This window comes from Lonchura striata, chromosome 34, assembly GCF_046129695.1.
Source record: "Lonchura striata isolate bLonStr1 chromosome 34, bLonStr1.mat, whole genome shotgun sequence".
In the NCBI taxonomy this organism is placed as follows: domain Eukaryota; kingdom Metazoa; phylum Chordata; class Aves; order Passeriformes; family Estrildidae; genus Lonchura; species Lonchura striata.
In genome coordinates this window covers 2,058,378-2,198,260 of record NC_134636.1, presented here as the reverse complement: position 1 = coordinate 2,198,260, position 139,883 = coordinate 2,058,378, and the positions used below count along the sequence as shown (strand labels likewise).

Here is a 139,883-nt window from a genome sequence, read left to right as displayed (position 1 = left end):
GTTTTTTTCCTTTTTTCCTTTCCTTTTCCTTTTCCTTTTTGTAGTAGTAGTTTAATAAAGTTTTTTTCCTGTTATTAAGCATAGGCCTGCTTTACTCTGTTCTAGATTCCACTTCACAGCATTCAAAAAAGAAATCACATTTTCATGGGGGCACTGGCATTGTGCCTGTGTCAAACCATAACAATTGGTTTCTCCCTGGGTTTTCCCGCCTTCCCTCATGTGTCAGTCTCCCTAGAAAATGCCAAGTCAGTCCCCTGTCCCCTCCTAGGTGCCTTGTCTGTCACTTGGTGCCCCTTCCCCTAACTCTAGAAACTTCCATCCAGGGCACCGAGTGATTGGATGAGGGCCTGGGACCCCTCCCCTGTCTCTCCCTCACTGGATACCCCACATGTCAATCCCCACAAGAGTCACTCCTGTCTGTTCCCCCACTGGCTGATCGGCCCCCTCCCTCTCCCTATGGAACATGTTGCCAGCACCCCTCAGTTGCTCTTGCTGGCTGGCCCCCTCCGATGCTGTTGGATTCCCAGGACCTCAATAAACATCGGATTTTTGCCCCCAACAAGTGCCTCTCCTCATTTCCTCGCATTTGGAATCAGCAGCGACCTCAGGACCCACAAAGCACTCTCCAAAGCCCAGCTGGGTACAGTGGTGGGTGCTTCCACTCGCCCTATTCGCCCCCGCAGGAGAGCTAGCCGGGACTGAGGACAGTGGTCTGGGGCGGGGCCGTGGTGATTTGGCTCCTGCCGGGGGGCCAGAAGAGAGCCTGACCCCACAGCAGAGGACCCCTCGGAGTCCAGGAGACCCGTGGATTTATCCTTTAAGCCGTCAAATTACCCTGGTGGGAGCAGACTCACGTTTTAGTGAGCGGCCCTCCCAGGGACGGGGCCGGCAGCTCCAGCCAGCACCACCGGAGTTGGCTCCCCCTTGGGCGTGTCTGCAGCCTGGATTTTTTTGTTTCTGCCTGGATGTGACCGGACCCTCTTTGCTGGTGAGTGAGGGGGTCCTTGGGGCTTAGACTCCTGCTCTTTTTGAGGGTTTTCCTTTTTTCCCCAATGTTGGGGGGAGGGATTCCCTCTTTGGGTGGGTTTTTCTTGCTCCCTGGGTGTAGGGGAAAGACCCCACATTCTTTTGTTATAGCTCCCTTTTCCCGGGGTGCGGGGAGCTTGAAGGGCAGGTTAGTCTAAGTTGTTCAGGGTGGTCTTTTCCTTTTCGTTGTAATTCTCCCAGCTGTAGACTTTGTGGCACCCTTTAAAATCTGTCAGCATGGGTGCAAAGCTGACCATGCCACAGAGGAGAATCTATTCCCAGGTTGTGGGTATCCTAGTTGGAGGGGAGAAAAAGTTTAAAAAATCAGATGTTAAAAGGTTTGTCCGGTGGGTGTCACAGAGCTTCCCAGATATTTCTGCAACCACATTATACCAAGTCCCCTTTTGGCACCACGTTGCAAGGGAAATCCTCAAACAGGGGGGATCCTTCCCTTTCCAAATTTACTTATTTGGCACTGCATATTAGGGATATTATATAAAACAATTATGAAGCTCTGCCACAGCCATCGGCTGACAAACCAAATCCCAGTTCTACAAATCCTACCCCTCTCTCCTCTCCCTCTTTCCAAAAACCGGGGATTCTTAGATAGGCATCCTGGCTATGTCCACAGGCAGATTCTGGCCCCTCTGAGAATCCTCGGGACCCTTACCAGGACAGTGCTGGCACTACTCTGGACTCTCCCTGTTTCCCTGTTTCCCTGCAATGTACAGCCCTGTCCCCTAGACATTCTGTAAGCTTTAGTCTCCCCGATCCTGTTCCTAACCCCTTATCCCACAGTCCACAAAATGGCTTCCCCTCTTCTCAAAGGACACAAGATGGCAGGGACCGCATGGCTTTTCCCTCCACATGTGCTCCTTCTTCCCACAATCCCTTTCCAGCCTCTTCCCGAAACCCCTTCCGACCAACAGCCAACCCCTTCCACTCCCCAGATTTTCCCGCCCACTTCTCTCCTCCACCCACCTCAGTCACCTCCCCTTTTGAATTATTTAACACCTTGTCCCCCAGCTCCGCCTTTGGGGAGAGCTTTCCATCAGCCACTCCCCCTGGCCCTGACTCTGCCTCCTCCTCCTCCCCTGCTTCCCTCGCTTTGGGGTTCGGAGCAGGGGGAGCGTGGGAACTCTGGCCTGCCCCATTCCCTGCCTGCCTTCTCTGATGCCCCTGTCACCTTCACCCCACAGCAGGGGGGCAGCCTCCTCGCACAGTGGTCCCCCATTCCTCAACAAGTCATCAAGGACCTCTGCAAAGCCCAGAAGGAATTCGGCCGCGAATGCGAGTTTTTTTGAGGGATGTTAAAGGCAACACTTGCCTCCACAGAGTATGTTCCCGCAGACATGTGGACTCTCTTTTCATGTTTAATAACTCAGGCTGAGTTTTTAGTTTGGGAGTCTGCATGGAGGCGGGAGGTGAGGGAGTTTTTGCCATTCCTCTGGGCTAATGCAGAAACCTCTGTGGATGCGAATGGGGGAATGTTATCAATTGACCATCTGTGCAAGGTTGGGGATTGAGAATTTGGGCCAAAGCAGGCTGAAAAGATCCCCAGGGAGGCTTTAGTAGTCAGTGCGAAGGCAGTGGAGAAGACCTTTTTTAAACTAAGGCCTACCAGCCCAATTATTAACTATTTATCTATGAAGCAGGAGCCATTAGAGTAATTTGTGAGTTTTGTGGATCGTCTATGCTGAGCCATTGAGGCACAGGTTCCAGACGAGGGCCTCAGGAGAGGCATGATCACCGAGGTTGCCAGGCAAAATGCCAACGAGGCATGCAGGCAAGCCATCTTGAGTCTCCCTCTCGATCCGGAGCTTACATTACAAAGCATGCTGGACGTCTGCTCCCGCAAGGTGACCATCCCACCTAGAGACTTGCAGGGGACTCCCCGAGCACCATCCAGGAGAGTCTCCTTCGCTGAAACCGCCACCCCATCAATTACTCCTGCTCCCAAACGCTGCTTTTCAAGGCCACCTCCAAGAGGATTTAATTCAGATAGACCCTGCAATCTTTGTAATAAAAGAGACCATTGGGCTCCACAATGCCCATTGAGGGACGACTTCTAAAATTCCAACAGCAGCAGCAAGGCCGAGGTGCCCCCAACCCAGGGGGGGAACCAAAAAACTAATGGACCAGCGCAGTCTCTCCCTGCGTGCGGAAATAAATATGGTGGGACAATCAACATCCGAGGAGGGGAGGGACAAAGACATCACCACCAGAAACGACACCCTGTCGGATTTGACTACGGCTGATGAACCAGCCTATATGGGGGAGGATGTGAACTTCATTTCAAAAGCCTGGCTTGGCCGGGATCCCGACCACCCCAGGCCCATTCTTAATACTCAATCCAATTTCTCTCCCTATAGGTTGGCTCTGAGTGAACCTTTACATCTGAAGGATACTGATCGGCACTTTATTACCATTGACACCAAGGACCCCGGAACCTGGAGGAACCTCCACAGTAAGTGTATCATTTTTGGGGACACAAAATTCACACCAGTCGACATCACCATTGCACCAAGTCTGACATCTGCACATCCTAAACACTTGGTCTTGTGGCTGCACTGTTCTCACTTCCCAGTCTTCCTCCCCAAGGGCCAAATCATCGCCCAAGCCATTCCTGTATCTGGGCCTCCAGTTTTCCGCAAAGACATATGGAAGCAGTCACCTGACAAAATCTACCAGGCGTGTCAGGCCCAGATACTGGGGAAGGAAAGACCTAAAATTTCATGCTACATGTGGAAAGGCGGGGAGCACAAATATCTCAATGGACTTCTCGACACAGGGGCAGACGTGACGGTCATCCCCTTGCGGGACTGGCCATCACGATGGGAATTACAGGATGTGGCAGGACAGATTCAGGGTGTAGGTGGTTCACAATTGGCCAAACAATCAAAGAACATCGTAAAATTTGAGGGGCCAAATGGACAATCGGCTTATTTACATCTATTTGTTTTAGACTGTACGGAACCCTTGTGGGGGAGGGACCTAATGGCCCAATGGGGGTCACAGTTGACATACCGATCCCCCAGGTTTTTTGGGTAGTGGCCACTGAGGAGTGTCCTACTCAGAAGTTGAATTGGCTTACGGATACACCAATCTGGGTAAAGCAGTGGTCGCTCAACAAACAAAAATTCAAAGCGTTCCGGGAGCTCGTGGATGAGCAGCTCCCTCAGGGGAACATCCAGGAAACAACATCTCCCTGGAATTCCCCCATCTTTGTTCTCAAAAAACGTGGCAAAGACGAGTGGTGCCTCCTCCACGACCTTCGTGCAATAAATAAAGTCATTAAAGACATGGGCCCTCTCCAACCAGGGATGCCGTCCCCCACAATGTTACCTGAAAATTGGGAATTGGCAGTCATTGATATAAAAAATTGTTTTTTCCAAATTCCTCTACATCCTGAGGACGCGCCACTTTTTGCCTTCTCAGTTCCTTCCACTAACTGAGAAGCCCCAATGGACAGGTATCACTGGAGAGTTCTACCCCAAGGCCTGAAAAATAGCCCTTTCATCTACCAGTGGTACATTTCTTCATTGCTGTCCCCTGTGCGTGCAGCCACCGAGGGCATGATAACATTACATGGATGACATACTCATTTGTGCCCCCAACAGCGATTTACTTACATACGCGCTTAACCTAACAACCGATGTGTTGGTTGCTGTGGGGTTCGAGCTGTGATCAGATAAAATTCAATCGATGGCACCCTGGAGGTACCTTGGTTTGGAAACAAACAAGCGGACCATTGTTCCGCAAAAATTGGCAATCAAAAATAACATTCGGACCCTAGCTGACGTTCAGCAGCTGTGTGGATCCTTAAACCGGGTGAGACCCTGGTTAGGTATCACTAACGAAGACCTAGCCCCCCCTTTTTGATTTATTGAAAGGGGGGAAAGAGCCTAGTTCTCCCAGGGAACTCACCAGAGGCCAAGGCTGCATTAGACAGGGTTCAGGAGACAATATCTGCCAGGCAGGCCCACCGGTACAATCTGGGTCTGCCCTTCAAATTCATCATATTGGGCAGAATGCCACACCTCCGTGGTGTTATCTTTCAGTGGACAGACACCCTAGGGAAGGGTAACCAGGACCGAAGGGACCCACTCTCCATCATCGAGTGGGTTTTCCTAAGTCGCCACCGGTCCAAGAGAATGACACGACCACAAGAGCTGGCGGCAGATCTAATCCGCAAGGCTAGAGCGCGGATTCATGAGTTGGCAGGATGTGACTTTGAATGCATTCACATTCCCATTAAATTGGAATCGGGTCAATTCACAAAGGCTATGTTGGAACACCTGTTACAGGAAAATGAATCATTACAATTTGCTCTAGATAGCAACACGGACAAAATTTCAGTTTTGAGACCAGTCCACAAAATTTTTAATTCAGAGATTCAATTCACACTATCAACAAAGCGAATTCAGAGCAAGAAACCCTTGAAAGCCCTAACAGTTTTTACTGACTTGTCTGCAGGGTCCCACAAATCTGTTGTGACTTGGAAAGATCCTCAAACTCAGTGGTGGGAGGCAGATGTTGAGGTGGAAGGATCCCCTCTGGTAGCTGAGTTGGTCACAGTCATTAGAGCTTTCGAGCGGTTCTCTGAACCCTTTAATTTGGTCACCGATTCGGCTTATGTAGCAGCTGTAGTGTCTGGAGTGCAGGATGCAATCCTGCGAGGTGTTTCCAATGATGCCTTGAATAGGTTGCTCTCAAAATTAATTAAGTTAGCATCCCACTAAAAGCAGCCGTTCTATGTGATGCACATCAGGTCACATACCGACCTGCCGGGGTTCTTGGCCGAGGGCAATAGGCGTGCCGATTCCCTTGCTGCCGCCCCCATGCAAATGGCGTCACTCCTTGATAAATTCCAACAGGCTAAAATAAGCCACCAGCTCTACCATCAAAATACACCAGGTCTGGTAAGACAGTTCCACCTTACCCGAGACCAGGCTCGAGCCATTGTGGCCACATGCCCGTCCTGTAAGTCGCTCCCCCTACCATCGGTGAGCGCAGGGGCCAACCCTAGGGGTCTGAAGTCCTGTGAGGTGTGGTAGATGGACGTTACTCACATCCATTCCTTTGGGAGGATGAAGTACGTCCATGTCTCCGTTGACACCTTCTCTGGGGCAGTTTTTGCCTCAGCCCACACAGGGGAGAAAGCCTCAGATATCGAGAAAAGTCTGAAACAGGCTTTCTCTATGCTGGGTGTCCCCAAATAATCAAAACAGATAATGCCCCAGGTTACACCTCCAAGGAGTTCACCAGCTTCCTACAGCAATGGGGAATAGAACACAAGACTGGCATCGCCTGTTCTCCATCAGGCCAGGCCGTGGTGGAGAGGACTCACCAGAGTCTTAAACGGATGTTAAAACAGCAACAGCCGGTAATGAAGGTAGAGTCCCCCCAGGTTCAATTAGCGCGGGCCCTCTTTACCATTAACTTTCTTAACTGCTCCTTTGAATGTTTAAATCTGCCAATGACTCGGCACTTTAACAACTACGAGCAGGGGAAGGTCAGGGAAAAGCTGCCGGTCCTCATTAAAGATCCCGAGACCTGGCGGCAGGAGGGGCCCTATGACTTAGTCACCTGGGGACCAGGATACGCTTGTGTCTCCACACCCTCAGGCCTGAGATGGGTCCCCTCCAAATTTGTCAGGCCGTCAGCCCAAGCCAAACCGGAGAATCCTCAGGTGGGACATGCTGCCTTCAGAAGGCAGAGAAAATCTTCCCTTTTTGGGTCTACCTCTTCCCTTTCCAGCTCCCTTGGCTCTTTGTTCCCTTTTGAGCTAGACCTCCCCTACCCTGATTATTAATGTATCTTTAAGTTATTTTTCAGAATTTCTCCCAGTTTGGATCTAACCCAGGATGTCACCCACACTAAGCCTCATCCTTCTCACCATCACAATCAACATGAGACTCCAGCTGGCATGCGTTATTCCTCAGCCTCAGGCTAACATGTGGACTACGTTGGCCAAATGCTGTATGAATCTAAGTTCTAAGGCTGAGGACATCCGTGCCACCATAGACAAAATGCAAAATATGATAACACATCTCAAGAAAGAATCATCACACTGGCTGGGGTCTCTTTTCGAAGGATGGGGACTCTGGTTAGATCCAATCCATGGTTCGAACTGGACTTTTACTTTTGTTGGCCCCTGTTGTATTTGTCATTGGCTTTAGTATTAAAAAAGTTATTTTTACTTCTCTCTTCCCTTTCCTTTTAAACAAAAAAAAGGGAAGATGTGGAGTTGCGCTTTTATATGTTTTATTACATTTTTATTCTGTCATGGTTTGTTCCAGTGTATCCCCATACTGTATTGGTTTCTCCCTGAGTTTTCCCGCCTTCCCTCATGTGTCAGTCTCCCTAGAAAATGCCAAGTCAGTCCCCTGTCCCCTCCCAGGTGCCTTGTCTGTCACTTGGTGCCCCTTCCCCTACCTCTAGAAACTTCCATCCAGGGCACCGAGTGATTGGATGAGGGCCTGGGACCCCTACCCTCTCTACCCCTCACTGGATCCCCCACATGTCAATCTCCAGAAGAGTATCTCCTGTCTGTTCCCCCACTGGCTGATCGGCCCCCTCCCTCTCCCTATGTAACATGTTGCCAGCACCCTCGAGTTGCACTTGTTGGCTGGCCCCCTCTGATGCTGTTGGATCCCCAGGACCTCAATAAACATCGGATTTTTGCCCCCAACAAGTGCCTCTCCTAATTTCCTTGCCGTTGGAATCAGCAGCGACCTCAGGACCCACAAAGCACTCTCCAAAGCCCCGCTGGTACAGTGAAGGGTGCTTCCACTAGCCCTACTCAACCCGCAGGAGAGCTAGCCGGGACTGAGGACAGTGGTCTGGGGCAGGGCCGCAGCACCCCTCTTTTAGAACTTCCCTTCTTCTTGAACACCGTTTTTTCTCTCCCCTCCTCTACCCTCTCAAGCCTCGCCACATGCTGCATCCGGCAGCACGAGGCAGGACCTTTCTGCATCCCCAATAAACCTCATTATCTAAGAGCAGCCTTGAGAGATCGCTGTCTACATTCACCCAAACCGTCCTGGAGAGGCAGAAATATTCAACAGAGAGGCGCCCAACGAGGAAAAGGAATCCAGATGTCTGTGAAAATGTCTCCAGCCCTTCTACCCGTGGGGCACTTCTCCATGCACGGTAACTAAATTACCTGTGGTAGCCTCCTCATCATTGTCGTGAGCACGGCATTTCGTTACTAGGCAACATTGTAGCCGGAGCTCTTTAAAGAATTGCCGAGGCAATCATTGCTCAAGCACCCCAGCACGCCAGCTCGTTTCTAAGTAGTGAGCTTTCAGAGCTCTTGGAAGATTCCTGCCTCGAGTACAGGAAACGCTGCGGAGTTGCAGCGACTCTGAGCTCTGTGAGGAGCCTTGTGGCACACCGCCACGTGCAGAGAGCACTGCCTGCACTGGAAGCCCTGAGGGGGAAGTCTGGAGGTCCCAAGCACGGAAAACCCGTCCCGGAGAGACGTCTGAATCCGGAGCTCTCGGGGACCCCCGCAGTGTCCTGAGCTCTGACAGGAGGTACGTCGGAACTCGACAGAGGACCCTGCTTTCACGACATCGAGGTGAGCTACACAGGTCTAAAAAATGGGACAATCCCACTCTGCCCTTGATAGAGATCTCTATAAGCAACTTAACCATCTCTTACGTAGTCATAACAGTACTTTGTCTAAGAAAGAGTTAAAAAGCCTCCTGGAATGGGTCCTGCTTAACTTCCCTAACACTAAGAGGTCAGCTGCCTTTACCAGAGAATTTTGGGACTCAGCTGGAAATAGACTTTTTATTGATATTTCACGACAGTATCCTAACGCTTGTGATTTGCTCCCAGCTTTTAGAGCTGTGGCCGACTTGTTTGTCCCACAGAAACCGGACCCGGCCATGTTGCCTGTTGGCGCGGTTTCTGACGACCCCGCCCTCACCGTGGTTCGCCCCCATGCAGCCCCCTCCGCCCCTGCGCCCCCTTCACCGCTTTCCCTGCCACGCCCTTATCCTCCAGCCCGCGCAACTCGGCACGGACTCTCGCATTTTCGGCCAGCAAAGCCGCCCTGGCCCTCCCGCCTGCACCCTCAGCGGCGTCCCTGGCCGCAGTGGTCGCTACTTTCGCTGGCCTATTACAAAACAACGTGGCCACGTTTTTACAAACAATTGAACCGGCGCTAGCCGCATCCGGCTTGCCGCAGCCTCCCGTGGGAATCCCTGTGGTCTGGGGCGAGATGCCACCCGCGCCGCGACAGCACGTGACCACAGCCCCAGTCCCAGCGCCACGGCAGCGATCAGTGGGAAGCCCCACGCCGCCACTCCCCCAGCCAGAGCCCCCCCAACCACAGGGGGATGCCCCGGAGCCCCAGATCAAGAACCCGCCACCTCCCGCACTCGTGAACACGCGACAATTGGCCGGCGGCGCCGCCCCGAGCCCCCTGGACCCTCCAGTTGCGAGGAAGACACGGCCACCCTGATGCCTCGCTGTGCGGACTCAGTGATGTGCCCCGTGAATGCGCAGTTCGTGATGCCCCCAGTCAAACCGCTCCCTGTCGCCCCTGCGGCGCCTCTGATGCAGCCCCCCGTTTTCCATGCACACCATGCTGCGGTCTGCACTCAGCCGGCATCCCTGCACCCTCTGGCAGTGATGCCAAGGCCCCAAGAGCTGGAAAGGGGGGCCCTGCTACTGCTGCCGCGGCTGGTACCACCACTTCCAGGCTCACCACCACGTCCCTCCGCAGGGACACGCCCAATACTTCTTACAGCCGCATTACAAATAGTTCCTCCCACACCGCCGCCCTCGCAGCCTCTGGAAACCTCAGCTGTAGATCCACCAGCAGCTTCTCTGCTGCCAGCAGCTCCTGCATCCGGTTCACACAATAATCCACCACAGCTTGGCATGCAGCGAGAAAGAGAAGAATGGACCCTAGCAGCTGCTTTGACAAATACAGGACACACAGAACTCTGTGGTACCCCTGCCAATACTACCCCCACTGCCTCAGTTTCACAGGATTCCCAAAAAGGTGTTGATAACCTCCAACTGTTAGACTGGCATGCATTCAGACGTGATATTCACAAAGAAGACAGTCTGAATCCCCAGTCCATGCCTGTGGCATTCAGCCAGAAACCTGGTGGTCCCAGAGAATGGACAGTTGTCCCATCTCACGATGAGAGAAAATTACTAAAAGCAGCAAATAATGGTGGTATCCCCTTTTCTAATGGTAAACAACTCTTGAAAAGTACCATAGAAAAAACATGAAACCCTAAAGCGCAGCTTATTAAAACAGAAAAGGGGAATTTATCAGGCCACACCTCAAAAGAAGTTGAGCAATGCCCTGTATGCTCACAATTTTCTAAATAGCTCTGAAGGAGAGTCTCACCCCTTGATTTATAGACATTTTCTGAACAACAAAAGAGCAAAAATAAAAGGGCACCCCTCAGTCTTAATCAAAACCTTACACCCAGGACAAATAGAAGGTCCATGCAAATTTGTAACATGGGGGAGAGGGTTTGCTTGTGTTTTCACAGGTGAAGGATTCAAATGGGTCCCAGCGAAGTATGTGAAGCCCGCTGGCACCTCCATACCAGGCAGTGTTTCTGCAAGTCTAAGCCAAGAGGCAAAAGCTCAGACTTGAACTGTGCAGAGCCAAGAAGAAATGACCTGCCAAAAACAGCCCAAGAAAAGAATGGAGATTTTTTGTTTGCGCGCACATGTTGCTTTTGTTCCCTTGTTGTTGCTCTTGTTCTTTTGTTTTAGTTTTCATAATAAAGTTTCACCTGCAAGCCAACCCAAGACAAATGCCTGGGTTGCTTTAGCCAAGTCTGCAGGCTCTGGTACCATCTCTTTAGCTGACATATACCTTTTTCAATCTGTTCAAAGAACCTTCCCCAGAAGGTTTTGATAATGCTACCTCAGCTAAATTCTTCCATTATACTAAAACAGTAAAACAAGTTAAAATGTTGGCTCAGTAAAGAAATCAGTGCCACCCCTACTATAATCTGTAATCTATCTGAACAGTTTATCTGATGGTTTGAGCTTTGCACCTTGGCTGAAGGAACTCTGTTAAGTAAGCTTGATTGTTTTAAAAGTAATAAGTGTAGTTTCAGTAGCAATATCCTATATAGCTCAGAGTGTGCAACAAATAGTTATTAAGTCAGTGTTTAGCTTTCAAATGGTTTAACGAAACGGGGAAGATAGATAAATATTATTATCCATAAATAACACAGCCAGGATGAGAACAGTTTTCCCAGCTGGCCGGACAGCATCCTTGCCTACGTATGGGTCCAGGGGTCAAGTGGACTGTTCCATCTCACACCCCAAAAAATGTATGGTTCACCCGCACCTCTGTCCCTCCCCTAAAAAATCAAGTGCCTGTAACCCCATTGGCCCGAGCCTTGTTCCAGCCCACCCTGAACCTCCTTGAAAAGGGGACTTCGAGTGGCACATGCTCTCTTGGATCTTCTCCTCCCTTGGAACCTCCTCCCCCTCTAGGAGCTTCCCTTCTCCTAGAGCATCCTTTTGTCTCTCCCTTCCTCCACCTCTTTGAGCCTTGCCACATGCCGCATCTGGCAGCACGAGACAGGACTTTTCTGCACCCCCAATAAACCTCTTTCCCCAAGAGCAAACTTCAGAGATCTCTGCCCCCATTCATCTACACCATGCTGGAGCCTGATATTTTTTAAAATTAAGCCAATGTCCCCCCCCATGTCCCTGTCCCCCACGTGTCCCCACCCATGTCCGTGTCCCCTGACGTCCCCATCCACGCCCGGATCGCCACCATATCCCCATTCATGGCTCTCCCCCTCCCCAGCTGCTGCGGTGCCGGATTCCTTCAGCCCGGTTCACTCCCGACGCCGTCGGCGAGAGCGGCCGCCCCCAGAAAGCTGCTGAACCTGGGCTGCGGCTGTGGGGCACAGATGCTCTACGGCACAGGGGGACTGTGTCGAGGGGGACACAAGGAACAGGGAGAGGTCTCTGTGTGTTTTCCAAAGGGGCTTATTCCCAGGGGGTCAGGGACAGAAAGACCCTGAACAAAGGCACACAACCACTGATATCCAGGGGAGGCCTTAGGGGCGGCACAGTCTTTAACCAGCTGCGAGAAACCTGGGCAGGAACACAAGGCGGGGATCCAATGTTTAACCCAAGAGGGGATCGCAGGGGAGGAGAACAATCGAAACCAATCCCTGGGGCCTCCTCCAAGGATACAAAATGGAGAGGGAAGTTTCTAGAGAAAGGGGCAGGCACGGGAAGGGGCTGACACTCAATGGGAGCAGGGACAGGGAACAAAAGGGCAGGTCTTTGGGGAGAGGGACACCTTGGGCAAAAACACCAACATAGGAGAGATAGGAACAACACAGGGGCTACAAATTTGCTATAAAAATAGAAAAGACGGAGGGGGTTATAGAACTGACTACTAGAACGGAATGACAATCCGAAACACACACCACGACACCCACCCATGCCCGTGTCGCCCATGTCTCCTTCCATGTCCATGACTCCCCATATCACTGTCCAAGGCCATGTCCCCTTCAGCTCCTCTTGCATCCAGGTGCCCAAACAGAGCCAGGAACATGTGGAGACCACCAGCCAGTGAATCACTCAGCTCCAGCACTGAGTCTCTGCCCAACGAGGGCCACTGTGCATCATCCCATGGGGGTCCTCCAATGGGGGATGGAGTTGGAGCAGCACACAGAGGTCCTCCCGCACACAGAGCACTTGTTGGGCTTCCCTTACTCCTGCCTCTCTTCCTGTTGCTTACTGTAAAGGTCTGGGATACGCTCTTCCCACTCTTGGGACACTATTAGGGGCTCTCCCCAGTGTGGGTCTACTGAGGTGTGACTGAGTGGAGTCTTTCTTAATGGTCTTCCCACAATCAGGACAGTGGAAGGGCCTCTATTCTGTGTGAATCCTTTGATGCTTGAGGAGACGGTATCTGCTCTGAAACCTCTCCCCACACTCAGAACACTCATAGGGCCTCTCCCGAGTGTGGGTCCTCTGATGGGCAATCAGGTTGGATCTCTGGCGAAAGCTTTTCCCACATTGCCTGCACTTGTAGGGCCTCACCCCAGTGTGGGTCCTCTGGTGAACAATCACGCTGGAGTAGTGTCTGAAACTCTTCCCACAGTCCTCACACTCATAGGGCCTCTCCCCAGTGTGGATCCTCTGGTGAACAATCACGCGGGAGTAGTGTCTGAAACTCTTCCCACAGTCCTCACACTCATAGGGCCTCTCCCCAGTGTGGATCCTCTGGTGCGTTATAAGGATACCTTTTTGCCTAAAGTTCTTCCCACATTCCCCACATTTGTAGGGTTGCTCCCCGGTGTGGATCCTCTGGTGGACCTTCAGCATGGAGTTCGCCATGAAGCTCTTCCCACATTCTGAGCACGTGTAGGGGCTTTCCCCAGTGTGCATTGCCTGGTGGATGATCAGGAGAGTGCTGTCACGGAAGCCCTTCCCACATTCCCCACACACATAGGGTCGTATTCCTGTGTGGATCATCTGGTGGCGGTGCAGGTGGGAGCTCTTCGTGAAGCCCTTCCCACACTCCCCACATTCATAGGGCCGTTCCCCGGTGTGGGTCCACTGGTGGACGATCAGCTGGGAGCTGATGCTGAAACTCATTCCACATTCCCCGCACTCGTAGGGCCTCTCCCCGGTGTGGGTCCTCTGGTGCTGGACCAGCTGGTGTTTCAGGCGGAACCTCCTCCCACATTCTCCGCACCCGTAGGGCTGTTCCCCGGTGTGGATCCTCCGGTGTTGTACCAGCTCAGAGCTGAACTTGAAGCTCTTCCCACATTCCCCACACTCGTAGGGCCATTGCCCTGTGTGGATCCTCTGGTGGCGGACCAGGAGGGAGTGTTTTTGGAAACTCTTCCCACATTCCAAGCACTTGTGGGACTTCGTGCCATCATCAAGCTTCTCATGGACAACCACCTCAGAGCCCTGGCCAGATCTCTGGCTGCCTTCCTCACACAGGGTGGGTCTTTCCTCCTCAGAGCACCCTGGGCTCGGTTTGCAGCCCCTCCTCCTGCAGGATCTCTGGGGCTTTTCCTCCCCGTTGGATTCCTGCACCAAGGAGCCACTCAAAAGCAGCTCAGACACAAGGTTCTTCCGTGGGGATTTGTTCTTCCTGATCTGCAGCCTCAGCTCCTTGTCTAGGGGAGGAAGGACAAGGAGAGGATGGGATTTGCCTCCCTGCCAGAGGGAAGGGCAAGGAGATCCCCCCAGTGCCTCCCCAGCAGGAGAGCATCGGCAGCAGGGCTGTCCTGCAGCCGGGGGCCCTGCTGGGCTGGGAGATGGAGCAGGAGACAGGGGGAAAGGGGCACTGCCTTCCTCCTCACCTGCCTGGAGGTCCCGGGGCAATTTCTGCTTCATCACAGCCTCCTCCTCTCTCCAGATAAGGCTTCGGAATCGGAAATTCTGCTTCGGGGTAAAAACAAGAGCTGGGTGTGTAAAAAACTGCATTGACTTGTTTGTTCATCAAGAGTGGGAAATTAGGATAGAGGAAAAATGTAGGGGTTGGGGCATGGAACTTGCAGGCTTGGGCAAGGCTGGTAACTGCAAGCAAATATAGTGAAACAATGTAATGACTATATATGTAAGAAAGATCTTGCAGGACTGGCTGAAACTGATAACCGGAGCAGAAGAGACCGATCACCCCGCTTGTGAAATCTGCTGTTGCCAGCCCAGTACAACGCAGAGGAGATAAGTATGTGAAACTCTCAAGAAAAGTATAAAAAGTGACTGAAGAGAGGGAGGGGTGTCAGGCCTTGGCGGAGCACAGACACCCCGGCTGCACACACTGCTGTTTGCTTGTTATCGCTTGCTGTAATTAATAAAATTCATAATTTATTTTAAAAGGTAGAATCAAATTATTTGCCTCAATTTATAACAAGTGCATTGCCTTTGAAGATCCCACAGGCCAAGTCCATACCGAGAAGCCACCGAGTGTCTGGTAGCCAGAAAATCGTCCAAAAATCACGCAGGAAACCCAAAAACCTCTCCCAGGAGTTCCCTGTTTCCAGTGTCCTTGCTTCGGGTTTAAGAGGGTCCCTCTTCCCACAGCTGCTGGGGGGTTCTGTGGGTCCGGGACATCTCCCGCCTGTCCCGGGTCCTGCTCAGCCATGCCGAGGGAGTTTTGGGCTGAGGGGCTTTGGGAGTCCCAGGGCTCATCCTCCCCTGATTCCAACGTGGCTCCCAGCTGTCCCTGAGCCCCCTTCTCCAGCATCCCCCCCACTCCGCGCACTCACGCCTTCCCCCGCTCCCCGACAAGACTTTCAGGCTCCGCCCGCCCGCGCCCACTCATCCCCCGCCTCCACCACCCCTCCAGCCTGCCGCAGCCCCCCGGCTCTGCTATCGCCCCTCTCCCCACGCCGGGGCTCCCGCCTTTCGTCCCCCGCCCCTCCCGCTCATCCCCAAAACCCATGGCCCGCCCGCCGCTCCGGCCCGAGCGCCACGTGGGCCCCGACAAATCCCCCCGGGGCCATTTACGGCTCAGCTCTGCACTCCGGCAACAGACAAAAACATCCCCTCCTCAGAGAAATTAAAACATTCCCCTCCCTGCGACACCGAAATCTGGGACATCACCGACATCTGGGATATGACTCCGCAATCGGCGGGGTCCAAACCTCACCAAACAAACCCCAACAAACCCCCCCCAAAAGAATCCCCTCCCGCAGCTGCCGCCACAGACTCGGGCCGAGCCTCCCCTCCCCGCTCACCTGCGGCACGCAGGGCAATGCGATGCTGCCGGGGCCAGCCGAGCTGCGGGCTCCGCGGGCTCGCCCTGCCACCCCGCAATGCTCCTTCCTTCCTCTGCTCCCCTCCCGCTGCTCCTCTTCCCGCTCCTCCTGCTCCTGCTCCTCCCCTTCCTCTCTGCCGCTGCCCTTCCTCCCGCTCCTCCTCCTCCGCTCCCGCCCCGGAGCCCCCTTTCGCTCCCCCTCTGCCCCACGGCCGCAGCAGCAGCGGCTCTCGGGCAGGGCGAGAAACCCCCCGGAGCCCCCGGCGATGGGCAGGGGGCTCGGGGGCCCCCAGTGCAGACCCGTCCGTCCCGTGCCCCTCCCGCCCAGCCAAAATCCCGCTCCCGGGGCTCGCTGGATGCGAGCGGGCGGCGCAGGTGAGATGCAAGTGGGGAGCGCTGGGCGCTGCGGCTCTGCCCGGGAACTGCGGACTCACCGCTGAGCAGCGGTACAGATACATATTATAACATTGGTTTCTCGAAAATATTAAAAGGGCTTCTATAAGGGTTGTGTTAAAGTAACTCTGTTGTAAAAATATAGTTTTAATTTGTGTTGTTAATTAAGCTTAGTGAAATAGCTAATCTAGTCTGCTTGTGTTGCAATGCCTGCTTGGATGCGATCACATCCAAGGAACACAGGATGAGCACACCTGCTACAGGTATGCACCTCTCAGCACTCACCCTCTGAAGACAGCATGAACTAAGGCCCAAAGGTGAACGTTATGATAAAAATGGACTAAAATAATAACCAAGGAATCTGCATGCCCTAAAAAAGCAGACCTGAGGAGGAGATAAACTAAAATGTTCTTGGAATATGTAAATTAGATTTAGGAAAAGTTTACTTCCAATGTAAGTTTAATAAAATTCACTTTTATTAGATATTACAATAATTATTAGAATTATTAGAATTTTATAAACTTTACTTACAATTATAATATACCTTTAATACGGCATAATTGTTTATGAATATAGAACAGGCTGATGCATTGGAAATGGTATCTCAAGAAGGTTTCCAAAGTAGCAGGGGAGTTCTTGGCTATGTGTGAAGAAACAGCATGGCTATAACATCATTGCTCGATGGTTGTTGTCTCCTATTGTCCTTTATTAAACTTTTAAATTTTCACAGGACACTGGAGGAGTGTTTCACAGGAAATTGGTCAGTGCGTCCTGTGGCAGGAATTGGGAAAGGCGCTGCGCTCTGCAAGTCTCCCCGGCAGCTGCCGAGTCCGAGCCAGAGATCTTTCCTAATTCTTTATGTCCCTGAGACCTCTTTCCTATTTCTCTACCTCACATTCCTTGGTCAATACTATCTTCAGTAAAATACATGTTCAAAAAAACACGTGGGTTGCGGTGCTGTGGTCTCATTTGCACCTTCCCTGGGGTAGAGGTGTCTCTCCCTCTGGGACTGCAGCCCACGGCCAGGGTCCCTACATATTCAGACTTAGGGTACACGGAATATTGCTTTGCATCTTTTGAGAAGTTTTGATGCTTAGGACACTGCTTTTAATCTTCAATTATGTGGAAACCTTCTAATATTTTGGGATTAATTGGAATCTAGGAGATTTAGGGGTCTCCCCATCAGGGGAACCACAGGAGGGGCTTCCACACCTTTTCCCCGCAGTCGTTCTGGGATTCTCTCAGGGATTCTCACTTTCCTTTTCTTCTTCCCACAGCTTTGAGCTGGGAATGGACTGCAAAATGTCCAGCAAAGCCACCTCTGCTGTCTGCTCTGGTAGCCTACCACACAGCTTCTGGACCTTGCCACTTGCCCCACCAGAGCTCCCTTGGGAAGCAGGGCAGAAGCAGCCCCTGGGAGCCTTGGGAATTCCCCTATTGGATCCATGGCACGCTCCCAAATGATCTGGAATTTCACTTTCCATGGCACGGCACTCCACGTCCCTCCCAAGAACCCTCAACTGCATCAAACCCACCATCCTCCACATGTTCCCCCCATGTCCCTGTCCCCCACGTGTCCCCACCCATGTCCGTGTCCCCTGACGTCCCCATCCACACCCGGATCGCCACCATATCCCCATTCATGGCTCTCCCCCTCCCCAGCTGCTGCGGTGCCGGATTCCCTCAGCCCGGTTCACTCCCGACGCCGTCGGAGAGAGCGGCCGCCCCCAGAAAGCTGCTGAACCTGGGCTGCGGCTGTGGGGCACAGATGCTCTACGGCACGGGGGGACTGCGACGAGAGGGGCACAAGGAACAGGGAGAGGTCTCCTGTGTGTTTTCCAAAGGGGATTATTCCCAGGGGGTCAGGGACAGAAAGACCCTGAACAAAGGCACACAACCACTGACATCCAGGGGAGGCCTTAGGGGCGGCACAGTCTTTAACCAGCTGCGAGAAACCTGGGCAGGAACACAAGGCGGGAATCCAATGTTTAACCCAAGAGGGGATCGCAGGGGAGGAGAACAACTGAAACCAATCCTTGGGGCCTCCTCCAAGGATACAAAATGGAGAGGGAAGTTTCTAGAGAAAGGGGCAGGCACGGGAAGGGAGTGACACTCAATGGGAGCAGGGACAGGGAACAAAAGGGCAGGACTTTGGGGAGAGGGACACCTTGGGCAAAAACACCAACATAGGAGAGATAGGAACAACACATAGGCAACAAATTTGCTATAAAAATAGAAAAGAGGGAGGGGGTTATAGAACTGACTATGAGGACCGAATGACAATCGAAAATACACACCACGACACCCACCCATGAACGTGTCGCTCATGTCTCCTTCCCATGTCCATGACTCCCCATATCACTGTCCAAGGCCATGTCCCCTTCAGCTCCTCTTGCATCCAGGTGCACAAACAGAGCCAGGAACATGTGGAGACCACCAGCCAGTGAATCACTCAGCACCAGCACTGAGTCTCTGCCCAACGAGGGCCACTGTGCATCACCCCATGGGGGTCTTCCAATGGCGGATGGAGTTGGAGCAGCGCAAAAGGTCCTCCCGCAGACAGAGCACTTGTTGGGCTTCCCTTACTGCTTCCTCTCTTCCTGTTGCTTTACTGTAAAGGTCTGGGATACGCTCTTCCCACTCTTGGGACACTATTAGGGGCTCTCCCCAGTGTGGGTCTACTGAGGTGTGACTGAGTGGAGTTTTTCTTAAAGCCCTTCCTGCAATCGGGACAGTGGAAGGGACTCTACTCTGTGTGAATCCTCTGATGCTTGAGGAGACGGTATCTGCTCTGAAACCTCTCCCCACACTCACAACACTCATAGGGCCTCTCCCCAGTGTGGGTCCTCTGGTGGACACTCAGGCTGGTTCTCTGGTGAAAGGTTTTCCCACATTCCCTGCACTTGTAGGGCCTCTCCCCAGTGTGGATCCTCTGGTGCACTATAAGGTTACCTTTCTGACTAAAGCTCTTCCCACATTCCCCACATTTGTAGGGCTGCTCCCCGGTGTGGATCCTCTGGTGCGTTATAAAGTTACCTTTCTGCCTAAAGCCCTTCCCACATTCCCCACATTTGTAGGGCTGCTCCCCTGTGTGGATCCTGTGGTGGACCTTCAGCATGGAGTTCTCCATGAAGCTCTTCCCACATTCTGAGCACATGTAGGGGCTTTCCCCAGTGTGCATTGCCTGGTGGATGATCAGGAGAGTGCTGTCACGGAAGCCCTTCCCACATTCCCCACATACATAGGGTCGTATCCCCGTGTGGATCATCTGGTGGCGGTGCAGGTGGGAGTTCCTCCTGAAGCTCTTCCCACACTCCCCACACTCATAGGGCCGTTCATCAGTGTGGGTCCTCTTGTGGACGATCAGCTGGGAGCTGATGCTGAACCTCATTCCACATTCCCCGCACTCGTAGGGCCTCTCCCCGGTGTGGGTCCTCTGGTGCTGGACCAGGTGGTGTCTCAGGCGGAACCTCCTCCCACATTCCCCGCACTCGTAGGGCTGCTCCCCGATGTGGATCCCTTGGTGGTCTGTCAGGTGGGAGCTGAACTTGAAGCTCTTCCCACATTCCCCACACTTGTAGGGCCGTTCCCCAGTGTGGGTCCTCTGGTGGCGGACCAGGAGGGAGCGCTTTTGTAAACTCTTCCCACATTCCAAGCACTTGTGGGACTTCGTGCCATCATCAAGCTTCTCATGGACCACCACCACAGAGCCCTGGCCAGATCTGTGGCTGCCTTCCTCACACGGGGTGGGTCTTTCCTGCTCAGAGCACCCTGGGCTGGGTTTGCAGCCCCTCCTCCTGCAGGATCTCTGGGGCTTTTCCTCCCCGTTGGATTCCTGCACCAAGGAGCAACTCAAAAGGGCCTCAGCCACGAAGTTCTTCCGAAGGGATTTCTGCTTCCTGGTCTGCATCCTCAGCTGCTTGTCTAGGGGAGGAAGGACAAGGTGAGGATGGGATTTGCCTCCCTGCCAGAGGGAAGGGCAAGGAGATCCCCCCAGTGCCTCCCCAGCAGGAGAGCATCGGCAGCAGGGCTGTCCTGCAGCCGGGGGCCCTGCTGGGCTGGGAGATGGAGCAGGAGAGAGGGGGAAAGAGGCACTGCCTTCCTCCTCACCTGCCTGGGGGTCCTGGGGCAAATTCCGCTTCAACACAGCCTCCTCCTCTCTCCAGATAAGGCTTGGGAATCGGAAATTCTGCTTTGGGGTAAAATCAAGAGTTGAGTGTGTAAAAAACTGCATTGACTTGTTTGTTCATCAAGAGTGTGAAATTAGGATAGAGGAAAAATGTAGGGGTTGGGGCATGGAACTTGCAGGCTTGGGCAAGGCTGGTAACTGCAAGCAAATATAGTGAAACAAAGTAATGACTTTATATGTAAGAAAGATCTTGCAGGACTGGCTGAAACTGGTAACCGGAGCAGAAGAGACCCATCACCCCGCTTGTGAAATCTGCTGTTGCCAGCCCAGTACAACGCAGGGGAGGTATGTATGTGAAACTCTCAAGAAAAGTATAAAAAGTGACTGAAGAGAGGGAGGGGTGTCAGGCCTTGGCGGAGCACAGACACCCCGGCTGCACACACTGCTGTTTGCTTGTTATCGCTTGCTGTAATTAATAAAATTCGTAATTTATTTTAAAAGGTAGAATCAAATTATTTGCCTCAATTTATAACAAGTGCATTGCCTTTGAAGATCCCACTGGCCAAGTGCATACCTAGAAGCCACCGAGTGTCTGGTAGCCACAAAATCCTCCAAAAATCAAGGAGGAAACCCAAAAACCTCTCCCAGGAGTTCCCTGTTTCCAGTGTCCTTACATTGGGTTTATGATGGTCCCCCTTCCCACAGCTGCTGGGGGGTTCTGTGGGTCCGGGGCATCTCCCGCCTGTCCCGGGTGCTGCTCAGCCATGCCGAGGGGGTTTTGGGCTGAGGGGATTTGGGAGTCCCAGGGCTCATCCTCCCCTGATTCCAACGTGGCTCCCAGCTGTCCCTGGGCCCCCTTCTCCAGCATCCCCCCACTCCGCGCACTCACGCCTTCCCCCGCTCCCCGACAAGACTTTCAGGCTCCGCCCGCCCGCGCCCACTCATCCCCCGCCTCCACCACCCCTCCAGCCTGCCGCAGCCCCCCCGGCTCTGCTATCGCCCCTCTCCCCACGCCGGGGCTCCCGCCTTTCGTCCCCCGCCCCTCCCGCCCATCCCCAAAACCCATGGCCCGCCCGCCGCTCCGGTCCGAGCGCCACGTGGGCCCCGACAAATCCCCCCGGGGCCATTTACGGCTCAGCTCTGCACTCCGGCAACAGACAAAAACATCCCGTCCTCAGAGAAATTAAAACATTCCCCTCCCTGCGACACCGAAATCTGGGACATCACCGACATCTGGGACATGACTCCGCAATCGGCGGGGTCCAAACCTCACCAAACAAACCCCAACAAACCCCCCAAAAGAATCCCCTCCCGCAGCTGCCGCCACAGACTCGGGCCGAGCCTCCCCTCCCCGCTCACCTGCGGCACGCAGGGCAATGCGATGCTGCCGGGGCCAGCCGAGCTGCGGGCTCCGCGGGCTCGCCCTGCCACCCCGCAATGCTCCTTCCTTCCTCTGCTCCCCTCCTCCTGCTGCTCCTCTTCCCGCTCCTCCTGCTCCTGCTCCTCCCCTTCCTCTCTGCCGCTGCCCTTCCTCCCGCTCCTCCTCCTCCGCTCCCGCCCCGGAGCCCCCTTTCGCTCCCCCTCTGCCCCACGGCCGCAGCAGCAGCGGCTCTCGGGCAGGGCGAGAAACCCCCCGGAGCCCCCGGCGATGGGCAGGGGGCTCGGGGGCCCCCAGTGCAGACCCGTCCGTCCCGTGCCCCTCCCGCCCAGCCAAAATCCCGCTCCCGGGGCTCGCTGGATGCGAGCGGGCGGCGCAGGTGAGATGCAAGTGGGGAGCGCTGGGCGCTGCGGCTCTGCCCGGGAACTGCGGACTCATCGCTGAGCAGCCTTACAGATACATATTATAATATTGGCTTCTCGAAAATATTAAAAGGGCTTCTATAAGGGTTGTGTTAAAGTAACTCTGTTGTAAAAATATAGTTTTAATTTGTGTTGTTAATTAAGCTTAGTGAAATAGCTGATCTAGTGTGCTTGTGTTGCAATGCCTGCTTGGATGCGATCACATCCAAGGAACACAGGATGAGCACACCTGCTACAGGTATGCACCTCTCAGCACTCACCTTCTGAAGACAGCATGAACTAAGGCCCAAATGTGAAGGTTATGATAAAAATGGACTAAAAGAATAACCAAGGAATCTGCATGCCCTAAAAAAGCAGACCTGAGGAGGAGATATGCTAAACAGTTCTTGGAATATATAAATTAGATTTAGGAAATGTTTACTTCCAAGGTAAGTTTAATAAAATTAACTTTTATTAGATATTCTAATAATTATTAGAATTATTAGAATTTTATAAACTTTACTTACAATTATAATATACCCTTAATACGGCATAATTGTTTATGAATATAGAACAGGCTGATGCATTGGAAATGGTATCTCAAAAATGTTTCCAAAGTAGCAGGGGAGTTCTTGGTTATGTGTGAAGAAACAGCATGGCTATAACATCTTTGCTCGATGGTTGTTGTCTCCTATTGCCCTTTATTAAACTTTTAAATTTTCACAGGAGACTGGACGAGTGTTTCACAGGAAATTGGTCAGTGCATCCTCTGGCAGGAATTGGGAAAGGCGCTGCGCTCTGCAAGTCTCCCCGGCAGCTGCCGAATACAAGCCAGAGATCTTTCCTAATTCTTTATGTCCCTGAGACCTCTTTCCTATTTCTCTACCTCACATTTCCTGGTCAATACTATCTTAATTAAAATATATGTTCAGTAAAATCTGTGGGTTGCAGTGCTGTGGTCTCATTTGCACCTTCCCTGGGGTAGAGGTGTCTCTCCCTCCTGGGACTGCAGCCCATGGCCAGGGTCCCTACATATTCAGACTTAGGGTACACGGAATATTACTTTTGAGAAGTTTTGATCCTTAGGTGGACACTGCTTTTAATCTTCAATTATGTGGAAACCTTCTAATATTTTGTGATGAATTGGAATCTAGGAGATTTAGGGGTCTTGCCATCAGGGGAACCACAGGAGGGGCTTCCACACCTTTTCCCCGCAGTCGTTCTGGGATTCTCTCAGGGATTCTCACTTTCCTTTTCTTCTTCCCACAGCTTTGAGCGGGGAATGGACTGGAAAATGTCCAGCAAAGCCACCTCTGCTGTCTGCTCTGGTAGCCTACCACACAGCTTCTGCACCTTGCCCCCTGCCCCTGCACAGCTCCCTGGGGAAGCAGGGCAGAAGCAGCCCCTGGGAGCCTTGGGAATTCCCCTCTTGGATCCATGGCACGCTCCCGAATGATCTGGAATTTCACTTTACATGGCACGGCACTCCACGTTCCTCCCAAGAAACCTCAACTGGATCAAACCCACCATCCTCCACATTCCCTGGGAGTTCACCCCATGTCCCCCCCATGTCCCTGTCCCCCACGTGTCCCCACCCATGTCCGTGTCCCCTGACGTCCCCATCCACGCCCGGATCGCCACCATATCCCCATTCATGGCTCTCCCCCTCCCCAGCTGCTGCGGTGCCGGATTCCTTCAGCCCGGTTCACTCCCGACGCCGTCGGCGAGAGCGGCCGCCCCCAGAAAGCTGCTGAACCTGGGCTGCGGCTGTGGGGCACAGATGCTCTACGGCACGGGGGGACTGTGTCGAGGGGGACACAAGGAACAGGGAGAGGTCTCTGTGTGTTTTCCAAAGGGGCTTATTCCCAGGGGGTCAGGGACAGAAAGACCCTGAACAAAGGCACACAACCACTGACATCCAGGGGAGGCCTTAGGGGCGGCACAGACTTTAACCAGCTGCGAGAAACCTGGGCAGGAACACAAGGCGGGGATCCAATGTTTAACCCAAGCGGGGATCACAGGGGAGGAGAACAACTGAAACCAATCCTTGGGGCCTCCTCCAAGGATACAAAATGGAGAGGGAAGTTTCTAGAGAAAGGGGCAGGCACGGGAAGGGGGTGACACTCAATGGGAGCAGGGACAGGGAACAAAAGGGCAGGTCTTTGGGGAGAGGGACACCTTGGGCAAAAACACCAACACAGGAGAGAAAGGAACAACCCATAGGCAATAAAGTATGCTATAACCATACAAAATAGGAGGGGTTATAGAAATGACTACTGGGACAGAATGACAATTGAAAACACACACCGCAACACCCACCCATGCCCGTGTTACCCTTGTCTCCTTCCATGTCCGTGGGCCCCATGCCACTGTACACAGCCATGGCCCCTTCAGCACCTCTTCCATTCAGGTGCCCAAACAGAGCCAGGAAGATGTGGAGACCACCAGCCAGTGGATCAGCAGCACCATGGATCACCAAGTCTCTGCCCAACGAGGGCCACTGTGCATCATCCCATGGGGATCCTCCAGTGGGGGATGGAGTTGGAGCAGCGCACACAGTTTCTCCCGCACACAGAGCACTTGTAGAGCTGCACTTACTGCTGCCTCTGTTGCTGTTTGGGCACTTCATATGTCTGGGAGATACTCTTCCCACTCTTGGGACACTGTTAGGGGCTCTCCCCAGCGTGGATCCACTGAGGGGTGGAAATCTTCCTAAATCCCTACCTACACTCAGCGCTGCCGAAGGGCCTCTATTCTGTGTGAATCTGCTGATGCTTGAGGAGACGATATCTTCTCTGAAACCTCTCCCCACACTCAGAACACTCATAAGCCTCTCCCCAGTGTGGATCCTCTGGTGGACTCTCAGGTTGCATCTCTGGCTAAAGCTTTTCCCACATTCCCCGCACTTGTAGGGCTTCTCTCCAGTGTGGATCCTCTGGTGGACCATCAGCTTGAAGTTCTGCATGAAGCTCTTCCCACATTCTGAGCACATGTAGGGGCTTTTCCCACTGTGCATTGCCTGGTGGATGATTGGGAGAGTGCTGTCATGGAAGCCCTTCCCACATTCCCCACACACATAGGGTTGTATCCCTGTGTGGATCATCTGGTGATGATTCAGGTAAGAGATGTTTGTGAAGCCTTTCTCACATTCTCCACATTTATAGGGCCATTCCCCAGTGTGGATCCTCTGGTGGCAGACCAGGACAGAGCGCTTGGGGAAACTCTTCCCACATTCCAAGCACTGGTGGGGCTTTTTGCCATCACCGTGCTCCTTATGGACCACCACTTCAGAGCCCTGGCCAGATCTCTGGCTGCCTTCTGTTGCAGAAGCTAGATAAATATGATTATCCATAAATAACACAGCCAGGATGAGAACAGTTTTCCCAGCTAGACGGAAAACAACCCCGCCTACATATGGGTCCTGGGGTCAAGTGGACTGTTCCATCTCACACCCCAAATGATGTATGGTTCACCCCGCACCTCTTTCCCGCCCCTAAAACATCAAGTGCCTGTAACCCCATTGGCCCGAGCCTTGTTCCAGCCCACCTTGAAGCTCCTTGAAAAGGGGGTTTTGAGGGGCCACACGCTCTCTTGGAACTCCCTCCCCTCTGTGGAGTTGCGTTTTTATATGTTTTATTACATCTTTATTCTGTCATGGTTTGTTTCAGTGTACCCCCATACTGTATTGGTGTCGTGGTTTTACACGGAATGAGAATTTTTTCTGGAAGGAAGAGGTCAATTTGGATATTGACCAATTGAAGGTAGACACGCCACTGAGAACACAGAGGGGTTAAAAGCAGAATTCCCAGGAGAACTCGTTCTCTTTGGTTCCAGTCAGCACACAGTGCAGCCTCTCCCCTGCCCAGCCATGAGCTGGGAGGGGGAGGGGAAGGCCGATGGCCTGACTAAGGTAGGCCCAAAGGTAGTGGAAGGACTGGAACTGGGCTGGCCCCTGCAGATAAAAGGGTGGAAGAAATCTGGGATGTCTCCATTCCCCCCCCCAGAGTTTCTCTCCCGAGAGAGAGAGAAAGAGACATCGGCAGTTCTGTCAGCAATTCCACCGCGAGGAAGGAGGAGCGGGGGGAGCTGCAAGGTGCCCAGTGCGTGGGAGTTGCTGGATGTCTGGGCATTGAGCCATCCCTGGGAGTTTGGACTTTTAACCCTTCCTTGAGAAATAAAAGCTTTGTGAATTTTCCTTTCCCCTCCTTAGTTTGAAAGAGAGGAAGAGGGACACCTTGGACCCTGGGATGTTAGAAGGAGGAATTCTAAATGGGAGTGGGACAAGGAGTGGCTTTTGGCTAGACTTTTCCATGTTAGCCACAACCTGAACCAATCTTCTCCTCCAAGAAAGACTGTGTTTAAAGAAGATGCCAGTGAGTCAAGAGACCTGCTTCAGCTGGGAAAAGACAAAAGTGGAGTGAACGGAGAAAAGGTTAGGGGGTTTGTGGTGGCGCCCCCTTATCCTCAAAGAAAAGAGAAAAGAAGAAGATCTCTATTCTTGAACCCTCGGCCCCAGGGGAAATGGAAAAATGGGGGGGACTGCGGTCCCAAACAATGAAAAACTGAACTGTTGTTTTCTCCCCTCTTGGCAGGGCATCCTTGAAAGAAAAATCCTAAAAGCAGTCTGTCCATCCATGTATTGGTAGTGAGAGCACTGTGCATGAAAAAGAGAAAGGTCACCATAGGAAACTTTTTCTCTGGGCCGTGCCATGAATAACATGGAAACACAGGATGTAGAGTTGTGTTTTCTTAGAGAGTCTGTGGCACAGGACAGACTCTGTTCCCTCAATAGACTATGTATTGATTATCTGGAAGATAGAAACCTAATTAGAGTCCAGATTGTGTCTCACTGTGGATTGTTGGAGTTGGGTAGTAGGGGGAGGAAGGCTTTGCAAGGTTTTCGTTTGATCTTTGTGTAGTTTTTTTTCCTTTTTTCCTTTTTGTAGTAGTAGCTTGTCTTGGTTTGACAAGACAGGAGTCTGTGAAGGAGGGCAAAAGCCTCCTGTGCAAAAGCCTCCTTCTGAATTACCAGGATTTTTAAAGTAAAAGGCTCTCAGGCAAAGATATGGGAATGGGAGTAACAATTCTTTACTAGGAGAAAACTAGATAAAAATTTAAAAAGGCAAATGTAATTGGTACAAACAAAACTAGTGAAAAAGTCCACAACCTGAGGATTCGGGGTGTTGGTAGCAGTCCGGTTGAGATGATAGCTGCTCCTCTTGCAGTGGCTAATGAATTGCAGCTGAAGTGGTGATCTTTAGAAGGGTATAGTTTTCTCTGAAGATCTGGTGGCAGTTGGGTCTGTCTTCCTCTGCGCCGGGGCTGCCTCCAAGCTCTGCCGCTGCTGCCTCACTGCGCTCTGGCCGCTTCTCTGGGAATTCCGCCAAAGGAGCTGCTTCTCTGGCAATCCTGTAAAGAGAGAGAGAGCTGCTTCTCTGGGAGTCCCGTAAAGAGAGAGCGAGCTCTGTCCCCCAAAAGGTACCCCTTTTATCTAATAAAAGAGTGCTTGGCTTCTCCTTCTGGGCGGAATATCTCACAATGGGATGGTGTTATGTTATCAGCCCTGCACTGAATCAGTCAATGGCCCATTAACAAACCATTATTTCTTTGGAGCAAACCATTGTTCTTGGAAAAGATAACAAACCTGCCCAACCTCCAACAGATGGCAAATAGAATACAAGCTTATCTTACAACCCAGGACATAGCTTAATAAAGTTTTTTTTCCTGTTATTAAGCATAGGCCTGCTTTACTCTGGTCTAGATTCCACTTCACAGCATTCAAAAAAGAAATCACATTTTCATGGGGGCACTGGCATTGTGCCTGTGTCAAACCATAACAATTGGTTTCTCCCTGGGTTTTCCTGCCTTCCCTCATGCGTCAGTCTCCCTAGAAAATGCCAAGTCAGTCCCCTGTCCCCTCCTAGGTGCTTTGCCTGTCACTCGGTGCCCCTTCCCCTAACTCTAGAAACTTCCATCCGGGGCACCGAGTGATTGGATGAGGGCCTGGGACCCCTCCCCTGTCTCTCCCTCACTGGATCCCCCAGATGTCAATCCCCACAAGAGTCACTCCTGTCTGTTCCCTACTGGCTGATCGGCCCCCCTCCCTCTCCCTATGGAACATGTTGCCAGCACCACTCAGTTGCTCTTGCTGGCTGGCCACCTCCGATGCTGTTGGATCCCCAGGACCTCAATAAACATCGGATTTTTGTCCCCAGCAAGTGCCTCTCCTCATTTCCTCGCCGTTGGAATCAGCAGCAACCTCAGGACCCACCAAGCACTCTCCAAAGCCCAGCTGGGTACAGCGGAGGGTGCTTCCACTCGCCCTACTCGCCCCGCAGGAGAGCTAGCCGGGACTGAGGACAGTGGTCTGGGGCGGGGCCGTGGTAATTTGGCGCCTGCCGGGGGGCCAGAAGAGAGCCTGACCCCACGGCAGAGGACCCTCGGAGTCCAGGAGACCCGTGGATTTATCCTTTAAGCCGTCAAATTACCCTGGTGGGAGCAGACCCACGTTTTAGTGAGCGGCGCTCCCGGGGATGAGGCCGCCAGCTCCAGCCAGCACCACCGGAGTTGGCTCCCCCTTGGGCATGTCTGCAGCCTGGATTTTTTTGTTTCTGCCTGGACGTGACCGGACCCTCTTTGCTGGTGAGTGAGGGGGTCCTTGGGGCTTAGACTCCTGCTCTTTTTGAGGGTTTTCCTTTTTCCCCCAGGGTTGGGGGGAGGGATTCCCTCTTTGGGTGGGTTTTTCTTGCTCCCTGGGTATAGGGGAAAGACCCCACATTCTTTTGTTATAGCTCCGTTTTCCTGGGGTGCGGGGAGCTTGAAGGGCAGGTAGTCTAAGTTATTCAGGGTGGTCTTTTCCTTTTCGTTGTAATTCTCCCGGCTGTAGACTTTGTGGCACACCTTAAAATCTGTCAGCATGGGTGCAAAGCTGACCATGCCACAGAAGAGAATCTATTCCCAGGTTGTGGGTATCCTAGTTGGAAGGGAGTAAAAGTTTAAAAAATCAGATGTTAAAAGGTCTGTCCGGTGGGTGTCACAGAGCTTCCCAGATATTTCTGCAACCACATTATACCAAGTCCCCTTTTGGCACCACGTTGCAAGGGAAATCCTCAAACAGGGGGATCCTTCCCTTTCCAAATTTACTTATTTGGCACTGCATATTAGGGATATTATATAAAACAATTATGAAGCTCTGCCACAGCCATCGGCTGACAAACTGTCCTGGGTTGTAAGATAAGCTTGTATTCTATTTGCCATCTGTTGAAAGTTGGGCAAGTTTGTTATCTTTTCCAAGAACCGGTTTTGCTCGTAAGAGGTAATGGTTTGCTAATGGGCCATTGACTGATTCAATGCAGGGCTGGTAAATGTAACACCATCCCATTGTGAGGGGTCCCACCCAGAGGGGGAAGCCAAGCACTCTATTATTGTATAAAGGGGTAGCTTTTTGGGGAGACGAGGCAGCTCTCTTTGCGGGACTCCCAGAGAAGCAGCGCGCGCTCTCTCTTCGCGGGAATCCCAGAGAAGCAGCTCCCTCTCTCTCTTCGCGGGATCTCGCAGCGAAGCAGCCGGTGAGGCGGCGGCGGCAGAGCTCAGAGGCAACCCCGGCGCAGAGGAAGACTGGCCCCACTGCCACCAGATCTTCAGAGGAAAACTATACCCTTCTAAAGATCACCACTGCAGCTGCAGTTCATCAGCCACTGCAAGGGGAGCAATCGTCCCAGCAGGACTGCCACTGGCACTCCGAATCCTCAGGTTGTGGACTTTTTTCACTGGTTTTGTTTATACCGATTGCATTTGCCTTTTTAAATTGTTGTCTAGTTTTCTCCTAGTAAAGAATTGTTACTCCCATTCCCATATTTTTGCCTGAGAGCCTTTTAATTTAAAACTCCTAGAAATTTGGAGGGAAGGGGTTTACCTTCTCCACTGCACAGGAGGCTTTAGCCCTCCTTCACAGACACCTGTCTTGTTGAACCAAGACAGCTCTGGTAGCCTACCACACAGCTTCTGGACCTTGCCACCTGCCCCTGCACAGTCCCCTTGGGAAGCAGGGCAGAAGCAGCCCCTGGGAGCCTTGGGAATTCCCCTCTTGGATCCATGGCACGCTCCCAAATGACAAGGAATTTCACTTTACATGGCACGGCACTCCACATCCCTCCCAAGAACCCTCAACTGGATCAAACCCACCATCCTCCACATTCTCTGGGATTTCACCCCATGTCCCCCCCCATGTCCCTGTCCCCCACGTGTCCCCACCCATGTCCGTATCCCCTGACGTCCCCATCCACGCCCGGATCGCCCGGATCGCCACCATATCCCCATTCATGGCTCTCCCCCTCCCCAGCTGCTGTGGTGCCGGATTCCTTCAGCCCGGTTCACTACCGACGCCGTCGGCGAGAGCGGCCGCCCCCAGAAAGCAGCTGAACCTGGGCTGCGGCTGTGGGGCACAGATGCTCCACGGCACGGGGGGACTGCGACGAGGGGGGCACAAGGAACAGGGAGAGGTCTCCTGTGTGTTTTCCAAAGGGGCTTATTCCCAGGGGGTCAGGGACAGAAAGACCCTGAACAAAGGCACACAACCACTGACATCCAGGGGAGGCCTTAGGGGCGACACAGACTTTAACCAGCTGCGAGAAACCTGGGCAGGAACACAAGGCGGGGATCCAATGTTTAACCCAAGAGGGGATTGCAGGGGAGGAGAACAACTGAAACCAATCCTTGGGGCCTCCTCCAAGGATACAAAATGGAGAGGGAAGTTTCTAGAGAAAGGGGAAGGCACGGGAAGGGGGTGACACTCAATGGGAGCAGGGACAGGGAACAAAAGGGCAGGTCTTTGGGGAGAGGGACACCTACGGGAAAACCTCCAACACAGGAGAGATAGGAACAACACATAGGCAACAAATTTGCTATAAAAATAGAAAAGAGGGAGCGGGTTATGGAACTGACTACTAGGACCGAATGACAATCGAAAATACACACCACGACACCCACTCATGCCCGTGTCACCCATGTCTCCTTCCATGTCCATGACTCCCCATATCACTGTCCAAGGCCATGTCCTCTTCATCTCCTCTTGCATCCAGGTGCCCAAACAGAGCCAGGAACATGTGGAGACCACCAGCCAGTGAATCACTCAGCACCAGCACTGAGTCTCTGCCCAACGAGGGCCACTGTGCATCATCCCATGGGGGTCCTCCAATGGCGGATGGAGTTGGAGCAGCGCAAAAGGTCCTCCCACACACAGAGCACTTGGGCTTCCCTTACTCCTGCCACTCTTCCTGTTGCTTTACTGTAAAGATCTGGGATACGCTCTTCCCACTCTTGGGACACTATTAGGGGCTCTCCCCAGTGTGGGTCTACTGAGGTGTGACTGAGTGGAGTTTTTCTTAAAGCCCTTCCCGCAATCGGGACAGTGGAAGGGCCTCTACTCTGTGTGAATCCTCTGATGCTTGAGGAGTCGGTATCTGCTCTGAAACCTCTCCCCACACTCACAACACTCATAGGGCCTCTCCCCAGTGTGGGTCCTCTGGTGGACACTCAGGCTGATTCTCTGGTGAAAGCTTTTCCCACATTCCCTGCACTTGTAGGGCCTCTCCCCAGTGTGGATCCTCTGGTGCACTATAAGGTTACCTTTCTGACTAAAGCTCTTCCCACATTCCCCACATTTGTAGGGCTGCTCCCCGGTGTGGATCATCTGGTGCGTTATAAGGTGACCTTTCTGCCTAAAGCCCTTCCCACATTCCCCACATTTGTAGGGCTGCTCCCCAGTGTGGATCCTCTGGTGGACCTTCAGCATGGAGTTCTCCATGAAGCTCTTCCCACATTCTGAGCACATGTAGGGGCTTTCCCCAGTGTGCATTGCCTGGTGGATGATCAAGCGAGTGCTGTCACAGAAGCTCTTCCCACATTCCCCACACACATAGGGTCGTATCCCCGTGTGGATCATCTGGTGGCGGTGCAGGTGGGAGTTCCTCCTGAAGTTCTTCCCGCACTCCCCACACTCATAGGGCCGTTCATCAGTGTGGGTCCTCTGGTGGACGATCAGCTGGGAGCTGATGCTGAACCTCATTCCACATTCCCCGCACTCGTAGGGCCTCTCCCCGGTGTGGGTCCTCTGGTGCTGGACCAGGTGGTGTCTCAGGCGGAACCTCCTCCCACATTCCCCGCACTCGTAGGGCTGCTCCCCGATGTGGATCCCTTGGTGGTCTGTCAGGTGGGAGCTGAACTTGAAGCTCTTCCCACATTCCCCACACTTGTAGGGCCGTTCCCTACTGTGGGTCCTCTGGTGGCGAACCAGGAGGGAGCGCTTTTGGAAACTCTTCCCACATTCCAAGCACTTGTGGGACTTCGTGCCATCATCAAGCTTCTCATGGACCACCACCACAGAGCCCTGGCCAGATCTGTGGCTGCCTTCCTCACACGGGGTGGGTCTTTCCTGCTCAGAGCACCCTGGGCTGGGTTTGCAGCCCCTCCTCCTGCAGGATCTCTGGGGCTTTTCCTCCCCGTTGGATTCCTGCACCAAGGAGCAACTCAAAAGGGCCTCAGCCACGAAGTTCTTCTGAAGGGATTTCTTCTTCCTGGTCTGCATCCTCAGCTGCTTGTCTAGGGGAGGAAGGACAAGGAGAGGATGGGATTTGCCTCCCTGCCAGAGGGAAGGGCAAGGAGATCCCCCCAGTGCCTCCCCAGCAGGAGAGCATCGGCAGCAGGGCTGTCCTGCAGCCGGGGGCCCTGCTGGGCTGGGAGATGGAGCAGGAGACAGGGCGAAAGGGGCACTGCCTTCCTCCTCACCTGCCTGGGGGTCCCGGGGCAATTTCCGCTTCATCACAGCCTCCTCCTCTCTCCAGATAAGGCTTGGGAATCGGAAATTCTGCTTCGGGGTAAAATCAAGGGTTGAGTGTGTAAAAAACTGCATTGACTTGTTTGTTCATCTAGAGTGTGAAATTAGGATAGAGGAAAAATGTAGGGGTTGGGGCATGGAACTTGCAGGCTTGGCCAAGGCTGGTAACTGCAAGGAAATATAGTGAAACAAAGTAATGACTTTATATGTAAGAAAGATCTTGCAGGACTGGCTGAAACTGGTAACCGGAGCAGAAGAGACCCATCACCCCGCTTGTGAAATCTGCTGTTGCCAGCCCAGTACAACGCAGGGGAGGTATGTATGTGAAACTCTCAAGAAAAGTATAAAAAGTGACCAAAGAGAGGGAGGGGTGTCAGCCCTTGGCGGAGCACGGACACCCCAACTCCACCCAGCGCTGTTTGCTTGTTATCGCTTGCTGTAATTAATAAAATTATAAATTGATCTTAAAAGGCTGAATCAAATTATTCACCTCAATTTATAACAAGTGCATTGCCTTTGAAGATCCCACTGGCCAAGTGCATACCTAGAAGCCACCGAGTGTCTGGTAGCCACAAAATCCTCCAAAAATCAAGGAGGAAACCCAAAAACCTCTCCCAGGAGTTCCCTGTTTCCAGTGTCCTTACATTGGGTTTATGATGGTCCCTCTTCCCACAGCTGCTGGGGGGTTCTGTGGGTCCGGGGCATCTCCCGCCTGTCCCGGGTCCTGCTCAGCCATGCCGAGGGGGTTTTGGGCTGAGGGGCTTTGGGAGTCCCAGGGCTCATCCTCCCCTGATTCCAACGTGGCTCCCAGCTGTCCCTGGGCCCCCTTCTCCAGCATCCCCCCACTCCACGCACTCACGCCTTCCCCCGCTCCCCGACAAGACTTTCAGGCTCCGCCCGCCCGCGCCCACTCATCCCCCGCCTCCACCACCCCTCCAGCCTGCCGCAGCCCCCCCGGCTCTGCTATCGCCCCTCTCCCCACGCCGGGGCTCCCGCCTTTCGTCCCCCGCCCCTCCCGCCCATCCCCAAAACCCATGGCCCGCCCGCCGCTCCGGCCCGAGCGCCACGTGGGCCCCGACAAATCCCCCCGGGGCCATTTACGGCTCAGCTCTGCACTCCGGCAACAGACAAAAACATCCCCTCCTCAGAGAAATTAAAACATTCCCCTCCCTGCGACACCGAAATCTGGGACATCACCGACATCTGGGATATGACTCCGCAATCGGCGGGGTCCAAACCTCACCAAACAAACCCCAACAAACCCCCCCCAAAAGAATCCCCTCCCGCAGCTGCCGCCACAGACTCGGGCCGAGCCTCCCCTCCCCGCTCACCTGCGGCACGCAGGGCAATGCGATGCTGCCGGGGCCAGCCGAGCTGCGGGCTCCGCGGGCTCGCCCTGCCACCCCGCAATGCTCCTTCCTTCCTCTGCTCCCCTCCTGCTGCTCCTCTTCCCGCTCCTCCTGCTCCTGCTCCTCCCCTTCCTCTCTGCCGCTGCCCTTCCTCCCGCTCCTCCTCCTCCGCTCCCGCCCCGGAGCCCCCTTTCGCTCCCCCTCTGCCCCACGGCCGCAGCAGCAGCGGCTCTCGGGCAGGGCGAGAAACCCCCCGGAGCCCCCGGCGATGGGCAGGGGGCTCGGGGGCCCCCAGTGCAGACCCGTCCGTCCCGTGCCCCTCCCGCCCAGCCAAAATCCCGCTCCCGGGGCTCGCTGGATGCGAGCGGGCGGCGCAGGTGAGATGCAAGTGGGGAGCGCTGGGCGCTGCGGCTCTGCCCGGCAACTGCGGACTCACCGCTGAGCAGCGGTACAGATACATATTATAACATTGGCTTCTCGAAAATATTAAAAGGGCTTCTATAAGGGTTGTGTTAAAGTAACTCTGTTGTAAAAATATAGTTTTTCTTTCTGTTGTTAATTAAGCTTAGTGAAATAGCTGATCTAGTGTGCTTGTGTTGCAATGCCTGCTTGGATGCGATCACATCCAAGGAACACAGGATGAGCACACCTGCTACAGATATTCCAACTATCAGCACTCACCCTCTGAAGACAGCATGAACTAAGGCCCAAATGTGAAGGTTATGATAAAAATGGACTAAAAGAATAACCAAGGAATCTGCATGCCCTAAAAAAGCAGACCTGAGGAGGAGATATGCTAAACAGTTCTTGGAATATATAAATTAGATTTAGGAAAAGTTTACTTCCAATGTAAGTTTAATAAAATTCACTTTTATTAGATATTATAATAATTATTAGAATCATTAGAATTTTATAAACTTTACTTACAATTATAATATACCCTTAATACGGCATAATTGTTTATGAATATAGAACAGGCTGATGCATTGGAAATGGTATCTCAAGAAGGTTTCCAAAGTAGCAGGGGAGTTCTTGGCCATGTGTGAAGAAACAGCACGGCTATAACATCTTTGCTCGATGGTTGTTGTCTCCTGTTGCCCTTTATTAAACTTTTAAATTTTCACAGGAGACTGGACGAGTGTTTCACAGGAAATTGGTCAGTGCGTCCTGTGGCAGGAATTGGGAAAGGCGCTGCGCTCTGCAAGTCTCCCCGGCAGCTGCCGAATACAAGCCAGAGATCTTTCCTAATTCTTTATGTCCCTGAGACCTCTTTCCTATTTCTCTACCTCACATTTCTTGGTCACTACTATCTTCATTAAAAAGATGTTCAATAAAATCCGTGGGTTGCAGTGCTGTGGTCTCATTTGCACCTTCCCTGGGGTAGAGGTGTCTCTCCCTCCTGGGACTGCAGCCCATGGCCAGGGTCCCTACATATTCAGACTTAGGGTACACGGAATATTACTTTTGAGAAGTTTTGATCCTTAGGTGGACACTGCTTTTAATCTTCAATTATGTGGAAACCTTCTAATATTTTGTGATGAATTGGAATCTAGGAGATTTAGGGGTCTTGCCATCAGGGGAACCACAGGAGGGGCTTCCACACCTTTTCCCCGCAGTCGTTCTGGGATTCTCTCAGGGATTCTCACTTTCCTTTTCTTCTTCCCACAGCTTTGAGCGGGGAATGGACTGGAAAATGTCCAGCAAAGCCACCTCTGCTGTCTGCTCTGGTAGCCTACCACACAGCTTCTGCACCTTGCCCCCTGCCCCTGCACAGCTCCCTGGGGAAGCAGGGCAGAAGCAGCCCCTGGGAGCCTTGGGAATTCCCCTCTTGGATCCATGGCACGCTCCCGAATGATCTGGAATTTCACTTTACATGGCACGGCACTCCACGTTCCTCCCAAGAAACCTCAACTGGATCAAACCCACCATCCTCCACATTCCCTGGGAGTTCACCCCATGTCCCCCCCATGTCCCTGTCCCCCACGTGTCCCCACCCATGTCCGTGTCCCCTGACGTCCCCATCCACGCCCGGATCGCCACCATATCCCCATTCATGGCTCTCCCCCTCCCCAGCTGCTGCGGTGCCGGATTCCTTCAGCCCGGTTCACTCCCGACGCCGTCGGCGAGAGCGGCCGCCCCCAGAAAGCTGCTGAACCTGGGCTGCGGCTGTGGGGCACAGATGCTCTACGGCACGGGGGGACTGTGTCGAGGGGGACACAAGGAACAGGGAGAGGTCTCTGTGTGTTTTCCAAAGGGGCTTATTCCCAGGGGGTCAGGGACAGAAAGACCCTGAACAAAGGCACACAACCACTGACATCCAGGGGAGGCCTTAGGGGCGGCACAGACTTTAACCAGCTGCGAGAAACCTGGGCAGGAACACAAGGCGGGGATCCAATGTTTAACCCAAGCGGGGATCACAGGGGAGGAGAACAACTGAAACCAATCCTTGGGGCCTCCTCCAAGGATACAAAATGGAGAGGGAAGTTTCTAGAGAAAGGGGCAGGCACGGGAAGGGGGTGACACTCAATGGGAGCAGGGACAGGGAACAAAAGGGCAGGTCTTTGGGGAGAGGGACACCTTGGGCAAAAACACCAACACAGGAGAGAAAGGAACAACCCATAGGCAATAAAGTATGCTATAACCATACAAAATAGGAGGGGTTATAGAAATGACTACTGGGACAGAATGACAATTGAAAACACACACCGCAACACCCACCCATGCCCGTGTTACCCTTGTCTCCTTCCATGTCCGTGGGCCCCATGCCACTGTACACAGCCATGGCCCCTTCAGCACCTCTTCCATTCAGGTGCCCAAACAGAGCCAGGAAGATGTGGAGACCACCAGCCAGTGGATCAGCAGCACCATGGATCACCAAGTCTCTGCCCAACGAGGGCCACTGTGCATCATCCCATGGGGATCCTCCAGTGGGGGATGGAGTTGGAGCAGCGCACACAGTTTCTCCCGCACACAGAGCACTTGTAGAGCTGCACTTACTGCTGCCTCTGTTGCTGTTTGGGCACTTCATATGTCTGGGAGATACTCTTCCCACTCTTGGGACACTGTTAGGGGCTCTCCCCAGCGTGGATCCACTGAGGGGTGGAAATCTTCCTAAATCCCTACCTACACTCAGCGCTGCCGAAGGGCCTCTATTCTGTGTGAATCTGCTGATGCTTGAGGAGACGATATCTTCTCTGAAACCTCTCCCCACACTCAGAACACTCATAAGCCTCTCCCCAGTGTGGATCCTCTGGTGGACTCTCAGGTTGCATCTCTGGCTAAAGCTTTTCCCACATTCCCCGCACTTGTAGGGCTTCTCTCCAGTGTGGATCCTCTGGTGGACCATCAGCTTGAAGTTCTGCATGAAGCTCTTCCCACATTCTGAGCACATGTAGGGGCTTTTCCCACTGTGCATTGCCTGGTGGATGATTGGGAGAGTGCTGTCATGGAAGCCCTTCCCACATTCCCCACACACATAGGGTTGTATCCCTGTGTGGATCATCTGGTGATGATTCAGGTAAGAGATGTTTGTGAAGCCTTTCTCACATTCTCCACATTTATAGGGCCATTCCCCAGTGTGGATCCTCTGGTGGCAGACCAGGACAGAGCGCTTGGGGAAACTCTTCCCACATTCCAAGCACTGGTGGGGCTTTTTGCCATCACCGTGCTCCTTATGGACCACCACTTCAGAGCCCTGGCCAGATCTCTGGCTGCCTTCTGTTGCAGAAGCTAGATAAATATGATTATCCATAAATAACACAGCCAGGATGAGAACAGTTTTCCCAGCTAGACGGAAAACAACCCCGCCTACATATGGGTCCTGGGGTCAAGTGGACTGTTCCATCTCACACCCCAAATGATGTATGGTTCACCCCGCACCTCTTTCCCGCCCCTAAAACATCAAGTGCCTGTAACCCCATTGGCCCGAGCCTTGTTCCAGCCCACCTTGAAGCTCCTTGAAAAGGGGGTTTTGAGGGGCCACACGCTCTCTTGGAACTCCCTCCCCTCTGTGGAGTTGCGTTTTTATATGTTTTATTACATCTTTATTCTGTCATGGTTTGTTTCAGTGTACCCCCATACTGTATTGGTGTCGTGGTTTTACACGGAATGAGAATTTTTTCTGGAAGGAAGAGGTCAATTTGGATATTGACCAATTGAAGGTAGACACGCCACTGAGAACACAGAGGGGTTAAAAGCAGAATTCCCAGGAGAACTCGTTCTCTTTGGTTCCAGTCAGCACACAGTGCAGCCTCTCCCCTGCCCAGCCATGAGCTGGGAGGGGGAGGGGAAGGCCGATGGCCTGACTAAGGTAGGCCCAAAGGTAGTGGAAGGACTGGAACTGGGCTGGCCCCTGCAGATAAAAGGGTGGAAGAAATCTGGGATGTCTCCATTCCCCCCCCCAGAGTTTCTCTCCCGAGAGAGAGAGAAAGAGACATCGGCAGTTCTGTCAGCAATTCCACCGCGAGGAAGGAGGAGCGGGGGGAGCTGCAAGGTGCCCAGTGCGTGGGAGTTGCTGGATGTCTGGGCATTGAGCCATCCCTGGGAGTTTGGACTTTTAACCCTTCCTTGAGAAATAAAAGCTTTGTGAATTTTCCTTTCCCCTCCTTAGTTTGAAAGAGAGGAAGAGGGACACCTTGGACCCTGGGATGTTAGAAGGAGGAATTCTAAATGGGAGTGGGACAAGGAGTGGCTTTTGGCTAGACTTTTCCATGTTAGCCACAACCTGAACCAATCTTCTCCTCCAAGAAAGACTGTGTTTAAAGAAGATGCCAGTGAGTCAAGAGACCTGCTTCAGCTGGGAAAAGACAAAAGTGGAGTGAACGGAGAAAAGGTTAGGGGGTTTGTGGTGGCGCCCCCTTATCCTCAAAGAAAAGAGAAAAGAAGAAGATCTCTATTCTTGAACCCTCGGCCCCAGGGGAAATGGAAAAATGGGGGGGACTGCGGTCCCAAACAATGAAAAACTGAACTGTTGTTTTCTCCCCTCTTGGCAGGGCATCCTTGAAAGAAAAATCCTAAAAGCAGTCTGTCCATCCATGTATTGGTAGTGAGAGCACTGTGCATGAAAAAGAGAAAGGTCACCATAGGAAACTTTTTCTCTGGGCCGTGCCATGAATAACATGGAAACACAGGATGTAGAGTTGTGTTTTCTTAGAGAGTCTGTGGCACAGGACAGACTCTGTTCCCTCAATAGACTATGTATTGATTATCTGGAAGATAGAAACCTAATTAGAGTCCAGATTGTGTCTCACTGTGGATTGTTGGAGTTGGGTAGTAGGGGGAGGAAGGCTTTGCAAGGTTTTCGTTTGATCTTTGTGTAGTTTTTTTTCCTTTTTTCCTTTTTGTAGTAGTAGCTTGTCTTGGTTTGACAAGACAGGAGTCTGTGAAGGAGGGCAAAAGCCTCCTGTGCAAAAGCCTCCTTCTGAATTACCAGGATTTTTAAAGTAAAAGGCTCTCAGGCAAAGATATGGGAATGGGAGTAACAATTCTTTACTAGGAGAAAACTAGATAAAAATTTAAAAAGGCAAATGTAATTGGTACAAACAAAACTAGTGAAAAAGTCCACAACCTGAGGATTCGGGGTGTTGGTAGCAGTCCGGTTGAGATGATAGCTGCTCCTCTTGCAGTGGCTAATGAATTGCAGCTGAAGTGGTGATCTTTAGAAGGGTATAGTTTTCTCTGAAGATCTGGTGGCAGTTGGGTCTGTCTTCCTCTGCGCCGGGGCTGCCTCCAAGCTCTGCCGCTGCTGCCTCACTGCGCTCTGGCCGCTTCTCTGGGAATTCCGCCAAAGGAGCTGCTTCTCTGGCAATCCTGTAAAGAGAGAGAGAGCTGCTTCTCTGGGAGTCCCGTAAAGAGAGAGCGAGCTCTGTCCCCCAAAAGGTACCCCTTTTATCTAATAAAAGAGTGCTTGGCTTCTCCTTCTGGGCGGAATATCTCACAATGGGATGGTGTTATGTTATCAGCCCTGCACTGAATCAGTCAATGGCCCATTAACAAACCATTATTTCTTTGGAGCAAACCATTGTTCTTGGAAAAGATAACAAACCTGCCCAACCTCCAACAGATGGCAAATAGAATACAAGCTTATCTTACAACCCAGGACATAGCTTAATAAAGTTTTTTTTCCTGTTATTAAGCATAGGCCTGCTTTACTCTGGTCTAGATTCCACTTCACAGCATTCAAAAAAGAAATCACATTTTCATGGGGGCACTGGCATTGTGCCTGTGTCAAACCATAACAATTGGTTTCTCCCTGGGTTTTCCTGCCTTCCCTCATGCGTCAGTCTCCCTAGAAAATGCCAAGTCAGTCCCCTGTCCCCTCCTAGGTGCTTTGCCTGTCACTCGGTGCCCCTTCCCCTAACTCTAGAAACTTCCATCCGGGGCACCGAGTGATTGGATGAGGGCCTGGGACCCCTCCCCTGTCTCTCCCTCACTGGATCCCCCAGATGTCAATCCCCACAAGAGTCACTCCTGTCTGTTCCCTACTGGCTGATCGGCCCCCCTCCCTCTCCCTATGGAACATGTTGCCAGCACCACTCAGTTGCTCTTGCTGGCTGGCCACCTCCGATGCTGTTGGATCCCCAGGACCTCAATAAACATCGGATTTTTGTCCCCAGCAAGTGCCTCTCCTCATTTCCTCGCCGTTGGAATCAGCAGCAACCTCAGGACCCACCAAGCACTCTCCAAAGCCCAGCTGGGTACAGCGGAGGGTGCTTCCACTCGCCCTACTCGCCCCGCAGGAGAGCTAGCCGGGACTGAGGACAGTGGTCTGGGGCGGGGCCGTGGTAATTTGGCGCCTGCCGGGGGGCCAGAAGAGAGCCTGACCCCACGGCAGAGGACCCTCGGAGTCCAGGAGACCCGTGGATTTATCCTTTAAGCCGTCAAATTACCCTGGTGGGAGCAGACCCACGTTTTAGTGAGCGGCGCTCCCGGGGATGAGGCCGCCAGCTCCAGCCAGCACCACCGGAGTTGGCTCCCCCTTGGGCATGTCTGCAGCCTGGATTTTTTTGTTTCTGCCTGGACGTGACCGGACCCTCTTTGCTGGTGAGTGAGGGGGTCCTTGGGGCTTAGACTCCTGCTCTTTTTGAGGGTTTTCCTTTTTCCCCCAGGGTTGGGGGGAGGGATTCCCTCTTTGGGTGGGTTTTTCTTGCTCCCTGGGTATAGGGGAAAGACCCCACATTCTTTTGTTATAGCTCCGTTTTCCTGGGGTGCGGGGAGCTTGAAGGGCAGGTAGTCTAAGTTATTCAGGGTGGTCTTTTCCTTTTCGTTGTAATTCTCCCGGCTGTAGACTTTGTGGCACACCTTAAAATCTGTCAGCATGGGTGCAAAGCTGACCATGCCACAGAAGAGAATCTATTCCCAGGTTGTGGGTATCCTAGTTGGAAGGGAGTAAAAGTTTAAAAAATCAGATGTTAAAAGGTCTGTCCGGTGGGTGTCACAGAGCTTCCCAGATATTTCTGCAACCACATTATACCAAGTCCCCTTTTGGCACCACGTTGCAAGGGAAATCCTCAAACAGGGGGATCCTTCCCTTTCCAAATTTACTTATTTGGCACTGCATATTAGGGATATTATATAAAACAATTATGAAGCTCTGCCACAGCCATCGGCTGACAAACTGTCCTGGGTTGTAAGATAAGCTTGTATTCTATTTGCCATCTGTTGAAAGTTGGGCAAGTTTGTTATCTTTTCCAAGAACCGGTTTTGCTCGTAAGAGGTAATGGTTTGCTAATGGGCCATTGACTGATTCAATGCAGGGCTGGTAAATGTAACACCATCCCATTGTGAGGGGTCCCACCCAGAGGGGGAAGCCAAGCACTCTATTATTGTATAAAGGGGTAGCTTTTTGGGGAGACGAGGCAGCTCTCTTTGCGGGACTCCCAGAGAAGCAGCGCGCGCTCTCTCTTCGCGGGAATCCCAGAGAAGCAGCTCCCTCTCTCTCTTCGCGGGATCTCGCAGCGAAGCAGCCGGTGAGGCGGCGGCGGCAGAGCTCAGAGGCAACCCCGGCGCAGAGGAAGACTGGCCCCACTGCCACCAGATCTTCAGAGGAAAACTATACCCTTCTAAAGATCACCACTGCAGCTGCAGTTCATCAGCCACTGCAAGGGGAGCAATCGTCCCAGCAGGACTGCCACTGGCACTCCGAATCCTCAGGTTGTGGACTTTTTTCACTGGTTTTGTTTATACCGATTGCATTTGCCTTTTTAAATTGTTGTCTAGTTTTCTCCTAGTAAAGAATTGTTACTCCCATTCCCATATTTTTGCCTGAGAGCCTTTTAATTTAAAACTCCTAGAAATTTGGAGGGAAGGGGTTTACCTTCTCCACTGCACAGGAGGCTTTAGCCCTCCTTCACAGACACCTGTCTTGTTGAACCAAGACAGCTCTGGTAGCCTACCACACAGCTTCTGGACCTTGCCACCTGCCCCTGCACAGTCCCCTTGGGAAGCAGGGCAGAAGCAGCCCCTGGGAGCCTTGGGAATTCCCCTCTTGGATCCATGGCACGCTCCCAAATGACAAGGAATTTCACTTTACATGGCACGGCACTCCACATCCCTCCCAAGAACCCTCAACTGGATCAAACCCACCATCCTCCACATTCTCTGGGATTTCACCCCATGTCCCCCCCCATGTCCCTGTCCCCCACGTGTCCCCACCCATGTCCGTATCCCCTGACGTCCCCATCCACGCCCGGATCGCCCGGATCGCCACCATATCCCCATTCATGGCTCTCCCCCTCCCCAGCTGCTGTGGTGCCGGATTCCTTCAGCCCGGTTCACTACCGACGCCGTCGGCGAGAGCGGCCGCCCCCAGAAAGCAGCTGAACCTGGGCTGCGGCTGTGGGGCACAGATGCTCCACGGCACGGGGGGACTGCGACGAGGGGGGCACAAGGAACAGGGAGAGGTCTCCTGTGTGTTTTCCAAAGGGGCTTATTCCCAGGGGGTCAGGGACAGAAAGACCCTGAACAAAGGCACACAACCACTGACATCCAGGGGAGGCCTTAGGGGCGACACAGACTTTAACCAGCTGCGAGAAACCTGGGCAGGAACACAAGGCGGGGATCCAATGTTTAACCCAAGAGGGGATTGCAGGGGAGGAGAACAACTGAAACCAATCCTTGGGGCCTCCTCCAAGGATACAAAATGGAGAGGGAAGTTTCTAGAGAAAGGGGAAGGCACGGGAAGGGGGTGACACTCAATGGGAGCAGGGACAGGGAACAAAAGGGCAGGTCTTTGGGGAGAGGGACACCTACGGGAAAACCTCCAACACAGGAGAGATAGGAACAACACATAGGCAACAAATTTGCTATAAAAATAGAAAAGAGGGAGCGGGTTATGGAACTGACTACTAGGACCGAATGACAATCGAAAATACACACCACGACACCCACTCATGCCCGTGTCACCCATGTCTCCTTCCATGTCCATGACTCCCCATATCACTGTCCAAGGCCATGTCCTCTTCATCTCCTCTTGCATCCAGGTGCCCAAACAGAGCCAGGAACATGTGGAGACCACCAGCCAGTGAATCACTCAGCACCAGCACTGAGTCTCTGCCCAACGAGGGCCACTGTGCATCATCCCATGGGGGTCCTCCAATGGCGGATGGAGTTGGAGCAGCGCAAAAGGTCCTCCCACACACAGAGCACTTGGGCTTCCCTTACTCCTGCCACTCTTCCTGTTGCTTTACTGTAAAGATCTGGGATACGCTCTTCCCACTCTTGGGACACTATTAGGGGCTCTCCCCAGTGTGGGTCTACTGAGGTGTGACTGAGTGGAGTTTTTCTTAAAGCCCTTCCCGCAATCGGGACAGTGGAAGGGCCTCTACTCTGTGTGAATCCTCTGATGCTTGAGGAGTCGGTATCTGCTCTGAAACCTCTCCCCACACTCACAACACTCATAGGGCCTCTCCCCAGTGTGGGTCCTCTGGTGGACACTCAGGCTGATTCTCTGGTGAAAGCTTTTCCCACATTCCCTGCACTTGTAGGGCCTCTCCCCAGTGTGGATCCTCTGGTGCACTATAAGGTTACCTTTCTGACTAAAGCTCTTCCCACATTCCCCACATTTGTAGGGCTGCTCCCCGGTGTGGATCATCTGGTGCGTTATAAGGTGACCTTTCTGCCTAAAGCCCTTCCCACATTCCCCACATTTGTAGGGCTGCTCCCCAGTGTGGATCCTCTGGTGGACCTTCAGCATGGAGTTCTCCATGAAGCTCTTCCCACATTCTGAGCACATGTAGGGGCTTTCCCCAGTGTGCATTGCCTGGTGGATGATCAAGCGAGTGCTGTCACAGAAGCTCTTCCCACATTCCCCACACACATAGGGTCGTATCCCCGTGTGGATCATCTGGTGGCGGTGCAGGTGGGAGTTCCTCCTGAAGTTCTTCCCGCACTCCCCACACTCATAGGGCCGTTCATCAGTGTGGGTCCTCTGGTGGACGATCAGCTGGGAGCTGATGCTGAACCTCATTCCACATTCCCCGCACTCGTAGGGCCTCTCCCCGGTGTGGGTCCTCTGGTGCTGGACCAGGTGGTGTCTCAGGCGGAACCTCCTCCCACATTCCCCGCACTCGTAGGGCTGCTCCCCGATGTGGATCCCTTGGTGGTCTGTCAGGTGGGAGCTGAACTTGAAGCTCTTCCCACATTCCCCACACTTGTAGGGCCGTTCCCTACTGTGGGTCCTCTGGTGGCGAACCAGGAGGGAGCGCTTTTGGAAACTCTTCCCACATTCCAAGCACTTGTGGGACTTCGTGCCATCATCAAGCTTCTCATGGACCACCACCACAGAGCCCTGGCCAGATCTGTGGCTGCCTTCCTCACACGGGGTGGGTCTTTCCTGCTCAGAGCACCCTGGGCTGGGTTTGCAGCCCCTCCTCCTGCAGGATCTCTGGGGCTTTTCCTCCCCGTTGGATTCCTGCACCAAGGAGCAACTCAAAAGGGCCTCAGCCACGAAGTTCTTCTGAAGGGATTTCTTCTTCCTGGTCTGCATCCTCAGCTGCTTGTCTAGGGGAGGAAGGACAAGGAGAGGATGGGATTTGCCTCCCTGCCAGAGGGAAGGGCAAGGAGATCCCCCCAGTGCCTCCCCAGCAGGAGAGCATCGGCAGCAGGGCTGTCCTGCAGCCGGGGGCCCTGCTGGGCTGGGAGATGGAGCAGGAGACAGGGCGAAAGGGGCACTGCCTTCCTCCTCACCTGCCTGGGGGTCCCGGGGCAATTTCCGCTTCATCACAGCCTCCTCCTCTCTCCAGATAAGGCTTGGGAATCGGAAATTCTGCTTCGGGGTAAAATCAAGGGTTGAGTGTGTAAAAAACTGCATTGACTTGTTTGTTCATCTAGAGTGTGAAATTAGGATAGAGGAAAAATGTAGGGGTTGGGGCATGGAACTTGCAGGCTTGGCCAAGGCTGGTAACTGCAAGGAAATATAGTGAAACAAAGTAATGACTTTATATGTAAGAAAGATCTTGCAGGACTGGCTGAAACTGGTAACCGGAGCAGAAGAGACCCATCACCCCGCTTGTGAAATCTGCTGTTGCCAGCCCAGTACAACGCAGGGGAGGTATGTATGTGAAACTCTCAAGAAAAGTATAAAAAGTGACCAAAGAGAGGGAGGGGTGTCAGCCCTTGGCGGAGCACGGACACCCCAACTCCACCCAGCGCTGTTTGCTTGTTATCGCTTGCTGTAATTAATAAAATTATAAATTGATCTTAAAAGGCTGAATCAAATTATTCACCTCAATTTATAACAAGTGCATTGCCTTTGAAGATCCCACTGGCCAAGTGCATACCTAGAAGCCACCGAGTGTCTGGTAGCCACAAAATCCTCCAAAAATCAAGGAGGAAACCCAAAAACCTCTCCCAGGAGTTCCCTGTTTCCAGTGTCCTTACATTGGGTTTATGATGGTCCCTCTTCCCACAGCTGCTGGGGGGTTCTGTGGGTCCGGGGCATCTCCCGCCTGTCCCGGGTCCTGCTCAGCCATGCCGAGGGGGTTTTGGGCTGAGGGGCTTTGGGAGTCCCAGGGCTCATCCTCCCCTGATTCCAACGTGGCTCCCAGCTGTCCCTGGGCCCCCTTCTCCAGCATCCCCCCACTCCACGCACTCACGCCTTCCCCCGCTCCCCGACAAGACTTTCAGGCTCCGCCCGCCCGCGCCCACTCATCCCCCGCCTCCACCACCCCTCCAGCCTGCCGCAGCCCCCCGGCTCTGCTATCGCCCCTCTCCCCACGCCGGGGCTCCCGCCTTTCGTCCCCCGCCCCTCCCGCCCATCCCCAAAACCCATGGCCCGCCCGCCGCTCCGGCCCGAGCGCCACGTGGGCCCCGACAAATCCCCCCGGGGCCATTTACGGCTCAGCTCTGCACTCCGGCAACAGACAAAAACATCCCCTCCTCAGAGAAATTAAAACATTCCCCTCCCTGCGACACCGAAATCTGGGACATCACCGACATCTGGGATATGACTCCGCAATCGGCGGGGTCCAAACCTCACCAAACAAACCCCAACAAACCCCCCCCAAAAGAATCCCCTCCCGCAGCTGCCGCCACAGACTCGGGCCGAGCCTCCCCTCCCCGCTCACCTGCGGCACGCAGGGCAATGCGATGCTGCCGGGGCCAGCCGAGCTGCGGGCTCCGCGGGCTCGCCCTGCCACCCCGCAATGCTCCTTCCTTCCTCTGCTCCCCTCCTGCTGCTCCTCTTCCCGCTCCTCCTGCTCCTGCTCCTCCCCTTCCTCTCTGCCGCTGCCCTTCCTCCCGCTCCTCCTCCTCCGCTCCCGCCCCGGAGCCCCCTTTCGCTCCCCCTCTGCCCCACGGCCGCAGCAGCAGCGGCTCTCGGGCAGGGCGAGAAACCCCCCGGAGCCCCCGGCGATGGGCAGGGGGCTCGGGGGCCCCCAGTGCAGACCCGTCCGTCCCGTGCCCCTCCCGCCCAGCCAAAATCCCGCTCCCGGGGCTCGCTGGATGCGAGCGGGCGGCGCAGGTGAGATGCAAGTGGGGAGCGCTGGGCGCTGCGGCTCTGCCCGGCAACTGCGGACTCACCGCTGAGCAGCGGTACAGATACATATTATAACATTGGCTTCTCGAAAATATTAAAAGGGCTTCTATAAGGGTTGTGTTAAAGTAACTCTGTTGTAAAAATATAGTTTTTCTTTCTGTTGTTAATTAAGCTTAGTGAAATAGCTGATCTAGTGTGCTTGTGTTGCAATGCCTGCTTGGATGCGATCACATCCAAGGAACACAGGATGAGCACACCTGCTACAGATATTCCAACTATCAGCACTCACCCTCTGAAGACAGCATGAACTAAGGCCCAAATGTGAAGGTTATGATAAAAATGGACTAAAAGAATAACCAAGGAATCTGCATGCCCTAAAAAAGCAGACCTGAGGAGGAGATATGCTAAACAGTTCTTGGAATATATAAATTAGATTTAGGAAAAGTTTACTTCCAATGTAAGTTTAATAAAATTCACTTTTATTAGATATTATAATAATTATTAGAATCATTAGAATTTTATAAACTTTACTTACAATTATAATATACCCTTAATACGGCATAATTGTTTATGAATATAGAACAGGCTGATGCATTGGAAATGGTATCTCAAGAAGGTTTCCAAAGTAGCAGGGGAGTTCTTGGCCATGTGTGAAGAAACAGCACGGCTATAACATCTTTGCTCGATGGTTGTTGTCTCCTGTTGCCCTTTATTAAACTTTTAAATTTTCACAGGAGACTGGACGAGTGTTTCACAGGAAATTGGTCAGTGCGTCCTGTGGCAGGAATTGGGAAAGGCGCTGCGCTCTGCAAGTCTCCCCGGCAGCTGCCGAATACAAGCCAGAGATCTTTCCTAATTCTTTATGTCCCTGAGACCTCTTTCCTATTTCTCTACCTCACATTTCTTGGTCACTACTATCTTCATTAAAAAGATGTTCAATAAAATCCGTGGGTTGCAGTGCTGTGGTCTCATTTGCACCTTCCCTGGGGTAGAGGTGTCTCTCCCTCCTGGGACTGCAGCCCATGGCCAGGGTCCCTACATATTCAGACTTAGGGTACACGGAATATTACTTTTGAGAAGTTTTGATCCTTAGGTGGACACTGCTTTTAATCTTCAATTATGTGGAAACCTTCTAATATTTTGTGATGAATTGGAATCTAGGAGATTTAGGGGTCTTGCCATCAGGGGAACCACAGGAGGGGCTTCCACACCTTTTCCCCGCAGTCGTTCTGGGATTCTCTCAGGGATTCTCACTTTCCTTTTCTTCTTCCCACAGCTTTGAGCGGGGAATGGACTGGAAAATGTCCAGCAAAGCCACCTCTGCTGTCTGCTCTGGTAGCCTACCACACAGCTTCTGCACCTTGCCCCCTGCCCCTGCACAGCTCCCTGGGGAAGCAGGGCAGAAGCAGCCCCTGGGAGCCTTGGGAATTCCCCTCTTGGATCCATGGCACGCTCCCGAATGATCTGGAATTTCACTTTACATGGCACGGCACTCCACGTTCCTCCCAAGAAACCTCAACTGGATCAAACCCACCATCCTCCACATTCCCTGGGAGTTCACCCCATGTCCCCCCCATGTCCCTGTCCCCCACGTGTCCCCACCCATGTCCGTGTCCCCTGACGTCCCCATCCACGCCCGGATCGCCACCATATCCCCATTCATGGCTCTCCCCCTCCCCAGCTGCTGCGGTGCCGGATTCCTTCAGCCCGGTTCACTCCCGACGTCGTCGGCGAGAGCGGCCGCCCCCAGAAAGCTGCTGAACCTGGGCTGCGGCTGTGGGGCACAGATGCTCTACGGCACGGGGGGACTGCGACGAGGGGGGCACAAGGAACAGGGAGAGGTCTCTGTGTGTTTTCCAAAGGGGCTTATTCCCAGGGGGTCAGGGACAGAAAGACCCTGAACAAAGGCACACAACCACTGACATCCAGGGGAGGCCTTAGGGGCGGCACAGACTTTAACCAGCTGCGAGAAACCTGGGCAGGAACACAAGGCGGGGATCCAATGTTTAACCCAAGAGGGGATCACAGGGGAGGAGAACAACTGACACCAATCCATGGGGCCTCCTCCAAGGATACAAAATGGAGAGAGAAGTTTCTAGAGAAAGGGGCAGGCACGGGAAGGGGGTGACACTCAATGGGAGCAGGGACAGGGAACAAAAGGGCAGGACTTTGGGGAGAGGGACACCTAGGGTAAAAACACCAACATAGGAGAGATAGGAAAAACCCATAGGCAATAAAAATATGCTATAACCATACAAAATAGGAGGGGTTTTAGAAATAACTACTGGGACAGAATGACAATTGAAAACACACACCGCAACACCCACCCATGCCCGTGTCACCCGTGTCTCCTTCCATGTTCGTGGGACCCATGCCACTGTACACAGCCATGTCCCCTTCAGCACCTCTTCCATCCAGGTGCCCAAACAGAGCCAGGAAGATGTGGAGACCACCAGCCAGTGGATCAGCAGCACGATGGATCACCAAGTCTCTGCCCAACGAGGGCCACTGTGCATCATCCCATGGGGATCCTCCAGTGGGGGATGGAGTTGGAGCAGCGCACACAGTTTCTCCCGCACACAGAGCACTTGTAGAGCTGCACTTACTGCTGCCTCTTTTGCTGTTTGGGCACTTCATATGTCTGGGAGACACTCTTCCCACTCTTGGGACACTGTTAGGGGCTCTCCCCAGCGTGGATCCACTGAGGGGTGATGCAAGTGGAAATCTTCCTAAATGCCTTCCTACACTCAGCGCTGCCGAAGGGCCTCTATTCTGTGTGAATTTGCTGATGCTTGAGGAGACGATATCTTCTCTGAAACCTCTCCCCACACTCAGAACACTCATAAGCCTCTCCCCAGTGTGGATCCTCTGGTGGACTCTCAGGTTACATCTCTGGCTAAAGCTTTTCCCACATTCCCCGCACTTGTAGGGCTTCTCTCCAGTGTGGATCCTCTGGTGGACCATCAGCTTGAAGTTCTGCATGAAGCTCTTCCCACATTCTGAGCACATGTAGGGGCTTTTCCCAGTGTGCATTGCCTGGTGTATGATCGGGAGAGTGCTGTCACGGAAGCCCTTCCCACATTCCCCACACACATAGGGTCGTATCCCTGTGTGGATCATCTGGTGATGATTCAGGTAAGAGATGTTTGTGAAGCCTTTCCCACATTCCCCACACTCGTAGGGCCGTTCCCCAGTGTGGATCCTCTGGTGGCAGACCAGGAGGGAGCGCTTGGGGAAACTCTTCCCACATTCCAAGCACTGGTGGGGCTTTATGCCATCACCGTGCACCTTATGGACCACCACCTCAGAGCCCTGGCCAGATCTCTGGCTGCCTTCTGTTGCAGAAGCTAGATAAATATGATTATCCATAAATAACACAGCCAGGATGAGAACAGTTTTCCCAGCTAGACGGAAAACAACCCCGCCTACATATGGGTCCTGGGGTCAAGTGAACTGTTCCATCTCACACCCCAAATGATGTATGGTTCACCCCGCACCTCTTTCCCTCCCCTAAAATATCAAGTGCCTGTAACCCCATTGGTCCGAGCCTTGTTCCAGCCCACCTTAAAGCTCCTTGAAAAGGCGGTTTTGAGGGGCCACACGCTCTCTTGGAACTCCCTCCCCTCTGTGGAGTTGTGTTTTTATATGTTTTATTACATTTGTATTCTGTCATGGTTTGTTTCAGTGTACCCCCATACTGTATTGGTGTCGTGGTTTTACACGGAATGAGAATTTTTTCTGGAAGGAAGAGGTCAATTTGGATATTGACCAATTGAAGGTAGACACGCCTCTGAGAACACAGAGGGGTTAAAAGCAGAATTCCCAGGAGAACTCGTTCTCTTTGGTTCCAGTCAGCGCACAGTGCAGACCTTCCCCCGCCCAGCCATGAGCTGGGAGGGGGAGGGGAAGGCCGATGGCCTGACTAAGGTAGGCCCAAAGGTAGTGGAAGGACTGCAATCGGGCTGGCCCCTGCAGATAAAAGGGTGGAAGAAATCTGGGATGTCTCCATTCCCCCCCCCAGAGTTTCTCTCCCGAGAGAGAGAGAAAGAGACATCGGCAGTTTTGTCAGCAATTCCACCGCGAGGAAGGAGGAGCGGGGGGAGCTGCAAGGTGCCCAGTGCGTGGGAGTTGCTGGATGTCTGGGCATTGAGCCATCCCTGGGAGTTTGGACTTTTAACCCTTCCATGAGAAATAAAAGCTTTGTGAATTTTCCTTTCCCCTCCTTAGTTTGAAAGAGAGGAAGAGGGACATCTTGGACCCTGGGATGTTAGAAGGAGGAATTCTAAATGGGAGTGGGACAAGGAGTGACTTTTGGCTAGACTTTTCAATGTTAGCCACAACCTGAACCTATCTTCTCCTCCAAGAAAGACTGTGTTTAAAGAAGATGCCAGTGAGTCAAGAGACCTGCTTCAGCTGGGAAAAGACAAAAGTGGAGTGAACGGAGAAAAGGTTAGGGGGTTTGTGGTAGCGCCCCCTTATCCTCAAAGAAAAGAGAAAAGAAGAAGATCTCTATTCTTGAACCCTCGGCCCCAGGGGAAATGGAAAAATGGGGGGGACTGTGGTCCCAAACAATGAAAAACTGAACTGTTGTTTTCTCCCCTCTTGGCAGGGCATCCTTGAAAGAAAAATCCTAAAAGCAGTCTGTCCATCCATGTACTGGTAGTGAGAGCACTGTGCATGAAAAAGAGAAAGGTCACCATAGCAAACTTTTTCTCCGGGCCGTGCCATGAGTAACATGGAAACACAGGATGTAGAGTTGTGTTTTCTTAGAGAGTCTGTGGCACAGGACAGACTCTGTTCCCTCAATAGACTATGTATCGATTATCTAGATGATAGAAACCTAATTAGAGTCCAGATTGTGTCTCACTGTGGATTGTTGGAGTTGGGTAGTAGGGGGAGGAAGACTTTGCAAGGTTTTCGTTTGATCTTTGTGTAGTTTTTTTCCTTTTTTCCTTTCCTTTTCCTTTTTGTAGTAGTAGCTTGTCTTGGTTTGACAAGACAGGAGTCTGTGAAGGAGGGCAAAAGCCTCCTGTGCAAAAGCCTCCTTCTGAATTACCAGGATTTTTAAAGTAAAAGGCTCTCAGGCAAAGATATGGGAATGGGAGTAACAATTCTTTATTAGGAGAAAACTAGATAAAAATTTAAAAAGGCAAATGTAATTGGTACAAACAAAACTAGTGAAAAAGTCCACAACCTGAGGATTCGGGGTGTTGGTAGCAGTCCGGTTGAGATGATAGCTGCTCCTCTTGCAGTGGCTGATTAATTGCAGTGAAGTGGTGATCTTTAGAAGGGTATAGTTTTCTCTGAAGATCTGGTGGCAGTTGGGTCTGTCTTCCTCTGCGCCGGGGCTGCCTCTGAGCTCTGCCGCTGCCGCCTCACCGCGCTCCGGCCGCTTCTCTGCGAATTCCGCCAAAGGAGCTGCTTCTCTGGCAATCCCGTAAAGAGAGAGAGAGCTGCTTCTCTGGGAGTCCTGTAAAGAGAGAGCGAGCTCTGTCCCCCAAAAGGTACCCCTTTTATCTAATAAAAGAGTGCTTGGCTTCTCCTTCTGGGCGGAATATCTCACAATGGGATGGTGTTACGTTATCAGCCCTGCACTGAATCAGTCAATGGCCCATTAACAAACCATTACTTCTTTGGAGCAAACCATTGTTCTTGGAAAAGATAACAAACCTGCCCAACCTCCAAAAGATGGCAAATAGAATACAAGCTTATCTTACAACCCAGGACATAGCTTAATAAAGTTTTTTTTCCTGATATTAAGCATAGGCCTGCTTTACTGTGTTCTAGATTCCACTTCACAGCATTCAAAAAAGAAATCACATTTTCATGGGGGCACTGGCATTGTGCCTGTGTCAAACCATAACAATTGGTTTCTCCCTGGGTTTTCCCGCCTTCCCTCATGTGTCAGTCTCCCTAGAAAATGCCAAGTCAGTCCCCTGTCCCCTCCCAGGTGCTTTGCCTGTCACTTGGTGCCCCTTCCCCTAACTCTAGAAACTTCCATCCGGGGCACCGAGTGATTGGATGAGGTCCTGGGACCCCTACCCTGTCTCCCCCTCACTGGATCCCCCACATGTCAATCCCCACAAGAGTCACTCCTGTCTGTTCCCCACTGGCTGATCGGCCCCCCTCCCTCTCCCTATGGAACATGTTGCCAGCACCACTCAGTTGCTCTGGCTGGCTGGCCACCTCCGATGCTGTTGGATCCCCAGGACCTCAATAAACATCGGATTTTTGCCCCCAACAAGTGCCTCTCCTCATTTCCTCGCTGTTGGAATCAGCAGCGACCTCAGGACCCACAAAGCACTCTCCAAAGCCCAGCTGGGTACAGTGGAGGGTGCTTCCACTCGCCCTACTCGCCCCGCAGGAGAGCTAGCCAGGGCTGAGGACAGTGCTCTGGGGCGGGGCCATGGTAATTTGGCGCCTGCCAGGGGGCCAGAAGAGAGCCTGACCCCACCGCAGAGGACCCTCGGGGTCCAGAAGACCCGTGGATATATCCTTTTAGCCGTCAAATTACCCCGGTGGGAGCAGACCCACATTTTAGTGAGTGGCACTCCCGGGGACGGGGCCGGCAGCTCCGGCCAGCACCACCGGATTCGGCTCCCCCTACGACGTGTCTGCAGCCTGGATTTTTTTGTTTCTGCCTGGACGTGACCGGACCCTCCTTGCTGGTGAGTGAGGGGGTCCTTGGAGCTTAGACTCCTGCTGTTTTTGAGGGTTTTCCTTTTTTCCCCATTGTTGGGGGGAGGGATTCCCTCTTTGGGTGGGTTTTTCTTGCTCCCTGGGTGTAGGGGAAAGACCCCACATTCTTTTGTTATAGTTCCCTTTCACGGGGTGCAGGGAGCTTGAAGGGCAGGTTAGTCTAAGTTGTTCAGGGTGGTCTTTTCCTTTTCGTTGTAATTCTCCCGGCTGTAGACTTTGTGGTACACCTTAAAATCTGTCAGCATGGATGCAAAGCTGACCATGCCACAGAGGAGAATCTATTCCCAGGTTGTGGGTATCCTAGTTGGAGGGGAGAAAAAGTTTAAAAAATCAGATGTTAAAAGGTTTGTCCGGTGGGTGTCACAGAGCTTCCCAGATATTTCTGCAACCACATTATACCAAGTCCCCTTTTGGCACCACGTTGCAAGGGAAATCCTCAAACAGGGGGATCCTTCCCTTTCCAAATTTACTTATTTGGCACTGCATATTAGGGATATTATATAAAAAAATTATGAAGCTCTGCCACAGCCATTGGCTGACAAACCAAATCCCAGTTCTAACAAATCCTACCCCTCTCTCCTCTCCCTCTTTCCAAAAACCGGGGATTCTTAGATAGGCATCCTGGCTATGTCCACAGGCAGATTCTGGCCCCTCTGAGAATCCTCGGGACCCTTACCAGGACAGTGCTGGCACTACTCTGGACTCTCCCTGTTTCCCTGTTTCCCCGCAATGTACAGCCCTGTCCCGTAGACATTCTGTAAGCTTTAGTCTCCCCGATCCTGTTCCTAACCCCTTATCCCACAGTCCACAAAATGGCTTCCCCTCTTCTCAAAGGACACAGGATGGCAGGGACCGCATGGCTTTTCCCTCCACATGTGCTCCTTCTTCCTACAATCCCTTTCCAGCCTCTTCCCGAAACTCCTTCCAATCAACAGCCAACCCCTTCCACTCCCCAGATTTTCCCGCCCACTTCTCTCCTCCACCCACCTCAGTCACCTCCCCTTTTGAATTATTTAACACCTCATCCCCCAGCTCCGCCTCTGGGGAGAGCTTTCCATCAGCCACGCCCCCTGGCCCTGACCCTGCCTCCTCCTCCTCCTCCCTCGGTTCCCACGACCCAACTTCCGGTTCCCACGCTTTGGGGTCTGGGGGGAGCGGGGGGGAGTGTGGGAACTTTGGCCTGCCCCATTCCCTGCCTGCCTTCTCTGCTGCCCCTGTCACCTTCACCCCACGGCAGGGGGGCAGCCTCCTCGCACAGTGGTCCCCCATTCCTCAACAAGTCATCAAGGACCTCTGCAAAGCCCAGAAGGAATTTGGCCGCGAATGCGAGTTTTTTGGAGGGATGTTAAAGGCAACACTTGCCTCCACAGAGTATGTTCCCGCAGACATGTGGACTCTCTTTTCATGTTTAATAACTCGGGCTGAGTTGTTAGTTTGGGAGTCTGCATGGAGGCAGGAGGTGAGGGAGTTTTTGCCATTCCTCTGGGCTAATGCAGAAACCTCTGTGGATGCGAATGGGGGAATGTTATCAATTGACCATCTGTGCAAGGTTGGGGATTGGGAATTTGGGCCTAAGCAGGCTGAAAAGATCCCCAGGGAGGCTTTAGTAGTCAGCACAAAGGCAGTGGAGAAGACCTTTTTTAAACTAAGGCCTACCGGCCCAATTATTAACTATTTATCTATGAAGCAGGAGCCATTAGAGTAATTTGTGAGTTTTGTGGATCATCTATGCCGAGCCATTGAGGCACAGGTTCCGGACGAGGGCCTCAGGAGAGGCATGATCACCGAGGTTGCCAGGCAAAATGCCAACGAGGCATGCAGGCAAGCCATCCTGAGTCTCCCCCTTGACCCAGAGCCTACACTACAAAGCATGCTGGACGTCTGCTCCCATCCCACCCAGAGACTTGCAGGGGACTCCGCGAGCACCATCCAGGAGAGTCTCCTTCGCTGAAGATGTCACCCCATCAACCACTCCTGCTCCCAAACGCTGCTTTTCAAGGCCACCTCCAAGAGGATTTAATTCAGATAGACCCTGCAATCTTTGTAATAAAAGAGACCATTGGGCTCCACAATGCCCATTGAGGGACGACTTCTAAAATTCCAACAGCAGCAGCAAGGCCGAGGTGCCCCCAACCCAGGGGGGGAACCAAAAAACTAATGGACCAGCGCAGTCTCTCCCTGCGTGCGGAAATAAATATGGTGGGACAATCAACATCCGAGGAGGGGAGGGACAAAGACATCACCACCAGAAACGACACCCTGTCGGATTTGACTACGGCTGACGAACCAGCCTATATGGGGGAGGATGTGAACTTCATTTCAAAAGCCTGGCTTGGCCGGGATCCCGACCACCCCAGGCCCATTCTTAATACTCAATCCAATTTCTCTCCCTATAGGTTGGCTCTGAGTGAACCTTTACATCTGAAGGATACTGATCGGCACTTTATTACCATTGACACCAAGGACCCCAGAACCTGGAGGAACCTCCACAGTAAGTGTATCGTTCTTGGGGACACAAAATTCACACCAGTCGACATCACCATTGCACCAAGTCTGACATCTGCACATCCTAAACACTTGGTCTTGTGGCTGCACTGTTCTCACCCGCCAGTCTTCCTCCCCAAGGGCCAAATCATCGCCCAAGCCATTCCTGTATCTGGGCCTCCAGTTTTCCGCAAAGACATATGGAAGCAGTCACCTGACAAAATCTACCAGGCGCGTCAGGCCCAGATACTGGGGAAGGAAAGACCTAAAACTTCATGCTACATGTGGAAAGCGGGGAGCACAAATATCTCAATGGACTTCTCGACACAGGGGCAGATGTGACGGTCATCCCCTTGCGGGACTGGCCGTCACGATGGGAATTGCAGGATGTGGCAGGACAGATTCAGGGTGTAGGTGGTTCACAATTGGCCAAACAATCAAAGAACATCGTAAAATTTGAGGGGCCAAATGGACAATCGGCTTATTTACATCCATTTGTATTAGACTGTACGGAACCCTTGTGGGGGAGGGACCTAATGGCCCAATGGGGGTCACAGTTGACATACCGATCCCCCAGGTTTTTTGGGTAGTGGCCACTGAGGAGTGTCCTACTCAGAAGTTGAATTGGCTTACGGATACACCAATCTGGGTAAAGCAGTGGCCGCTCAACAAACAAAAATTCAAAGTGTTCCAGGAGCTCGTGGATGAGCAGCTCATTCAGGGGAACATCCAGGAAACAACATCTCCCTGGAATTCCCCCATCTTTGTTCTCAAAAAACGTGGCAAAGACGAGTGGTGCCTCCTCCACGACCTTCGTGCAATAAATAAAGTCATTAAAGACATGGGCCCTCTCCAACCAGGGATGCCGTCCCCCACGATGTTACCTGAAAATTGGGAATTGGCAGTCATTGATATAAAAAATTGTTTTTTCCAAATTCCTCTACATCCTGAGGACGTGCCACGTTTTGCCTTCTCAGTTCCTTCCACTAACTGAGAAGCCCCAATGGACAGGTATCACTGGAGAGTTCTACCCCAAGGCCTGAAAAATAGCCCTTTCATCTACCAGTGGTACATTTCTTCATTGCTGTCCCCTGTGCATGCAGCCACCGAGGGCGTGATAATACGACATTACATGGATGACATACTCATTTGTGCCCCCAACAGCGATTTACTTACATACGCGCTTAACCTAACAACCGATGTGTTGGTTGCTGTGGGGTTCGAGCTGTGATCAGATAAAATTCAATCGATGGCACCCTGGAGGTACCTTGGTTTGGAAACAAACAAGCGGACCATTGTTCCGCAAAAATTGGCAATCAAAAATAACATTCGGACCCTAGCTGACGTTCAGCAGCTGTGTGGATCCTTAAACTGGGTGAGACCCTGGTTAGGTATCACTAACGAAGATCTAGGCCCCCCTTTTTGATTTATTGAAAGGGGGGAAAGAGCCTAGTTCTCCCAGGGAACTCACCACAGAGGCCAAGGCTGCATTAGACAGGGTTCAGGAGACAATATCTGCCAGGCAGGCCCACAGGTACGATCCGGGTCTGCCCTTCAAATTCATCATATTGGGCAGACTGCCACACCTCCATGGTGTTATCTTTCAGTGGACAGACACCCTAGGCAAGGGTAACCAGGACCGAAGGGACCCACTCTCCATCATCGAGTGGGTTTTCCTAAGTCGCCACTGGTCCAAGAGAATGACACGACCACAACACCTGGTGGCAGATCTAATCCGCAATGCTAGAGCGCGGATTCATGAGTTGGCAGGATGTGACTTTGAATGCATTCACATTCCCATTAAATTGGAATTGGGTCAATTCACAAAGGCTATGTTGGAACACCTGTTACAGGAAAATGAATCATTACAATTTGCTCTAGATAGCAACACGGACAAAATTTCAGTTTTGAGACCAGTCCACAAAATTTTTAATTCAGAGATTCAATTCACACTATCAACAAAGCAAATTCAGAGCAAGAAACCCTTGAAAGCCCTAACAGTTTTTACTGACTTGTCCGCAGGGTCCCACAAATCTGTTGTGACTTGGAAAGATCCTCAAACTCAGTGGTGGGAGGCAGATGTTGAGGTGGAAGGATCCCCTCAGGTAGCTGAGTTGGTCACAGTCATTAGAGCTTTCGAGCGATTCTCTGAACCCTTTAATTTGGTCACCGATTCGGCTTATGTAGCAGCTGTAGTGTCTGGAGTGCAGGATGCAATCCTGCGAGGTGTTTCCAACGATGCCTTGAATAGGTTGCTCTCAAAATTAATTAAGTTAGCATCCCACCAAAAGCAGCCGTTCTATGTGATGCACGTCAGGTCACATACCGACCTGCCGGGGTTCTTGGCCGAGGGCAATAGGCGTGCCGATTCCCTTGCTGCCGCCCCCGTGCAAATGGCGTCACTCCTTGATAAATTCCAACAGGCTAAAATAAGCCACCAGCTCTACCATCAAAATACACCGGGTCTGGTAATACAGTTCCACCTCACCCGAGACCAGGCTCGAGCCATTGTGGCCACATGCCCATCCCGTAAGTCGCTCCCCCTACCATCGGTGAGCGCAGAGGCCAACCCTAGGGGTCTGAAGTCCTGTGAGGTGTGGTAGATGGACGTTACTCACATCCATTCCTTTGGGAGGATGAAGTACGTCCATGTCTCCGTTGACACCTTCTCTGGGGCAGTTTTTGCCTCAGCCCACACAGGGGAGAAAGCCTCAGATATCGAGAAAAGTCTGAAACAGGCTTTCTCTATGCTGGGTGTCCCCAAATAATCAAAACAGATAATGCCCCAGGTTACACCTCCAAGGAGTTCACCAGCTTCCTACAGCAATGGGGAATAGAACACAAGACTGGCATCGCCTGTTCTCCATCAGGCCAGGCCGTGGTGGAGAGGACTCACCAGAGTCTTAAACGGATGTTAAAACAGCAACAGCCGGTAATGAAGGTAGAGTCCCCCCAGGTTCAATTAGCGCGGGCCCTCTTTACCATTAACTTTCTTAACTGCTCCTTTGAATGTTTAAATCCGCCAATCACTCGGCACTTTAACAACTACGAGCAGGGGAAGGTCAGGGAAAAGCTGCCGGTCCTCATTAAAGATCCCGAGACCTGGCGGCAGGAGGGGCCCTATGACTTAGTCACCTGGGGACCAGGATACGCTTGTGTCTCCACGCCCTCAGGCCTGAGATGGGTCCCCTCCAAATTTGTCAGGCCATCAGCCCAAGCCAAACCGGAGAGTCCTCAGGTGGGACATGCTGCCTTCAGAAGGCAGAGAAAATCTTCCCTTTTTGGGTCTACCTCTTCCCTTTCCAGCTCCCTTGGCTCTTTGTTCCCTTTTGAGCTAGACCTCCCCTACCCTGATTATTAATGTATCTTTAAGTTATTTTTCAGAATTTCTCCCAGTTTGGATCTAACCAAGGATGTCACCCACACTAAGCCTCATCCTTCTCACCATCACAATCAACATGAGACTCCAGCTGGCATGCGTTATTCCTCAGCCTCAGGCTAACATGTGGACTACGTTGGCCAAATGCTGTATGAATCTAAGTTCTAAGGCTGAGGACATCCGTGCCACCATAGACAAAATGCAAAATATGATAACACATCTCAAGAAAGAATCATCACACTGGCTGGGGTCTCTTTTAGAAGGATGGGGACTCTGGTTAGATCCAATCCATGGTTCGAACTGGACTTTTACTTTTGTTGGCCCCTGTTGTATTTGTCATTTGCTTTAGTATTATATAAGTTATTTTTACTTCTCTCTTCCCTTTCCTTTTAAACAAAAAAAGGGGAAGATGTGGAGTTGCGCTTTTATATGTTTTATTACATCTTTATTCTCTCATGGTTTGTTCCAGTGTTGCCCATACTGTATTGGTTTCTCCCTGAGTTTTCCTGCCTTCCCTCATGTGTCAGTCTCCCTAAAAAATGCCAAGTCAGTCCCCTGTCCCCTCCCACGTGCCTTGTCTATCACTTGGTGCCCCTTCCCCTACCTCTAGAAACTTCCATCCAGAGCAATGAGTGATTGGATGAGGGCCTGCAACCCCTCCCCTGTCTACCCCTCACTGGATCCCCCAGATGTCAATCCCCACAAGAGTCACTCCTGTCTGTTCCCCACTGGCTGATCGGCCCCCCTCCCTCTCCCTATGGAACATGTTGCCAGCACCCCCGAGTTGCTCTTGCTGGCTGGCCCCCTCTGATGCTGTTGGATCCACAGGAGCTCAATAAACATCGGATTTTTGCCCCCAACAAGTGCCTCTCCTCATTTCCTCGCCGTTGGAATCAGCAGCGACCTCAGGACCCACCAAGCACTCTCCAAAGCCCAGCTGGGTACAGCGGAGGGTGCTTCCACTCGCCCTACTCGCCCCGCAGGAGAGCTAGCCGGGGCTGAGGACAGGGGTCTGGGGCGGGGCCGTGGCACCCCTCTTTTAGAACTTCCTCTCTCCTTGAGCATCCTCTTTTCTCTCCCCTACCCTCTTAAGGTTTGCCACGTGCTGCATCTGGCAGCATGAGGCAGGACCTTTCTGCATTCCCAATAAACCTCCTTCTCTAAGAGCAGCCTTGAGAGATCTCTGTCTACATTCACCCAAACCGTCCTGGAGTAGCAGAAATATTCAACAGACTGGCGCCCAACGTGGAAAAGGAATCCAGATGTCTGTGAAAATGTCTCCAGCCCTTCTACCTGTGGGACACATCTCAATGCACGGTAACTAAATTACCTGTGGTAGCCTCCTCATCATTGTCGTGAGCACGGCATTTCGTTACTAGGCAACATTGTAGCCGGAGCTCTTTAAAGAATTGCCGAGGCAATCATTGCTCAAGCACCCCAGCACGCCAGCTCGTTTCTAAGTAGTGAGCTTTCAGAGCTCTTGGAAGATTCCTGCCTCGAGTACAGGTAACGCTGCGGAGTTGCAGTGACCCTGAGCTCTGTGAGGAGCCTTGTGGCACACCGCCACGTGCAGAGAGCACTGCCTGCACTGGAAGCCCTGAGGGGGAAGTCTGGAGCTCCCGAGCACGGAAAACCCGTCCCGGAGAGACGTCTGAATCCGGAGCTCTCGGGGACCCCCGCAGTGTCCTGAGCTCTGACAGGAGGTACGTCAGAGCTCAACAGAGGACCCTGCTTTCACGACATCGAGGTGAGCTACACAGGTCTAAAAAATGGGACAATCCCACTCTGCCCTTGATAGAGATCTCTATAAGCAACTTAACCATCTCTTATGTAGCTGTAACAGTGCTTTGTCTAAGAAAGAGTTAAAAAGCCTCTTGTAATGGGTCCTGCTTAACTTCCCTAACACTAAGAGGTCAGCTGCCTTTACCAGAGAATTTTGGGACTCAGCTGGAAATAGACTTTTTATTGATATTTCACGACAGTATCCTAACGCTTGTGATTTGCTCCCAGCTTTTAGAGCCGTGGCCGAATTGTTTGCCCCACAGAAACCGGACCCAGCCACGTCACCCGTTGGCGCGGTTTCTGATGACCCTGCCCTCACCATGGGTCTCCCCCACGCAGCCCCCTCCGCCCCTGCGCCCCCTTCGCCGCTTTCCCTGCCACGCCCCCATCCTCCACCCCGCGCCACTCGGCGCCAACTCTCACAGTTTCGGCTGGCACGGCCGCCCCAGCCCCCCAGCCTGTGCCCTCAGCGGCGTCCCTGGCTGCAGCGGTCGCTACTTTCACTGGCCTATTACAAAACAACGTTTTGTACAAATAATTGAACCGGCGCTAGCCGGATCCGGCTTGCCGCAGCCTCCCGCGGGAATCCCCGAGGTCTGGGGCGAGATGCCACCCGCGCCGCGACAGCACGTGACCACAGCCCCAGTCCCAGCGCCACGGCAGCGATCAGTGGGAAGCCCCACGCTGCCGCTCCCCCAGCCAGAGCTCCCCCAACCACAGGGGGATGCCCTGGAGCCCCAGATCAAGAACCCGCCACCTCCCACACCCATGAACACGCGACAGTTGCCCGGCGGCACCTCCCCGACCCCCGAGCCCCCCGGACCCTCCAGTTGCGAGGAAGACACGGCCACCCTGATGCCTCGCTGTGCGGACTCAGTGACGCGCCCCGTGAATGCGCAGTTCACGATGCCCCCAGTCCAGCCGCTCCCTGTCGCCCCTGCGGCGCCTGATGCAGCCCCCCGTTTTCCATGCACACCATGCTGCGGTCTGCACTCAGCCGGCGTCCCTGCACCCTCCGGCGGTGATGCCAAGGCCCCGAGAGCTGGAAGGGGGGGCCCTGCTGCTGCTGCCGCGGCTGGTACCACCACTTCCAGGCTCACCGCCACGTCCCTCCGCAGGGACACGCCCAATACTTCTTACAGCCGCATCACAAATAGTTCCGCCCACACCGCCGCCCTCGCAGCCTCTGGAAACCTCAGCTGTAGATCCACCAGCAGCTTCTCTGCTGCCAGTAGCTCCTGCATCCAGTTCACACAATAATCCACCACAGCTTGGCATGCAGCGAGAAAGAGAAGAATGGACCCTAGCAGCTGCTTTGACAAATACAGGACACACAGAACTCTGTGGTACCCCTGCCAATACTACCCCCACTGCCTCAGTTTCACAGGATTCCCAAAAAGGTGTTGATAACCTCCAACTGTTAGACTGGCATGCATTCAGACGTGATATTCACAAAGAAGACAGTCTGAATCCCCAGTCCATGCCTGTGGCATTCAGCCAGAAACCTGGTGGTCCCAGAGAATGGACAGTTGTCCCATCTCACGATGAGAGAAAATTACTAAAAGCAGCAAATAATGGTGGTATCCCCTTTTCTAATGGTAAACAACTCTTGAAAAGTACCATAGAAAAAACATGAAACCCTAAAGCGCAGCTTATTAAAACAGAAAAGGGGAATTTATCAGGCCACACCTCAAAAGAAGTTGAGCAATGCCCTGTATGCTCACAATTTTCTAAATAGCTCTGAAGGAGAGTCTCACCCCTTGATTTATAGACATTTTCTGAACAACAAAAGAGCAAAAATAAAAGGGCACCCCTCAGTCTTAATCAAAACCTTACACCCAGGACAAATAGAAGGTCCATGCAAATTTGTAACATGGGGGAGAGGGTTTGCTTGTGTTTTCACAGGTGAAGGATTCAAATGGGTCCCAGCGAAGTATGTGAAGCCCGCTGGCACCTCCATACCAGGCAGTGTTTCTGCAAGTCTAAGCCAAGAGGCAAAAGCTCAGACTTGAACTGTGCAGAGCCAAGAAGAAATGACCTGCCAAAAACAGCCCAAGAAAAGAATGGAGATTTTTTGTTTGCGCGCACATGTTGCTTTTGTTCCCTTGTTGTTGCTCTTGTTCTTTTGTTTTAGTTTTCATAATAAAGTTTCACCTGCAAGCCAACCCAAGACAAATGCCTGGGTTGCTTTAGCCAAGTCTGCAGGCTCTGGTACCATCTCTTTAGCTGACATATACCTTTTTCAATCTGTTCAATCAAAGAACCTTCCCCAGAAGGTTTTGATAATGCTACCTCAGCTAAATTCTTCCATTATACTAAAACAGTAAAACAAGTTAAAATGTTGGCTCAGTAAAGAAATCAGTGCCACCCCTACTATAATCTGTAATCTATCTGAACAGTTTATCTGATGGTTTGAGCTTTGCACCTTGGCTGAAGGAACTCTGTTAAGTAAGCTTGATTGTTTTAAAAGTAATAAGTGTAGTTTCAGTAGCAATATCCTATATAGCTCAGAGTGTGCAACAAATAGTTATTAAGTCAGTGTTTAGCTTTCAAATGGTTTAACGAAACGGGGAAGATAGATAAATATGATTATCCATAAATAACACAGCCAGGATGAGAACAGTTTTCCCAGCTGGCCGGACAGCATCCTTGCCTACGTATGGGTCCAGGGGTCAAGTGGACTGTTCCATCTCACACCCCAAAAGATGTATGGTTCACCCGCACCTCTGTCCCTCCCCTAAAAAATCAAGTGCCTGTAACCCCATTGGCCCGAGCCTTGTTCCAGCCCACCCTGAACCTCTTTGAAAAGGGGACTTCGAGTGGCACATGCTCTCTTGGATCTTCTCCTCCCTTGGAACCTCCTCCCCCTCTAGGAGCTTCCCTTCTCCTAGAGCATCCTTTTGTCTCTCCCTTCCTCCACCTCTTTGAGCCTTGCCACATGCCGCATCTGGCAGCACGAGACAGGACTTTTCTTCACCCCCAATAAACCTCTTTCCCCAAGAGCAAACTTCAGAGATCTCTGCCCCCATTCATCTACACCATGCTGGAGCCTGATATTTTTTAAAGTTAAGCCAATGTCCCCCCCCATGTCCGTGTCCACCGCATGTCCCCACCCATATCCGTGTCCCCTGACGTCCCCATCCACGCCCGGATCGCCACCATTTCCCCATTCATGGCTCTCCCCCTCCCCAGCTGCTGCAGTGCCGGATTCCTTCAGCCCGGTTCACTCCCGACGTCGTCGGCGAGAGCGGCCGCCCCCAGAAAGCTGCTGAACCTGGGCTGCGGCTGTGGGGCACAGATGCTCTACGGCACGGGGGGACTGCGACGAGGGGGGCACAAGGAACAGGGAGAGGTCTCCTGTGTGTTTTCCAAAGGGGCTTATTCCCAGGGGGTCAGGGACAGAAAGACCCTGAACAAAGGCACACAACCACTGACATCCAGGGGAGGCCTTAGGGGCGGCACAGACTTTAACCAGCTGCGAGAAACCTGGGCAGGAACACAAGGCGGGGATCCAATGTTTAACCCAAGAGGGGATTGCAGGGGAGGAGAACAACTGAAACCAATTCTTGGGGCCTCCTCCAAAGATACAAAATGGAGAGGGAAGTTTCTAGAGAAAGGGGCAGGCACGGGAAGGGTGTTGACACTCAATGGGAGCAGGGACAGAGAAGAATAGGGCAGGTCTTTGGGGAGAGGGACACCTTGGGCAAAAACACCAACATAGGAGAGATAGGAACAACACATGGGCTACAAATTTGCTCTAAAAATAGAAAATGGGGAGGGGGTTATGGAACTGACTACTAGGACCGAATGACAACTGAAAGTACACACCGCGACACCCACCCATGCCCGTGTCGCCCATGTCTCCTTCCATGTCCATGACTCCCCATATCACTGTCCAAGGCCATAGCCCCTTCAGCACCCCTTTCATCCAGGTGCCCACACAGAGCCAGGAACATGTGGAGACCACCAGCCAGAGGATCAGCAGCACCATGGGTCACCAAGTCTCTGCCCAACGAGGACCACTGTGCATCATCCCATGGGGGTCCTCCAATGGGGGAAAAAGTTGGAGCAGCACCCAAAGCTCCTCCTGCACACGGAGCACTTATTGGGTTTCCCTTACTGCTGCCTCCCTTGCTGTTGATTCACTGTGAAGGTCTGGGATATGCTCTTCCCACTCTTGAGACACTGTTTAGACTCTTCCCAGTGTGGATCCACTGGTGGGTGAGGTGAGTGGAGATTTTCTTAAAGCCCTTTCATCAGTCAGGGTAGCGGAAGAGCCTCTATTCTGTGTGAATCTGCTGATGCTTGAGGAGACGGTATCTGCTGTGAAATTTCTCCCCACACTCAGAACACTCATAGTGCTTCTCCCCAGTGTGGATCCTCTGGTGGGCAATCAGGTTGGATCTCTGGCTGAAGCTCTTCCCACATTCTGAGCACTTGTAGGGGCAATCCCCAGTGTGCATTGCCTGGTGCATGATCAGGTCAGAGCTGTCACGGAAGCCCTTCCCACATTCCCCACACACATAGGGTCGTATCCCCGTGTGGATCATCTGGTGGCGGTTCAGGTGGGAGCTCTTTGTGAAGCCTTTCCCACATTCTCCACATTTATAGGGCCGTTCCCCGGTGTGAATTCTCTGGTGGCGGATCAAACTGGAGCTCAGCCTGAAGCTCTTCCCACATTCCCCACACTCGTAGGGCCGTTCCCCACTGTGGATCCTCTGGTGGACGATCAGGTGGGAGCTGACACTGAAGCTCTGTCCACATTCCCCACACTCGTAGGGCCGTTCCCCAGTGTGGACTCTCTGGTGGCACATCAGATCAGAGGTGTCCCTGAAGCTTTTCCCACATTCCCCACATGTGTAGGGCCGTTCCCCGGTGTGGATCTTCTGGTGGCGGTACAGGTGGGAGCTGATTCTAAAGCTCTTCCCACATTCCCCGCACTGGTGGATCTTCTTACCATCATGGGACTCCTTTTGGACCACCACCTCAGAGCCCGGGCCAGATCTCTGACTCTCTCCCTCCCATAGCGGGGGCATTTCCTCCTCAGAGAACACTGGGCTGGGTTTGCAGCCCCTGCTCCTGTGGGATCTCCGTGGCTTTTCCTCCCCATTGCATTCCTGCGCTCTCAAGACACTCAAAAAGGTCTCTGCCATGATGTTCTGCTGGGGGAATTTGTCCTCCCTAGTCACCATCTCCAACTCCTTGTCTGGGGGAGGAAGGACAAGGAGAGGATGGGATTTGCCTCCCTGCCAGAGGGAAGGAGATTCCCCCAGTGCCTCCCCAGCAGGAGAGCATCGGCAGCAGGGCTGTCCTGCAGCCGGGAGCTGGGAGATGGAGAAGGAGAGAAGGGGAAATTGGCCCTGATTTCCTCCTCAACTCCGTGGGTGTCCTGGGGCAATTTCTGCTTCAACACAGCCTCCTCCTCTCTCCAGATAAGTCTTGGGAACGGGAAATCCTGCTTTGGAGGAAAAACAAGAATTGAGTGCATTGCCTTTAAGGGCCCCACTGGCCAAGTCCATCCCTACAAGTCAGCGAGTGTCTGGTAGCCAGAAAAACCTCCAAAAATCAAGGAGGAAACCAAAAACCCTCTCCCAGGAGTTCCCTGTTTCCAGTGTCCTTACATATGTCTTTTGAGGTCCCCCTTCCCACAGCTGCTGGGGGGTTCTGTGGGTCCGGGGCATCTCCCTCCTGTCCCGGGTGCTGCTCAGCCATGCAGAGGGGGTTTTGGGCTGAGGGGGTTTGGGAGTCCCAAGGCTCATTCTCCCCTGATTCCAACGTGGCTCCCAGCTGTCCCTGGGCCCCCTTCTCCAGCATCCCCCCACTCCGCGCACTCACGCCTTCCCCCGCTCCCCGACAAGACTTTCAGGCTCCGCCCGCCCGCGCCCACTCATCCCCCGCCTCCACCACCCCTCCAGCCTGCCGCAGCCCCCCCGGCTCTGCTATCGCCCCTCTCCCCACGCCGGGGCTCCCGCCTTTCGTCCCCCGCCCCTCCCGCCCATCCCCAAAACCCATGGCCCGCCCGCCGCTCCGGCCCGAGCGCCACGTGGGCCCCGACAAATCCCCCCGGGGCCATTTACGGCTCAGCTCTGCACTCCGGCAACAGACAAAAACATCCCGTCCTCAGAGAAATTAAAACATTCCCCTCCCTGCGACACCGAAATACATCTGGGACATGACTCCGGAATCGGCGGGGTCCAAACCTCACCAAACAAACCCCAACAAACCCCCCAAAAGAATCCCCTCCCGCAGCTGCCGCCACAGACTCGGGCCGAGCCTCCCCTCCCCGCTCACCTGCGGCACGCAGGGCAATGCGATGCTGCCGGGGCCAGCCGAGCTGCGGGCTCCGCGGGCTCGCCCTGCCACCCCGCAATGCTCCTTCCTTCCTCTGCTCCCCTCCTGCTGCTCCTCTAACCGCTCCTCCTGCTCCTGCTCCTCCCCTTCCTCTCTGCCGCTGCCCTTCCTCCCGCTCCTCCTCCTCCGCTCCCGCCCCGGACCCCCCTTTCGCTCCCCCTCTGCCCCACGGCCGCAGCAGCAGCGGCTCTCGGGCAGGGCGAGAAACCCCCCGGAGCCCCCGGCGATGGGCAGGGGGCTCGGGGGCCCCCAGTGCAGACCCGTCCGTCCCGTGCCCCTCCCGCCCAGCCAAAATCCCGCTCCCGGGGCTCGCTGGATGCGAGCGGGCGGCGCAGGTGAGATGCAAGTGGGGAGCGCTGGGCGCTGCGGCTCTGCCCGGGAACTGCGGACTCACCGCTGAGCAGCGTTACAGATACATATTATAATGTTGGCTTCTCGAAAATATTAAAAGGACGTCTATAAGGGTTGTGTTAAAGTAACTCTGTTATAAAAATATAGTTTTTCTTTCTGTTGTTAATTAAGCTTAGTGAAATAGCTGATCTAGTGTGCTTGTGTTGCAATGCCTGCTTGGATGGGATCACATTCAAGGAATACAGGATGAGCACACCTGCTACAGGTATGCACCTATCAGCACTCACCCTCTGAAGACAGCAAGGACTAAGGTCCAAACCTGAAGGTTATGATAAAAATGGACTAAAACCATAACCAGGGAACCCGCTTGCCCTAAAAAGGCAGAACCGAAGAGGAGCTATGCTAAACAATTCTTGGAATATAGAAACGTTGGGAATGCTCTGCTTTCATCTTAGACTTCCTTGTTTCTGCCGGGGCAACTGCTGCTGGCTGTGACTGCCTTTGTGGTTCAGCTGGAACCTGGACAGTTGTAACATCTGTGGGTTCCACAGCTGTACTATTAGACTGTCACTCCTCAAGGCAAAAGGCCGGTTTCTCACCAGCTGGGGAAATGCACTCCTTCAGCATCTCTCGCATCTTCTTAACCAGAACCCTCACCCAATCTGGGCGGTTCATTTCTGAGGTGGGCTGTGGGGCAGGGTCAAGCTCTGGAGCAGCAGCATCTCAAGTCCCTGGGGCAGTGTCAGGTTCTGCAGGAGCATCCCTAGCCTCTGGTGTAGGTGTGAGGGTAGTTATCCAGGTTGATCTTCCCTTATCTCTGAGTGCTAAATATAACAGGCAGATCAGCAACACCACCCATTGTATGATATCATTATGTCTAGGTTCGACAAGACAGGAATCTGCGAAGGAGGGCTAAAGCCTCCTGTGCAATGGAGAAGGTAAACCCCCTCCCTCCGAATTACTAGGAGTTTTAAATCAAAAGGCTCTCAGGCAAAGATATGGGAATGGGAGTAACAATTCTTTACTAGGAGAAAACTAGACAACAATTTAAAAAGGCAAATGCAATCGGTACAAACAAAACCAGTGAAAAAGTCCAGAACCTGAGGATTCGGGGTGCCAGTAGCAGTCCTGCTGGGACGATTGCTCCCCTTGCAGTGGTTGATGAATTGCAGCTGCAGTGGTGATCTTTAGAAGGGTATAGTTTTCCTCTGAAGATCTGGTGGCAGTGGGGCCGGTCTTCCTCTGCGCCGGGGTTGCCTCCGAGCTCCTCCGCCGTCGCCTCAGCGCGCTCCGGCTGCTTCGCTGAGAGTGCCGCCAAAGAGAGCTGCTTCTCTGGCAATCCCCCAAAGTAAAGAGCTGCTCTGTCCCCAAAAAGGTACCCCCTTATATCCAATAAAAGAGTGCTTGGCTTCCCCCTCTGGGTGGAACATCTCACAATAGGATGGTGTTATGTTACCAGCTCTGCATTGAATCAGTCAATGGCCCACTAACGAACCATTACCTCTTAGGAGCAAAACCGGTTCTTGGAAAAGATAACAAACCTGCCCAACAGGTTTGCCTTCAACAGATGGCAAATAGAATACAAGCTTATCTTACAACCCAGGACACATTAGCACTTAGAGAGGATCTTAACCCTTTGAGAGCTGGTGGAGCAGACCCAAAAAGATGGTTAAGAGGCTGGGAGAAAGTTTCCCCAGGTGCTATTTCCTCGCAGTAGGTACCATTATTAAAGTAACCCCAAAAACATACAGTTAGTGTGTGATAGCTATGAATCCATGTACCTGCCTTCCAGAGGAAATTAAAGATCCATGAATTCCTTACTCAATTAACCCAGAAGCCAAACTTGATAACAGACACAGTAGCCTTAGTTATAGGACCCATTTTTAGATAAGGGTCTGCAAATGGGAAAAGTATAGCTACGATCACATGACACCCAAACCAAGGTAAACTAGACCACATGGTGATGCTTAAGATGTTTCTACACACAACAACAACAAAAACAAAACCAAATTACTTAAGAACTGTTAATCCTTTTTCCCTCTCAATGCCCTCGGGCCCCACGTTGGTGCGCCAAAATCTGTCTTGGTTTGACAAGACAGGAGTCTGTGAAAGAGGGCAAAGCCTCCTGTGCAATGGAGAAGGCAAACTCCCCCCTCCCTCCGAATTACCAGGATCTTTAAATTAAAAGGCTCTCAGGCAAAGATATGGGAATGGGAGTAACAATTCTTTTCTAGGAGAAAACTAGACAACAATTTAAAAAGGCAAATGCAATTGGTACAAATAAAAACTAGTGATAAAGTCCACAACCTGAGGAGTCGGGGTGTTGGTAGCAGTCCGGTTGAAATGACAGCTGCTCCTCTTGCATTGGCTGATGAATTGCAGCTGCAGTGGTGATCTTTAGAAGGTATAGTTTTCTCTGAAGATCTGGTGGCAGTCGGGTCGGGCTTCCTCTGCGCCGGGGCCGCCTCCGAGCTCTGCCGCCGCTGCCTCAGCGCGCTCCGGCTGCTTCGCTGCGAGAGCCGCCCAAGGAGCTGCTTCTCTGGAAATCCCCCAAAGAGAGAGCTGCTCTGTCCCCAAAAAGTTACCACTTTATACCATAAAAGAGTGCTTGGCTTCCCCCTCTGGGTGGAACACCTCACAATGGGATGGTGTTACATTTACCAGCCCTGCAGTGAGTCAGTCAATGGTGTATAAACAAACCATTACCTCTACAGGGCAAACCATTGTCTTTGGAAGAGATAACAAACCTGCCCAACCCCCAACAGATGGCAAATAGAATACAAGCTTATCTTACAAACCAGGACAGACTAAGGTCCAAACCTGAAGGTTATGATAAAAATGGACTAAAACCATAACCAGGGAACCCGCTTGCCCTAAAAAGGCAGAACCGAAGAGGAGCTATGCTAAACAGTTCTTGGAATATAGAAAATAGATTTAGGAAAAATTGTACTTATAATGTAAGTTTAATAAAATTTACTTTGATTAGTTATTCTAATAATTATTAGAATTATTAGAATTTTATAAACTTTACTTATAATTATTATATAATTGTACTTATGTCATAATTGTTTATTAATATGGAACAGACTTATGCATTTCAAATGGTATCTCAAGGATGTTTCCCAAATAACAGGGGTGCTCTTGGCTAAGAGTGAAGACACAGCAGGGGCAAAATATCTTTGCTTGATGGTTGTTGTCTCCTATTGTCCTTTATTAAACTTTTAAATTTTCACAGGAGACTAGACTTGTGTTTCACAGGAAATTGGTCAGTGCATCCTCTGGCAGGAATTGGAAAAGGCGCTGCGCTCTGCGAGACTCCCTGGCATCTGCCGAGTCCGAGCCAGAGATCTTTCCTAATTCTTTATGTCCCTGAGACCTCTTTCCTATTTCTCTACCTCACATTTCCTGGTCAATACTATCTGCAGTAAAATACATGATCAATAGAACCAGTGGGTTCTGGTGCTGTGGTCTCATTTGCACCTTCCCTGGGGTAGAGGTGTCTTTCCCTCTGGGACTGCAGCCCATGGCCAGGGTCCCTACATATTCATACTTAGGGCACACGGAATTTTACTCTGCTTCTTTGGAGAAGATTTGATCCTTAGGAGGACACTGCTTTTAATCTTCGTTTATGTAGAGATCTTCTAAAATTTTGGGATGAATTGGAATTTCAGAGATTTAGCGGTCCCACCATCAGGGGAACCACAGCAGGGGCTGCCACACCTTTTCCTCGCAGTCGTTCTGGGATTCTCTCAGAGACTCACTTTCCTTTTCTACTTCCCACAGCTTTGAGCAGGGAATGGGCTGGAAAATGTCCAGCAAAGCCACCTCTGCTGTCTGCTCTGGTAGCCTACCACACAGCTTCTGGACCTTGCCACCTGCCCCACCAGAGCTCCCTTGGGAAGCAGGGCAGAAGCAGCCCCTGGGAGCCTTGGGAATTCCCCTTCTGGATCCATGGCACACAGCGAAGTGCTTTGGAATTTCACTTTCCATGACACGGCACTCCACATCCCTCCCAAGAACCCTCAACTGGATCAAACCCACCATCCTCCACATTCCCTGGGAGTTCATCCCATGTCCCGCCCATGTCCGTGTCCCCTGACGTCCCCATCCACGCCCGGATCGCCACCATATCCCCATTCATGGCTCTCCCCCTCCCCAGCTGCTGCGGTGCCGGATTCCTTCAGCCCGGTTCACTCCCGACGCCGTTGGCGAGAGCAGCCGCCCCCAGAAAGCTGCTGAACCTGGGCTGCGGCTGTGGGGCACAGATGCTCTACGGCACGGGGGGACTGCGATGAGGGGGGCACAAGGAACAGGGAGAGGTCTCCTGTGTGTTTTCCAAAGGGGCTTATTCCCAGGGGGTCAGGGACAGAAAGACCCTGAACAAAGGCACACAACCACTGACATCCAGGGGAGGCCTTAGGGGCGGCACAGTCTTTAACCAGCTGCGAGAAACCAGGGCAGGAACACAAGGCGGGGATCCAATGTTTAACCCAAGAGGGGATTGCAGGGGAGGAGAACAACTGAAACCAATCCTTGGGGCCTCCTCCAAGGATACAAAATGGAGAGGGAAGTTTCTAGAGAAAGGGGCAGGCACTCTAGGGAAGGGGGTGACACTCAATGGGAGCAGGGACAGAGAAGAATAGGGCAGGTCTTTGGGGAGAGGGACACCTTGGGCAAAAACACCAACATAGGAGAGATAGGAACAACACATAGGCAACAAATTTGCTATAAAAATATAAAAGAGGGAGGGGGTTATGGAACTGACTACTAGGACCGAATGACAATCGAAAATACACACCACGACACCCACTCATGCCTGTGTCACCCATGTCTCCTTCCATGTCCATGACTCCCCATATCACTGTCCAAGGCCATAGCCCCTTCATCTCCTCTTGCATCCAGGTGCCCAAACAGAGCCAGGAACATGTGGAGACCACCAGCCACTGGATCGCCAGCACCATGGATCTCAAAGTCTTTGCCCAAGGAGGACCACTGTGCATCATCCCATGGGGGTCCTCCAATGGGGGATGGAATTGGAGCAGCGCCCAAAGGTCCTCTCCCACACAAAGTACTTGTTGGGCTTCCCTTACTCCTGCCTCCGTTGCTGGTGGGTCACTGTAAAGGTCCGGGATACGCTCTTTCCACTCTTGGGACACTGTTAGGGAATCTCCCCAGCGTGGATCCACTGGGGGGTGACACAAGTCGAGATTTTCCTAAAGCCCCTCCCACACTCAGAGCTGCGCAAGCGCCTCTATTCTGTGTGAATCTGCTGATGCTTGAGGAGATGATATCTTCTCTGAAACCTCTTCCCACACTCTGAACACTGATAGTGCTTCTCCCCAGTGTGGATCCTCTGGTGAACAATCAGGCTGGATCTCTGGCTAAAGCTTTTCCCACATTCTGAGCACTTGTAGGGCCTCTCCCCAGTGTGGATCCTCTGGTGCACAATTAGGTTGGCGCTCTGGCTGAAGCATTTTCCACATTCCCCGCACTTGTAGGGCTTCTCCCCAGTGTGGATCCTCTGGTGGACAATAAGGTTGGCGCTCTGGCTGAATCTTTTCCCACATTCCCCACACTTGTATGGCTTCTCCCTGGTGTGGATCCTCTGGTGGACCATCAGCTTGAAGTTCTCCATGAAGCTCTTCCCACATTCTGAGCACGTGTAGGGGCTTTCCCCAGTGTGCATTGCCTGGTGCATGATCAGGCGAGTGCTGTCACGGAAGCCCTTCCCACATTCCCCACACACATAGGGTCGTATCCCCATGTGGATCATCTGGTGGCGATGCAGGTGGGAGCTGCTTGTGAAGCCTTTCTCACATTCTCCACATTTATAGGGCCGTTCCCCGGTGTGAATCCTCTGGTGGTGGATCAAACCGGAGCTCAGCCTGAAGCTCTTCCCACATTCCCCACACTCGTAGGGCCGTTCCCCACTGTGGATCCTCTGGTGGACGATCAGGTGGGAGCTGACGCTGAAGCTCTGTCCACATTCCCCACACTCGTAGGGCCGTTCCCCAGTGTGGACTCTCTGGTGGCACATCAGATCAGAGGTCTCCCTGAAGCTTTTCCCACATTCCCCACATGTGTAGGGCCGTTCCCCAGTGTGGATCTTCTGGTGGCGGTACAGGTGGGAGCTGATCCTGAACCTCTCCCCACATTCCCCACACTCGTAGGGCCTTTCCCCTGTGTGGATCTTCTGGTGGCAGACCAGGAGGGAACGCTTGGGGAAACTCTTCCCACATTCCAAGCACTTGTGGGGCTTTTTGCCATCACGGTGCTCTTTATGGACCACCACCTCAGAGCCCTGGCCATATCTCTGGCTGCCTTCCCCACACAGGGTGGATCTTTCCTGCTCCGAGCACTCTGGGCTGGGTTTGCAGCCCCTCCTCCTGCAGGATCTCTGGGGCTTTTCCTCCCTGTTGGATTCCTGCGGTCTTGAGACGCTCAAAACTGCCTCTGCCAGGAGGTTTTGCCGTGGGGATTTGTCCTCCCTGCTCTCCATCCTCAGCTCCTTGTCTGGAGGAGGAAGGACAGGGAGAGGATGGGATTTGCCTCCCTGCCAGAGGGAAGGGCAAGGAGATCCCCCCAGTGCCTCCCCAGCTGGAGAGCATCGGCAGCAGGGCTGTCCTGCAGCCGGGGGCCCTGCTGGGCTGGAAGATGGAGCAGGAGACAGGGGGAAAGAGGCACTGCCTTCCTCCTCACCTGCCTGGGGGTCCCGGGGCAATTTCCGCTTCATCACAGCCTCCTCCTCTCTCCAGATAAGTCTTGGGAACGGGAAATCCTGCTTTGGGGGAGAAATAAGAACTGAGTGCACTGCCTTTGAAGGTCCCACTGGCCATGTCCATCCCTACAAGTCACCAAATGTCTGATGGCCAGAAAATCCTCAAAAAATCAAGGAGGAAACAAAAAACCCTCTCCCAGGAGTTCCCTGTTTCCAGTGTCCTTACATTGGGCTTATGGGGGTCCCAATTCTTAGAGCTCCTGGGGGTTCTGTGGGTCCGGGGCATCTCCCGCCTGTCCCGGGTCCTGCTCAGCCATGCCGAGGGAGTTTTGGGCTGAGGGGCTTTGGGAGTCCCAGGGCTCATCCTCCCCTGATTCCAACGTGGCTCCCAGCTGTCCCTGAGCCCCCTTCTCCAGCATCCCCCCCACTCCGCGCACTCACGCCTTCCCCCGCTCCCCGACAAGACTTTCAGGCTCCGCCCGCCCGCGCCCACTCATCCCCCGCCTCCACCACCCCTCCAGCCTGCCGCAGCCCCCCCGGCTCTGCTATCGCCCCTCTCCCCACGCCGGGGCTCCCGCCTTTCGTCCCCCGCCCCTCCCGCCCATCCCCAAAACCCATGGCCCGCCCGCCGCTCCGGCCCGAGCGCCACGTGGGCCCCGACAAATCCCCCCGGGGCCATTTACGGCTCAGCTCTGCACTCCGGCAACAGACAAAAACATCCCCTCCTCAGAGAATCTAAAACATTCCCCTCCCTGCGACACCGAAATCTGGGACATCACCGACATCTGGGACATGACTCCGGAATCGGCGGGGTCCAAACCTCACCAAACAAACCCCAACAAACCCCCCAAAAGAATCCCCTCCCGCAGCTGCCGCCACAGACTCGGGCCGAGCCTCCCCTCCCCGCTCACCTGCGGCACGCAGGGCAATGCGATGCTGCCGGGGCCAGCCGAGCTGCGGGCTCCGCGGGCTCGCCCTGCCACCCCGCAATGCTCCTTCCTTCCTCTGCTCCCCTCCTGCTGCTCCTCTTCCCGCTCCTCCTGCTCCTGCTCCTCCCCTTCCTCTCTGCCGCTGCCCTTCCTCCCGCTCCTCCTCCTCCGCTCCCGCCCCGGACCCCCCTTTCGCTCCCCCTCTGCCCCACGGCCGCAGCAGCAGCGGCTCTCGGGCAGGGCGAGAAGCCCCCCGGAGCCCCCGGCGATGGGCTCAGGATTCAAAGTATGCTTTTTAGGTAGTACACACGTTTGGAAGATTTTGGGAAGAAAGGGATTTACTCAATCCAAAAGAAAAGGGACTGGTACATGAGAGACTCATTGAAACTTCCTGAAGAGTTAGGTGTAGTACGCATTAAAGGATATCAAGGGGGAATGGTTTTAAACATAGAGGGAATAAGTTGGCAGATCAAAAGGTTAGAGATGCAGCAGAAAATGGGAGCAAAAGAGTTATGTTAATTCTGACTCCCGATAAGAAAGTATTGGAAATGTCAAAATTTAGTGAAGTAGAATAAAAGGAATTACATAAAATAGGGGGAAAGCAAGATCCATGTGGGAAATGGAAACTTCCTGATGAGAGGCAGTTTCTTAATAAGTCGCTTAAGAGGAAAATATTCGAAGACATGCATCAAAAAACTCATTGGGGTTTGTGTTATCACTTTTATGAATGGGGTCCCATATGTTCAGTTTCATACAATCAAATACAATGAAGTGGTCACAAAGAGTTATTTTGGCAATGGTTCAGGTAAAGCATAAGCAAAACCGATCGGGATACGGGGAGGGCTTCTCACCCTGCCACCCATTCAAAGGCACAACTTTTGTACTGTGTGCTAATACATATCCATCATTAGTTCCTGTAAATCTCCTCCCAATTTTAATTCTGGAAATCCACATCACTCCACTGCACAGCACACTCTCCCATTGTTGCTTTGGGGTCTTCTGGTCTCTTTGGGGTCTTCTTGGAGGAAGGCTCGCTGTCCTCCTCGCTGTCCTCTGAGTGACCTGGCAGGTTGTGCATGCACATTGAGCTTGATGCATTATGTTCCAATTAAGCCTTATTATTTCATAGATAAGACCACTATTTTCACTTCCCTATCTGGAATGGTCCCGATTTTATTCATATTGAAGGTAAATCCTGCTCTGAGAGTTGTCTTTTAGCTTCAGTTGTTGCCAATTTTGGTTTGGGGGTCAGTTCCTGACTTCCTCCATCCCAAGGCCGAATCCAGCTCCTGCATCCTGCTTCCCACATGTATTCTTGAAGAAACCCATCTGCTTTGTAACACTAATAACATCCACTTTTCCAATTATTTTCCCAAATTATTGATGTAATTACAACTTATTCAGCACAAATCACATCCATTTATCACACCACTTTTTAAGGAATTATGTGTAGATTGGAATTTTTGGATTGACAAAGTTAATAACTGGGAAATCTATAACTTGCCAAAAAGTAAATAAAAAGGTAATGAGAAGAACAGCATTAGGAAGCTATGAGTTAGCTCTGTGACTGTTTCAAAGTATCAACTGGACTTTACTGACCTTCCCCAAGTGCAGAGGTGGAAGTTTTTATTAGCAATAATAGACCATTTGACTCATTGGGTAGAAGCTGTTCCCACTGTCAGAGCTACAGCTAATGTGGTATGTAAATCTTGGAACAAATTATTCCCAGGTATGGAATGCTTAATAGAATAGGCTCAGATAGAGGAACCCATTTCATGTCGAAAGTCTTACAGCAAATAACTCCAGCCTTGGGAATAAAATGAGAATTACACACCCCAGGGCATCCACAGAGTTTGGACTGGGTAGAAGGGATGAACCAGGCATTAAAGAGAAATTCCACCAAATTAATGATTGAAATCCAAATGTCATGGGTAAAATGTTCATCTTTGGCTCTATTGAGGGTCCAAACACAACCTAGATCAGGCCTAGGAGTGTCACCCTGTGAGATGATGTTCGGGTTACTCTTTCTGACTACCCAACATGAAGCAGGGGAAATGAGTGTTTGAAAATGTGTCACAAGAATTGCAAAAATGCTTAAAAATTTGCGGTTGGAAGAGATAATCCCTCAAACCACACCTTTAGAATTTAAAATTCATAATATGCATCCACGGGAATGGGTACTAGTGAAAACATGGAAAGAACAATCTTTAACTCCATAATGGGAAGGTTCCTTTCAGGTACTACTGACAAGTGAGGCAGTGATCTGGACCAGGGAACAAAGATGGATTAATGCCAGCAGAATCAGAGGATCTGTGAAGGAACCTGAGGAATGGACTATAACATCTAAACTGAGTGATACCAAATTGACTCTCGAGTGGGAACTGGGTGGTAATGAACAGAGAGGACCCAAATGATCCAAGGAAAGTACAAAGAATCACACCTAATTGGGAAATAAGGCTAAGCTTATTTCAAGTGACACCTGGACAAGTTCTGAGACACCTCCTTGGGGAGGAATACTTCCATTTCAAACAGGAGGATCACGACTGTTTCCACCAGAGAGTTCGCATATTCTGGCCTTAGCCTGTAACTTATACAAAGAAGAGAAGGAATTAGAACTTCCATCAGTGCCATACCATATACCCTGTTTGATTCATCCCAATACTGGACATGCCAGCTGGGTTAAATGTGAATGTTTAAGTTGTGGGAAAAATTGGTATTGTAGTTCACAAAATTGACACTCTCGTTGCAGGAAGTGTCGAGCACCAAATTTATCCCGTATCCAGATTGAACTCAAACAACTGAAATAGTAACTTTGCTTTGTGGATGGGAATTATTAGTGCCTGTTGAATTGGAGATACCTGAGGAATGCTGAGAAACCACAGCTAAGGAGCGTCAAAAACAATTTGCCTGGAAATTAGTAAAAAGGAAGTGACAAGGGAAACAGAGGGCAAGCCTAGGTTGGCCACTGTACTCGCCACTGGGAAGATCGCACATACCTGCTATGGGTTGCAACCCCATAGGCATATCCCCATAGGTGGGGATATAAACCATACCAGACTTCTGTTATTCCTCTTTCTGTCATTCATTTGTTGTCTTTTCCCTTTCAGGATACTGGCAAGACTGTGCCACAAATGCGACAGAAAGTATTACATGGAAAGAAACCAAAGTTCCTTTTTTTGTTACACACACCCATGTCAACAGCCACTGTTACAACCCATCCAAATTAAGTACCTGCAGGCAAAATGGGGAAAAATATTGGATTACAAGGAACTTAGGAAAAAGTGGTAATAAATGGGGCATTGAATGTCCAAAAAGGTAGATATGGAGTTGTTTTACATTTGACCTTAGGGGTGTACTCCAAGATTCAGTAAAAGAACAATTAGTAAACAAAAAGGTAAAACCAGCACAGCAATGTAACTTTGTATTGGCCCCAAATTATATGCTGAATTGTATTATATAACTCCAAGCAGTTATAGAGATGATAACAAACAAAGCTGCTCAGGCGCTGGAATTAATATCAAGTCAGCAAAACCAAACTAAAACTGTGGTGTATCAGAATAGGTTGGCTTTAGACTATTTATTGGCTAAAGAACTGGGTGTTTGTGGAAAGTTGAATTTATCAGATTGTTGAAAATAGATTACAATGGGGATTTCATCCTGGAAATAGCAAAAGATATCAGAAAAATAACCCAGGTACCAGTCCAAAATTGGGAACCAATCTTAAAATCTAACTGGTGGGGTAATGTATTTGGAATAGGATGGTGGAAAAAATTAGGTTTCTTCCTTTTATGCGCTACAGCTGGTTTGATATTTCTTCCTTGTTTAATCCTGTTTTATTTGGCTAATTACCAGCATTGTCCAAAACATACATGTGGACAAGAAATATTGCTCAAGACAAATGATTTATAAAGAATAAGAGGGTGGTTTGTTATAGATATGTATTATAATATTGTCTTTTTGCCAATATTAAAATATATTCTATATGTGTTGTTTTAAAGTATCTTTGCTATAAAGGTACAGTTTTTATTTCTGTTGTTAACTAAAACTTATATAAAACTGATATAATATGCTTGTGTTACAATGCCTCCTTGGTTGGGATAACATCCAAGGAATATATGATGAAGACACCTGCTGCAGATATGCAAACTATCAACACTTGCCATCAATAGAAAGTGTGGACCAAGGCCCACTTGAAGGTTATATTAAAAATGGACTAAAAGCACAACCAAGGAATCCACATTATCCACATGCTCTAAGAACACAGAACCGAGGAGGAGCTATGCTAAACAGTTCTTGGAATTTGCAAACTAGATTTGGGAAAAGTTTACTATACATAATTGTTTATGAATATGGAACAGGTTGATGCAGTAGAAATGGTATCTAAAGGATGTTTCCAAAATAGCAGTGATGCTCTTGGCTGAGTGCCAAGACACTCCCAGCCATAAATATTTGATTTATTGTCTTTGTCTCCTGTTGTCCTGTATTAAACTTTTAAATTTTTACAGGAAGTTAAACCTTGTTTTTCACACAGGGACATCCTGGGGTCATGTGGGGGTGTCTGAACACAGGGCTCTGGGATATGCTGGAGGGCACCAGGGATGTTCCAAGGGGATAGGAGGGCAGAGGGGGACTGGAGGTCCTTCAGGAGCACCTGTGTGCCCAGGACTGCGCCGTGCCCTTGCCCCCCGGGACAGCCAGAGCCTCCCTGCCCAGGCAGTGGTCACTGGTGTGGGAATCCTTAAAATCAGAGGGTTTTGGGAAAGCTGCAAAAGGCAGGCCTCAGAGACAGCAGAACTGCAATTCAAGCTAAACAGTAGCCATAAGATTTGTCAGCAGAAAAATTATATAAGAAGTAGAAAAGTAAGGACAAATCAAACAATGGTCAGTGTATTAATGCTTGGGTAGAATAACTCCCTAAGTTCTAGAAAAGTATATCTAGCAAGGTATTAGGAAGTTTTAAGCTGAATAATGGAGGTCTGTGCATTGTATTTTAAGGCTTTCAAGCAGTTATTGTATTGGAAATAAGCAGGCATTGTTTTAACCAAAGGTATGTGTGCTTATAGCAGTTGGATAGAATTATTGTCAATATGCTTTTGCTTTGTGTGATTGGTCAAAAAGCTTTTAAAGTATGTTGTAACATTAAGTTCTTTGTCTGCTGCCTAGGATGTGAGCTGCTGTCATCTTCGCATTTTCATAACCATGTAATGAGACTGATGCTGGAAAATAAACAGCTCGAGATGTGTTCCTCAGCAGTCCCATTTGTGATTTGTACATAGACCCACAGCTGGCAATAAATGGCCCTGTTGCTGGGGGCACATTCCATGTCAACAATTGCTGGGAGCCATTGCTGGGGGCAGGTGCTGTGTCACAGGGGAGCCCTTTGTGACATCCCACTGCAGCCCCTGCGGCCAGTGTCCACCAGAACAGAGACAGGAGAGGATAGGATGGGAATACAGAGCTGGCGAGGAGCCTCTGCACACAAGCCTGAGACTATCCCTGCTTCCTCAGCAGCCCCGAGGTGCTGAGGTTTTCCCCAAAAGATTCTCATTTCCCCTTTCTCCGCTATCAGCCTTTTCCTTTCTATGGAAGGATGGAGAAGAAACCCCTGACCCAGCCCAGGGTGGTGTCGGGGGAGGACGGGGCTCCCCAGGGAAGCAGCTCCCCAGTGGAGCCCCACAAGGTGACAATGATGCAGCCCCTACAGACAGGTGAGTGAGGCGCCCTGCTGGGCTGGGCAGGGCTGGGACCCCAGCCTGTTTCCCTGGCTCACAGAAGCCCAGGCGTGGCTGTGATGCCTCAGTGCTGAAGCTGCTCAGGGCTGAATGGCAGCCCCAGCACAGCCTCTGCCAAGGAGGGGGTGCACAGAGGGGCCCTAACTCCTGCTCCAGGTTGAGTGTCACTGTAGGGCACGAGAAAGCACGACACGAGCCATTGCTATTGTAAAGGTAAAAAAAGGCAAGTTTATTTTCTGACTCCAGCATCCAAAGGTGATAGTGGATTGGAGGGTGAAAGTGCCACCTCTCCAGTGACACTGGACAAACTACCAGTCCATCAAATTTCTCCACCTTTATGAAGGAATGCAAAAACAATAAGTAGTTTACAGAAAGTGTGTGAGAAAGTTTGCTACAAGAATGTAAACTCAGAAGGCTTTGGAAAATCTTAAAAAATCAGGGCAACATCTCAACCTTCTCAGTTAAAAAAAAAAAAAAAGAAAAAGGAAAAGAAAAAATGAACAATGTTCAGTGTCCACTTGTGGAGGAATCATTGGAATGATCACTTGTGTCATCTGCATCCGAGTCATCACTCAATGATTCATCCACTTGATGCCTTTCAGTTTGGTCACGGTTTCCATGTTGCTCATTGGCCGGATTCTGTCTCTGCGGTCGCAGGTCAGGGTGAGCACACTTTGAAGGTACCCAGTGCACCCCAGTATCTGTGGACACACTGGGCACACAAACATACCCATGCTTTGAAATGATAAGGTCATAGGGACCTTCCCACTGTTTGGTGACTAAATTCCACACCCAAACCTTCCCTTGAGGCTGATGTGCCTCATCATAGCCTGCAACAAAAGGTGATGATTCAAAGTGACAGGGTTATTTGAGTTCTGCTGTACCGTAAGATGATTGATGGTGTACAATGCTTTCTCCAACCGACTGTGCGGGGTCTCACCCTGCATTCCCCGTTTTTGTTTTTGAAGAACCCGCTTCAGAGTACCATGAGCACGTTCTACAATAGCTTGGCCAGTTGGAGAGTGGGCGATACCAAACTTGTGTGACACACCCCACAACTGCAGGAACTGCCGCACCTGCTGCAATGCGTAAGCAGGACCATTGTTGGTTTTCACAGCAGAAGGTATGCCTAGAACGGCAGAGGCCTGCCTCCAGTGGGCAATGACATCGCGGGCCTTTTCTCCAGCGTGAGCAGAAGCCCACATTGCAGAGGAGAATGTGTCCACCGTGACATGCACATACTTGAGCCGGCCAAACTCGGCAATCTGGGTGACATTGGTCTGCCAAAGCTCCAAGGCCCTAAGGCCTCTAGGGTTTACCCCTGCCAGTAAAGGCACAGCAAGTGTGTGACAGTCATCACATAACTCGACAATGTCACGAGCCTCAGCTGGCTGAAACTGCTTTTGCAGAGTATGTGCATTCTGATGGAAAAACCCATGTGATGCCTTGGCCTGTGAGTGTATCAGGCTGAGGTGCTACCCACGCAGGCTTAGCCAACTTGTCAGCCCTTGCGTTACCTTCCGCCACAAACCCCGGTAAATTGGTGTGACTTCTCACATGCAGAATGTAAAACAGATGAACCCGGGCCTGAATAGCACACCACAAAGTCTTCAGTAAATGAAACAAGGCAGGATTACTGACTTCCTTCAAAACTGAATAACCCAATCGCTGTGAGATATTGGCCACGTAGGCAGAATCCGTGAGCAAATTGAAAGGTTCCTGGGAAAATCTCTCAAATGCCATGACAGCAGCCCTCGATTCAACCAATTGGGCTGACCCATCCTCATGACCTTCCAGGACTTGCCACTCGGATCCGTCCCTCCAAGTAACAATGGCCTTCTCTGTCTTCCACTGTCAGTGAAGACAGTGGGTCCATGCACTAGCTCCTGACTATTTCTGAGCCACAAAGAGATTTTTGTGAATTTCACCACATGCAGTAGCTTGTGGCTGGGCAGATAATAAGTGATCTGCCCTGAAAAGTTTTTCGGGGACATGCTGTGTGCAAGCTCAAGTCAAAATCCTCCCGGGACACCGGGAGTATGATCTTTGCGGGATCCGCACCCATCAGTTGCCAACACCACTGCCGGCATTTGATCATCAAACAAGCAAGGAGCTCAGACGATGAGGTTCCCGTCTTCTGTGGCTGATGGGGCAGGAAAACCCATTCCAAGATGTGCAAGGGATTGGACCATTTGTCACTCCATTGACCAGTGATACCTGTGGGATGAGAATCTGGAGTGGTAACAAACACAGTGATATCAACGGAAGACCAATGTGATAAACCTGGCAAGCAGAAACAGCTTGCTGAACCTCCTCCAGCACCTGACGTGCCTCAGGGGACAATGTGCAAGGTGATTTTAGATCAGAGTTTCCTTTCAACAGATCATAAAGAGGAGACAGTTGTGCATCAGTTAGTCCCAGGTATGGACGTAACCAGGTGATGACACCCATCAATTTTTGAGCATCATTCAGTGTCTTCACCAATGCACAAATTGCACCTCCTGGTGTCGGATTGTCCGTTCCAGAATTTTGACCCCCAAATACTTCCAAGGAGGTTGCTACTGAACATTTTCTGGAGCCACCTGCAGCCCATGAGCATGCAAAGCATCGAGCAACCGAGGCTGAATCCTCAGCAGCTCATCCTGGGTGGACACAGCCACCAAGATGTCGTCCATATAATGATACAGACGTGCATCAGGGAACTGCTTGCAAACTCCAGACAAGGCATAGGCCACATATCATTGGCATGTGGCATGAGAATTGCACATCCCCTGGGGCAAAACTTTCCATTGATATCACTGTGAGGGCTCAGCATTGCCGACTGCTGGCACTGAGAAAGCAAATTTTGGTCTGCCATTGGGATGCAAAGGAATTGTAAAGAAGCAATCCTTCAAATCCACGGTGAAGATCGGCCAGCCTGCAGGAAGCATGGTAGGCGGTGGCATGCCCGCCTGTAATGTTCCCATGCCTTCCATGACAGCATTGACCTTCCAGAGGTCCTGTAACAACCTCCATTTCCCAGATTTCTTTTTGCTGCAGAAGACAGGAGTGTCCCAGGGAGTGGTAGAAGGCTGCAGATGACCCTGGTCCAACTGCTCCTGCACCACATTTAGAAGGGTGATCAATTAATCTTGAGGGGGGAGCCACTGGTTCTCCCAGATGGGTTTGTCCACCAGCCACTGTATAGGAGGTGTAGAACACTCTGCACCCTTCACTGAAGTGGCCCCCATCAAAAACCCATCCCGATGTGCACCCCCTACACAGACAGAACATCCCTCCCCCAGAAATCAGCAGAAGTAACATGAGGCCTGATCCAAGCCGTCTGTCCCTCTGGGTTTGTGACCAGCACGGGCCGCTGGCTCACATAACACCATGCTGTTCCTCCCAGGCCCGCAACAGATGTCTCCACTGGATCCAGGGGCCAGTCTGGAGGCCAGGCAGCAAGGGAGAGAACCGTGATGTCAGTGCTGCTGTCAAGAAGCCTTCAGAGGTGGATCTCTGACGGTGTCACACCAGGAATGACAGGGTACACAGCATCTCGGGACGGTCTTTGGTCAGGACAGTGGTCCAGTGAACTGGAGGCGGTCCAGTGGATCCAAAACTGCCATCACCTCACGACCAGTCAGCCATCCTGCGAACAGAAGACTTAAAAGGCATAAGTTGAGCAAGTTGTTGTCCCTTTCGGGATCATGATGGGAGGGGGTGGGTGTGGAAACCATTGCACAAATCTGCCCTGTGGAGTCTGCATCAATGAGCCCCAGGTGCGCAATGACACCCTGAAGGGTGGCACTAGACCTCCCTATAAGGAAGGCACTCACGTCCTCCCCCAAGGGACCAAAGGCATCGAGGGGAACCTTGTGTACTTTAAAAGATTCTAAAACAACTATTGCTGCTGTGCAGATATCCACACCTGCTGAGCCACAGGTGCTGGCTGCAAGCTAGCTGAGCAAACCTCCATGGGCTCCGGGGTCTGGAGAGGATGTCTGGGCGTGCCTCCCCTTTGCCCTCCGCTTCCCATTTCCTGTGCCTGGCAGTGCTTGGCCATTAACATGCACAGTCGCCTTGCAAACATCTGCTAGATGGCCTGGCCTTCCACACCGGCCACACACGTATGAGGGAAATTTTTCCTTCTGTGCTTTCTTCCCCTGTTTGGTGCTGGTCTGGGCATTCCCCTGCTGTTGCTGCCAGCCCTGCGGCACCGCCCAGACTGGCTGTGCGGCAGTAGCCCAGGCAGCCACCTTCCGAACTGAGGGGCTGAGGTCTGCACAGGCCTGTGCCATCTGCGAGACAGTAGGCTCACCAGGAAGAGCCTCTATGATCCTCTTACAGTCTGCATTGCAGTTACTTCTTGCCATGTTCGTAAGCACAAGTCTCCTTGTCTCAGGATCTGCCACCTGCCTCTCCACAGAGGCAGCCAGTCTCTCTGCAAATTCCATGAAAGGCTCATAGACCCCCTGGACAATGGTTGCAAATGGCTCCAGAGGAGCAGCCATTTCCAGGGTCTGAACAATTGCTGCCATGCCTAGTGTCCGGCACTGGTCAAGCACGAGGGGATCGTATCTGGCTTGTCCCTGAGGATCAACATAATTGCCTGTGCCCATCAACATGTCAGTGGTAACCACACGCCTGGGATCCTGCGGCCCCAGCGTAGTGTTCTTCTGCACTGTGCTGGCTGCCAAGTGAGCCCACTTGTCCTCGAAAATGTCAAACTGCACAGAGTTAAAAAGAGCACGTGCCAAAGAACGGATGTTGTAGGGTGTCAGCATGTCAGCAGCAAGCATTCGGAGCGTCTGCATAACTTCAGCAGACCCGACACCATACCGAGCAGCTGTATCATAGACTTCCTTCAGTACCTTAAACGATAAAGGCCGATGGGTGTTGTAAGTAACATTCCTGCGCTCAGGGAAAGCCTGGGGACCCCTTGGCAAGATTGCCACACCTGCCGCGTCCCATCCCGTGGGCTCCACAGGGACAGCGGCCGCCGCTTGACCGCGAGGCGGTGCAACATCACCGGACACCACGCTCCCCGCAGCATCAGCAGAGCCAGAGGAGCCTCCCCCGTGACCCGGCAGGCTCCGCGAGGGACCAAGGTCACACATCTCCTCAGCCTTATCCAGGATCTCCTGCCAAAACCGCCCGTGGTCCTTCGGACGCACGGTCACCTGGCAGGCGAGGAGGGTCCGCAAAGCCGCCGGGGAGGATCCGCTGCCCCGGGAACTCACCGGTCTCCCGCCGGCCGCGTCAGCAGTCGCGCTAAAGGCAAACATCCCAGCGCCCCGTCGCGCCTCAGCCCCGACCCCCGCGGCAGGCGGGGCAGGAGGGGCCGAACCGGCCGGCACCTCGGCGGCGCCGTCCGCAGTATCAGCAGCGGGCACGGCGGCGGAAACCGGCGGCGGCGCGGACCGCAGCACCGGCACGGACCGCAACTCCGGCACGGACCGCAACTCCGGCACGGACCGCAACTCCGGCACGGACCGCAACTCCGGCACGGACCGCGGCCCCGGCACGGACCGCAACTCCGGCACGGACCGCAACTCCGGCACGGACCGCGGCCCCGGCACGGGGGAGGGATGGGGCACAGGGAGAGACGCGGTGCGCGGAGCCACGTTACCGCGGGGCGACACGAGGGAGTCCGGCCCAGGCTCGGAAACGAGAGACGCCGCTGCCCCGGAGGACGAGCCCGAGCTCGGAGCGGGCGAGCCCTCTCCCGCCGCCCCCAGGGGGTGTGTCGTAGCAACACCGCAATTTGGACAAAGCATCGTCAGCGAGTCAGACTCGATCAGAGGCGGAGGCTGATCCAAGGGCCCCCCGTCGCTCCCGGCCGCCGGGAAGGCACAAAGAGAGGACGGTCCTGCCCCCGGCCCGCCACCTCCACGGCGCGGGGCGCGGCGGGGCGGCCGAGCCGGCTCCACCGAGCCCCCAGAAGCTTGCGGGGCTCCGTCCGAGAGATCGCTCGGGGCCAGCTGGCTGGGAGCCCGATCCACCCCGGAGGCGGAGCCGTCTTTCGGCTCACTGTCCCGGGGAGAAGGGGAAGCGTCTGAATCCCGCAGAAACTCAAATTCCCCTTCGTCCACGTCCGAGACGGCAGGTTCCCCCAGGGAACTCCGAGAGCTACAAAATCCAGACCACCGCCAAACCGCATCCAACCTCTTTCACTGCATCAGCAGTGGTCTCCCGTCTGCAGAGCAATCTTCAAACAGGGCGTCCATGAGACTGCCTCCCACGAGAGACCACGTCTCCCTAGAAAGCGCCTCCGCAGGGAAAAGAGCCCTTGCTGCCTCGCCCACAGAAACAATCTCTTAAAATCACTCCAGGAAATGGAAACACATTTCCGCTCCAGGAGGTCCCTCCAGAGGTCCAAAACCAGAGTCCATCATGAAACCCGCAGGCAAAACGCCAAACAAAGGGGGGGAGCGGGGGGGAATAAGCACGATCTCACCCGGGCTAAGCTGCAATGCACGGCGGTGGTCACCAGATATCACTACAGGACACGAGAAAGCACGACGCGACCCGCTGCTATTGTAAAGGTAAAAAAGGCAAGTTTTATTTCCGACTCCAGCATTTATAGTTTTGCAAAGGTGACAGTGGATTGGAGGGTGAAAGTGCCACCTCTCCAACGACACTGGACAAATTACCAGTCCATCAAATTTCTCCACCTCTATGAAGGAATGCAAAAACAATAAGTAGTTTACAGAAAGTGTGTGAGAAAGTTTGCTACAAGAATGTAAACTCAGAAGGCTTTGGAAAATCTTAAAAAGTCAGGGCGACAGGTGAGGGCAGTGAGCAGCAGCTGGGCTGGCAGGAGGCAGGGGTGCCATGAGGCGCTGCACCTTTCCTGCCCCTCTGCCAGCGGCTTTCCCCTCCAAGCTGTGCCCCAGCATGGCAGCTCCTCTGCTGGGCACCCTCCAGCCAGGATCCGCATGGCAAAGCTGTGCTAGCAGAACAGGCACAGACCAAGGTGGAGGGCAGATCTTCCTGTTATCGGTAAAAATTAATCCAGCCAAATTAAAAATAAAAAAATAATTTTATTTACCAATCAAATTCTATCTGAGGCAGCCACAAAGAAAAGGAGGGTGCTGAGCCCGGGATCGGTGCTGGGTGAGACACAGGTCTGACCACTACAGCATAGGGTCCCCTATGTTTCACACCAACCATCCTGCGAAAGCGATTTTTACATGGTTTATTTTGCTTGAGGCCGGGATTTCAGTGATCAGTCTTTTCTTTCCATTCAAAGTCCCACAAATTCATAGAGTCTCTTTTCTCTGCGCTGAGTTGTCCAAACCATGGTGTTTGGGAAGCAATGTACATCCTTGATGGAGTTACAGGAACCGTAATTGAGATGCATCTTTTTGGTGGTTCCAGCGCTCTCAATCTTGGGTAGTCATTGGGATGATTATTGCCTGGGAGTTCCTAGATCACCTTGAGAAATGACCCATCTCCGGATGAGCTACGTGTATTAACTTGTAAATAAAGTTTTATCAGCAGTAGTTTCAACATATGTGAAGCAACCCCCTAGCTCTGGCTCATATGCTTTATGTCAATTATTTCAGTAATATGAAACATTACATACATATCACCCTACAGGCGCAAATTATCCATTTACACATAACATTCCCCTGCTCTCTCCCATTGCCAGATCCTCTGTGGCCCTTCCTTCTCTCTGTTAGATGCCCGTGGGTTACCTGTGTATGAAGAGGAGCAGGAAGCCATGGCATTCCTCCAGACCTGTGTCAGGCTCTCTTGCCCGGTAACCGCAGCCATCGGATGGTGGCTGTGCCCTGCTGCTCCCCCAGGGCTCTGGTTCTGCTGGCCATGTGTCCCCCCTCAGACCCCCGTGGTCTCTCTGTCCCTGGCTGCCAGATGAAGGATAACAAGCTGAAATTCCTTGAGAGCATCTGCACCCTGTGCAGAAGCACCACAGACTGTGAATCATTACCAGGCCTGCAGCTCGTCTGCTGCAGATATGAGCTGGCAGAGCAGATCAAGGTGAGGGCACACCTGGGGAAGGGGGCAGGGAACCCCAGCACCCTGTGAGGGCAGTGCTTGTGCAGGGAAAGGAGCTGGTGGCGCTGGGTGCTGGCAGCTGCCAGGTGCCAGCCCAGCTGTGCTGCGGAATGAGAAGCCCCAGAAGCAGATTTGCACAGAGCTGCAGCTGCTCACCATGCTGGCCATCACCAAACTGAGGTACCTGCTTATGCCTCTCAGAGACCCAGCCCAGCATTCTGTGTCCACCTGCACAAGGCCCTGAGACGCTGCTCCCATCACCAATATCCAACTGGAACCTCTCTCTCTGCAGCTCTGTGGTGTCAGTGCTGCAGGACAGCACACAGCTGATAAGCTCCTGCTTTCTGAGTGTCCTTTGTCTTCCTCCAGAAGAGGAAATGATGAGCCTGGAGGCTTGCATCTATGCTCAGGTAACTGCTGGGTGAGCTGCAGGAACCCCAGGCCCTCTGGGCTGCTCTTGGCCACGCCGTGCTGCCTCGTGATCAGAAACCCAAGGCATGGCAGGGTCTTGCTTTGTTTTCCCACCCCCATCCCTTCATCCCCTTCCCAGGGCTCGGCCATGGGCATCACAGGCTGCTGTGCCTGCAGAACACTGCCTGTCCCAGAATCACCCAGGCAGTGTGGACATCCTGCCCAAGGAATTCAGTCTCCAGGGTGGGAGGGACAGGAGAAGCCCTGCTATTGCTCTCTGTCTTCCCTGCAGACCCTGGATGCCATGGGCATCATGCTGAAGGCTGTGGTGCTCAACTCTTCTGGCGAGGTGCTGCAGGACGTCTTGGAGGTCTGGGCTGTGCAAAGAGTGGGGGTCTTGGGACTGTTCGGTTCCCTGGGGGGGTTGCCCACTCCTGGGTGGATGGTCCCCAGTTCTGAGCAGGCAGAGCACACTGTGGGGAGGGTGCCGACCTGCCCGGGGGCTCAGCTGGAGTGCAGGGGCTGCAGAGGGCGGTGGCACCTGCCTGGCCACAAGGTTAGCCCAGGGCATTTGTCCCAGGCACAGGAGCCTCCTGAAGCTGAGCTTGAGGTGAGAGAAAGCCTTGAAGGATGGTAGGAGTCCAGCCCAGGAGGAGAAAGCCATGCTGCCACCATAGGAGCTGGTGTCTGCTCCCAGGGCTCACCTCAGCTTCTCTCTGCGCAGGTGCTGCTCACCTTCAGCAGCTCTGAGTGATTTGTTGTATGGGAGAGAGCCTTGGAGAGGATTTGCATCCTGAGCCACTGGCTGGCCGGCTGTTCTACTCTGGAGGTGAGGACCAGGCACCCTCCAACCATCTCCCTGTGCCCGTGGCCAGTACAGCTGCAGCTCCAAGGTGCCTTCAACGCCAGCCTGGGCACAGACTCTGAGCTGAAAGGTCTTGGTCCCTCCATTTCCCCTGGGCTTCCCAGCCAGGAGCCAACTTTGCCCCAGCCCTGTGTTGGACAGGACTGCCCAAGCAGCATGGAGGGAGCTCTCCCTGCTGGGGCTGCTGTCCAGTGGATTCTCTGAGAGATGGGGCCTGCAGGGCCCTACCAAGCTCTGACCCACCTCCAGCCCTGGAGACACTGGGTGGGTCAGAGTTTTGGCTTCAGCTGCCACCTTCAGCCATTCTGCTCTTCTGCCTGCCTCCCTCAGGCTGGTCAAAATGAGGAAAGAGGTGATGCCTATGGACACATCCAGATCCCAGTCCTTGGGATGGGATCTGTTTGGATGCCTCATCCTCATGTCATTTGAGGAAGAAAAGACCAACCGTGTGGTTCTGGATGCTCTCTAGACCCTCCTCAATTTCATCTGTCAGCAGAAAGGTAAGAGAAGCTATGGTGGGCTGCATCCCTCCACACAGTGACACCCCCTGATAGATCTGATGGCCTTCCCTGGCATTTTGATGGACCCTTGTGCCTGGTGCAGATGCCACCATATCCCCAGCACTGCTATCACCTCTGTTCCTTCTCCACACTCTCTGTCCCAGGTTCTTGATGGTCCTGTGCAGCTGAGCTGCTCCTCCACACCGGCCTCAGCCCCATCCCACCCATTCCCCATGTCCCCCGGAGATCTCCTGTCCTTGCTGGTTTTTGTCTTTTTCTTCTTCTGTTGAGACTGGGAAACAAGGTACAGGAGACGATAGTTCATGTTTAGTCTCATTTAAGACTCGTGTTTAACTTATCAGTGTCGCAGCCTCATGGGCAGTGAGTTCTGTAGTCTTTCATTAACAAGGCACAAAATGGCCATCTCTTGTTACAAGGTCTTTTAAGGCTAAACTATCTAATTAAGAAATGACACCTAAATTATTTTCACTTTTAACCTAATAACTAATCACTTGAAGTCCACAATGCAGACTTTTCTGTCTAATTACAAAATACTACTCAAACTTATGAAGAAGAAGGCAGAAGAAGGTAAAGAAGAACAACTATTCACTGCCCTAAAACTTCTGTCTTGCCCTATATATATTTCTATATTCTAAAACCTTAAACTGTTAAGTTTTTCAGCCTGTGAAATTACATATTTCTAATTAACTACACACCTATAATCCCAGTGCTATCAATAAATTTTGGAAGTCTTTTTCACGGCCTCAGATCAAATGTAGTGCTCTCCTGGGGGTCAGAGTTTGTCAGCACAGAAAGTCTGAAATTCTCAGCATGCAGATCTCCAACAAGGATGTGGCTGTCTTGCTGGCACCACTGCTGCACCCCACGGACGTGTCCAAGTTTCCCCACTCTTCAGGTGTGACACTGCCAGAGGGTAATGCACAGCTCCAAGCATGCTGGGAAGCTGGGATCACCTCCTTGCTTCATTCTCCCAGTGCCAAGGACTTCATCGAGGTATTGAGAGCTCCCCTTGCTGGGACTCTTGTCCACAGCCTTCGTGTAAGCAAAAAGTCCCAGAATCAGCAGGGCTCCTGTCCTTTCTGCCACAGGCCATTGGAAAATACCTCAGACCTTCTGAGAGGACACGCATCATCCTCTCAACCATTACGATGTCCCACTACTCATCTACCTACAATCAGCAGGTGGCTCTCAGCATGCTGGAGGTGACTGGGAGAGACCCTGACTGGTGCCTGATGGATGTAATTGGCCTGTGTCTGGGTTGCCCTGCCATGTTGGCTTCCTGCCTCCCTCCATCCCTCCCAAATCCAGATGTCTCGGGCACCAGAAGCCACCCTGAGGCAGCAGAGAGGGATGGGAAGGGCAGCTGGGCTCCAGCGGCAGCACCACCCTCACCTGTGTCCCTCCAGGTGCCGAACGTCGTGAGCCACATCTACCACACTGGGCTGGTCATGGACACCCAAGTCCAGCACAACCTCCACTCCCTGCTCCTCTTGATGGCTGACAAGACTCCTGGGCAGGTGGCCACAACCTGCTGCAGATCTCTCCATGAGGAGACAGGTACTGGGGACCCTATGGGAGAGGGACCCTGAGACCCTGAAACCCAAGAAACATTGCAGGACCCCCTGAGGAGCAGGGCTCTCCATCCCTCCACGCTTTCCAGCCCTGGTGAAGGTCATCCAGACCTGCAACAGCCCAGCCACGCTGCTCCTGAACCCTCTCCTGCCTGCCTGGGCAGGATCCCCAGCACCCCATGTCCTGCAGGGCTGGCCCAGGCCCTGCTGACAGCGCCCTGCCTTGCAGGAATGCTCTCAGTTTGTGGGAGGTGATGTTCTCAGTGCCCCAGATGGTAGAAAAAGTCTTGAAGGAGCTGCACATCCAGCTCCAGGACCTGAAGCATGGCATTTTCCAGACCTCTCTTGAGAGCCACTGCCTCACTTGTGTGGCTGTGAGTGAGCAGGAAAAGCCCTGGTGACCTTGTCCTCAGCTGCGGGGGGAAGCAGAAGCTGTGCCAGAGGAGCCCTGCTGCCTCTGTGTCGTGCTTTGACACAGAAGTGAATTTTCTCAAGAAGTTAGGGTCAAACCCATCAGTGGTCAGGTTTAAATATTAGCATTTGGAGTGACCACTGAAGGGGACACACCTCTGAGAACACAGGGGGTTAAAAGCAAGAACTCCCAGGGGGAATTTTCTCTTTAGTTCCAGTCAGTGTGGAGTGCAGACTCTCCCCTGCCAGCCACAGGGGTTGGGGAGAGGAAACCATGCAGCTCGAGAGAAGCAGGCCCAGAGTGTGAAAAGACTAGAACTGAGTCAGCCCCCACAGGACAGAAGGGTGGAGAAAATCTAAGATGTCTGTATTCCCCCACCAGAGAGAGAGAGAGCAAAAAAAAAAAAACCAAAAACAAACAAACAAACAAACAAAAAAAAACCCTAAAAAACCCCAACAAACAAAACAAAAAAAACCACCAGAGACTGTGCTGCACTACGCCAGCAGAAGAAAAACAGAAGGCGGGGGAAGGTGCCCAGCTGTGGGAGTTAGAGTTCTGGCTAGAAATTTCAGCTGTCCTTGGGAGTCTGAGACTTTTAACCCCCTCTTAAATAATAAAAGCTTTGTAAAATATTACTCCTCCTTAATCTGAGAGAGAAGAGAGATGGCCTGAGACTAAGAAAAAGATGGGAAAAAGAATCTGAGGTGAGAGGACATGATAGAGTAGCTTTTAGCTGAACTTTTCTTATATAGCCATAGACTAAACTAATTTCTCCTGAAACAGAGACTGCATTTTTAGGAAGATGCAATAGTTAGAGCCAAGAAAGTGATCTACTGCAGTGATGAGGAGGGTGTAGTAGTGCCCTGTCTTCAAGAAAAAGAAGATCTCTGTTCTTGAGACCCTCAGCCCCAGGGGAGGAGAAAATGGAGAGGAATGTTCTCCTAAAAATGAGAAACTAAACTGTTGTTGTTTTAATCCTTAACAAGCATCCTTAAAAGAGTGCTATGAACAGTTTTAGTGCATGCAGGGTGGTGAGAGCACTGTGACATAGAAAAGAAGGTGTCACACTAACAAATTTTCTCTGGGCAGTGCCATGTGTGACATGGGAACACCAGAAGTAGCAATTGTGTTTCCTGGGAGTCTATAGTGCAAGAGAAACTCCTCTCTCCCTTGATAAACTAAGTACTGATTATCTGAAGAGTAGTAACTTGATTGAAGATCCAAGCTGTGTCTCACTGTTAGACTTTAAGTGGGGGGAGGAGGATTGTTTTAGAAAGTTTTCATCCTAAATTCTGTGTCTTTTATTATAGTAGTTACAACTTAATAAGTAGTTATAATAAGTTAATAAGTAGTTATAGTTATACGTTAATAAAGTTTTCCCTTTGTTTTTAAACCCAAACCTACTCTACTCTGTTCCTAATCACATCTCACAGCATTTATCTAAAAGAGGTACATTTTCATGGAAGCTCTGGCACTGCGCCAGCGTCAAACCATAACGCTCTGCCAGGGGCAAAGGCTGCTCACTGCAGGGCTTCTTTCAGATGCTGGCCTCTGAAGATGTGCAAGAGGAGGAATTCGCTCCCCTGTGCAGTATCTGCAGGTTTCTGGTGCATTCAGATGAGAACACAGACAGACAGATGCTCTCCCTGATGCTCGGGGCCCCCATCACAATGTCAGAGACAGATGACAGGGTGAGCAGCGTGGTGGCAGGGGCAGACACGTGGAAGCCAGGCTCTTGGCCTGGGCTGGTGTCTTGGTTTGAAAAGCCAGGAGTCTGTGAAGGAAGGCAAAAGCCTCCTGTGAAATGGAAAAGGTAAACCCCCTCCCTCTGAATTACCACAATTTTAAAAAAGGCTCTCAGGCAAAGATATGGGAATGGGAATAACAGTTCTTTACTAGGAGAAAAATTACATAAAAATAATATTAATTAAAAAAATGTAATTGGTACAAAAGAAACTAGTCATGGCGTCAGAAACCTGACCCCCTGAGGAGTCAGGGTGTTGGGAATAGTCCAGTTAAATGGTGGCTGCTCCTCCTGGAGTGGCAGAAGAAATCTGCTGAACTGGTGATTTCCAGAAGGGTGGAGTTTTCTCTGAAGGTCTCTAGTAGTTGGGCCTGGTCTTCCTCTGGGAATTCAGCAGAGAAGAAGCTGCTCCTCTGGGAATCCAGCGATGTGGCTGCCAGTGTCTCAAAAATGCTGATTTTATGCAGGTTGGAATGCTTGGCTCCTCCCTCTGGGCGGATCATCTCACAATGGGATGATGTAAATTGATCGGTCATGCAGTGAATTATTTAATAGTTTATTAACAGAAGATTCTCCCCGGAGGGCAACATTGTTCTTGGAAGAGATAAGAAAACTGCCCAACCTCCAACAGATGGCAATAGAATCCATGCTGATCTTACAAGCCAGGACATTCGGAGACCTGGTGAGGATGGTGGTGGGGAAGGAGAAGTGTATGAAGAACTACGTGCACACTGTCCTGGCCCCACTCGTCCTTCGCATGGACGATGAGGCCCCCAGAGTGGGCCAGGTACTGATGTCAAGGCTGAGCAGTGACACGGAGAGGGGTGGCTGACACCCCTGGGGCTGTGAGGCATTGGGCAGCACCCACCCAGCACAGCCCCTGGCAAGGGTCACACAGAGGGGTGGCTGACACCCCTGGGGCTGTGGGGCATTGGGCAGCACCCACCCAGCACAGCCTCTGGCAAGGGTCACACAGAGGGGTGGCTGACACCCCTGGGGCTGTGGGGCATTGGGCAGCACCCACCCAGCACAGCCTCTGGCAAGGGTCACACAGAGGGGTGGCTGACACCCCTGGGGCTGTGGGGCATTGGGCAGCACCCACCCAGCACAGCCTCTGGCAAGGGTCACACAGAGGGGTGGCTGACACCCCTGGGGCTGTGGGGCATTGGGCAGCACCCACCCAGCACAGCCTCTGGCAAGGGTCCCTGCAGAACCAGTGCAGCAGGAGCAGACCAGCTGGCACGGCCATTTCCAACCCCTGCTCTGCCTACTCCTGCTGGGCTCAGCACCAGCCCAGCACCACCAAGGTGTGGACAGTTGCGTCCCCAAAGGGGTTGGAGAGCAGGGATTTGAGCCTCAATCCCTGTACCTAGGGGCCATTCCCAGATGCTTTGGCAGGGACACGTCCCAGTTCTCTAAAGGCAGAGTAACCCCAGGTCACCTTTCCCAGGCCCTGGAGCCATCTCCCAGCTTCTGCTGTTCCACAGGTCTCCAGGAATGCCCTCCTTGCTGTTGCAGAGCTCCTCAAGTGGAAGCAGATGAAGCATGTGGTGAAAACATGGCAGACCTGGAGGAAGGTGGACTGCTTGGTGAGGATGCACCCCTGGGACTGTGCCGGGCCATGGGCTCTGCATCCAGGCCTGGGGAAGAGATCCCACAGCCTGGAGCTGCATCCTTGTTCCTGGCTCAAGAACAGAGCCCCAGGGGCTCTTCTGCAGGCCCATCTCCCCTTCCTGCACCTAGTGGGAGGGAGGAGGGCTCTTGATAATGGAGGTGCTGGAAGGAGGGGCTGCTCCATCCACCTGGAGGGTATGTGACGATGCTCACACCTTTATGGCCTCTCCAGATGGAAAAGGACAGCAGGAGGGCTAAGCAGCACCTTCATCAGAGCCTGCGGTACCTGTCGGACCCTGACAGAATACGTGCCAGACTGGAGTGTCAGGTTCATGGGTGAGCCCCAACCCAGGGTCCCACTTTGGGCAGCTCCTGTCGCCCCCAGCCCTTCCCCAGTGCCACATCCAGGCTACTGGTGGTCCCTGGCTGCTGGGGCCATGCTGGGGAACAGCAGAGGCTGACAGAGCTCTGTGCTCAGGGACCATTGCACGGCATCTCAAGGAGCAGGAGCTGCCTGCTCTGGTTTTCAGAGGGGAGTGGGGAGTGAGGGCTGGGAGTGTGGGGTGGTCTCTGCAAACACCAGAGCTCATCTCGGCTCTGTTGTGGTCACAGAGCTTCAGGCCTTGGAGGAAGATGGATGTGAATTCATCCGCTGCCTGGCGGCTCAGACCAGCTGGATCCTGAGGAGGTCGAGGAGCAGCGAACACTGGGAGAGTCCTGATGCTCTTCTCAGAGAAGGCTCTGGATGTGGCTGGGTCCAACCCAGCCCCAGACCTGGTCAGCATTTCATGTCTGAAGGGTCATGCAGGCATTGTTGAGCCTGGATATTACTTTGTCCTAAGGATTATAGCTGGCAAACCAGCTGTAGTTTTGTAAATAAAGTTAGGTTTTTGTTTAAATATTAGCTTTTTCCTTTTAAGACAAAGTGGCCCACCTGGTTGATCAAGGAAAGCCACAAGATGTAATCTTTTGGGATTCCAGCAAAGCTTTCCAGACTGTCTCTCCCAGGATCCTTCAGGACAAACTGTCCAGCCCCAGCTGGATAAACATGCCATGTGATGGGTGACAATGGGCACAAGGGCCGGGCACAAAGGGTGACAGTGACTGGGGTGGCATCAGGCTGGCACTGGTCACTCGTGGGGTTCTGCAGGGCTCCATCCTCGGCCCTGTGCCCCCCAACGTCTCCATAAATGACTTGGACACAGGAGTGGCAGGGATCCTGAGTTCTGCAGGGCTCCATCCTCGGCCTTGTGCCCCCCAACGTCTCCATAAATGACTTGGACACAGGAGTGGCAGGGATCCTGAGTTCTGCAGGGCTCCATCCTTGGCCCTGTGCCCCTCAGCGTCTCCATAAATGACTTGGACACAGGACTGGCAGGGATCCTGAGCACTGCACAGCCAGTACAAAATGGAAGTCAGTTGTGGAGGGCAGTGATAGAGAGGATTTGGTGTGTGCCTGGTCTTGTCAGTGTCACAGCAGGGTGTCCCTGAACTGGTAGGGATTAGCATTGACCCCACGATTCACAGAAGGCTGATCAATCTCTTTATTATAGATATAATTATTAAGAAATCCATTGCTTTTATAGACAGTTGTGATACACCTGGACCTAACCGGTTAATCATAACATCATCACCATTGGCTAATTAAGAAACCACCCTTTGGTAAGCAAATCTCCACAACACATTCCACATGTTCACAACAACAGATGCAGCAGGCTGAGATAAGAATTGTTTTTCATTCTTTTCTCTGGTCTTCTCACAAACTTTCCCAGGACAGTGCCTTGTGCTGCTCTCTGTAGCCACATGTCAGGGTCAACCAGCACAATAACTGCACACACAAATGAATAATTTAAAAACTACAGATATCTGCACATCCCAGCTCATCCAAGCGCGGGGTGCTCAGCTCTGCCCTCCAGACCCCTTCCAGCAGCTGCTTCCCTGTGCCCAGGCCATGGCTCAGACACCTCTGCCCATGGTCTGGGGTGTCTGGGCTTTGGGGTTCAGCTCTTGGGGCAGCACTAGTTTGAGCTGTGGAAACCAAGGGCACCTCAGGACTGCTCAGGACACCCCAACAATCCCACCTGGTGCCTGACTGTTGTCCAAACACTCCTGGACTTCTGGCAGCCTTGGGGCCGTGACCATTCCTTGGGGAGCGTGCTCGGTACCCGAGCACCCTATGGGAGAAGAATCTTTTCCTGATATCCAACCTAAACCTTCCTGACACGGCTCCAGCCATTCCCTCAGGTCCTGAATGTGGTCCCAGAGAGGAGAGGTCAGAGCTGCCCCTCAGGGGGAAGTTGCCAGGGCTCTGCTGACTCAGATCCAACTGGCCATAGGATGGCTCAGGTTCCCAGCCCCTCATTCCCCAATCTGTGCATCCTACCCCCCATCCCAGGGGCAGAAGCCATCCCTTGTGTTTGTTGGTCTCCACATGGTTGGTGGTTGTCCCTTTCTGCCCTGTGCCCGTGTCTCTCCGAGGGCATTCAGGTCTTCCAGGGAGCCGACAGCTTTTCCCATTCTGTACTGGCTGTGCAGAACTCAGGATCCCTGCCACTCCTGTGTCCAAGTCATTTATGGAGACATTGAGGGGCACAGAGCCGAGGATGGAGCCCTGCAGAACTCAGGATCCCTGCCACTCCTGTGTCCAAGTCATTTATGGAGACGCTGGGGGGCACAGGGCCGAAGATGGAGCCCTGCAGAACCCCACGAGTGACCAGTGCCAGACTGATGCCACCCCAGTCACTGTCACCCTTTGTGCCCGGCCCTTGTGCCCATTGTCACCCATCACATGGCATGTTTATCCAGCTGGGGCGGGACAGGATCCTGGGAGAGACAGTCTGGAAAGCTTTGCTGGAAGGCAGATTCCCCATCTGCACCCCGTGGGCAGCCAGGGGGTCACCGTGTCCCAGGAGGAACCCAAGACAATGCCCCCAGGAAAATCTTTTCCAGAACTTTATGGGCAGTGAAGTGAGACTGCAAGGCTCATACTGGGGCCGTGCAGCTCCTGCACTGGCCTATACTGGTCTCATACTGGTTTGTGCTGTTCTTTACTGGCTCATACTGGTTTGTACTGGTGTGTATTTGTCTGCACTGGCCCATAGTGTTCCAGCACCAGTCCCATAAATGTCCTGTATTTGCTTGTTTTGGTCTCTACTGGTCCCATACTGGTCCCATACTGGTCCCATACCAGCCCTACTGGCTGCATAATGGTCCTATATTGGTCTAGTACCAATCCCTTTCTGGTTCCATACTGGTTCTTACTGGTCCCATTCTGGCTCAATACTGGCCCTTTTAATAATTCCAGAAGCAACTGAGCCATTTTCAGTGGGATCTGAATAATTTTGGAACTGCTCCATTTTTAGGAGTTACTGAAAAATTTTGAATAATCGTGTAAGTTTGAGTCATTGCTCAGAGCTTGAGGAGGGTCCTCTACAGGGAAGGAGTTTGGTTTCTGGGACCTTTTCCCCTTTTTTCCTGTTATTTTTTTTTCTCCCAGAACTGATAGATAAACAGAAGGAATTTGAAGCCAGCACCTGGAAATTAACTCAGGAAGAAAAAATTCCCATTGCTGTGCAGTACAGTGAAATCAGAGAGGAAAATCCAACATGATAAATGGATCTTTCCCTTCACCTGTGTAAAATCTGAGGTGATTTTTGGGATTTTCCCAGTTTCAGTATCTCATGATGCTTATTTGAAGGGCCTGGCAATGCAGGCTGATGAATTCCCACAACCTAGAGAGCTGCAGAGAGTAATGTCCATGTTTAATCCCAAAAAATCACCCTAAGGAAAGGCCCCAGAGGAGATACAGGTGTAAAATTGTGGATTATTTCGGAAAACACCAACTGCACCTGGAGCAATTGTAAAGGTGCGGGCAGGTGGGCACACGCAGGTGTGATGGAGCTGGGTGGGATCAGGCCAGGAATTAGATCCTGATTTTGTGATTTACAGCTGGATTTCTCCTCTGATCCCAATTCTCAGTACTGTGCTGGTGCCAGGTGTGCTGCTGGTGGGTCTGGAACCCTTAAACTGGGATCTGGGACCCCTAAACTGGGGTTTGAGTCCCTCAAATTGGGGGTTCAGGACTCCTAAACTGGGGTCAGGGTCCCTCAAACTGTAATCTGGCTTCTTTAAATTGGATCTGCGCCTCTCAAACTGAGATCTGGTACCTGCAAATGGGGGTCTGCAGCCTTCCAGCAGGATCTGGGATCCTCACACTGGGGTCTCAGCTCTCCAAACTTGGACCTGGGCCTTTCAAACTCATGTCTGGAATCCTTAAACTGGGTCAGGACACTCCCACCAGGAGTTTGGGCCCCTCAAAGTGGGGTTTGGGATCCCCCAACCGGGTGTGGGGCCCTTCAGCTGAGCTCTGGGACCCCTAAACTGGGTCTGGGCCCTTCAAACTCTTGTCCCAGCTATGGGGTCATTCCCCAGGTGCCAATTCCCTCACCAAGGCAAAGGATTTCTATTTTTCATTCCAGTTTCTCAGGGAGGAGATGGGGGTTCCTTGCAAAAGGCCGATCCCAGTACTGACCAGCAGAACTGACACTGATTTGGAGTAGGGGGTCAACGGGTCAGTGGTCACAACCCCCCCTTTTGTTGGTTATGAAGTGGCTGGTTTTGCATTGAGGGCAAAACTTGAGGGTTTTGAGGGTGACACCCTGAAAAAACTGGAGGGACATGTTGGGGGGCAGGGAGTGAGGTAGGGGTTTATTTGGGGGTACAAAGAGAAAAGGGAGAAGGGGAAACCTCAGGATGGAATTTTGGGTCCACCTTAGAGGAGGGAGATGAGTGGGAGAACCCTAGGATGGAGACATGGGATCCCCAGGGTGGGCTTTGTGGGGGTCTCAGGGGAGATTTGGGGGTCCCAGGGTGGGTTTTGGAGGGCCCCAGGTTGGATTTTTGGAGTCCCAGAGATGATTTAGGGACTTCCAAGATAGACTTTTGGGGTCCAAAATGGATTTTGTGGGTCCCAATATGGATTTTGGAGTCATAGGTGGGGATGTTTCAGGCATAGGCACCCCTGGAAGATGGGCGGACTCAGTGCCAGATTTTGCAGTCCCCTCAGCAGGGGGCCTTTTGGGGTTTGAGGATTCCCAGGGTGAATTTTGGATTTTCACGGTGAGTTTCACTCTCCCTGGGATTGATTCAGGCATCTCAGGTTGGGTTTTGGGGTTCTGGAGTAGGTTTCTGTGGGTCCCAGGTTGGATTTTGTGAGTTCTAAGCTGGGTTTTTGGGGTTCCGGGGTGGATTTTAGGGTTCCAGCACCCGCAGTGCGAAGTCCAGGGCAGGAGCGCTGTGGGTCAGACACCCCATGGACACCACGTCGATGTGGGGCCCCAAGAACTGGGGGAGGGTCTCCAAAACGATGCCCCCGCTGGCCTCCACCGTCACCCCGGGGTGTGCAGCCTTGACCTTCGCCGCCGCCGCGTGCAGCTCCTGGGGAGGACACCCCGTTAGCAGGGAGCACTCCCTCCCCAAAATCTGGGGTCACCCTGGACATCTGGACATACAATGCATCAGGGTTGTGCAGGATTCTCCCCCAAAATGGGGGTCTCACCACCCAAATCTGTCCCATTTGGATCCCCCCCCCCAAGAAACCATCAATTCAGGGATTACTCCAGCCACAGAGCTCCAAAACTGGGGTGTCCACCCAAAAATCCTCCATATCAAGGGTAATCCCCCTTAAACCAGAACCCCCCAAAAACCAGTTGTTTCCCACCCAACATCTGCCCATTTGGGGGCCCCACTCACCACTGACCTCCAGGAGAACCCTAAATTTGGGTTCTCCAATCCACTGACCAGCCAAACTGGGGTCCTCTCTGCTGAACCCCCCAAAGTTGTGGCTCCCTACCCAACCCCTCCAACCCAGGCATTTGCCCACCCACTGAGTCCCAAATTGTGGTTCCCCCACCTAAACTCCCCAAGTCAAAGGTCCCTCCACCCAGAAACCCACCAAATTGGGATTACCCAACCCTCTGACCCCCCAAAATTGGGATTCCCCCTTGTATCTTTGGGGCTGCCCCACAATTACAGCAAATTCCCATTTTACTGGTGTAGCCTCACCCCTGGGTGTCCCCCACTTTTGCTGCTCCCCTTGATTTTGGGGGCTCAGCTGTGAAGAGCTTTTTTTGAGGTCTTTAACCCATTTCACTTCTCTGCCTCACATTTTGAAAGGTCCAGACCCCGATTTTTGGGGTCCAGCCTCACACCTGGAGGGTCCTCCCAGTTCTTGGGGGTCCCTGCCAGATTTTGAGAACTCACCTGGTGGGGGCAGAGGTCAAATCTCTGGCATTACCACCCGCACTTTTTGGGAGATCTGTGCCCCATTTTTGGGGTTTGTCCCCATTTTGACAATTCAACCCCTCCATTTCTGGGGTCCCACGATTATTGGTCCTGCTCTGATTTTGGGGCTCACCTGTGGGGCCAGGTTGTCCAGCAGGACGATGTCAGCCCCAGCCCCCGCAGCCACCAGCGCTTCCTCCGCACTCGAGCACTCAACCTCCAGCCGGCGGGTGAAGCCCCCGGCCCGGCGCACCCCCAAAATCATCTGGGGGAGAGGGGGGTCAGGGGGAACCCCAGAGAAACACCCAATCCCTCTGACCCAATATGGGGTGGGGTAAAATGGGAGATCCCCCCAGTGGATGACTCAAAATTGGAGTCCCCCCCATCGCCCCCCACAAATTGGGGTTCTCCTCCCAGATCCCCCCAATTCAAAGGTGTCCCTCGACCCCAAAAATTTGGGTTGCCTGACCTACAAACACCCAAATTTAGTTACCCAACACATGATCCCCCCCATTCAGGGGTTACCCTCTAATTTCCCTCCCAAACTGGGACCCCCCCCCACCCACATCCCCCCCATCCAGGGGTCCTCCCCCATCAGTCCACACCCAGATCAGCCTAATCCAGGAGTTTGTTCCAAAACCGGTGCTCCTTTCAAATATTGGCACTTCCCCACCACCCTTGAAATTCAGGGTTCCCCAAACCATCACTCCCCACAAAATCGAATCTCCTCCACCAAACCCCCCCATTTCCTCCAAACCTCATGTTCCCCCCATCCCACGCCCCCAAAATCGGGCTTGTCACTCCTACCACCCAGAATCTGCCAATTCAAGGGCCCCCCCACCAATCTCCCACCAAAACTGGTGCCCTGACCCCCCCCCCCCAATCTCCGCTGAGCACCCCACAACCCAGGGGTCCTGCCGCCACTACCGCCCAAATTCTGGAGACCCCCCCCGCAACCAGAACCCCCCAATTCAACGCCCCCCCACCATTATCCCCCCAAAGTTCGGCGTCCCCACCTGCTCGAGCCCCCCCGCTGCCGCCGCCAGCGCTCGATGATTGTCCTTGAGCATCATGAGCCCCCCCAAACCTCCCCGGTGGGGGTCGGCGCCCCCCACCCCCAGCGCGTATTTCTCCGCCAAGCGGAAGCCGGGTGTGGTTTTTCGGGTGCCCGCCACGACCCCCGCCCAGCCCTGCGCCCGGGCCACCCCCACGGCCCTGGCGGCCATCGAGGCCACCCCGCTGCAGCGCCCCAAAATATTGAGCGCCACCCTCTCCCCCGCCAGCACCCCCGCGGCCGGACCCTCCACCTCGGCCACCACCGCCCGCCCGGGGGGCAGCGCCGCCCCCTCGGGCACCCTCCAGGTGACCCGGCACCCCGACACCCCGAAAACGGCCTCGGCGAAGGGGGCCCCCGCCAGGACGCCCCCCGGGCCCCCCCCGGCCTTGCTGAGCAGCTCCGCGCGGGTCGCGGCGTCCCCCGCGGCCGCCGCCGCCGCGTCCGGCCAGGGCGCGTCCTCGTCCAGCCACGCGTGGGCCAGGGCGCGCAGGCGGTGCGGGGGCGGCGCGGGGGCCCAGCCCCGGCCGGGGGGCGCCGAGCCGGGGGGCGAGCGGGCCATGCTCCGGGGGGCCTGGGCACAGAGACGGGGGCGTTACTCGGGGCCGGCGCGGGGAGGAGTTGGGGTCGTGGGGAGGGGTCTTGGAGGGGCTGCCGGGGTCCTTCGGAGGGTCCCTGAGGGGATACCGGGCTCCGCGGGGGGATTTTCAGGGAGGTGTTTGGGTCTAGAGATGATCTGGGGGCTACTGGGGTGCTGAAGAGGAAATTTTGGGTTGGGCTTTGGGGGATGAGGGGGTCCTTGGGGGAGTTTTGAGGGGATGCTGGAGGGGTTGAGGAGGGTCCTTGAGGGGATACTGGGGTCTAAGGAGGGGTTTTCAGGGAGATATTTGGATCTAGAGATGATCTGAGCGTTATTGAGGTGCTGAAGAGGAAATTTGGGTTGGTCTTTGGGGGGTTTGGGGGATACAAGGGTCCTTGGGGGAGTTTTGACGGGATTCTTGGGGGGTTGAGGAGGGTCCTTGAGAGAATATTCGGGTCTAAGGAGGATTTTCAGGGAGATATTTGAGTCTGGAAGGGATTTGGGGGTTACTGAGGTGCTGAAGAGGAAATTTGGGTTGGTCTTTGAGGGGTTTGGGGCATATGAGTGTCCTTGGGGGGATTTTGAGGGGATTCTTGGGGGGTTGAGGAGGGTCCTTGAGGAGATATTGGGGTCTAGGGAGGATTTTCAGGGAGATATTTGGATCTAGAGATGATCTGAGCGTTATTGAGGTGCTGAAGAGGAAATTTGGGTTGGTCTTTGGGGGGTTTGGGGCATATGAGTGTCCTTGGGGGAGTTCTGAGGGGATTCTTGGGCGGTTGAGGAGGGTCCTTGAGGAGATATTGGGGTCTAGGGAGGATTTTCAGGGAGGTATTTGGGTGTGGAGATGATCTGAGCATTATCGAGGTGCTGAAGAGGAAATTTGGGTTGGTCTTTGGGGGGTTTAGGGATCCTTGGGGGGATTTTGAGGAGATTCTGGGGGGGTGGAGGGTCCTTGAAGGGATACTGGGCTCTGCGGTGGGATTTTCTGGGACATATTTGGGTCTGGAGATGATCTGGGGGTTATTGAGGTGCTGAAGAGGAAATTTGGGGTGGTCTTTGAGGGGTTTGGGGGATGGGGGGGTTCTTGGGGGAGTTCTGAGAGGATTCTGGGGGGTTGAGGAGGATCCTTGAGGGGATGTTTGGGTTCGGGGAGGATTTTCAGGGAGATATTTGGGTCTGGAGGGGATTTGGGGATAATTTAAGGGGAAATTTGGGGCGGTCTTGAGGAGCTTTGGGGGATATTGGGATCCCTGGGGGGATTTTGGGAGGGAGGCCTGGTGGCTCCTCATTAGGATTTCTGTGGGGTCTTCAGGGGTTTTGAGGGTCCGTGAGGAGATATTGGGGGACCTGGGGAGGGGCTGTGGGGCCGTTTGGGAGGTTATTGGGTCCTGGGAAGGGGATTTTGGACAGGTCCTGGAAAGAGGCTGGAGGTCCTAGGAGGGTCCGGGAGGGGCTATTTGGCTCCGAAGGGGATTTTGGAGAAGATTTTTGGGTGCAGGGGGAATTTGGGGGGGTTATTTGGGTTCCGGGGTAGATCTGGGAGTCCAGGAAGGAGATCATATGTTGGGTCCCCAAATGTGGGTCCCCCTCCCCCCAGCTCGGGAGGTCCAAAGTCCGGTCCGGGTTGGCCACATCACCCTCCCCTCCCCCTCCCCTTCCCGGGACTCCCGAGGGGGGAGGGGCGCCCCACTGACCTGGCGAGAGCTGGAGGCGACTGCAGCCCGAATTGGGGTCGGGGGGGTTCTTACCTGGGGGGGCGTGGCTCACCTCGCCCCCACGCCCAACCCCGGGCTGTGATTGGCTGCCCCGAGGGGCCCCCACCCCCCAAAAAAAACCCAGGCGGTTTGGGGTGGGGGAGGGAAAAATCCCTTTATTGACAATAAATGAGCGGGGGCGAGGGGCGCTGGGGGACACCGGGGTGGCGCCCCATGGCCGGGGGGACACTTGGGGTGACAGCAGAGGACTCCCCCGACTGACCCCCCCCAACTGAGACCCTGTCACGGGTGGGGGGGGGGGGGTTCCGGTGGCATCGGGGGGTGGCTGACACGTAGGGTGACAGGAGGTGACAGTGGCAGGGGCGTTCCCACAGTGGCCGTGATAGGAACACTGAACACTGGGATGTGATAGGGCAAACAGGCGGGGTGGGAAGGGGGTGGTGACAGTGCCAGGGCCGTGGGGGTGACGGTGACAGTGCCAGGGGCCGAGGGCAGAACAAGGTTGGGCTGAGGGGAGAAGATGGACATGGAGGGGAGAGGAGACCGCAGACATGGTGGGAGTGGGACAGGGAGGAGATCAAGGTGACTGGGCTGTGGTGGAGGGGACAGCAGAGGAGACATGGAGATGACAGTGGGGACAGGGACAAGATGGGACCGAGACATGGAGTTGGGATGTGGACATGGTGGCAGGGTCATGGAGCCAGGAGGAGATGGTCAAGGTGACAGCAGACTGCGGAGGTGACACAGAGATGGTCAATGTCACCTGGAGATGATGGTGAGGACATGTGGATGGTGGTGGGAAGAGGGATCAGATGGTTGAGCTGACTAGGAGATGGTGGGGTAAGCAGGGAGGGCGGAGACAGGGTCAAGGACACCTAGAGGTCATGGAAGTGACCAGGACATAGTGGTGGTACATATGGAGAGGACAGGGAGGAGGTGGAGGAGACAGGACGATGGAACTGGGAACATGGAGATGGGCAGTAACATGTGGAAGGGGTGGTTGGGACATGGGGAGGACATGAGGGGGGATATGGAGATGTTCAGGGTGAACAGGACAGGGTGGTGGGACATGAGGAGGAGACAGGGAGATGGTCAAGACCACCTGAAGATGGTCAGAGGGACACAGGAAGGGACAGAGAGGGTGCAGGGAGGAGCTGGAGGTGACCATAGACCATGAAGATCATCACAGAGGAGACCCGTGAGCAGAGGGCATGGTTCAGGTGGGACACGGGGCCATGGGAATGGGGGGATTGGGGATGCAGGGACATGGGGCTGTGGGGACATGATGATGATGGTGTGAGTAGTGTCATGGTGATGGTGTCAATGTTGTGGATGATGCAGATGAAGGTGATGATGAAGAAGATGACAGTGATGATGGTACTGTTGGAGTTTTGGTGACGATGATGGAGGTTGATGGTATGGGATGATGATGATGGAGGTGTGGGTGATGAAGACGATGATGTTGTGGGGGATGAGGTTGATGGTGTGGATGGTTGTGGTGATGAAGATGATGGTGATGATGAAGGCAAACCCTGCTAGCTGTTGAGGGCATTTCACATCTCGATGGGGCCCAGCACTGACAGCGCCATCGGCACTGGAGCCTCAAAGATGTCGCAGTCCAGACCCTCAAAGACCACGCTGGAACCTGCATGAAGAGGGGCTGGAGGGGGTCGCCAGGGGTCACCAGGCTGGAACACTTCGGGGACACCTTGGGGACATCCAGGGAGGACTCCTGGGGGCTGGGGAGGCTCCACTGGTGTTGGGATTCAGGAGCAGCAGTCACCAACCCAAACACTGTCACCACAGGAGGACTGTGCCGTGAGACAAGTGCAGAATGGAGCACCCTGAGATCAGGTCAAGGTGGGACAGTTGTCCTGGGCTTACCTTGGACCTTGGGGGAGGTAAACAAAGCTGGGAGAGCAGAATGGATCCCTGGTGGTGGACAAGGAAATCCAACCCAGCACCCCTGCTGGAATTGGCTCCAACTGGGTCAAAGGGAATTGCAGAGGGGCAGATGGTGACCACCCTCTCACGGCCACCGAACCCAGAAACCTCCGGCTGAAGAGAAGGGACAGCCTGAGCTGGGACTAATTAGCACCCAAGGGCAGGGGATTGTTAAACCTATGGCATTGGAGAGCTGTGTAGCCATGAGCACCAACTCCTTCGTTTGCCAAAATGGAAAAACAGGGAAAAGTTCAGAATGACCTCAGGACCCCCCACCATCGAGAAGCTGTGGGGGAGAAAGGCTCAACAGGACGCTGCTGGATCCACGGGTGGTGCTGACCTTCTGAGTGACCTCTCTCCCTCCCTTCTCCATTTCTCACCCACACATTTTATTGCCCAGTAAATTCTATACGATTGACTTTGGCACAGGGTCCATTCTGCCCCTGGATTTGGGCAGAGGCACCTCAAGGATGGGATTGGAACAGCTGGGGATCCTTTAAGTGACCTCAACCGCCTCATTCCCACCAGCCATGAGCCCGGGAGTGCCGATCCTTGGGCAGGGAAGCGCTGTCACTCCCCAGTGGGCCAGGGGAGCCAGGGCTCCAGGCTCCTGTCCATGAGCCACTCCTGCCCTGAGCCCAGCCTGTGCTCCCTGGGGATGCACTGGGGTGCCCAGAGCCCCGGGCAGAACCTGTTTCCCTCTGTGCCCCAAACCCTGGGGGTTCCAGAGGTGGCTTGGGGTGCCCCTTGTTCCTCCAGCTGTGGGGGGACATTCCAGGGTGTCCCAGCCTGCCCGGCCCAGGGTACGAGGCAGGGGGGAAGGGAGGGGGACCCCTGGGAGCCCCCAGAGTCGCTCTGTTCATGGTGGGGGAGAAATTGGAGACACCCAGGGCTGAGAGAGGGGACACAGAACACACACGGACATGGAACACACACGGACATGGAACACACAGGGACATGGAACACACAGAGTATAGTAAAAAAAGTAACCCTGCCAGGGAAGAAATTATGATGTCTGGCTCCAGAAGGCTGAAGGATCTGCTATATTAAAACTATATTCTATTACATTAATATACTATTTAAAGAGAGACTATCCTCTTCTAGATACTACTTACTTATGTATCAACTAACTACCAATTAACAAACAAACTCGTGACTGCTGAGAGTCCGAGCCACAGCTGGAATTGACTGGTCACTGAACCCAAACAACCTTCACCAGAACCCAACCCAGCAATCACTTCATGGAAAACAATCTCCATACCAAATTCCACGTGGAGAAAACAAAGAAGTGGAGATAAAGATTGTTTTCTCTTCTTGTCTCTGTGCTTCTCCTGAGAGACAGAATTATGTCTCTGCCCAGAGAATGTGAATGTCACACAGAGGGACATTGAACACACACAGGGACGTGAGAAAAGCACACATGAATACACAGAATTGCTTTGCTGAAGGGGTTTATTGATTATTCCAGGGAAATTCCCAGGGCTCCCAAGGAATTAGGGGGGTTCTCCAGGGATGATCATCTCCTCATGCCGCTGGAGAGGGACAGGACGCAAGTGTCACCACCAGTTCCAGGCCTGAAAGGCAGAGCCCAAATTATCACCTTGTTCCCTTCCCTCCCTCTGCAGGGACAGAGGCAGGAGAAGGGATTTGGAGCCCTGGGTATACCTGGGACAGGACTTGGCTCCTGACATCCCAGAGCCCCTCAGCCTGGAATATGCCAAAAGCTCCCAGAGCCCCCCCTGCTCCCACAGGGACACTGGGTATCCCCAGAGCCCCCCAGTGCAAGGAAAGCCTTGGGGACAGCTCTGGGACACGGATCAGGGACAGCCCCCTCCATGTGCCTCTGCCATGCCCAAGCTCTGCCCACCCCAGAGGGCTCAGGGATTCACCCTGGCCCCCGAGGATCTCTTTGTGGGGCTGGGGACCCTCCAGGATTTCTCACCAGGGCATCCAGAGGGGCAGCCGGGCATCACTCCTGCAGAAGCTCCACCTGCTCAGCCATGTGGGGCCGGGGAGGAAGGCAGGGTTAGAGACACACCAGAGGATACTGAGGCATGTTGGGAGATACTGGGGCAAGCTGGGGTGTACTGGGGCAAAGTGGGGTGCACTGGGATGCCCTGCAGTGTCATGAACATGACAGGAGAGTCTCTGGGCCAGCAGAACTCCAGCTACCCACCTCAGCCATCGGTGGTGGAGGGAATTTTGGTTTCTGTAGAGAGATGGGGAGATGTCACTGGTCACTGGGGTGTCCCCAGTGCCAGCAAGGCATGGGGGCACCCGACTGGCCCCCAGTCCCCACACTGGTGCCCCAGGTCCAGGACTTACCATAATGCATCCACCTATCGCTCCTACAGCGCCTGACTGCAGAAGGAGAGCAAAGGTTTAGTCTGGAATGGCCCTTGTGGGGCTTAGGGGGTCACAGGTGTCCCCAAGTCCCGTGTCTGCCCCTGGCCTGAGAGGAAAAATCCCTTCTGCTCCCCCCAGTCCCGCTCGGGCCAGTTTCACCTGGCCCCTGTTCCTGCAGGGAGCACGGCGGGGATGGAGACCAGGAGAGTGAGGGGGATTCGGAGCCTCCAAGGAGGGGACGGAGTGGGACAGGGGGGCTCCAAGAGAGAGAACTGGGGGGAGCTGGGGCCCCAAGGGGTGGGGCTGGGGGTGTTGAAGGGGTGGGAGGTGGGGAATGTGGGTGGGGAGGCAGCAATTCCAGTGTGGGGCCATGGGGGCTGAAGTGGTTGGTGGGTGGGGCAGAGGACAGAATGGATGGGTTTGGGAGGGGCTTTGGGTGTGGCAGTCAAGGAGGGGATCTGGGGGCACCCCTGTCATGGAGAATGAGAACAGGAAAGGACGGGAGGGAGAGGGGAAGGAAATGGACTGTGCACGATGCTCTTCGGATTGACTGGGGTGCACTGGGACGGGTGGGAGCACAGGGGCGACCCTGGGAAGGTGCAGCCTTGGGAAGCCCTGGGGTGCACTGGGATGTGCTGGGGTGCACTGGGATGCCCTGGAGGGGCTTGGCCATGAGAGGGGAGGGTCTGGGCCCAGCAGAAGAACTCAGGCTGCTCACCTTGCCGTCACTAATGCCACCAACTTGCTGTGGAGAGACCATGAGATGTCACCAGTCACTGGGGTGTCCCCAGTCCCAGTAAAGGCTGCGGCTGACCAAACTGGCCCCCAGTTCCCTCACTGGTGCAGCCAGCTCCAGGACTTACCCCAGCACATATGGTGTCACCACTGCCATCCATGGCTGCCTGGGGAAGGAGAGCAAAAGGCTGGTCAGGGTTGGCCCTGCTGGGACTGGGGGGACACAGGTGTGTCCCCAGCCCTGCTGGCCCATGCCTGTCCCCTGCTCTGAGCAGGGGGTGCCAGGGGATTTGGGGACACCAATGCTGAGTGAAAGGCAATGGACTGAAGGGAAGACTGGGAAGAAGACCCTGGGAATCACTGGGGGTGGGGGAGCATTTCCCAGTTTGTGCCAGTTCAGCCTGGCTTGGCACTGGACCAGTCGAGCCCAGTTTGGCCAAGTTCAGCCTATCCTGGTCTTTAGTTAGTTTGCACCTCTCAGCCCCGCTTCAGCCCAGTTCGGGAGTGGCCTCTGTCCTTGGGTGGCAAACAGGAGATGCTGCGGAGGTGGCCGAGGGGACCAGGAGGGTGGGATGGGGAGGCCCAGAAGGCCAGGATTTGGGGGGAGCAGGACAGGAAAGCGCTGGGGTCCTGCCAGGGAGGAGCTGGGTCCGACCATCCGCAGGGAAAGCCGGGCTCTGGCAGCCGGAGCTGAATTGCGGGAAGGGGAAGGACAGAGCCACTCGTGGCAAGGAGAAAGTGGCAGCGCCCGGGGCTGGGAGCCCGGGGCAGCCCCTGGCTTGGGAAGAGCCCCCAGCCCTGAGCCCCCCCCGTGGCCTTGGAGCCTCACCTTGCTCTGTGCTGGGAGGCACAGCAGGATGGAGAAGAGCAGGGCCACGCTGAACACAGCCACCTTCATCTTCCTCTGGCTCCGGGCAGCGCTGGGTGAGGCTGCAGCAGGTGAGGAGCACCTTTATCCCTGCCGGGACTCCTCCCTGCACCCTCCCTGCCAGCCCCCAGGCCAAAGCCCGGCTTGGCACAGCCCCCAGCCCTGGCCACAAGCCCAGCCCTGGCCCAGAGTCCACCCCAGCCCAGCTGTGGCACGGGTCCAGCCCCCTTGCCCGGCATCCCTCCAGCTTCCTGCCCGGGGCAGCTGCCCCTGGAGGGGCCCAGGCACCTGGGGGGCAGGGGGGCAGGCAGGGAGCCAAAGGCACCTGGGGACCCTGTGGGGACAGCCCCCAGTGCAACACAATCCATCCTCCCACAGCCCCCAGAGCCAGATCCCCCATCTCCTGCTGCCCCTTCCCTCCCAGAGCTTTCCCTGTGGGACAGCCCAGAGCGGAGCCCAGCACCAAACCCAGTGTGGCTGAGCAGAATTGTCCCAGTTCCCACTCCAGCCCCATGGCTGAACTGGGGGCTGGACTGACCCCTCTTCTTGGGGCACCAGGACCCCAAGATGAGGGAAAACAGGGAGGTGTGGGGACAGCGGGGTCACAGGCCATGGAAATGCTGAGTGACTGGGATCTCCAGGTCCTTGAGGTGCTCTGGGGAGCAGTGGGGAATGGTGGCACAGGGACACCAGGGCTGGGTTGGGGCAGGGCCGGGGTGGCCGCAGTGTCTGGAATGGTGGCACAGGGACACCAGGGCTGGGTTGGGGCAGGGCTGGGGTGGCCGCAGTGTCCGGCTCCAGCCCATTCCTGGCACTGCTGCCCCAAACTGCTCCAGGCCCTGGGGGAAGATCCCCTGCCCGGCCCCCCCATCCCACCCGGGACCTCTGTGTCCTGCTGGATCACCCCAGTCCCGCTCTGCTGAGCTGTCCCACGCATCGGCTCCCAGGGGCTCTGCCCCAGCAGGGCTGTGGCTCCAGACTGGGCTGGCCCTGGGACACGGCTCCCACAGAGCCCCTGGCCCCAGCGCTGGCCCTGAGCAGGGCTCACCTTCCTGCCCGAGGGTCCCGTGCTCCTGTCCCAGCTCAGAGCCCTGCCAGGGTGAGCCCCGAGGGCACAGATCAGGGACAGGCCCTGGCAGGGCCTCCCGGGAGCTGCCAGTGCCTCCATTGTCCACTGACATTCCCTGACATTTCCAGGAGATGTTCCCTCCTCACGGGACACTGACCACACTGAAGGGACCTGTTGTGGGACAGCTGGGGAATCTTTCCGGCCCCTGGCTTGACTGTTTGCCTTGGGTTTTCCCCAGGAGCCGGCAGTGACCTGGGAGATTTTCCTTTTGCCTCTTGGTGCTTTGTGCCTCCTTTGCTGGAGAACTGAGGAGTGTTGGTCCTGGAGGTGCCCAGGGACATTTCCAGGCCTTGGACACAAAAATTGCCATTCTAGAATATCCCGGCTGTGGGTTCATGGGCTCTGCACAGACGTGTTCCTGTTTCTGGGTCTGCAGCTCATTGGAACATGGAAATATTCCCAGTTTGGTGTCCGATGGAGAGATGGGTTAGAGAAGTGACAGGGGGGTCATAGCTGTGGCTGATCCATCCTGGACTGTGTCCCTTCCTTTCCCTGAGCAGGACTGTGAGCAACATCGAAAATGTCTGATTTTACTGTCATCCTTTCCATGGGATTTTTTTGGAACTCAGATTCCAAATCAATTCCTGGCCTGGCCATTCTCCCCAGGCTGTGACCTCAGGGAGGTGTTGTGGTGGGTCACAGTGGGAAAAGAGTTCTGTTCTCCCCACATTTACATCTCCCTTGCAAATGTCCCAGAGCCCTCCAGCTCCCAGACTCCCTCAGTAGCTGTGGTGTGGGGGAGAGGAGGGGAGACAGGACAGGAGCAGGGGTCTCAGTCCTGTTGCTGCCTTGGCTGGGATAACTGGCTGGTGCACAGCTGCTGGCCATAGCAATGCCTTGCTGGGTCTCCCCTTCAGTTTCTCCACCTGTGCCATGCTCCTTTTCCTGCTGGAATTGTGATAAGTGGCTTTGGGCTGCAGTTGCTGCGCTCCGTGGGGGCTTCCTGGGAAGTGCTGTAAAATCCTGGCCTTGATCTTTGTCAGGCATTGGAGCTCCATTCTGAGCCATCCCTCTGCTTTGGGGATGGAGACAATTCCCAGTTTCACTTTTTTCCTTTTGTCCTCCAAGGTGTTTTCAGCAGAGGGCACACAGCATGGCACCTGCCCCACCTCCACCATAGGTGTGCTCTCCCTGATTCCAACAATTCCTCAGTGTCTTGAACATCCTTGTGAAACTAAATCCTCCTGGTGTTGCTCCTCTGTCGCCCTATTCTTTTAAAAGTTTTAAAGTTATTTTAAAAGCTTTCTGTGCCTTCTGATATTTACATATTTCTACTGGAGTTCTCACCCACTGTTCATGTAAATAATGATTGTTTTGCATTTTTCTTTGTGAGAGGAGAGAATTGACGGACTGTTGGTTTGACCAGTGTGGTTGGAGAGGTGGCAATTCCATCCTCCATTCCACCATCACTTTTGGAATTCTGTATATTGCGAGGTCAGAAATAAAAGTTACTTCCTTTTGCTCTTTTGATCTTGGTGTGAGTGCATGCATGAGTTATTTCGTGTCGTAGTGTGACACTTCTCAAGAAGAGTTCCCCAGCTTTTCCTAAGGTTCACCAACTCTTCAGGAAGATCCCCCAAGGATTTGCCCCACCCCAAAGCAGTGCAGTCGTGGCTGACAAGGTGGGGAAACACAGGCAGGTCCCTCTGAAGGCTGTCACCTGCAGCAGTCTGGGACTTCAACCACGTGAGTTCAAGAGGGAGGGAATGTCAAGGGTTTGAACCAAGGGAGCCCCAGCACCAGCTCTGTCTGACACAGCCCCTGCTCCGCATCCAGGGAGGGGAACAGGGCAGATTTGGGGCTCTGGACACACAAACACCAGACCAGGGCCCTTGGCTGGAGCCAGGAAGGATCCATGGAAACACAGGCTGACTTGGGAGATACGCAAAAAGATTTCAGCCACTCTCAGGGAGAGCAGATCCTCAGCTGGTTATTCCAATGGCAGATACAGGGGCCAAGAGTAGGGAATTCGAGGATATGGAGCCCAGCTGGGGATTCCTTACTGGAGATATGGGAATTGACAGTGGGATTGGGAATGGGGCAGCAGTCCTCAGCCCCCAGTAGCATCTCCTGCTCACTGGGAAGGACAGGAATCTCTTTGAGCAAGATCTTGTGAGTTGCTGGTGAGGGATGTACCCAGGAATAGAGGGAATCACCTGTAGGGGAGACAATTTACAGCAGCCTGGAGAGTAAGCAGCCATCCCAATACCTGGATGGAATCTGCCCATGCAGAGAGAGTTTGTGCAAAGTGCTGACTGATGGTGTTCACCAAGAGCATGGGGATAATGAGCTGGGAATGTCCCTGCCTCCCTCGGGAACGTGTCTCAGCTGTGGAGAAACTGTCCCTACAGCCATCCCAGCTGTTAAGGAAGGATTTTCCTGCTCCTGTTGTCTGCTGTCTCAGCTATGAAGAATTTCTGCTCAAGACATGGGTCATGCATGTCACCCCGTGGTTCTGTCTGTGATACAAGGGGTTGGACATGAGGAAGTGGGATGGGGAACCATCCTGGAGACCCTGGGGACGGGAAGCTCAAGTACAGGACCTGGAAGGGGAAAAGAAAAAAAGCCAAAAAGCATTTCTCCAGTACAATCCCAGAATCCTATGATCACTGTGGTTAGAAAAGCCCTCCAAGACCCACAAAGCCACCCTGTGACTGATCCCCACTTTGTCACCAGACAGAGCCCTGAGTGCCACATCCAGGTGTTCCTTGGAACCCTCCAGGACAGGGACTCCATCATCTCACTGAGCATCCCCTACCAACTCCTGACAGGCCTTTCCAAGAAGGAATTCTTCCTGATGTTCAACCTAAAAGTCCCCTGGCACAGTTTGAGGCTGTTCCCTCTCATCCTGCCCCTGTTCCCTGGGAGCAGAGCCCAACCCCACCTGGCTGCTCCCTCCTCTCAGGGAATTGTGGAGAGTGAGAAAGTTCCACCCTGAGCCTCCTTTTCTCCAGGCTGGGTCCCCTGGCTCCATCAGACACTCCTGGTGCTCCAGCACCTTCCACAGCTCTGTTCCCTCCCTGCTCCAGCCCCTCAGTGTCTCTCTGGCCATGAGGACCCAGAACTGGACACAGCCCTCAAGGGGCCTCAGCAGGACCAGCACAGGGACTGTCACTGCCCTGCTCCTGCTGCCACCCCATGGCTGGGACAGCACAGGTGCCCTTGGCCTCTGGCCCACCTCAGCAAAGCTCTGCTGATGTTCAGACACTGTCACCAGCACCCCCAGGACCTTTTCCAGTTTCCCAGCCTGTCTGCCCCAACCTGGAGCATCCCATGGGGTTGTTCTGACCCCAGTGTGGGACCTGGCCCTTGGCCTTACTGACCCTCACACCTTTGGCCTCAGCCTATCGATCCAGCCTGCCCAGGTCCTTCTGCACAGCCTTCATGTCCAGCAGAAGATCCACAGTCCCACCCAGCTGGGTCTTTTCCATGAATTTTCTGCTGGTACATTCAATCAGCCCTGAGCCCTGTTCCAGTGAAGTGCTGAACTGGAAAAAGGAGCACCTGAACCCCCAGCTGGGGTCATCTGGAATGGCCCCTCAGGTGTCCAAGGGCTGTAAATTCCTCTGCTGAGCAGCGTCATCTCCCCTGGGCCCTTCCTGGGACAGCGCTCCTCACTTCTCCAGCAAAGGAGGCACAAAGCACCAAGAGGCACAAGGAAAATCTCCCAGGTCACTGCCGGCTCCTGGGGAAAACCCAAAGCAAACAGTCAAGTCGGGGGCTGGAAGGTTTCCCCAGCTGTCCCACAACAGGTCCCTTCAGTGTGGTCAGTGTCCCGTGAGGAGGGAACATCTCCTGGAAATGTCAGGGAATGTCAGTGGACAATGGAGGCACTGGCAGCTCCCAGGAGACCCTGCCAGGGCCTGTCCCTGATCTGTGCCCTCGGGGCTCACCCTGGCAGGGCTCTGAGCTGGGACAGGAGCGCGGGACCCTCGGGCAGGAAGGTGAGCCCTGCTCAGGGCCAGCGCTGGAGCCAGGGGCTCTGTGGGAGCCGTGTCCCAGGGCCAGCCCAGTCTGGAGCCACAGCCCTGCTGGGGCAGAGCCCCTGGGAGCCGATGCGTGGGACAGCTCAGCAGAGCGGGACTGGGGTGATCCAGCAGGACACAGAGGTCCCGGGTGGGATGGGGGGGCCGGGCAGGGGATCTTCCCCCAGGGCCTGGAGCAGTTTGGGGCAGCAGTGCCAGGAATGGGCTGGAGCCGGACACTGCGGCCACCCCGGCCCTGCCCCAACCCAGCCCTGGTGTCCCTGTGCCACCACTCCCCAGTGCTCCCCAGAGCACCTCAAGGACCTGGAGATCCCAGTCACTCAGCATTTCCATGGCCTGTGACCCCGCTGTCCCCACACCTCCCTGTTTTCCCTCATCTTGGGGTCCTGGTGCCCCAAGAAGAGGGGTCAGTCCAGCCCCCAGTTCAGCCATGGGGCTGGAGTGGGAACTGGGACAATTCTGCTCAGCCACGCTGGGTTTGGCGCTGGGCTCTGCTCTGGGCTGTCCCACAGGGAAAGCTCTGGGAGGGAAGGGGCAGCAGGACATGGGGGATCTGGCTCTGGGGGCTGTGGGAGGATGGATTGTGTTGCACTGGGGGCTGTCCCCACAGGGTCCCCAGGTGCCTTTGGCTCCCTGCCTGCCCCCCTGCCCCCCAGGTGCCTGGGCCCCTCCAGGGGCAGCTGCCCCGGGCAGGAAGCTGGAGGGATGCCGGGCAAGGGGGCTGGACCCGTGCCACAGCTGGGCTGGGGTGGACTCTGGGCCAGGGCTGGGCTTGTGGCCAGGGCTGGGGGCTGTGCCAAGCCGGGCTTTGGCCTGGGGGCTGGCAGGGAGGGTGCAGGGAGGAGTCCCGGCAGGGATAAAGGTGCTCCTCACCTGCTGCAGCCTCACCCAGCGCTGCCCGGAGCCAGAGGAAGATGAAGGTGGCTGTGTTCAGCGTGGCCCTGCTCTTCTCCATCCTGCTGTGCCTCCCAGCACAGAGCAAGGTGAGGCTCCAAGGCCACGGGGGGGGCTCAGGGCTGGGGGCTCTTCCCAAGCCAGGGGCTGCCCCGGGCTCCCAGCCCCGGGCGCTGCCACTTTCTCCTTGCCACGAGTGGCTCCGTCCTTCCCCTTCCCGCAATTCAGCTCCGGCTGCCAGAGCCCGGCTTTCCCTGCGGATGGTCGGACCCAGCTCCTCCCTGGCAGGACCCCAGCGCTTTCCTGTCCTGCTCCCCCCAAATCCTGGCCTTCTGGGCCTCCCCATCCCACCCTCCTGGTCCCCTCGGCCACCTCCGCAGCATCTCCTGTTTGCCACCCAAGGACAGAGGCCACTCCCGAACTGGGCTGAAGCGGGGCTGAGAGGTGCAAACTAACTAAAGACCAGGATAGGCTGAACTTGGCCAAACTGGGCTCGACTGGTCCAGTGCCAAGCCAGGCTGAACTGGCACAAACTGGGAAATGCTCCCCCACCCCCAGTGATTCCCAGGGTCTTCTTCCCAGTCTTCCCTTCAGTCCGTTGCCTTTCACTCAGCATTGGTGTCCCCAAATCCCCTGGCACCCCCTGCTCAGAGCAGGGGACAGGCATGGGCCAGCAGGGCTGGGGACACACCTGTGTCCCCCCAGTCCCAGCAGGGCCAACCCTGACCAGCCTTTTGCTCTCCTTCCCCAGGCAGCCATGGATGGCAGTGGTGACACCATATGTGCTGGGGTAAGTCCTGGAGCTGGCTGCACCAGTGAGGGAACTGGGGGCCAGTTTGGTCAGCCGCAGCCTTTACTGGGACTGGGGACACCCCAGTGACTGGTGACATCTCATGGTCTCTCCACAGAAAGTTGGTGGCATTAGTGACGGCAAGGTGAGCAGCCTGAGTTCTTCTGCTGGGCCCAGACCCTCCCCTCTCATGGCCAAGCCCCTCCAGGGCATCCCAGTGCACCCCAGCACATCCCAGTGCACCCCAGGGCTTCCCAAGGCTGCACCTTCCCAGGGTCGCCCCTGTGCTCCCACCCGTCCCAGTGCACCCCAGTCAATCCGAAGAGCATCGTGCACAGTCCATTTCCTTCCCCTCTCCCTCCCGTCCTTTCCTGTTCTCATTCTCCATGACAGGGGTGCCCCCAGATCCCCTCCTTGACTGCCACACCCAAAGCCCCTCCCAAACCCATCCATTCTGTCCTCTGCCCCACCCACCAACCACTTCAGCCCCCATGGCCCCACACTGGAATTGCTGCCTCCCCACCCACATTCCCCACCTCCCACCCCTTCAACATCCCCCAGCCCCACCCCTTGGGGCCCCAGCTCCCCCCAGTTCTCTCTCTTGGAGCCCCCCTGTCCCACTCCGTCCCCTCCTTGGAGGCTCCGAATCCCCCTCACTCTCCTGGTCTCCATCCCCGCCGTGCTCCCTGCAGGAACAGGGGCCAGGTGAAACTGGCCCGAGCGGGACTGGGGGGAGCAGAAGGGATTTTTCCTCTCAGGCCAGGGGCAGACACGGGACTTGGGGACACCTGTGACCCCCTAAGCCCCACAAGGGCCATTCCAGACTAAACCTTTGCTCTCCTTCTGCAGTCAGGCGTTGTAGGAGGGATAGCTGGATGCATTATGGTAAGTCCTGGACCTGGGGCACCAGTGTGGGGACTGGGGGCCAGTTGGGTGCCCCCATGCCTTGCTGGCACTGGGGACACCCCAGTGACCAGTGACATCTCCCCATCTCTCTACAGAAACCAAAATTCCCTCCACCACCGATGGCTGAGGTGGGTAGCTGGAGTTCTGCTGGCCCAGAGACTCTCCTGTCATGTTCATGACACTGCAGGGCATCCCAGTGCACCCCACTTTGCCCCAGTACACCCCAGCTTGCCCCAGTATCTCCCAACATGCCTCAGTATCCTCTGGTGTGTCTCTAACCCTGCCTTCCTCCCCGGCCCCGCGTGGCTGAGCAGGTGGAGCTTCTGCAGGAGTGATGCCCGGCTGCCCCTCTGGATGCCCTGGTGAGAAATCCTGGAGGGTCCCCAGCTCCACAAAGAGATCCTCGGGGGCCAGGGTGAATCCCTGAGCCCTCTGGGGTGGGCAGAGCTTGGGCATGGCAGAGGCACATGGAGGGGGCTGTCCCTGATCCGTGTCCCAGAGCTGTCCCCAAGGCTTTCCTTGCACTGGGGGGCTCTGGGGACACCCAGTGTCCCTGTGGGAGCAGGGGGGGCTCTGGGAGCTTTTGGCATATTCCAGGCTGAGGGGCTCTGGGATGTCAGGAGCCAAGTCCTGTCCCAGGTATACCCAGGGCTCCAAATCCCTTCTCCTGCCTCTGTCCCTGCAGAGGGAGGGAAGGGAACAAGGTGATAATTTGGGCTCTGCCTTTCAGGCCTGGAACTGGTGGTGACACTTGCGTCCTGTCCCTCTCCAGCGGCATGAGGAGATGATCATCCCTGGAGAACCCCCCTAATTCCTTGGGAGCCCTGGGAATTTATCGGGAATAATCAATAAACCCCTTCAGCAAAGCAATTCTGTGTAGTCATGTGTGCTTTTCTCAAGTCCCTTTGTGTGTTCCATGTCCCTGTGTGTGTTCTCATGTTCCTGTGTATGTTCCATGACCATGTGTGTGTTCCCATGTCCATGTGTGTTCTGTGTCCCCTCTCTCAGCCCTGGGTGTCTCCAATTTCTCCCCCACCATGAACAGAGCGACTCTGGGGGCTCCCAGGGGTCCCCCTTCCTTTCCCCCCTGCCTGGTACCCTGGGCCGGGCAGGCTGGGACACCCTGGAATGTCCCCCCACAGCTGGAGGAACAAGGGGCACCCCAAGCCACCTCTGGAACCCCCAGGGTTTGGGGCACAGAGGGAAACAGGTTCTGCCCGGGGCTCTGGGCACCCCAGTGCATCCCCAGGGAGCACAGGCTGGGCTCAGGGCAGGAGTGGCTCATGGACAGGAGCCTGGAGCCCTGGCTCCCCTGGCCCACTGGGGAGCGACAGCGCTTCCCTGCCCAAGGATCGGCACTCCCGGGCTCATGGCTGGTGGGAATGAGGCGGTTGAGGTCACTTAAAGGATCCCCAGCTGTTCCAATCCCATCCTTGAGGTGCCTCTGCCCAAATCCAGGGGCACAATGGACCCTGTGCCAAAGTCAATCGTATAGAATTTACTGGGCAATAAAATGTGTGGGTGAGAAATGGAGAAGGGAGGGAGAGAGGTCACTCAGAAGGTCAGCACCACCCGTGGATCCAGCAGCGTCCTGTTGAGCCTTTCTCCCCCACAGCTTCTCGATGGTGGGGGGTCCTGAGGTCATTCTGAACTTTTCCCTGTTTTTCCATTTTGGCAAACGAAGGAGTTGGTGCTCATGGCTACACAGCTCTCCAATGCCATAGGTTTAACAATCCCCTGCCCTTGGGTGCTAATTAGTCCCAGCTCAGGCTGTCCCTTCTCTTCAGCCGGAGGTTTCTGGGTTCAGTGGCCGTGAGTGGGTGGTCACCATCTGCCCCTCTGCAATTCCCTTTGACCCAGTTGGAGCCAATTCCAGCAGGGGTGCTGGGTTGGATTTCCTTGTCCACCACCAGGGATCCATTCTGCTCCCCCAGCTTTGTTTACCTCCCCCAAGGTCCAAGGTAAGCCCAGGACAATTGTCCCACCTTGACCTGATCTCAGGGTGCTCCATTCTGCACTTGTCTCACGGCACAGTCCTCCTGTGGTGACAGTGTTTGGGTTGGTGACTGCTGCTCCTGAATCCCAACACCAGTGGAGCCTCCCCAGCCCCCAGGAGTCCTCCCTGGATGTCCCCAAGGTGTCCCCGAAGTGTTCCAGCCTGGTGACCCCTGGCGACCCCCTCCAGCCCCTCTTCATGCAGGTTCCAGCGTGGTCTTTGAGGGTCTGGACTGCGACATCTTTGAGGCTCCAGTGCCGATGGCGCTGTCAGTGCTGGGCCCCATCGAGATGTGAAATGCCCTCAACAAGTAGTGGGGTTGGCCTTCATCATCACCATCATCTTCATCACCACAACCATCCACACCATCAACCTCATCCCCCACAACATCATCGTCTTCATCACCCACAACTCCATCATCATCATCCCATACCATCAACCTCCATCATCATCACCACAACACCAACAGTACCATCATCACTGTCATCTTCTTCATCATCACCTTCATCTGCATCATCCACAACATTGACACCATCACCATGACACTACTCACACCATCATCATCATAATCATCATCATCACCACAAACCTCATCTTCATCTCTCATGCCGTCACCCACTCTATGATGAAATCCAACAGCAATATCTTCCTCATCTAACACTTTTGACACTGTCACTATGACACCAGTAACACCAGCATCATGTCTATCATCTTCATCACCCATACCATCATCTTCATCATCAATACCATCATCACTGCAGTCAACTCCAACACAACCAACACCATCACTGTCACCATCATCGTTACTATCACCCACACCTTGGTCTGCATCATCACCACAGTGAACTCCATCACCTCCATTATCATCACCCAACACCATCGACACCGTCACCATCTTCACCAACAGCAGCACCATTTCATCACTTAACACCATTGTCACCACCCCCGTCTTCAACACTCAAATCCCTAATCATCATCATCGCATGACCACCACAACCACCATCACCATCACCACCATGCCCTCCATGATGTCCAGTGTCCTTTCAGTGCATCCCCCCATGTCCTCCCCCATAGTGACCCACACCCCTTCCCCACCCTCCATCCCCTGTGCATGTCCAGCTGTGTGCCCCACCCCCATGGTGACCCCCAAATGTCCCTGATGCACCCCCCATTGGAGAACCAATCTCTGGCTCGAATGTCTCTTGCTACCATGTCCCCCAGTGTCCTTGTGGTGTCCCTCATCCCCCTGTCTCCCCCAGGGTGACCCCTTAATGCCTCAAATGTCCTTCCCAACCTGTTGGAAAACCAGATGTTGTCCTGGGTAAACATCTGGCTGATGGGCTCCATCCATCCTCTGCTCCTACCATGTCCGTCCCAATGATGACTTCCCAATCTCTCCCCCCATGGACATCCCCCATTTGTTGCATCCCAAGACATGGAAGGGGATGCTGAGGCAGGGATGCCTTGGCAAGAAACATCCCTTCAAGTGAGGGTGACACAAGAAGCTATTTTCCTACAGTTCCTTGTGCCTTTATGTCAATGGGCCCAGTTACATCATCCCTTTTTTCCTCCCCACTTCTAGAACGTTCCTCGTTGATGCTTTCCCAGTTGGACCCCATTCCTTGCCACTCCTCCCCTGGATCCCAGTGGTTGTTACCCTTTAACCCCGTCTCTGTTCCCTCAACCCATTGGCCCTCAGCCCTGATGCTCCACCCCCCTTGTCCCATTTATAATCCTGGACCCCGCCTGGTTCTTGGTTCTTTGTCCCTGGCTGCTTTTGCTGTGCTGTCAATAAACACCCCTGGAATGCCGTACAAAGAACCCCTCCCATCTGCTTTTCCTCCCTGTCAACCTTCAAATACCAACGTGTGGCGCGAGCGTCCGGAGCGCTGAGCTGTCCCCGTCTCCAAGAGAATGCTCTCAGGAAGGAGGTTGCTCCAGGTCAGAAGGTTGAAGGACATGTTTTATTAAAACTATATTATATTACATTAATATACTATTTAAAGAGATACTATACTATTCTACATACTTCTTACCTATCTAACTTCTAAAAAACTTGTGACACTCTGCTGAGAGTCCAACACACAGTTGGATCTGATTGGTCATTGAACTTAAATAACTTTCGCTAGAATCTAATTAAGCAGTCACTTCAGGTAAACAATCTCCATACTAAATTCTACATGGGGAAAACAAAGGAGCAGAGATAAAGATTGTTTTCTCTTCTTCTCTTAGTGCTTTTCCAGAGAGACAGAATTATGTCTCTGTCCAGAGAATGTGAATGTCACAGGCGGTGGCTTCAGCAGCTCCTGCCCCACTGCCACAGTAGTGTCCAGATGTCCCCCACAGCCCGTCACGGGATAGAACCAATCACTGGGCTGGTGTCTACTGGGGTGAACATCTACCAGGCTGAACAGCCCACCTGTCTGATGGGCAGGACCCCTGGATTGTGGGCTGCTAGGCGAGGAACCCCAAGGTGGGGGTAGATGGGTGGGGGAACCCTTGAACTGGCAGGTTCTGGGCGGTAGGAGTGACAACCCCAATTTTGGGGGTGTGGGATGGGGGGAACAGGTTTGGAAGAATGGGGTGTTTTGGTGAAGGGGGCTCGAGTTTGGAGGGAGCGATGATTTGGGGTACCCCAAAGTTTGAAGGTGGTGGAGAAGCACAAAGATTTGAAGGGGGTACCAATTTTGGGACACACTCCAGGATTGGGGTATTCTCGGCATGGACTGATGTGGGAGGACCCCTGGACTGGGGGGGGATGCATAGGGGAGGTTCCAGTTTGGGGGGTAACCCCTAAATTGGGGGAGATTGTAGGGGGGGGGTGGAGTCCCAACTTTGGGGTCAAGGGATAACCTTGAATTGGGGGAATCTAGGGAGTGGACCCCAGTTTGTGGGGAGCAATGCTGGGGGTAAAAGAGGATGCTCATTTTATCCCTCATTTTATGTAAATCACAGGGGGCAGCCCCCCATTTTACCCCACCCCATATTGGGTCAGAGGGATTGGGTGTTTCTCTGGGGTTCCCCCTGACCCCCCTCTCCCCCAGATGATTTTGGGGGTGCGCCGGGCCGGGGGCTTCACCCGCCGGCTGGAGGTTGAGTGCTCAAGTGCGGAGGAAGCGCTGGTGGCTGCGGGGGCTGGGGCTGACATCGTCCTGCTGGACAACCTGGCCCCACAGGTGAGCCCCAAAATCAGAGCAGGACCAACAGTGGTGAGACTGGACCCCAAAAATGGGGGGTTGAATCGAAAAAAATAGAAGATAGACCAGTAAAATGGGGGAGGAAACCCCTGGGAAGTGGGGGGTAACCACACAGCTCAAGGCTATGCAGAGCGCCGCAGGTGAGACCCCAAAATTAAAGGTGTGACAACAATGGGGGACTCTAAGGTGTAAGGCTGAACCAATAAACTGGAGGGAATCTGCTGTAAAATGTGGAGCAGCCTCAAAAGATAAAGGGTAGAACCCAATCTTTGGGGGTCAGTGTTGGAAAATCCCAGTTTTGGGTTTTTTTTTTGCTGGAGGGACTGCAGTTTTGGGTGGGTGGGACATGCCTGGATTGGAGGGATTGTGCAGGGAACTGCAATTTTGGGCATTTATGGAAGTTTTGCACCCTGGATTAGAGGGTGCTAGAGGGAGAGAATTTGAATTTTGTTGGCCAGTGGGTTGACAGCTGAAATTTGGAGTTGTTCTGGGTGCTCAGATCATAATTCTGGGGATCAGTGTGTGGTGGGGAGCCCCCATTGGGCAGATAATCGGGAGGTTTCTGATTTAGGGGACTCTCAATTTTGTGGTGTTAACTGCTGATTTGGAGGGTTTGGGTGAGAACTCCCCATTCTTGGTGGTCGATGGATGGAGTAACCCCTGAAATGGTGGTTTGGGGTAGGGGGGCGTGTGAAATTGGACAGATTTGGGCTGTGACACCCCCCCAGTTTCAGGGGTACAGTGTACACCCAGCTTTTGGAGGATGGGAAGTTGTGAAAGGTGGAAGGTATCCCCCCAGGAGCTGCATGGAGCAGCATCCAGTGGGGGGATTGTTTTGGGGACCCTCCCCCAGTTTTGGGGGCCTCACATTGGTGTGGTGTCCATGGGGTGTCTGACCCACTGTGCCCCTGCCCTGGACTTTGCACTGCAGGTGCTAGAACTCTCTAATCCATCTAGGAGCCCTCAACCCACCACAAAACCCACCCTGACATCCCAAAATATGTCCTGGGGATCCCCAAAATCCACCCTTGGAACCCTCAAATCCCAGCCCCGGTGAGGGGAAACCCATCCCCAGGTCCTCCCAGTGAGCAGGGGGTGCCAATGCCCAGGAGACCCTACCCCCACCGACCCACCCCGTCCAGGGGACCCCAAATCTACATCCTGGGGTCCCCAGGGCTCTCCCATCACATGCCCCACTTAGGAGGGACCCTCCTCTAAGCTACCTCCTCCCCCTGTAAGCAGGACCCCCACCATGGGTCCTTCCATCCAACCCCTAAGATGCTAAAACACAGCCCAAAAACCCCAAAGCTTGACCTGGGCTCCCTCCAACACCCTCCCCCACTTAAGGGAGATCCCAAAACCCACACTGGGGTCTCCCCATGCCCTTTTGTCTCTGTGCCCCCAAATAAGCTCCTCCCCTACACATCCTCCAGTTTTATTGATGTGTGACCCCCAAAATCCACAAAGTGCAAAACCAGCCACTTTATAACCAACAAAACAGAGGGCTGTGATCACCGACCCACTGACTCCCTACTCCAAACCAGTGCCAGTCCTGCTGGTCAGACTGGGATCAGCGTTTTGCAGACAGCCCCAGCTCCTCCTTGAACAACTGGAATGAAAAATAAGAAATCCCTCAGTTTGGGGTGGAAACTGGCAGACAGTGAATGAGCTCTCAGGCACAAGAGTTCAAGGGTCCAACCCATAGTCTGAGGATCCCAAACTCCAGTTTGAGAGGCCCAAACCCCAGGTGAAGGGGGCTGGAATCTGAGTTTAGGATCTCAAACCCTGGGATGTCATGAGAATGTCCAGGACAGGGCAGGGGACAGTCGGGTCTCCCAGCCCATCCCTCGGAAAGGCAGCGCTGAAATTCCAGTGCCACGTGCTGAAAGCCAAGGAGGAGCAGCTGGCACGGGACAGGGAGGTGCTGCAGGGGGCCTGGCAGAAGCTGGGGCTGGAGGAGGAGCCATACAGCAAGAGGAGGCGATCCCAAGTCTGACCAAGAGCCGTGATGCACCTGCGCTGCAATTTCCAGCTGTGCCAGGCTTGGCGTAGAGCTGGGCTCCACATCCCTTCCAAATCCTACTGCTATCCCAGGAGGGGGACAAAGGGAGCCCAAAGGAGCAGTGCTGGCCCTGAGCACCCTCCCCAGTCGCTCTTCCACAGGGCTGATCCCATGGAGCAGGATCCATGAAAGAGCAGCTCCACCTGCTTCCTTCACCCCCTTGCACCTGATGCGCTGGTGCCAGTGCCCAATTCCCCATGGAATGTCCAAGCTGTTTCCTCCCTGGAAGGGTTCTGCTGGTCTCTTGTACCATCATCCCTTTCCCAAGACCCCTTCCAGCTTTCTGGGCCCACCCACACAAGCTCCTGTACCCCATTTCTCACTGGGGACACCTTCCCCAGGTAGGTTCTGCTTTCCTTGCATCCCAGGGTGCCCAGCACAAGCCAGGGCCCCCCTAGCCCCTGGGGGTGTAGGTGGATCCCAAGGCACCCCAAAGTGTGGGTGGAGTGCACATGAAGCACAAACACCCAAAATGAAGTGGGGCTGACTGCAAGAGAAAATTCCCAGGGGCGCAGAGTGGATCCAAGAGTTCCCAGAATCAGTGGGATTTAAGCCATCCCACTGCTTGTCCATAGTACAAGAGCAAGGCCCTGGGGACTCAGCTGGCAGCTCCCCAGGAGTGGGTGACACCCTGTGCTGTGCATTCCCAGCTCCCAGGAGTGGGTGACACCCTGTGCTGTGCATTCCCAGCTCCCAGGAGTGGGTGACACCCTGTGCTGTGCATTCCCAGCTCCCAGGAGTGGGTGACACCCTGTGCTGTGCATTCCAAGCTCCCCAGGAGTGAGTGAAACCCTGTGCTGTGCATTCCCAGCTCCCAGGAGTGAGTGACATCCTGTGCTGTGCATTCCCAGCTCCTCAGGAGTGGGTGACACTCTGTGCTGTGCATTCCCAGCTCCCCAGGAAGCTGCAGACAAGGTTTACAGGGAAGCCTCTTCTGTTGGGTCACAGCCTGCAGGAGGGATGTCCCATCATTCCAGAGGCCTGAGAGAAGCCTGGGATCCAACCCCAGCCCCACACAGGATCAGGCGTCTGGATCATAGCTCTGGGCTGGCCGGAATGTGCTCAGTTTAACTGGAGACCTGCAAGAAGCACAAAACATTCCAAGTTTAGGGCCACGCTGACCACAGATGCCACTTCCCGCCTGCACAATCCCACCTGCAGCTGCACCAGCCCAGCTGCACACACAGAACCTGCACAGCTCTGACAGCTCACAGGGGCTCAGGGACACCCTGAGACAACATTCCCACATGCACCTGGACACAAACTGCCAAACCATGGAATTCGGGACATGTGAGAGATTCGCAGGGGCACAAAACCCACAGCTCAGCCCAGAACTGCACCTGTCCCACCTGGCAATAGGGCAGTTCCCACTGGGATCCCCTCTCCTCAACCTGGCTCCATGTCTGGCAGGAAGACTCCATCCCACAAGTGCCAAAAGCTCCACTGCAACAGGGATCAGGGCTTGCCGGGCCTCAGAGTAATTCTAGAGCTAAAGCGGTGAGAGACATCAGCTCTGCTCAGATAATACATGCCAGCGCTCATCCCGGGCCCAACAACTGCCGCCTCCTCCTGCTCCTGCTCGTCCGCCCGGCGCTCCCAGCCCGGAGCCGCCGTTCCCAGCGCGGGGCGCTCCCTGCGCCTGCAGCCGGGCCCCGCCAGCGCAGCCCCGGGCCCGGCGCTGCCGCCAGCGCCGCCGGCCGCACGGAAAACCCCCCCGGCCGGAGCCGCCCCGGCCCGGGCCCTGCCGCCGCCATCGGCCCCGGCCTCCTCCCGCCGCCGCCGAGCCCGGCCCGGCCGCTCCGCCCTGGGCCGCGCCGCTCCGGCAGCGCCGCGCTCGGCCCAGCGCCCGCGGCTCCGCGCCTCGCCCCGGCCCCTCCACAGCCCCGCCGGCCCCACCTGCCCCGGGCCCGGCCCGCACCACGCGGCGCTGCCGCCTCCGCTCCGCTGCCGCCGGCATCCGGCCGCGCTGGGGCGGGAACAGCGGCCCGGGAGCCGCCCTCAGCCGCCTCCATCTCCCTCATCCCCGCCCCGTCCCATCCCCCGCCTCTTCCTCTGCCCCGATGGAGTTCGGGCAACTCTGGCAGCCCCGCAGGAGCACGGGGCGGGAACGGCTTCCCGATGGGTCCTTGCCCAGGTCCTCCCTAAGATGTTTAATTTTTATCTTTTTCTCTTTCCTGCAGCTTTCCAGTTTCGTGAAACTATCCCCTGTGAGCACGAAGGTTTTTCCACGTGTTTCCCTCACTTGGCCTCCCTGTTCCTCACCACTGCTGTGACCAAACCATTGGGAAAAGCTCTCTAACACTGCAATTCCTATATTAAAAGCAGACGTAGCTTATTTTGGCGCTGAGATCACACAGCTCCACCTATCTCCATTTGCTACCTATGTCATAGGTGAGATGATCTTGCCCCACAGATCTGAGTCCAAGCGCCCTCAGCCGCCTCCATTTCCCTCATCCCTGTCATTGCCACTGCCATTGCCTTCCATCCACCTCCAAGGGCATTCATCCCCATCCCATACTCTTCCTTCCCCCTTTATCGCCTTCCATGCCCACACCATCCCCATTCATCCACCCCGTCCTGCTCTCTACCGCCTCTATCTCCATCCCCCTCCATTCCCACAGTGACCTTCTCCTCCCCAGGAGACTCCATCCACACTACCTCTATCCCCATCCCAGCTGCTTTTGTCCTACTAATGTCTTCATAAAAAACTCGATGTGGAAAGATGGGTGTGGGGTTCTTCACTACTGTCACAGAAATGGATATTAATGTCTTTTAAATGAGTATTAATGTCTGTGAACATCCACCCGGGCAAGTTTGTTACAGAGCCCAGGCAGCCTGACCTAGAGTGAGCTCCTGAAATGTAGGATAATAGGACAAATGGAAGTGTATTGCACACGGTCTGAACTTCTGATGGATCTGCAGAACCCAGACAGCCTGCACTTCTGAACTCCAGGGGGAAATGGTGGCACATGTTCAAGGGGGGATGTGTGGCAGGTGGTTTGGGAAAGCTGTACCTTCCTGGTACCTCAGTCAATGGGGAAAGGAAGAGGACAACATACGTCAGGAGTTTAGAATAAAAAGAGACTGCACTCTCCAAAACCAAGAGAGAGAGACCCCCCCACGGGTCTTTGCCCCAGTGGCCTCTCTCCCTTTGTTCAAATAAAGTTGCAGGACTCCTCTCCTTTGGTTTTTTGTAGCATGGCTTCTTTGCACAGTCCCCATCCACTTCCATCCCCATTCCATCCTCCCCTGTCCATTCCCAGCCCACCCCATTCCCCCCATAAGCTCATCCTGTGCTGGGACCAACACGTGGCGGTGAATCCCACCAGAACCTGTGAGGAGTGCGGGATCAGCTGCTCCTGCCCCGTCAACACCAACAGCATTTATTGGGACCTGGCAGTGGCTCCAGGACAGCCTTTTTCCAGGGAAATCCTCTGCACCACACGAGTCTCATTCCTGGCCTTTATCAGTCTGTCAGGGCAAGGCCCAGCTCAGCTCACACTGCCATGCCCAAGCCCAGCTCATTTCCTGCACACTTTTCCACAGGATGAGTAAATTCACGTTCCCATTGCTCCATCCTTCTTCCTTCCTCCCAGGACATATTTAGCCCCTCTCACACACCGTCATTACCACTCACCCATCACAAGGAATTCTGCTTCAAGGCACGAGAAACATGGATTCACTTTAGTTTTCCTTTAGATTTGGCTGTTGAAAGGCTCCAAACTTAGTGTTTCCTATGGATCTTGGGAACTGGGGCCCTGGAGCCTAAGTGCCAGAGCCAGCTCAGCCCTTCCACAGGAGGAAAAGTCAGGTTTATTAAGTTCCCTGAGGTTGATCCAGTTGCCATCACCTAAGCCCCAAGAATAAACGAAGGGAGTGGATTGGTGCCATTAAAAACACAGAAACATCCCAAATCTGACTCCTGGGATGTGCTGGATTTTTGCTTTCACTGACAAAAATAAATGTTAAAAAATGAGAATTTTGTTCACTCTTTGCTCATCCAGGTTTGCTGGGGAAGGGTTTTGTCTCCTTTGCTGCAGAAGGCCAAAGGGAGATTTGGAAAGAGCGATGTGATCCCTGTGGGATTTTGGGATGTTTGGGATGGTCAATCAGTGGGATGGGCTCAGGGGATGGATGGGGTCCCAGAACTTGTGCTGGATCAGGCACAAGAACAGGAGTTTGATGGAAAAGGGCTTTCCCCATGTTTTTCTAATGGAGCAATGCAGCACAATCCCTTTCCCTGGAATACCAGGCCTGGAGCTGCCGCATCCCTCATGCCTTGTGTCTGCCCAGGTGCTCACGGGCAATGATCACTCGCTGGATCTGTGCCGTGCCCTCGTAGATCTGCAGGGAAAACCAAAAAACAGGTGAGCCAGCAGCTGGGAAAGGTACTTGACCAGAGTCTGCACACCTGTGACCCCTCCCTGTGCCAAACCAGGGGGCAGGAAGAGGGGGAACTTGGAAAAACGAGTGTGACAATGACCCGTAAGAGGCAATAACCCATAAGGTGTGTGTTCAGTGCAGGAAGGATCCAGGGATTTCCCAGTTATCCAAACATCTCTGTGTGCCCAGCACAGGAAGAAATTCAGAGATCCCGCAGGCAGAGCCCAGGGCAGCTCCAGGATAGCAGAATTTGGGGATTTCAGTGTTTCAGCTCCCAATCCTGCCTGAATTTGCTTTGGCAAATCACTCTCATACCTGCAAATCCACTTTCTCTGCAGTCACAAAATCAGGATAATATTCCCCAAACTGTGCAAAGTTTCTCCAAGTAAAGCTGCTGGAATTGTAAGGTCCAACCCCTTTCCCAAGTTCTTGCAGGGATTGAGGGTAACAGGAAAAACACCCCAAAATTTCCCACTAAATGAGAGTAATTAGAACAATTTCAAAATCTCAGCATGCCTAGCCATGCATTGACAATGGAGCTGTGTGATGGAGAATCTTGGTGGAAAAAAACCCCTAAAACAGGAAAGGAGCCCAATTCTGACAAAGTCTTATAGCTTGTTCAGTTCCTCTCTGAGGACTGAAATCAGGACTGAGAACTTTTTCATTCCAAACATCTGCTTTCTGTCCTTGGAGAGGCAAAAATTCCTGACTGGTGAGAACAGTTGGAATTTTAAAGTCAGCTGTAAAAGGAATGTCAACCACCTGAAATTTCAGCAGCTGTGGTCACTTGCTGCCAGGTCAGGGCCCATATGTGTTCCCTGAGACCTGTTTGGATCAGTTCCAGGCAGTCATGGTTAGTGTTGGAAAGAGGGAAAAGGTGAAGGTCGCTGGGCTTCCTAAGGAAATTAATTCATTCCTGCTAAATAACAAACTTGAACCAGCAGAGGAATTCTGGCATGGGATAATTTCTTGGCAATAACATTGCAAAAAAAGCACTGGGGATTAGGGGTGTCTGTGGGCTGAAAATGAGGAAATATGACCATGTTTTGTTCTTTTGGAAAATAAACCAATAAATAAATATCTGAAGAAGTGAATCACCATGGGCTGTGCCCCATGGCTGTTTCTGCAGCACACAGAGGGTAGTTAATGCTAATTAATAAGTCCATGGACCTCAATGCTGGTGACATCTCAACCAAAGCATCTGCCTAGTGAGTGGTAAGTTCAGAAGTGATTTAATGATTTAATGCCTTTCAGTCTCTAAATCTTTTTAGCTTGTGTGCATCCTTATTGCAACTAATCAGCAATTAATTACTTTGTATTGAGTGCTCTGTCCAACTCACCTGATAGATTTTGGCATCCCTCATGAGCTTCTCCACAGGATATTCTGTGTTGAAGCCATTGCCCCCGAAGATCTGCACAGCATCAGTGGCCACCTGGTTGGCGACGTCCCCGGCGAAGGCCTTGGCGATGGAGGCGTAGAAGGTGTTGCGGCGGCCGGCATCCACCTCCCAGGCGGCTCGCTGGTACCCCAGCCGGGCCAGCTCCACCTTCATGGCCATCTCTGCCAGCAGGAATGCCACGGCCTGGTGCTGGGAGAGTGGAGACCCACCGGGTGAGCCTCAGAGAGCTGCAGGGGAAGGAGCTTTCTGCTTAGGATCATGGAATTCTTGGGGTTGGACAAGATCGTTATGATCATCAAGGCCAAGCCTCGCCCAGGCACCATCATGGTCATCATTAAACTGTGTCCCCAAGTGCCACAAGGACACAAGGCCTTTCTGGGAATAAATGTTCCCTAATATATAATTTTATCTTAATTTCTTAATTTGCAAATTCAGTGCCCTTGGGAAGTTGTGTTCAAGGAGTTCTATGGAATTGGGATCTGTGTTGAGATCAGATGTTCCCATGTCTAACTCTAAATGTGTGGGAGAGGTTTTACAGCAACTTCTGTGAGCCAGAGAGAAGTTTGATAAGAGGATTCATGTTTACCCCTGAAAGAATTTTCTACCAAGGTCGTTGACATAGAAACCAAGAAAAAAAGAGGGATAAATAAGAGAAACCTGCAACTGTCTATTCCAATGAGCACTTTGTCTTTCCTGACCCATGAGTAAAGTGTAAACTATGAGTTTTGTAAGAATGTATAAAAAGCATGCATGCTATAGTAAAAACAGGTTTGAAGCCCTCTGAAAATGGGATTGTTTGCTTTGTATTGTGACTGTTTCAACTAGGACATAAACGCACCTCCACAATGGGTTTCCCGAAGGTTTTCCTCTCCAGCGCGTACCTGGTGGCCTCGTCGAGTGCTCGCCTCGCCAGCCCCACAGCCCCCGCTGCCACCTGGGTGGGCACAGTGCGGGGTGAGCAGCAGAAATTCCTGTCTGCTTTGTGAACAGCCCTCTCCTGGCACTCACCGGGGGCCTGGTCTTGTCGAAGGCGCCCATGGCGATCTTGAAGCCAGCGCCCTCCGCGATCAGCACGTTCTCCTTGGGGACGCGCACGTCCTCAAAGACGATCCCACGCGTGTCCGAGCAGCGCTGGCCCATGTTCAGCTCCTGGAAGAGGGAGGTGCCACGGAATCAGATTGTTCCCAGGCACAACCAATCCCATCCTTTAGTTCGCTTAAAGAATAAATAAAGCTTTTTTACAGTAAAAAACCCACTTCTGTTTTAGCTAAAACGCACCAGAGAAACAGGAAATACCAGTTTGGCCTCCCCAGCCCAGCAAGCCCCTGACCTGTCACAACTGAGCAGGTCACTGGGAGATCAATTCTGAGACTGGAATCCCTCCTTTGGCCCCTTCTGGTTCAATTTATCCCCTGGAGGATTCAATTCTACATATAATTCAATTCTATCCTCTCACATGGGAGAGAAAACAGTAAAGAACCCACTTGCAACAGCTGCGAGACCCAGGTGTACTGCCAAAAGACAAATCCATAAATAAATCAGGTTTTCAGGCTCCAAATGTAAGCAAAGAGAGAGAAAACCAGGGCCTCCGTGGTGCCTTACTTGGGCAGGAGCAGCTGAAATTGCAGAAAACCAGGTGGTTTTGGGGAAAGTTCTGCCAACTTCACTCCCCCTGGACATCCTTGGCAATTCCATGTTCTCAAAGGCTCTTTTGCAGCTGGGTAAAATTGTCTGCTTTAGGCCCTTCTGAGTAATTCTTTATCTAAATTCATACAATTATAATTCTATTGTCATTGTATCTGATTATATACATTACATATAATTACATATTATATAATTATATGTAATATAATATGCATATATAATTTCATAAATATATATATATGTAAATATAATTATTAAATGTGCCTTATGAACAGTTTCTGGGCACTGTGAGAATTCCGATATACCTGTCTATGAGCCCTGACAAAGTTCAGTCATTATCCTCTCATGGCAATTTATCATGTTATTGGTTCAGGAAGGAGCAAGAATTCCTGATGGTTACCTTCCTGCCAATCTGGATGCCAGGGCTGTTGGCCTCCACGATGAAGCCCGTGAAGGCTTTGCTGGCTGGAGCCCGGGGGTCAGGATCAGTGCGGGCCAGCAGGAAGTACCTGGGAGGACAGAGAGGGGGGTTCAGCTCATCCCCAACATCAGACACTTCGTGGCAAAAATGCTGAGTGGTCTTGTCCATATTTGTATTGTACAAGAAATTGAGTGGTAAAGTAACAACCCTTTTTAACTGGCCCTTCAAAAGAAAAAAAAGAAAACAAATGAAGGGGAAGGAGTGTGAGAAATATCAGTGCCTTCTGGGCATCTCTTCCTGCAAAATCAAGGTTTTATGAAATTTCCTCCAGTAAACTTGCAAAGCTTCTCCACCTCTTCCATGTATTGTCTCAATAATACCACTCTGCCTCCCAAATAGCCCAAAATAAGACAATTCCCAGCATATCTCTAAGGATTATTTTACTGGGAATGTAGCATTGTGTGTAAGGCCTTTTCCTCTCAATTGAAAATATTTCCATTTTAGTCTTCCCAGTATCATTTGTAAATTAGGTTTTTGTATCAGCAATTGCTGTAAATCCCATTTAGGGGGGTCAGGAATGTGCTGGGAGAGTTTCTGTGATGGTTCTGCCTCGGGCAAGAAGTTAAACAGGGAGAAATCCCAATTTTCATAGATAAATGTATCAAGTTTTTCCTCTTGTACTGAGAAGTGTTTGTGTGTTGGGGTGAGGCAAGTGTAAGCCTGAGGAAGGGTCTGTGCTGCCCTCCCCGGACTCTGCAGCACAGCCTGGACTCTGGGATTTCTTGGAAATGTATTACTTAAGACAATTAAATCCCAGAGTTTTTCTGTTTTCCCTGTGAGTGGGAAGTGTTCCCAGCTGAGTCAGAAGCAGCTGATCCCTGTCTGGGAGCCAGGTCAGGGCTCTGTAACCCGAGCATTTTGGAGTTGGCTCTGAGTCTGCTCCAAAGGGAAAGAGGAGGGAGCTGTGTCTGGTTTCACCCCAAATGAGCGGCATTCTGACCCGAGCTGTGGCACCATCGAGCTCTGGTGTCATCAGCCCGTTCCCTCTTTGGGCACCCACAGCACTGGGGCTGCTGGTGCCTCTTCCCGATGGACTGGTGGCACACTGAGCACTCTGGTTTGTGGCACACCCTTCCAGGAACCCCAGTACAGACCAGTATGCCCCCAAAGGAACGCACCAGTTGGCCTTCCCGCCGTTGGTGATCCACATCTTCTGCCCGTTGATGACGTACTCATCCCCTTTCCGCTCCGCCCGGGTTCTGATCCCGGCCACATCCGAGCCCGCGCCCGGCTCTGTCACACAGTAAGCCTGGAAGAACAACCCCCAGATCCCAAGGGATATACATTCTGGGTCTGGGAAACCACAAAATCATTGTGGAATGTGAGCCATGACTGGCCCGGGTCACACAAACATCAGAGGCTCATCTGTCATTAAATAATTACTGAAGTAATGGGATTCCCTGATCAAACACACATCAGGGCTTCTTCTGTCATTAATTAATTAATCAATAGGATTTTCTGGTCACACTCACACACATCAGGGGCTCCTCTGTCATCCTGCCCAAGTATTTTTTCTTCTGTTGCTCATTACCAGCGATGATCACGGGCATTTGCTGGAAGAGAATGTTCAGAGCATTAACCTATCACCTCAAGGGCCCAGAGCCCAGTTTGGAGGACTCAGAGGCCAGTCTGGAGAGCCCAGAGCCCAATTTGGGGGCCCCAGCCCCAGTTCCAGGTGGGTGCAGGACTCACCCCCAGGGAATTGGCCTCGATGGCTGTCTGCACCCCAGTGCATCCGTATGCCAGCTCCTCTGTGATCAGACATGCCTCAAAGGTGCCCAGCCCCAGCCCACCTGTGGGGGGACAGGAGGGGACTCAGGGGGGTCTCGAGTGCAGAATATTAATGTTTTGCAAGCATTTGTTATCCAAAACATCTCGCATGGGCACCGAGTTCCTTCAGATGATCTCCCCTGGGAATGCCTTGCGCAATAGCGTGCTGCCAGATTGATATTTTTGTTATTTGTTTCTTTTCATTGAAATCAGGTGATTAAAAATCCCATTTCACCATTCTCAGGGGGATTAACTTTGTGTTCAAGGTGGGACAAGTGGCACAAAACGGCCAGAAGGTGCCACCAGGATGTGTGACTTCTTTACATCTGAGCATTCCCTGGGAAGTTCTTGGGAGGTGGAAAAGGGCTACATGGGCTCTGATGTCTCTCAAAACTATCAATTATATCCCTCAAACCCCTTTTTCCAGAGGCAGGGATTAGTGCAGCAGACACCATTTTATCTGAGAAATTTTAATCACTTCTTCCCTTTCCCATCTCTTTTTCCATTTTGAATTTCATTTGAACACTCATTTCCATGACCTTCTCCCACAACTCTTCACGTCAACCTCAACTTTTCTGCACCCATAAGGCTCATCAGTACCTCCTTTTCCAGGCTATATATGGATATCTAGCCAAACTGTGCTGATGATTTCCCACTATGAAACCTGATGTTTTCTCAAATTAATTCCTGAATTTCAAGTGTTTTCCACACACCCAGCCCCTCCCTCTCACTGCTGGGGGTTAGATAAGGGGGACCTTTAAAGGCCACTCTTGATTCAAACCTTCCCATGATTCTCAGGCTATGCTGCAGAAAATCAGTTTTTGATACCAGATACACCAAATCAGCCAAAAACACCCAACAGGACCTGCTCTGGACACTTCACAAGTCCACTTTCAGGGAATCTGAAATGTAACATTTTTATCTGTGTTTACATGCTGGCTGCACCTCGGCTAAACTGGTAACTGATTCTCAGGAATGAGCCCTAAAATCCCTCCATCCAGAGGAAGGATCAAAGTAAACCCTTGAATTCCTGACACGGGGATCATAACAATTGGGATCATGGGAGAAAATCTGGCCAAAAGTTACCACATCAGAATCTAATTCCTTGCCTGATCCCATCCAGCCTCGTCACAGCCACGTGTGCCAACCTGCCCACAGATTGCTTTGGGATTGCTCCTGTGTGCAACAGGTAATTTTATATGTAATCCACAATTTCACACCACAATCTCCTCCAAGGTCTTTTCTTTGGTTTATTTTAGGGATTAAGAGGGATCACGCTCACCACAGCTCTCCGGGATGTGTGAATTCATCAGCCCAAGCTCCCAGGCCCGTTTAATGAGTGGCACTGGATACTGAAACAGAAAATCACAGGTGATTATCACAGGTAAAATTTCAAATTTAAGAGAAGAATCTGGTTTTTCCTCTTGTGGGGTGGACTTACCTCCCCAGTCCTGTCATACTCTGCAGCAACAGGAATAATTTCCTCCAGTGCAAATTTCCGGGCAGTAGCTTGGAATTCTTTCTGCTCATCTGTCAGTTCTGTGGAAAAAATAAGGTAACATAGTCATAAAGAAACTCAACTTCCTCCTTCCCTCTGAACCCCCCTGAGCTCTGAGCAATGCCCACAACAGCATTAGTTATAAAATTATTCAAAAATTACTGGAAATGGAGCAGAAAGTGCCAGGTAATAAAATGTTTTTACCAAAACCATCTGTCAAGCATCTGCTGCTGCACCAGAGAATTTGCTGTAATAGCTCAGGTGTGGAGAAATTTGTGTCGCATCCCTAGACCCACTATGCTCCCCTGGTGCTGCTCTCAGTTATTCTAATGGTCTAAAAGCCAACAGGGGATATTTGCTCAGTTCTGAGGCCATTTGTGAAGTAAAAAAAGCTCAAGACTGTTATAAAAAAGAAGAAAGCCTGAAATATCACCCCCTGCCCTGGCTGTCCTGAGCTGGAGAAAAAAAGGGCTTTTTGTTTTCAAATAGTTTTTATAAAAAGAAATCTATTCTGAATAAACACTTGTCTTGGAAATTCCTCGTGAGTTGCAGTACTTTTGCTTGGGTTTTTTGGTCGGTTGCTTTGCTGGGGTTTGTGGTGGGGATTTTTGGTCTGCTTATTTTGGTTGTTTGCTTTTCCCCCCTGTGCTGCCATCTGTCCCTCCCTCTTCTCTCCCTTCCCAGCCCTGCCGCACTCACCAAAGCTGAAGCCGCTCCCAGGCTTGCTCAGCTGCACGTTTTGGGCAGGTTTGCTGGAGTGTGACCTCCAGCCGGGCCAAACCAGGGTCCGGAGCAGCTGCAGCAGGAAAGGACCATGAGCATGAGGGAATATCCCAGACCAGAATGAGGGGCCTGTCCTAAAAGGGTTGGTGTAGCCTCACAGCACAGCAAAGGACACAGGCTGTGACAGATGGCACACAGGGAAAAAAGGTATTGTCAGAGAACACTGAAAATAGCTGTAAAGCCAAAAAGTGAACTGTGGGGAGAGCTGGGATCCAGCATGGAATTCTGAACAGTGTGTGTGCACAGCTTGGGGGTGTCCACAAGATTAAGTTTTATCTGTGGGGTTTTCACAAGACACAAGTGTTGCAAAACTATCCTTTCTTACCCATGTTTTCCCTTTGTGCTTCAGTTTTCTTACCAAACTGCTGCCACAGATGTGTAAGGAAATAAAACAACACCACACCAGGAAACAGCCCTCCCAAGTGTTTTAGACATTGTTTGAAGTATAACTGAAAAAAGATGAGGTAGGAAAAAAAGACAGGGTATTGCAATCATGGGGGTTTGTTTCTGCTTTGGTTTGGGTTTGGTTTTGCTGTTTTTTTTTCTTAAGCATGATCCAGTCCTACACAGCATCTCCACCAAAAAGTTTACACAAAACTAGGAAAAGCCCAGAATTCTCAACAAAGCTGAAGGTGACATACCCCACAAAG

General features: G+C 53.2%; 7 protein-coding genes, 3 long non-coding RNA genes and 1 pseudogene across 10 annotated transcripts in view; 1 reads left to right on the top strand and 10 right to left on the bottom strand.

The window, feature by feature from the left end:
- Positions 1–12,079: 12,079 nt before the first annotated feature.
- On the bottom strand, positions 12,080–15,049 carry LOC144247856 (uncharacterized). The gene is made up of 2 exons (XM_077789519.1): positions 14,367–15,049; positions 12,080–14,180 (listed from the first exon to the last, which is right to left on the bottom strand). The coding sequence occupies exons 1-2, from the start codon at positions 14,488–14,490 to the stop codon at positions 12,919–12,921; spliced, it is 1,386 nt and encodes a 461-aa protein (XP_077645645.1). The 5' UTR covers positions 14,491–15,049; the 3' UTR covers positions 12,080–12,918.
- Positions 15,050–18,368: 3,319 nt separating this feature from the next.
- On the bottom strand, positions 18,369–34,430 carry LOC144247863 (uncharacterized). The gene is given in 5 exon segments (XM_077789527.1): positions 18,369–19,817; positions 24,889–25,327; positions 31,496–32,666; positions 32,853–33,069; positions 34,233–34,430. Coding segments are annotated over 4 exon segments (2,784 nt in total). The 5' UTR covers positions 32,977–33,069; positions 34,233–34,430; the 3' UTR covers positions 18,369–18,767.
- Positions 34,431–37,355: 2,925 nt separating this feature from the next.
- Positions 37,356–39,248, bottom strand: LOC110472398 (uncharacterized). The gene is given in 2 exon segments (XM_021534049.2): positions 37,356–37,479; positions 37,482–39,248. Coding segments are annotated over 2 exon segments (600 nt in total). The 5' UTR covers positions 38,002–39,248; the 3' UTR covers positions 37,356–37,399.
- A 4,300-nt stretch (positions 39,249–43,548) lies between these two features.
- On the bottom strand, positions 43,549–76,118 carry LOC110483670 (uncharacterized). Its single transcript, XM_077789466.1, is given in 15 exon segments — positions 43,549–44,019; positions 44,022–45,248; positions 45,435–45,516; positions 46,814–47,244; positions 49,551–49,714; positions 56,973–57,217; positions 58,733–58,811; positions 60,463–60,598; positions 62,334–62,513; positions 62,668–62,805; positions 63,325–63,345; positions 65,853–66,935; positions 73,433–74,782; positions 74,969–75,047; positions 75,899–76,118. Coding segments are annotated over 14 exon segments (5,283 nt in total). The 5' UTR covers positions 75,003–75,047; positions 75,899–76,118; the 3' UTR covers positions 43,549–43,906.
- LOC144247860 (uncharacterized) lies at positions 49,074–50,721 on the bottom strand. Its single transcript, XM_077789525.1, is given in 2 exon segments — positions 49,074–50,070; positions 50,073–50,721. Coding segments are annotated over 2 exon segments (600 nt in total). The 5' UTR covers positions 50,593–50,721; the 3' UTR covers positions 49,074–49,990.
- Positions 76,119–101,470: 25,352 nt separating the features above from the next.
- Positions 101,471–108,738, bottom strand: QPRT (quinolinate phosphoribosyltransferase). Its single transcript, XM_021553731.2, has 8 exons — positions 108,706–108,738; positions 108,306–108,479; positions 107,803–107,960; positions 107,153–107,246; positions 106,794–106,928; positions 104,089–104,700; positions 103,206–103,337; positions 101,471–102,226 (listed from the first exon to the last, which is right to left on the bottom strand). Exons 1-8 carry the CDS (start codon positions 108,736–108,738, stop codon positions 102,041–102,043), a joined length of 1,524 nt encoding a protein of 507 aa, XP_021409406.2. The 3' UTR covers positions 101,471–102,040.
- A 1,061-nt stretch (positions 108,739–109,799) lies between these two features.
- LOC144247861 (uncharacterized) lies at positions 109,800–112,541 on the bottom strand. The gene is made up of 7 exons (XR_013341339.1): positions 112,276–112,541; positions 111,575–111,613; positions 111,430–111,456; positions 110,691–110,726; positions 110,542–110,574; positions 110,308–110,355; positions 109,800–109,939 (listed from the first exon to the last, which is right to left on the bottom strand). It is a non-coding gene; the product is annotated as an uncharacterized LOC144247861 (long non-coding RNA).
- Positions 112,542–118,296: 5,755 nt separating this feature from the next.
- LOC144247862 (uncharacterized) lies at positions 118,297–120,889 on the top strand. The gene is made up of 7 exons (XR_013341340.1): positions 118,297–118,412; positions 119,075–119,113; positions 119,232–119,258; positions 119,963–119,998; positions 120,115–120,147; positions 120,334–120,381; positions 120,750–120,889. It is a non-coding gene; the product is annotated as an uncharacterized LOC144247862 (long non-coding RNA).
- Positions 120,890–126,631: 5,742 nt separating this feature from the next.
- LOC110481229 (uncharacterized) lies at positions 126,632–129,258 on the bottom strand. The gene is made up of 3 exons (XR_002467228.3): positions 129,171–129,258; positions 128,196–128,353; positions 126,632–126,821 (listed from the first exon to the last, which is right to left on the bottom strand). It is a non-coding gene; the product is annotated as an uncharacterized LOC110481229 (long non-coding RNA).
- Positions 128,741–128,824, bottom strand: LOC116184670 (small nucleolar RNA SNORD45; annotated as a pseudogene).
- Positions 129,259–130,936: 1,678 nt separating the features above from the next.
- The window catches only part of LOC110481226 (medium-chain specific acyl-CoA dehydrogenase, mitochondrial), a 9,822-nt gene continuing 875 nt past the window's right edge, over positions 130,937–139,883 (bottom strand). Inside the window, exons 2-12 of the mRNA XM_021549743.2 lie at positions 139,150–139,246; positions 138,394–138,491; positions 138,235–138,304; positions 136,875–136,975; positions 136,655–136,735; positions 136,301–136,431; positions 135,102–135,210; positions 134,066–134,206; positions 133,896–133,991; positions 132,998–133,246; positions 130,937–131,618 (exon numbers count right to left, since the gene is read on the bottom strand). Coding sequence (XP_021405418.2) covers positions 131,547–131,618; positions 132,998–133,246; positions 133,896–133,991; positions 134,066–134,206; positions 135,102–135,210; positions 136,301–136,431; positions 136,655–136,735; positions 136,875–136,975; positions 138,235–138,304; positions 138,394–138,491; positions 139,150–139,246 — 1,245 coding nt within the window. The 3' untranslated portion in view covers positions 130,937–131,546. The remainder of the gene's footprint in view (positions 131,619–132,997; positions 133,247–133,895; positions 133,992–134,065; positions 134,207–135,101; positions 135,211–136,300; positions 136,432–136,654; positions 136,736–136,874; positions 136,976–138,234; positions 138,305–138,393; positions 138,492–139,149; positions 139,247–139,883) is intronic.

Excerpts from the sequence above, each read along its gene's own strand:
- LOC144247856 (XM_077789519.1), bottom strand. The coding sequence starts at position 14,490 with ATGCAGTTTTTTACACACCCAGCTCTTGTTTTTACCCCGAAGCAGAAT. Across the intron at positions 14,181-14,366 it reads GCCCCGGGACCTCCAGGCAG|ACAAGGAGCTGAGGCTGCAG; the intron begins GTGAGGAGGAAG and ends TTCCTCCCCTAG.
- QPRT (XM_021553731.2), bottom strand. The coding sequence starts at position 108,738 with ATGGAGAAGGGAGGGAGAGAGGTCACTCAGAAG. Across the intron at positions 107,961-108,305 it reads TACCTCCCCCAAGGTCCAAG|CTAGCAGGGTTTGCCTTCAT; the intron begins GTAAGCCCAGGA and ends TGCCCTCAACAG. Across the intron at positions 103,338-104,088 it reads CAGCGGGGGGGCTCGAGCAG|ATGATTTTGGGGGTGCGCCG; the intron begins GTGGGGACGCCG and ends CCTCTCCCCCAG.